The sequence below is a fragment of the Mchenga conophoros genome, linkage group LG7 (genome assembly GCF_057382185.1).
Source record: "Mchenga conophoros isolate Kocher_MC1m ecotype Shallow Benthic linkage group LG7, M_conophoros_male_GT1.1, whole genome shotgun sequence".
NCBI lineage: Eukaryota > Metazoa > Chordata > Actinopteri > Cichliformes > Cichlidae > Mchenga > Mchenga conophoros.
Genome location: NC_140532.1, coordinates 51290869 through 51435047, shown reverse-complemented (window position 1 = coordinate 51435047; position 144179 = coordinate 51290869). Strand labels below are relative to the sequence as shown.

The 144179-nt window shown below is 40.2% G+C and overlaps 4 protein-coding genes and 1 long non-coding RNA gene across 6 annotated transcripts; 4 read left to right on the top strand and 1 right to left on the bottom strand.

The window, feature by feature from the left end:
• Window positions 1-7883: 7883 nt before the first annotated feature.
• On the bottom strand, window positions 7884-8996 carry LOC146571083 (uncharacterized). Its single transcript, XR_014893224.1, has 3 exons — window positions 8427-8996; window positions 8038-8122; window positions 7884-7938 (listed from the first exon to the last, which is right to left on the bottom strand). It is a non-coding gene; the product is annotated as an uncharacterized LOC146571083 (long non-coding RNA).
• Window positions 8997-29067: 20071 nt separating this feature from the next.
• map1b (microtubule-associated protein 1B) lies at window positions 29068-49220 on the top strand. Its single transcript, XM_085280047.1, has 7 exons — window positions 29068-29501; window positions 31207-31308; window positions 39159-39241; window positions 39955-40095; window positions 40279-45421; window positions 45641-45879; window positions 46930-49220. Exons 1-7 carry the CDS (start codon window positions 29318-29320, stop codon window positions 47083-47085), a joined length of 6048 nt encoding a protein of 2015 aa, XP_085136173.1. The 5' UTR covers window positions 29068-29317; the 3' UTR covers window positions 47086-49220.
• Window positions 49221-54343: 5123 nt separating this feature from the next.
• ptcd2 (pentatricopeptide repeat domain 2) lies at window positions 54344-57100 on the top strand. Its single transcript, XM_085280045.1, has 10 exons — window positions 54344-54476; window positions 54779-54871; window positions 54956-55085; window positions 55171-55288; window positions 55392-55470; window positions 55569-55660; window positions 55758-55871; window positions 56031-56105; window positions 56180-56293; window positions 56583-57100. Exons 1-10 carry the CDS (start codon window positions 54347-54349, stop codon window positions 56802-56804), a joined length of 1167 nt encoding a protein of 388 aa, XP_085136171.1. The 5' UTR covers window positions 54344-54346; the 3' UTR covers window positions 56805-57100.
• Window positions 57101-58055: 955 nt separating this feature from the next.
• On the top strand, window positions 58056-66744 carry cacfd1 (calcium channel flower domain containing 1). Its single transcript, XM_085280046.1, has 5 exons — window positions 58056-58649; window positions 62095-62167; window positions 62721-62846; window positions 62999-63106; window positions 63504-66744. The coding sequence occupies exons 1-5, from the start codon at window positions 58541-58543 to the stop codon at window positions 63592-63594; spliced, it is 507 nt and encodes a 168-aa protein (XP_085136172.1). The 5' UTR covers window positions 58056-58540; the 3' UTR covers window positions 63595-66744.
• Window positions 66745-85104: 18360 nt separating this feature from the next.
• LOC146571079 (carboxyl-terminal PDZ ligand of neuronal nitric oxide synthase protein) lies at window positions 85105-137525 on the top strand. Of its 2 annotated transcripts, XM_085280043.1 has the most exons (11): window positions 85105-85628; window positions 87312-87383; window positions 113821-113913; window positions 114020-114078; window positions 115380-115488; window positions 116156-116297; window positions 117593-117765; window positions 121079-121240; window positions 122161-122365; window positions 123136-123466; window positions 135439-137525. In XM_085280043.1, the coding sequence occupies exons 1-11, from the start codon at window positions 85524-85526 to the stop codon at window positions 135998-136000; spliced, it is 2013 nt and encodes a 670-aa protein (XP_085136169.1). In that variant the 5' UTR covers window positions 85105-85523; the 3' UTR covers window positions 136001-137525. The 2 variants fall into 2 exon arrangements, with proteins under 2 accessions (XP_085136169.1, XP_085136170.1); XM_085280044.1 differs by lacking the exons at window positions 85105-85628; window positions 87312-87383 and adding an exon at window positions 90366-91327.
• Window positions 137526-144179: the final 6654 nt, after the last annotated feature.

The following is a 144179-nucleotide window of genomic DNA, read 5'->3' as shown; positions in this document are numbered from 1 at the left end:
CTCCGGGTCTGATAACAGGCAACCCACCCACAGTAGATGTGAACGGTGTGAGGTCTCGCAGCAAGTTATCAAATACGGTGCATTTCTCGGCTTTTAACAAAATGCTATACGTCGCCAGGTGTTTCATCAGATTCGAGGTGTTACCTCCTTTGCATAGTATCACAGTATCACCTTAAAGCATTTGTTGCAGGCTGCTGAGTTTGCATCTTTTGCTGTGAAGTACAGCCAGACTTTTGACCGCTTCGCTTTGGGCATTTTTAATCTGTAGCTCTGCTCTAAAAGAACGTACATACCTGGTCCCGCCTACTATCCTCGGAAGGTAAAATGACTGGCTAGAATCCAAAGTGTATGACATCTCAGGAAAAAAAGCACAGAAAAAAGCACTGAAATGTGCGCTGCTTTTCGGTCTGGTTACTACCGTTTATGTCAGAACCCTACCTACAAAGTACAATATTTCAATGTATTTAATGTCATCAATGAATATCCTTAGAAAGTATTATAAGGCCAGTCCAGCTATGCAGTCAGCTGGTGGGTAACAGGCATCTCCGTAAACGTTAGAGCACTATTGCAAATATGTGATGCCTTGATAAATCGGTCAGATATTTTAAGTTTACACAGCACCATTCTCGCATGAAAATATCTTAAAAGTTTATTTTGTGACCCAGAAAGAGTAATATTTCAAACTCCGCCACTCTGTGTTCCTCCGCCACTGCCTCGTTTGAGTTTTGGACGAAATGGATTCTGGGATATTGCATTTCGAGCTTATTGGAGACCAAAACAGTCAATCAGATTTTTTTGCATCCAAGTCTGTGATTGGCTGGTTTTGTGGCACAAATATAATGGTGTACAGAAAGAGTTGAACGCGCACGGGCAGAAATGTTGAGAGCGCAAGCAACACATTGCGAGCGAGCGCAAATGCAAAAACTGAGCGAGAGGGGCTGCTATTGTGTGTGTATGGATAATAGCAAACACTGAAACACATTTTTTGCATGCAGCAATGAATTTTGTTCACTCAAATGTAGTTTTTCTTCACTCAAAATAAATTTCTCCTCAAAATGCAACACTTGCACCTGCAATTTTTTTTACGTGCGTTCAAATTTTTTTTTTTATGTGCGCCCAGAATAGTGGCAAAAAATAACGCCATAAAACACAGCTTCAACCGTCTGTTTGTTGAAAAATAGTAACGTGACCGCACCGCATTTTCTTGTTAGTAACGGTGTTGTAACGTTAGAAATAGTAATTAGTTAGAGTACTTGTTACTGAAAAAAGTAGGGGCGTTAGTAACTCCGTTACTTTTTACGCTGTTATTCCCATCACGGCATTTGGTATGTAATGCTTCAAGGTCATAGGTCAAAGATCAGGGCCACACATTAGGAAACATCTTTTTGTTTCCATCTCCAAACTTTAAAGCAATATATTAGTCATTGGGAGACAAAAGTTCTTTCTTTGTTTAAGCTCTTTAAAGAACTATTCTTTCAATTTGACATTATATGACAGAACAACACAAAAAGATTAACTTACTACATTAGATTCCCATGTTAAAAATGCTGACATCAGCAAAAATGATCTATTAAAAACAGCTGATATCATCATGTTTCAATCAAAACATTATAAAACATTAAGGTTTTAGTATAGCCGTTGTCCTTTGGGGCAACAGAGTTGCATTCTGCCCCTGTTTTATGTGAGTTGGGAACCAAAAGGAAACACAGACACACAGACATTAATCTTACTCCCACTCCAGCAGATCAAGCCATTTCATTCCACTGACAAGCACTTGATCAAATCTGATTGCTGACTTTTTCTAGTGTAGTTGTTTTATAAAAGTGCTTATAGGAATATAGACAAGTATACTTTTTAAAAAATATTTGGCTTTTATAAACTACCACAGTGGATTTTAAATCAAACAATATTTAAAATTAATATAATTTTAATTACACGGAATCCTTGTTTAAAGTCTAAGACCTATGGACATCACCAAATGCTGTGTTTCCTCCTTTTCAGATGCCAAGCCTTTGCTGCAGCTAACCTTCAGTTGCTGCTTGTTTCATTCAGTTGTGTATTTAGTAACCATAAAGCATGCTCAGATGACTGACTTAGCCATTGAAGAATTTGCTGCCTTGATATACTCTGGGTTAATAACCATTTACTTTGTGACGTTCTCTCTGTTCAGTTTTACTGCATGTGGCTGAATTCTAAATCTGAACAGGCTATTCCATTTTCAGAGCATCAAAAGTAATTAGACAACTGTCTGGCTTTCATTGCTAGCTGAGACCAGCTGCCTTGTTGTTTGATGACAATTTAAGCAGATAAGAGACTCAAGGGAGTTGAATCAAAGAGCAGAAGTTGTGTGTAGCTTTACAGTGGAAGTCCAAATATGAGGTCCAAAGCATGAAGGAGATTTTCATCAATTCATTTCAGTCAATTTAGTTTTACTTGTATAACAGCAAATCACAACAGCAGTCACATATATGCAAACTGAGAGACCCTACAATAATACAGAGAAAGGCTCAAACCAAAATAAACCTGTCTCAGAGACAGAAAACTGGATTTATGTTTGATAGGGACAGGAAAGCTGAGGAAAGAGAGAAGAGAAGGCCCTGTAATGCTCTAAATTTTAGAGCATTACAGGGCCTTCTCTTCTCTCTTTCCTTTTGCCTCATATGACCCCCTGTTTTTGGCTGCACTGGCTACCAATCCGATTTAGGTTCCATTTTAGAATTCTAGTTTTAACTTTTAGACTCTAAAAGTTAAAACTAGAATTCTAAAATGGAACCTAAATCGGATTGGTAGCCAGTGCAGCCAAAAACAGGGGGTCATATGAGTCAAAAGCATGGATTATCATCTCGAGTTCACTTGTTGACACAATGGATCTAAGTTTTGAAATGTTCCTTAAATGAAAAAAGCAGGTTCTTACTATCTGATTTAAATGTCCCTCCAAAGAAAAAGCTTTATCAACAATAACACCTAGATTTCTAAGGTTCTGGTTCTGGGAGATGGATTGGTGAAGCGGCCGCAGCGATGCGGACCCTCTACCGGTCTGTTGTGGTGAAGAGAGAGCGGAGTGTAAAAGCAAAGCTCTTAATTTAGCAGTCGATCTACGTCCCTACCCTCACCTATGGTCACGAGCTGTGGGTAGTGACCGAAAGAACGAGATCGCGGATACAAACGGCAGAAATGGCCTTCCTCCGAAGGGTGGCTGGCCTCTCCCTTAGAGATAGGGTGAGAAGTTTGGCCATTCTGGAGGGGCTCAGAATAGAGCCACTGCTCCTCCACATCGAAAGGAGCCAGTTGAGGTGGTTCGGGTACCTGACAAGGATGCCTCCTGAGTGCATCCTGGGTGAGGTTTTCTGGGCATGTACCACCTGGAGGAAGCCCTGTGGCAGACCAAGGACACGCTGGACATGCTTATATCTCTCGGCTGGCCTGGGAAGTCCTTGGTGTTCAAGCTGGAGGAGGTGGCTGGGGAGAGGGAGGTCTGGGCTCCTCTGCTCAAGTTCAAGTTCAAATTTATTCGCCACATGCAGTGGCAGGTTGCCCTGCAGTGGAATGAACCCGCCCCCCGACCTTACACACACAACACAGACATCACATGCATGGGGATACAAGTCAGAGAACGGTTGCATTACAGAAAAAACACTGAAATGTACACTACAATGGGACAAGTACAAGAGGAAAAAAAGAGACCTCTACTCATGCTGGGCTACAGGAGGACAGCATGAGAACAGGAAACAAGAAAACTCCTCTGCAGAGAAAAAAACATAAATGTCCACAGTGCAACATTATAGAGCACGCGACCAGCAACAGGGTTGGGTAGGGGATAAAGAGTAATCCCAGGCAACACAGCAGCCATCCTGCCACTGCGCCGACTCTCCAGCGTGGGCCCAGACCTGCCTCGTGTTCCCAGGAGGCAACAAGCATCGAAGGCATTGGAAGGGGAGGGGGGATGTGTGAGTGCTTATCAGTGTAAGTGTATGTGTGTGTCCATAGTTCAGCTGAGACAGTGTCTTTCACCCTATCAGGCTAAGTAAACAGTCTGCTAGCCAACCCAGGTGGCCTTGCATGGGATGGGAAGAATAGTCATCACACAGTCGTTATCAGGGAGTTTTTGTTCAGCTCCAGCCTTGGGCCCGTGCAGCTGGCGCCGTGGTGTCCGCATGTTGATGTTGTTGATTTTTCTTTTATACGAGCAGCTCAGGAGAATTTCAAAGCTGTTCTTTAACACTCCGACACTGGTCTCTCAATCTCCCGTTGGAGAACCGCGAGCCTCCCCATGATGGTATCAAACTTCTGTTCCGTGGTGTTGTCATTCTTGTGATTCTGAGACCCCACAACTGCAGTGAGCCGTTCTGCGATGTGATCCAACTTTCGCTCAAGGGTCTCATTTTGAGCAGGCCTCTCTTTGATGTATCCCAATATACGCTCAATGGTGTTATTTTGAGTCTTCACGGCAGCTGTAAGCGCCTTCAAGGTGTTAACCATGCTGCGTTCGTTGTGAGAGGTCGCGCCTCGTCCCATCGCTTCAATTCCAGCGGGCAGCCTTGGGGGGGTTTGAACAGCTGGTTCCGCTCTCTTAATTCTCCGATAAGCCAGGGCCAAGCCAGCTCCGATCAGCAAGAACCCTGTTATCATGGTTCCGAATAGGTAGATATCTTCAGCGTCCTCAATCAACAGTCCCGCCAGGCACATGATCCTCCAGTTCTGCCACCCGTCCATCGTGTATCCGGCAGGTAAAGTCCCTCCAGGGCACTCGGGCTCTCCTGAACCCAGACTTCTCGTTGAGAAAAGGGTGTCAATAGCATTCAGAGACCAGTTGATCAAATCCATAATTCTCTTTTAGGTTTTAGAGAACGACAGTGAGAGATTGTTCGAGGGAAAGTAATACACACGAGACAAGACAAGGACACAAGAGGCTAAGCAGGGAAGATAAGGGGAAGGAGGAGAGGAGAAAAGTGCGACCGCCTTCGCCAAGAGCCAAGAGAGGGCTGCTGTCCCCGCGACCCGGCCCCGGATAAGCGGAAGAAAATGGATGGATGGATGGATGCTTCTGCGAGGAACCTAAATCACCCAGTCGCTGTTTAATATCAGGTATTCCACTGTCTGGTGCAATAATCAAAGTTTCTGTTTTGACTGGGTTTAGCTATAAGCAATTATTGTTCAACCATTGTTTAACCCTTTAAGACCTACCATAAAGCCAAGTTCGCCAGAGCTTATATTATATTTTTACATGCTGTGGAGCCATTTTTGGGAGCATTTCAAGTTGCTATACATCAATACAACCATTATAGCCCAGATTTTAATAATATGTATTCATTAAGTGCATAGTAATTACATAAATTGCAAAAAAGTGCAATAAACAAAAAAAAATTGAAAATCGTTTTTGCTTTTTTAACATATATTTCTACTTGGAGAAATTTAAGAGGCTTATCCCTCAAAACTGTAAATACAAAAAAGTTGCACAAAATAGTTTCCCACCACAGGAAATTTATTTTGAGTGTCTTCATAGTTTTATTTTTGAAATACACCAATTTTTATACACTGCAGGAAAAAAATAAATATTATACTGCAAATTTGCAAAAAAGCAGCATATGCATCAAAATAAACTATTTCCAGCAGTGCAATATGAGTCCTAAGCATCCCAGAAACGACACAGAAAGTCATAAAGTCAAAGATAACTTTTAAAAAGACCAGTATAGGCCCTGAGGCCCTGATGGTAAAAAAGATTACATTTCCGCGAAAATGACGTCACTTCCGGTTTCGGGCAGGTAATGGCGGAAATGCAAAAGTTCGCGCTGACGTCTATTCCAACGTAGGAAGTGTTATGAACAGCTGATCGGATCGGCAAAGCGTGTTTCTGGAATATTATGTTTTTGTTGCTGCAAGCTCTTTTTTATGCAGTTTTTGCTAAGCTTTGTGTGGAAGGAAACCGTGACCTAGGACAAGCTGATGGCATAAGATGTAAGTACAACTCCTCCGGTTTCATATGCAAAACAAATTTTTGCGCTAGCTTACGTGGTTGCAGTGCTACCGGGATTTAAAAATAGTTACGCAAAACAGAGCGTGTCCGCTCCGATCGGCTCTAAAGGGTTAATGTTGGTTAAACAGTCAATCAAAGCAGAGAGAGCTTCAGAAGGCTTAAATGAATAGTATAGCTGAATATCAAAAAGATGATAAGATACTTCAGGAAACTGCTGTATTATCTGGCTTAAAGGAAGAATGTATATTAAAAACAGAATAGGTCCCAGCACGGAGCCCTGAGGAACTCCACACAGCAACTCTGTAGATTCTGACATGATCTAGTTTGCAGACACACTAAAACTCCTTTCAGATATGTAAGATGAAAACCAGTCTAGAACAGAGCCAGACATCCCTACTAGGTCTCTGTCTGTTTACCGGGAATGCATTTTACGAAAACCAGATTGGAAACGGTCATAGATGTTGTGTTTTTCCAAGTATGCTGTAAGTTGGACAGCAACTGCCTTCTCAAAGAGTTTTAACATAAATGGGAGTTTGGAGATAGGTCTAAAATGTTAAAGTAGAGTTGGATCCAGGTTAGGTTTTTTTGAGCCCTGGTTCCACAATGGCATATTTAAAAAAGCTGGGGAACACCCCAGTCTGAAGAGAAACATTAAAAAGGTTCACAACCCAAGGACCAATGGTATCAAAAGCATTGATGAAAAGCTTAGTGGGGATAATATCTGAGGGGCTTGAAGATGGCTTCATTTTGTCCAACAGGGCTGCTATTTCATCATAAGTCACAGCTGTAAAAGTTGACCAGGAGTGCAAAGGGAGTGCCTCACTCAGAGAACAAGAAAGTTTTGGGGAGATTTTAGCATTGATTTCTTTGATCTTATCAACAAAAAATCTGAGTTTATTACTGTTTGTCTATCTAAAGGTACCACGTCTGGGGATACAATAGCACTGATTTAGTCAAAAAGAATCTTGGGATTTCTCTTGTTTTTTGATATGAGTCTAGAAAAATATTCTGATCTAACATTTTTCACCGCATCATTAAAGGAGAGCATAAGATCTCGAAGATGGAGCCTCTGTACTTCAAGTTTGGTTTTCTTCCATAGTCGTTCTGTTTTGCGGCATATTCTCCTTAAGTTTAAGATAGAGTCATTTATCCAAGGGCATGTCTTTTCTTGTAAGGCAGAGCTTGTTTTAATAGGTGCTACTTGTACGGTGTACATTTTAGGATATCGTCAGGTATCAGACAAAAAATTGTCAGGTGTCAGACAAAAAATTGTCAGGTATCAGAACACAAGGTACCAGAGAGAAAATCTTCCTGCAGGTGGCGCTGTTGTCATGTCCCACCCGAATTGATTTCCAAATACGTCATCAACGTGTGACCGTGGGAGAGCGTAAGGTCATTGACCTCACCGGAGTTTTACCGTGGTTCAGGCTCCTAACGACACAAGGTAAGTTTAACTTTTTCTCCCTTTTGTTCATATTTTTGCCACAGTTGTGTTATATTAAGTTGCAGTTATGTTGTGAAAGTTACATATCAGAGACGGAAAGCCAGTTTTGTACGAAACCAAATCAGTACTATTTTTGTCTGGCTAATTCATTCTAGCTAGCGACAGTGGTGAAACGTGATTCAAATTTAAACTGTTCAGTAATTGTTTTGTATACATTTCAGCAAATGGACAAGCTGAAAGCTTACCATTGCCCTGATTCCTTGTTCAGGAGACCACTGTTTCATCTCACTCTAAGAAACAAACAAACAGACAATTGAATGTTTTTTTTTTTAAATCACTACAGAAAATAACATTTATTGTTTCTACAATAGCTCATGACACAGACTTCAGGAAAATATATATTTTTTGCACTGATGTTTTAACGCTTACCTCCACAGCTTTGTGGATTTCAGTAAAAGGTCGTTAGGGGCATCTTCGCTTCAACCCTAGAAGTTTTAAAACTCGTCTCAGATGCCTCTCACTGTTAAAAGACAACACAGACTTACATTATATTAAATGCAAACTGCATGTTTTGTCATTTTAGAGAGTTGTCACGGAAACTGTTGAAATGCAGACTTACCTTATTTTATGCCCATATGAATTCAGTGCACAGCTGATTTCCTTTTGTTTTAAGCCTTTGTTGAACAATGTTATTATCATCATATCTTGAAAGGTTAAGTGTAACAACAACAGTCTAATTGATCACCCACCTCTTACACTGAACATAAGTAATTAACCAGTAAAGTACTAAATCTTTTTATGTGGCTATTACACTAAAAGCATCGTCTATTCAGTGCCCACAAATAAAACATGTGTAGCAAAAAATACACTTCTTTGATATGAAAGAGGTGAACAGTAGTTAATAAATAAGTGTACTTTAGTCATTTATTTTTAATGCTCTTTTTTTAATAAAAAAAATATATATATATATTTTTGGTACAGTCATGGGAACCAGCCAGAGTCGGATACTCCTTTCATCATCGTCAGATGACATATTGCAGCAAAGTCTAAAAACAACAACAGAAAAAAACATATCGGGATCAAAAAATATCCCGACAGTAGCAATATAGAAAAGAGAAATAAAGAAAAAGAGCGACAGAAAGGATGCAGGCTGCTCGTGAGCTTTCAGCTTGTCCATTTGCTGAAATGTATACAAAACAATTACTGAACAGTTTAAATTTGAATCACGTTTCACCACTGTCGCTAGCTAGAATGAATTAGCCAGACAAAAATAGTACTGATTTGGTTTCGTACAAAACTGGCTTTCCGTCTCTGATATGTAACTTTCACAACATAACTGCAACTTAATATAACACAACTGTGGCAAAAATATGAACAAAAGGGAGAAAAAGTTAAACTTACCTTGTGTCGTTAGGAGCCTGAACCACGGTAAAACTCCGGTGAGGTCAATGACCTTACGCTCTCCCACGGTCACACGTTGATGACGTATTTGGAAATCAATTCGGGTGGGACATGACAACAGCGCCACCTGCAGGAAGATTTTCTCTCTGGTACCTTGTGTTCTGATACCTGACAATTTTTTTTTGACACCTGACAATTTTTTTTCTGACACCTGACAACTTTTTGTCTGACACCTGACAATTTTTTGTCTGACACCTGACAATTTTTTTTCTGACACCTGACAATTTTTTTTCTGATACCTGACAATTTTTTTTGACAACTGACACCTGACAATTTTTTGTCTGATACCTGACGATGTCCTAAAATGTACACCGTATACTTGATCCAAAATGGATTTGCATTCTCTATTAAAGGACTGAATGAGATTATTTACATCATTTCCAGTAAAAAGTGGAGAACTGTCAAGCACAATCGAGAATCTCTCAGCAGTAGTCTGTTATTATCCGTCTATGAGTTTTTAACTTCATAGGTGTTTGTTTAGAGCTAAAATTGAATTTAAAAAGACACAATTATGATCACTCAAATGTACGTCCTAGACAAACACGTTGCCAATGTGGAGGCCCAAGGAAAAGACAAGGTCCAAGGTACGGCCTTTTAAATGGGTCGGATCAGAGACATGTTGGACAAAGTTAAAAGAATTAGATATAGATAAAAGTTCAGCTGCAGAGTTAGATGAGGCATCATCAATATGAATGTTAAAATCTCCAAGAATCAAAACTTTCTCCAGCTCCGTAAAACCCTTTAAGAACACAATAGCAGGGCCAGGAGGGCGATAGACTAAAACACAATAAAAGATGTTCATAGAGCCCACCTTAATTGTTTGCGACTCAAAAGAAGAATAGGACTGGGAGGCAGCGGATAAGAAGAGACCGCCAGGGACTGCCAATTCATTCATCCTCGGCCCAACCCAACCGGCAGACCGTTCACTGTGTCAAAATATTATGTTAATGTAAGAGCATGTAGGGGTGGACCGCCTTTTTGGTTGATCAGTTTTCTCCTGTTTTGTTAGGCAGGGAGGAAAGTGATTGTCGTTTGGTTTAGTTCTTTTGAGTAGGTAAGTTGTGTTTATTTCCTGAGATAGGTTACTTTTTGTTTGTTGTTTTGGCCTTGGGTTCACCCTGAAGTTATGGTATGCTCCCTTCCTTTGTTTAACTGCACTTATTGTAAATAAATCCCTGTCACAAAATATTAAGTGTGTGACGTGCTGCTTGGGGTTGGACGGGGATGGATCACCCTTTATGTTGTGGTCTGGCCGCGCCTAGACGGGCTGTAACACACCTTTGAGCGCAAATTCGATCACATCTTGGGGAAGTGCACTGCGATCGTGAGTTCTCAGAACCTGCTCTTTGAGCAAAAAGAATGACAACATCACGGAACGTAAGTTTGGATAACATCATAGAAAGCTCACAGCTCTCCAACGGGAGATTAAGAGACCAGTGTTGGACTGTTAGAACAGCTTTGAAATTCATATGAGTTGTTCGCACTAAAGTAAAAACCACCATCACTTCATGCGGAGACCCCTTCAGCGCCAGCTGCGGCCTCAAGGCTGGAGCTGAACAAAACACCCTGATAACGACTGTGTTTAGACTGTTCCCCCCATTCCATGCAAGGCCACCTGGGTTGGCTGGAAGACTGTTTACTTAGCCTGGCGGGGCGAAGGTCACTGTCTCAGCTGAACTCTGGACACACACACACACATACACTGATATGCACACACTGATCCCCCCTCCCTTTCCAAACGCCTTCGATGCTTGTGCCCTACCGGGGAAGATGGCAGTCGACTGGACCAGCGCAGACATGCTGCAGGACCGGAAGCACTGTCTACACCGGCTCTCTCTTACCCTTTACCCGCCCCTGTTGCTTGTCTTGTGTTTCTGTGGTGTATTGATAGTCATGTGCTTTTTGTGCTGAGGTGTTTTTTCTGTTATCAAACTGTTCTCCCACTAGGAGCTCAGTCTGAGTGGAGTTTTTTTTCTCCTCCTCTTACCTCATGTTATGTATTTTCGTTGTTTTTTTCCTATCAGCCTACCTTTCTGACATGTCTCCCCAATGTGATGTTTGTGTAAAGTTGGTCAGAAGGTTCCTTTGTAAGTGCGCATGCGCCATTAGCGTGCTGCCTGCTGTAACCCTAATTTCCTTCGGGATTAATAAAGTATTCTGATTCTGATTCTGATCTGGAAGGGTAACTGGCAGCAGAAACCGGGGACGCCTCCAGGCCAGTCGGGAAATCTCCGATCTGTAGGCTCATCTAATGTGCACCTGGAAGCCGGCCCACCAGCCTCTTTTCCTCGATTTCTTCTTGTAATTGCCTAAGGCATGTTTCGTAGGTAGCAAGAAGTAATCTGGTGGGGTAGAAGAGCACACAAATGGTGGGGGGAAATTTATCCTATAACTGTCCCAATCGTCATAAAGACGTTCCATAAACTCTTTGATGTGGAGCAAGGAAGAACGGTCATAAATCGCAGCAGCATAGCTCCATATATTAAACGTCAGGGCTGATATAATAGCATAAAATACAATACAACACAGACAGATAGAAGTCAAGCCGAGCAAAGGTGCCATCTTCCTGTCACAGTCAGCACAGTCACCTAGGCTGGCCTCTGTCAGACGTGCAGCATATGGTCACCTGCTTATTCCAGTGAGTTAAACCAGCACCCCAACAATTTGGTACATTCTTAACAAGAGGCTATACACTGGCCAGGTCAGCAACAGCCAAAGTGTCTTAAACACCACAGAAGACCTAATCACCAAATCAAGTCAAGAACAACCATTAGGGGTTAGGCATATCATTGTCAGAGTGTACTATCCATTCAAGAGATGCTTTCATGAATAGAAAATGCAAAGGGTTTAGAGCAATGTCACGTCTTAAGCAAGTGAGCAGGAATCAGAAACAGGAGTCACGTCTACAGATCCGAAAGTTTTATTCGCAGCCAAGGTTAATCACACAACTGGGAACAAGGTCAGATACCCGTGTGCTGAGCCGGGGTTTTACTAACGAGGGAGGCCAACAATCCAGCAAAGAATGACTGTCAGCCACCGCTGAAGAAGGAGATGGTGATTGATCATTAGGGCACAGGTGGGTGATGATCCACAGGTGAGCAGGGTGGGTACCCGTAACGTAAAAAATCCCTCAATATAACAAAGCACCATGAAAGTAGCCCATAAAGTAACCACAAAATTAAACCAACAACAGTTTAAAAACATTATTCAACAGCATTAACTAAGTTTACTTAATAAATACTCCATTTACAGCTTCCTCACAACACTACAGCACATCAGGCAGAGTGGGATAAGCGGAGAGTAAAAAAAAAAAGGTGTGTTTTGATGGCCTTTAGCATTTGATGACCTTCTAAAATCTCTGCAGTGTGGAAAGAAAACAACCAACAGGTCCATTAAAACGAGTGCTTTATTACAGGCAGTTGGAAAGGTTAAATGAATGGAGCGTGAGTGTGCGGTGTTAGTGCCAAAGCTTTGGATCAACATCAGTCAGTCCCCTGGTGGATAACATACAGCCAAGGAGTCAGATAAAATTTGGCTGGGCTTTCAAACTGATAAGAAGCAGAGAAAAGACCATCGGAGCACAGAACAGCACAGTATGGACACGCAGCAATTTCCTGCTGCTCCGATCAGCACAGAACGAGATGTTACAACATTAAAGAAGTGAGGCTCAGAATGCACAAAGCTGTTGAAATGAAGAACTGTACTGAGACAAGAAAAGCCTCTGAATTTCAAAGGAAGTGTAGGTTTTGTTGTGTAGGTTTTTATTCCTACATTTTGAAAAATGTCATTTATTGCTGTTCATTACGTGGCAAAGTTTATACTAAAATATTTATCAGTTCCCTCCATCTACACTTATCCATGGGAAAGTGGCTATTTTTCTGCATGTATGGGCTTCAAAGTTCTGCACATTTTCTATAATTTGATGTATTGTTACTTCAGAAAACTGTGACACTGATTGCAGTCATCGCTAAGCCGAGTTTCGGGAAGGGTGATCCCAAGTGCAATATTGTGGAGTGGGTGCCAAGTATTTCCACTAAATGGTGTTGGCGGATTTGATGTTACCCAGTGTTGCCTTAATGGGTTTTGTTGAAATGGAAACACTCAGAATTCAAAGCAAAACATACAATTGTATTTAATTGCCCAACATGGCTTAATCGGCCACAGAATTAGCTGAAAGTTAAAAGAGACACGTCACATTTTTCCTTATTTTCTGCTTACTTACGGCCTACAATGTTGAATGTTTATATTAAATGTAATGTAATAATATGTGGATGAATTTGAGAAGCTGTCATTTCCAATAGTGAACATCAGCCGTCAGTGACCTTTCCCAAAGCTTACAAATCAGAAATGCCCTAAAACCTAAAACTTTTTAAATTTACTTTAGATTATTCGAACATAATAGTGCAGTCTTGAAGTATAAACCTGAAAGCAGGCATGTTTCCTTTGGATAGACAGTGTGAACTTAGTTATATGCATCCATCCACTCCCACTTATCCTTGTCAGGGTCACGGGGGGCTGGAGTCTGTCCCAGCTGCCTTACGGCTAGAGGCAGGGTACACCGTGGACAGCTCACCAGTCTGCCACAGGGGTAACACATAGACAACCATTCATGCTCACATTCACACCTATGGGCAATTTAGAATCACCAATCACCCTAAACCCACTAAGTGCATGTCTTTGTACTGTGCAAGGAAGCTGTAGTGCTGTGGGGAGAACATGCAAACTTCACACAGAAAGAACCCGGCCTGCTGGTGGAATTCAACTCAGGACCTTCTTGCTGTGATGTAACAGTGCTAACTAGCATGCCACATTGCTACGCCAAATTATTCAATATAATTTTTTTTAAAACATTTAAAAAATATATTTTTATAAGTATATCCATTTATTTTTATTATATTTAATTATATTGCAATTATTCAATATGATTAAAAACTATATTCAGTAATAAACATCTGCTTTAGATAGTTTTTCAGCCTTTACTTCTTCTTTTGTTTCCCACTTGTTCAGTTTCCTCAGATATTTTTGGGGACACCCTGAGATATCCTGCAACTGAAAAAATATGCCTAATTTTTTAGCTGAGAGTTCTTTTGGGAATCACCTTGTTGGTGCAAAATTACTATTGTATGTTTGTCAAACATGGGGGAAAAAAATGCTATGTGTAACAAAGTGTTTAAAGATACGATTTAAAATTAGAAGTTGGCCGTTTTGTGTAGACACAATGCTGATTCATCCCATGAGTTAGGTGCCTTTTTATGCTCGAATGATTCACAGGTCAGTGTTAAGTGGCTAAACAAACAAAAAAAGAAGATTCCTCTGAAAATGACAAAGACTTGACTGAAAATGAGTGAAAAAGCATCAATGTCGAAACAAATACTTGATAGATTTCCAGGAATTATTGCTCAAGTCTGTCTCCTTGGAAGACAAATATAAAGAAACGAGGGTTGGCGTCAGACTTCGGCTTCCCGGGACAAAAGAGAGAATAAATAACAAAAGAAAATTGAACAAGCAACAAAAGGCCTGCGTGGAACCTGACCTGCAATTTGGTGCATCCAAATTCTGCAAAACACCGAAGGAATTTAAGTGATTTCTTGTAATAATCCCCAGGTGACTAATCGGTCACCCCTTACATCAGCCCGCAACCTTTCGAAGTTTTCTTCCTGTCACGCTCAGACCTCATTGGAGAAACATATATGTCTCTAAGCTTGTGGAGATTGGATTTTCCAATGCAAAGGGGAACCCATTTTTGAACTTAAAACATTATTGGATGCTTGGAACTCTGCACTTAGCCAAGTTGATCTTTAAAACCTGCTGCATACCACTAATTTTTTGAGGCATAACAAAAGGATTCAATTGTTATCCACAAAAGTCATGACAGAATCTCCAGAGATGCTTATCATGCAGTCCTAAAATCCATTTTTCTCAGCTGATGAGATGAATATGGACAAAAGCACTTAATTGTGTTTGTTTGGTGAATGTTTCTGAACATGCTTTTGCACATTTAATTGTAAAACACTGCATAATCCTTAGAGTGTTTCCTCCATTAAATCACACAAAGTCCTTATTAATAAAACATGTCTGAGTCTTCCACACACTTGTAGTTGCGGTAAGCACTTCGGCACTGTAAGCATTTAACAGGAAAAACTGGATTTCTTACAGATACCGTAAGTGTGTGGTTTGGAAATGACACACACATGCACACACACATCCCCCATGCAGGACACAGTAGTTTCCTTCTGCAGGAGTTTATGTGTTGTGACTCCACAGCTCCACTCTCTGGTTGTACTTTAATGACACAGCGCAGAACGCCACATACGTTCAGACTCGTTTTGTACTTTAGCCTCCTCTGAGTTGTCCCTGCAGGAAAAAAGCTGACACACATTTGGCTCGTGATAAAAGTCTGAAAAGACCTCACAGACTGTGCTCCAGTGCATTCTGTAACTCACGGTCACTGCCAAAACCTCCTCTTTGTTTGTTGATTTCAGGTAATGACAAGTTTACATGGTTTAAGGAGGAAGCGCGTTTCATAATGACTGAGGTTTTGCGAGGTCAACTCAGTAACGGAATGTTGACTCACAGAGATAAAGCTTCGAGATAGCAAGCTGTGCTTTCGTAAGCCACCGTGAAATGTTTTCCTGTGACAGGACAGCAGGAAGCTCTTTTACCTGTGAAGGTTTAGTCATACCGTGTTCACAGAAGTTTAATGACGGCTTGCACTTTGTGAGGTTGGAGGGGTAATAATATATCCTTAGTGTGCAGTTCATTCATGGGTCAGCTCAGGGTCCAGGTGTTTGTAGTGAGATGGTGTTTGTGTCAGCTGATGTCTTTTAGTAACTATGAAATTATGGTTAGTGGTGTCAAACAGGCTGGTCAGACAGGCTGGTTTGAGTATTTCAGGAAGCGTTGATTTTCTGGAATTTTCCCATGCAACCATCTCTGGGTTTTACAGAGATTTGTCTGAAAAAGAGAAAATATGGGGGAAAATGTTTTGTTGATGCCAGAGGTCAGAGGAGGTTGACCAGACTGCTTGAGGCTGATAGGAAAGCAACAGTAACTCAAACAACCACACGTTTCAACCAAAATATGCAGAAACATGACCAACAACCCACTCATAAATAGGCCCTCTCCCTTGGGTCTTGGCCTTGTCCAGTGATGTCTGAGGCGACTCAGAGTCCTACAACACCGGTAATAACTCCCACACGAGTATTCACTAGCTGGGCCCATGTCCTCATTTTAGGTTTGACAGCATTTTAGCAGGTAAAGGTGAATGGCTTGGACATGAGTTGAGCTGCAGTTTGGGGAAGGCCTCAAAGGGGACTGGCGGCGGCTCCCGGGCCTGGCAGATTGCCATGTACTAAATAGAAGTGAAGAGGTTAAGGAAGTGAAAAGGGGAGGGAGGTTGGGGCACGTAAACGAGAATGACGAGCTTGTATAACTGGGAGAACCTATATAGATGAGAACTGGAAGGAGCGTGTTTGGAGGCGTGATCCCACTCCTGAAATTCCGATACTTAATCTCCAAAAATAGACATTATGCTTGACCTGGGAGAGCTGCCCTCTAGGTAAAGTCGATGGCTCATATGGCTCTCCATCATATCAGTGCTGCTGACTTGGGGTATATTGGTTATTCCATATAAGTTTGGGGTTAATAATAAAAATAATTATTATTATTATCAGTATTATTATTAGTAGTAGTTTTTCCCTCCTGATTCTATTGATCCTGGACATATCTCTCTAAGTATCCTAATTTATGTGATGTCTTGCTCTATGCTGAATTTTTCAAAATAAAATTTTCAAAAGGAGGAAAACAAAAAACAACCAAGGTATGCAGAAAAAAAAATTCTCTGTCAATGCACGTCAGTTCATAAGGATTCAGCAAAACTGTGAAATTAGACAACTGGAAAAATGTTGATGGCTTGATGTGTCTCAATTTCTGCTGTGACATTCAAGTGGTAGAATTTCATGTGAAAAACACAAAAGCATGGCTCCATCCTACCTTAAATCAATGGTTCAGACTGCTGCTGCTGAAGGTGATGGTGTAATGGTGTGGGGATTGTTTTCTTAGCACAGTTTACGGGTATCAACTAAGCAAATATATACCATACATGGGTACTGTTGCTGCTGACCATATCCATCCATGTATGACCATAGTATACAGATCCCCTGATGGCTGTTTTCAGCAGGATCAAGCACCATGTGACAAAGCTTAAATCATCTAAAACTGGTTTCTTGAACATGACACTGTGTTCATGTACTTAATCTGCAACAATTGTGTGCTGCTTTCATGCATGTGTTCTGTAAACCTGTCTTTAAATGATCAGCTTTCTATAAGATAGGCTATGATTTAATTAAAAAACAATAAACAAAAAATTAGACGAGGCTACTATGACCACTGTTATGAACCAGAAATATAATGTAATTAAATAATACTCAAGTACCTAAATCTGGCTCTACCTCAACCTTTCATGACACTAATGTGCAACTTAAACATGAATTATGCTTCTATATTTTGAAAACTTGATAACTAAAAATTAAACACTAAAGTTTCTTGTCTTCTCCCACCACAAGAATGCACACAAATACCTGACGTATGATATTAATTTATTTTAATAATTTGTGTGCTAAAGAGAATATCCACTCTCCCTGAGCCTGGTTCTACCTTTTCTTCCTGTTAAAAGGGAGTTTTTCCTTCGCACTGTCCTCATAGTGGTTTGTCTGATTGGGATTGTCTCTATATTGCTGTAGGATCTTTGCTTTTGTAATATAAAGCACTTTGGGGTGACTGTTGTTTTGATTTGATGCTTTATAAATAAAACTGAACTGAATTGAATTAAGGTGACATCTATAGCCTGTGTTCCTGTAAAACAAGCACCAGTGTTGCTCAGTTACCTATTTACAGTAAAATAAGAAACTAAATATTAATGGCCATCTTTTCAAAATAGGAAAAGAAACAGGACAAAAGTTCTCCAGTGTAACAGCAACATGAACTGAATTCCCTGCTTTTGTTCAGGTGTATCGCCACAAGAGGGAGCCATCAATCAAGTTTTGACAACGTTCCTACACTTGTCTACACGATAATGAACAGCTACGATCTCCTTTCTTCCCTGACAGGAGTTCACTTTGTAAAGTGGTGAGAAGCTGTTAACCTAGCAGTGGCTGGATTTGCTGGTGGTCATAGAGCAGCGCTTCTGCCCTGTGCCCCGGATGTTAATGACCAAGTGGAAAATATTGAATTAAACTAACTTGAACGAATACAACTCAGGATCAATCTTTATATTTTTGATATAGATTAAATAAATCTGTCAGGTGTGGTGTGTGAACTTTCAGCTTCTGAAGTGGGGCATGTCTTCTAGAAAAATAGTTCATTAATCATCTCCAAAAGTTGACTCTGTTCATCTGGACATAGCGTTTTGTCACTCATCCAAGTGACTTCTTCAGTCTCAGCTGACTGCAGGTTTCCCCAATCTTATGAACAGTACATTGCATAAACTTTAGTCTCTCTGTGAATGGTACTCATGGCCATTGATCAGTGGGCTTTGATCAGTGGGTTTTGGTCAGTGGTTGTTGATCACTGGACATGGGAATTTGCATAATTAAGATTAAGGAACTGACCTCCCAGCCCATTGTTCCTTCAGTGGGCTGGTTTCAGTAATTATGCAAATGTACTGTTTATAAGATTGGGGAAACCTGCAGTCAGCTGAGACTGAAGAAGTCACTTGGATGAGTGACAAAACGCTACGTCCAGATGAACAGAATCAACTTTTGGAGATTTACTTACCTGGATGATTGAGCATGCATCAAGAAGTTCATTAATCAGCAAAGTCATGTGACTGATCCTCTGCCAAATATGAATTGCTGTACATGTGATAATAAATAGGGTAGTGGCTGATGCTGTTATAAATCTGCATCCAGGACTACAGGATGAACTCTTCTAGATGTTAAGAATAAAGTCTAAATATTAATAATTTTTCCCAGATCTAATCAACTACCATTCCCATAAGTCGTTAAAGCCTTTGAAAATAACATCATGTCATGGGAAGTGCAACGTTAGCATTGCATTCAGCTGCTTGGGTCCTCTGGGTGTCATTCAAGCAGCAGAGCTGCCTGTAAGGACTTTGGTTACTTCACACTGCATGCCACACACACATTATGAACACTGATAGAGAAACGAAAAGATCCAGTATTAAACTTGCCACATCTGCGTGTGTGCAGGAGTCTTCTTGACTCACTTGCGGGACTTGGTGGTAACTAAATGGATATTGGAAGATCAATCATAAACAGAAAAGGATGACGACAATGAGGCATGAAGAAGCTACAAAAGGCAGAGGGAGTTCAGTCCTTGCTGTTTTACCAGCAAATGGGTCGGGACACGAGTACCAGATTAAGGTTACCAGTTAAGGGAAATTTGTGTGTTATAGAGATGCAGTCCAAGGTGCATCAGTGACAACTGCTAACGGGTATGAGACCAGTGATCTATCTAGCTTAATATAATTTTTTTCAAACATTAATTTAGAGTTAAATGCATTAAATACATATTTTTTGTTCAAGTGTTGAGCACAACACATGTTGCTGCATTCAATACTGGCCTGCCACTGACATTCAATACTGTTGCTGTGTTATGTGACCGTAAGCACATGGAAAATAATGAGTATCGATGGCTATAGGATGGAATGGTGCACGATATCTGGTCTGATAAAACACTTGGTCAGCTCTATGTATGAAATAAAGGATAATTATCACTTTTAAGGTCTAATGACTAACAAAATCTGACATTTAGTTAGATTTTGTTTGGAATGCAAATAAGAAAATGTTGCAATTATCAGTACAGCAGTGTTATCCAGAGCAGACGCAACAGGGTTCGTTGGGTTCATGCAGACACACCCACACAGACACACACAAATCACAGTTGCTGGCTTGCCTTTGTGAGGCATGTCCATAAAAACAGGTCAGACTGACTATTTTATGATTGGCATTTTCTAAATTCCTGCATAGTGCTGAACATGATCGCATTTGACAATCAGGGAGATGGAAATCAGAGCTCTTGTATAGTGGATATTGCATGTATGCTTTAGAGAGTCATTGCACTCATGTAAACTTCATTGATTGAAACTCTCATTCATCACACAGCTGCCTTGTTCAATTGCATGTATACACACACGCGCGCGCACACACAAACACACACACACACACACAGAGGTCTCTGTGATACACTGGTGTTGTCAGCTCAGCAGGGTGTAGACTAGCCCAGAGAAATGCCACAGACACACCAGGCATGGCGTGAGGGACTCCTCAGTGATGGAGTGTGGTCTGTGCACCTGTTTGTTCCCGTTTACTGGAAGACCTATTTTCATTATTAATGCAGTGTGGGCATGTGCTTTTCCCCTTTATAAATATATACTAACTGCTTCCCTTAAACATAGTGGTATATAATTGAACACATACAGTAACTGAGGCTCTAGTTACTTTACAGCAAGTCCTGCATTCATTTATCAAACAAGATATAATTGATTTTTGCATGAATTTGCAATGGGATTTAACATTTGTAGTTCCAACACTTCTCCATAAACAAGCATTGCATTCTGACCTTTCTCAAGGTGAACAGTTTTGTTCTTGACAAACACACAACGCCTGCTGGCTACATCACAACAGGGGCCTTGGCAACATGACTTAGGGGGATGCACAAATGATGTGTGCCCATTTGCAACTGTTTACTATTAGAGATGGACCGATCCGATATTACGTATCGGTATCGGTCCGATACTGACCTAAATTACTGGATCGGATATCGGAGAAAATTAAAAAATGTAATCCGATCCATTAAATATCACGAAAGCACCTCACAAAACTTGCAACACGCCGTAACTCACCTCAGAACGTTAGCAGTCGGAGCAGTATGCATCATGTGATAGAGCAGCTGTGGTATGCCGGACCTGTCGGTGGTCTGGATAGCATGTGGAGCTTCGCTAGCAACCTGGCATTTCATCTCCGACAAAGTTATCCCCGAGAGAAGTAAAGCAAGTGTGTAAGTCCATCTCTGAATGTTTGTAAAGCATTCCCACGTTAAGCTTAACAAGCGACTGCCTCTCGCTCTCCGGCTGCTACTTCAATCGTGAAACTGATCAGCTGATCGGCTTTTCTGTCGCGAGTCCGTCTCTCTTGTTTGTTTTTGGCCCACTTTGCACCAGAAAGAGGAAACCAGCGGCTGAACAACAGCAGCACGTTTAAGCTTGATAAGCTGTTGTTAGAATTTATTTAATATTTCTTTCTACACCAGGATCTTTTTCTACGTAGCTGATGCTGGTAACTGTGCAGGGGCGGATCTAGCAAAGTTTAGCCAGGGGGGCCGATAGGGCATGAACAGGGAAAAGGGGACACAAAGACATACTTTTCTTTCTTATTCTCATTTAAAATGTCGAGCTTTTAATAAATAATTATCTGACACCCAAAGTTTTAATTTGATGTAAAATGAATAGAAGTCAATTACTGTATATAGTGACTATTAAGTCTAATATATACCCTAGTAAGCTATAGTACTTTTTACTTTGGGAAGGTACCATCTGTGCAGTCTGCAATTTTGTTGAAGAAAGATGTTGAATCTATTTAATATTTCTTGAAAAATAATTGATTTCTGTGCATTTTTTTTCACACTGCATCAAATTAAGGTTGATTACGTCGATTAAGCATCATGAGGTGGCGCGTGAGGGGTGGTTCCTTATTTTTTATTTATTTATTTTTGTTGTTGCTGGGAGTTGGAACCCTATTAGTTAGGTTGCTTAATATTTACGCTAAGTACTCTTTAAAATACCAGAATAGGGAGGATGGTGTAGGTTTAAGTTTATTAGATTGATCAGTATTGCTGAACTATGAAATATTTTTTTTGTACACAGGTATAACAGAATAGCTTTAGTGTAGTTGTTGTTTTAAACTTGAGTATGAACTTGCAGACTTGCAAAATGCAGCAAGATATTTTAAAAAACAGTTTTGTTGATTAAAAAACACTATATCGGATTCATATCGGTATCGGCAGATATCCAAATTTATGATATCGGTATCGGTATCGGACATAAAAAAGTGGTATCGTGCCATCTCTATTTACTATGCAAATGTTGTGCAGTGATTTCAGAGGACTTGTAAATAACTTAAACTAATAATGAGAATCAATATTAATATTAATGTTCTAATAAAACCTCCCATCCACATATGTGCCATTGTGGGCATTTGGTGCCAACTCTGCACAGGAGGAGCCAGCGAGTGCAGCCACTGAAAAGATGTTTTACCCACACACACTCTCTCTATTAATGTCTTAATTGTGGCCCCAGATGGCGGAGGACAGATGGCAGTCCCAATGCCAAGAAATCTTGAAAATGAAAAACCCTTGAAGAGATGTTATAACAATGTTTTAAAAGTATTTTATATATATATATATATATATATATATATATATATATATATATATAATTTAATTTGTTTCTTACTTAAACTAAGTCTACATATTTAACTGGAGTTAACGCAAGCGCTACAAAAATATTAATAAAGCTTCTGTTTGATTCAGGTAAAGCATAATGAAGCCGAAGTTTCCTCTTTGTTTTTTTTTAATCAAAAAGAGTGATGTAACATGAACTAGCTAAAACGACTGGATTATGGATTTTTCTGTGCAGCTCTCAATAAAAAAAAAAAAAATCCCTCCCTAAATCTCACAATGTCATCCAAATTTTAAGACACGCTGCTCAGAAGGGTTAACAGCTTTCTAAGCTAACAAAGTAGAGAACATAGTAAACACTATAATGAAAACAAAACTAAATCATAATTATAATCGTACCAGCCAGGCTGTATTGTTGTCAAACTGTAATATTGATAAATGTAACCAGACTCTATATCACTTCAGAGACCGAGAAACTGACAAAGAAGGGGTGCCAAATAAAGGACACAACAATTTTAACTGAGTAATTAATTTTTAAAATCATTAATTACATTTAGCCATATTTTCTCTCTGTTTCAAGCTTTACATTTACATTAAGGTGCCATTGCTAGAGGGAAATTCTTCTGTTTCATCACCAAATATAGGGCTATTTCAGTGTTTTAACAGTGAAGAAAGCGTTGCAAGATTTAATGGTGACTTTTTTCAGTCTATTTGCTTTGCATTTGAATATGAACAATCTGAACTTTGAATTTAATTCAGCATGAACAGATTTTGCATCCTATTCATTTCTTTATGGAACAGAGCTAGAAATATTTGCTTCTGGCACACATTTTTTCAATGTGTATTTTTAAGTTGTTGCTTGTTTAAACATATACCCAGTTTAGTCTGTAGTGTGTCTAGACTACTGCTTTTGCCATTTACTAGGACCAAAAAGAAACAGGCAAATGGCATGACCTCAGCTGATAACCTTCCATTTACTGTGTTTCATTAAGGTCAGCTAAGTCATTCAGCACATCAGAATGAAATTAATACAGTACGTCTCTATTGCTGGTAGGAGAGTGAGATATAAGAACTTTTCTGGCAGGAACCACTGGCCATATAATATAAGTATAAATGCAGCTTGATTTTCTAAAATCCATTCAGAGTAGTTCTTGTCACGGCTGGCGGAGTGAGCCGTGTGGAGTGGAGGAAAAGGAGGACCCAAAATGCAGCAAACTGATGATACGAGTAGAGATGGACCGATCCGATATTACGTATCGGTATCGGTCCGATACTGACCTAAATTACTGGATCGGATATCGGAGAAAATTAAAAAATGTAATCCGATCCATTAAATATCACGAAAGCACCTCACAAAACTTGCAACACGCCGTAACTCACCTCAGAACGTTAGCAGTCGGAGCAGTATGCATCATGTGATAGAGCAGCTGTGGTATGCCGGACCTGTCGGTGGTCTGGATAGCATGTGGAGCTTCGCTAGCAACCTGGCATTTCATCTCCGACAAAGTTATCCCCGAGAGAAGTAAAGCAAGTGTGTAAGTCCATCTCTGAATGTTTGTAAAGCATTCCCACGTTAAGCTTAACAAGCGACTGCCTCTCGCTCTCCGGCTGCTACTTCAATCATGAAACTGCTTAAATGATCAGCTGATCGGCTTTTCTGTCGCGAGTCCGTCTCTCTTGTTTGTTTTTGGCCCACTTTGCACCAGAAAGAGGAAACCAGCGGCTGAACAACAGCAGCACGTTTAAGCTTGATCAGCTGTTGTTAGAATTTATTTAATATTTCTTTCTACACCAGGATCTTTTTCTACGTAGCTGATGCTGGTAACTGTGCAGGGGCGGATCTAGCAAAGTTTAGCCAGGGGGGCCGATAGGGCATGAACAGGGAAAAGGGGACACAAAGACATACTTTTCTTTCTTATTCTCATTTAAAATGTCGAGCTTTTAATAAATAATTATCTGACACCCAAAGTTTTAATTTGATGTAAAATGAATAGAAGTCAATTACTGTATATAGTGACTATTAAGTCTAATATATACCCTAGTAAGCTATAGTACTTTTTACTTTGGGAAGGTACCATCTGTGCAGTCTGCAATTTTGTTGAAGAAAGATGTTGAATCTATTTAATATTTCTTGAAAAATAATTGATTTCTGTGCATTTTTTTTCACACTGCATCAAATTAAGGTTGATTACGTCGATTAAGCATCATGAGGTGGCGCGTGAGGGGTGGTTCCTTATTTTTTATTTATTTATTTTTGTTGTTGCTGGGAGTTGGAACCCTATTAGTTAGGTTGCTTAATATTTACGCTAAGTACTCTTTAAAATACCAGAATAGGGAGGATGGTGTAGGTTTAAGTTTATTAGATTGATCAGTATTGCTGAACTATGAAATATTTTTTTTGTACACAGGTATAACAGAATAGCTTTAGTGTAGTTGTTGTTTTAAACTTGAGTATGAACTTGCAGACTTGCAAAATGCAGCAAGATATTTTAAAAAACAGTTTTGTTGATTAAAAAACACTATATCGGATTCATATCGGTATCGGCAGATATCCAAATTTATGATATCGGTATCGGTATCGGACATAAAAAAGTGGTATCGTGCCATCTCTAGATACGAGTGAAGTTTATTTACACGGTGGCAGTGGCAAAAAACAGGCAATGAAGCATGAGTAATGACAAACCTAAACTGGGAGAAACTAAGTGACAAACCTGGGACCATACGAAAAGGGTGTGGGGCAGAGAGACGCAGAGACAGGACACCATGGAACGCGGAGGAATGCAGATTAACGCAGAGACACACGGATGAATGCAGACAAGCCGACGAGGAGCACAGGCAGACACCAACTATAAATACACACACCAGGTAATGAGGAAATGGCACACAGGAGGGGACACAGCTGGAACTAATGGGCATAACGAGACACAGACCTACAAAGTAAAACAGGAAATCTAGAACCCGAACCGGACACAAGGGGGGAGGACACAGAATAACTAGAACAGAGGGAAATAATCACAAAACACAAAACGCTGGGTCCACGACCCAGGACCATGACAGTTCTAGGCTTTCAGTGTTACCTGGATCCATAGTAAAGTGAAACTGTGCATCATCAGCATAGAAAATAGTTACTAAATATGTGGCCCAGTAATATATTTAAACTGAAAATAAAGAGGAAGAAAAATGGACTTTTGGTTGACACAAAAGCTGACAGGGTGAGATGGGAAAATGTTCATTAATAGAATTAAGGGATCAAACTGCATCAAATGCAAAGTAGAAGAAAAAATATATGAAGCACTCATAGAGCGCAAACCTCTGCCAAGACAGCTCATTCACTTGGTAGTATTTACTTTCAAGGGAAAAGTGCTGTATTTTGTATATATTCATGTTGTTTTCTGTGTTCTTTTTAAACAAATTTTAGACGAGTGTTCACCTCTTTGTTGTGATCACTATTGTGGTTGTTACTCAAAAACGAACTATTATACATATTACACAGAAGACTTTTCTTTAAAGTAATGTAGTGCGTTACTTTATTACTTGAAAGATAAGGTCATTCCTCCCTCATTACATTACTTTCATGTTACTCTATAAAATAGCTGAAACACACTGTCTCATAATTACCATTTAACAATGTAAACCTGGGGCTACAGTCCCACGGACCAACACAAATCCCTATCCAAATGAGAACACACATATGATCTTTTTCGTAGTATTTATGTACGACCAGAAAGCTGAAAGTGCAAAGCAAGAATGAAAATCAGCACAAAGAGAGTTTAAAGCGATCGCCACAGTGATTCTGCTTTAGAAACATGAAAAGGTAGAAACAGAGGCTCCAGCCTGGCTGTGCCTCAGTTTGTTACTCGTTGAAGTTCAGGGTCTGGCTGCTGGGCTGAGGTCAGCATTCTCTTAGCTTGCACTAGGTTCTTAGCTAGCTTAGCAATAGTATGCTGTCTGGCAACCTAAGCAGGTGCTCCATAAATACCTCGGAGTAAACAGAGATAATAAACTGGACTGGGTTAAAAACACAGTTTATAGGAAGGTCCAGAGTCGTCTGTATTTTCTGAGGTGACAGAGATCTTTTTACATCTATCGGACAGTGTTCAGGATTTTCTGAGTCTGTTGTGGCCAGTGGCATCCTCCATGCATCCATGCTGTTGCATGCTGGGGCAGCAGGCTGAGGGTCGCAGATGCCAACAGACTCAATAAACTGATCCACAAGGCCAGCAATGTTGTAGGGATGGAGCTGGACTCCCTCAAGGTGGTGTCAGAGAGGCGGATGTTGTCCAAGATAAGGACAATGCTGGACAACACCTCCCACCCACTCCGTGACATGCTGGCCACAGGAGCACGTTCAGTGAGACACTGAGATTACCCAAATGCACCACTGAACGACAGGCAATCTTTCCTGCCTGTGGCTCTCTTCCTGAACATCTCCTCCATCTAATGAACAGTACAGTGAAATAGTTACACCCTTTTGCACATGCTCTACAATGAAAATAACAAATTTTTACAGTTTAGAGTAAAATGTCAGTCGTACATATTTAATCTTTGCAATATTCTGGATATTTATAATTAAGCTATTTTTATATATTAGAGTAAATTAAATTTAGTAACTTTGCAATGTACTTGATTAATCCCGAAGGAAATTATGTGGTTAGAGTGGCTCCAAGACAATAAAACAGTAACAGACTGAAATCAATTAAATCATACAATAGTTCAAATTTTATTCGTGCATGTGAAGAATAACATTGTATTATTTAATTGATTTCGGTCTGTTACTGTTCTTATTGTCTTGGAGCCACTGTAACCACATAATTTCCTTCGGGATTAATAAAATATTCTGATTCTGATTAAGCAGGTGACTCATTTTGAAAAGTTACAAAATTATGTAACATCTAATAGACCAAAGTTCAAAACCAGATAAGTAACAATATGAAAGAAACATGCAATGTATAAACTTACCCCACCCTCTGTTGTCTGATAGCCACTGTAGGCATCTTTTGTTCTTTTCCAGAACACATTTCTTTGGTTTCCAAAGAAATGAATTAAACAGCTTATTTCACTTCTTTGGTTTGTTTTTTAAGTAACATCCAACAAAATGGGGCTTGGTGTTTTGTTAGACTCACGTGAGTGTTTGGGTTTTGAATCATTCACATCTTTCAGTGTTCATTTTTAAATGGCTTGTCCATACACACACACACACACACACACACACACACACACACACACACACACACACACACACACACACACACATCATACATTCCTGTCTATCAAATTGCCATTGGCTCTCTATTCATCACCATCCCCCTCAAGCCACACAAACAGATACACACTCACACACACACTCACATCCATTTCGTCCTTGTCTGTATCTGGGAGACTTCTGGGGGCACCGTGTTGTATTTTTAATGGCATCCTTCTTTCCCAGCTGTGTATGATGAATGTTTGATATGACCTCCAATGGCCTTTGGAGAATAGAATCAAACCCAACCCACCACGCCACAAAGCCTCTGAAATATTCACATCCAGGAGCTGCTGAGTGGATTCCTGCTCCTGGTAGCATTTTTAAGTCAATAAAACACCTGCAGTGGCCCCGTTAGGCTTGCCAGAGGGAAATCTAGAATGAAATTCTGGATTTGTGCGCATGTGTATATGTGTATCTGTCTGACTCGTTTTTTGGTCTACACCTCCCTTTCTGTCTCTGTCATATTTGTGCCATGTTTTTTCTAGCAATGCTCAAACGTAGTTTTAAAGTTGTTTGTGTTCACAGAGGCCAAAGTTTAGCAAGTACCGGTAGGATTATTCTCCTGGGAAAACGGAGCATCTTTTATGTTCATATCAAAAGACAGAACTGTTTATTATTCACTGCCAACTGCATTTAACATCTAGACACACCACACACACACAGACACACACAGCACACACAGCACACACACTTGCAAAGAAAATATGACAGACTGGAATCCTGTGATCTCAACTCTTCTCATTTTCTTTCTGTTTGTAGTTTTCTGACTTAACCCACCCTAATATCTGATACTGCTTTCACATGAAGACTTGAGATCTAAGATTCCAAGAATCAAAGAATTTTCCTCGAGTGACTCCCTTGAAACTTTTTAGTAGACTCTATGGGAGATCAAAGAGGGACCGTGAACAGATGCATAAAGGATATTTGTAGGATTAGAAGCCAAACACTTTTTTGGTTTGAAGTGATTTGATGTGTCTGGACATATAATACTTAGCCCTGCAACAGACTGGTGACCTGTTGGTGTGTACTACACCTCTCACCCAGTGACAGTCCCCCCAGCAATCATAAAGTGAATAAGTGGTTATCAAAATGCATGGATGGATGGATGGATAGCTACCATGGCTTCAGTCAATCTCTCAGGGGTTTTCTGCCCTGATCTTTGAGTACGGTCCTTGCAATTTGCATTCATTGTCTTTGAATATTATAGTTTTTGCATGTAAAAAAAATAAAAAAATAAAAACAATTAAATGACTAAAAAGATGAAATCTCGGTTTAAAGTAAATAAAAAGTCTGTTTAAAAACGGAATCTCAAAAAGCACGTCAGAAAGGTCTATAAAGATTTTCACTGCGCTAACAGAAGTACAACTCGTTTACTACAACCCAACATCAGAAACTGAACCCAGAGGGGTGAAACATCAGTGCTCTAAGTATTTTTTTTAATATGAGTAACAAGTAGTGAGGAGTCCAGCACCGATGAAAACAATGAAAAGCATAAAATCTCAGTGACTTCCGGATGCGTTTGATTCGTTGCGGATGACATCAGCTGTGGAGTGAGTATGCGGAAAAAAAGCTCCGGCGCCCTCGTCTCTCCCCGGTTACCGAATGTGACACTGTGTCTGCTGGTATAAAAAGCAAGGGCCACTCCTATCAAGGCTGCACTTGCATGTCTGGAGACCACTCCAAAGCTCTGCAGCGAATAAAGGGAGGCTGGGATCCGCAAACGAGAGACAGCGAGAGAGCGGGGGCGTAAAAAAGAGAAGATAGACAGCAGGAGAGGATGGCAACCCTGGTTGAATCTGCAGACATGGAGACTTTAGGCGGCCAAAGCAACACCGGGGCGTCGCTGACATCCTCGAGCCCCTCGCAGCACTTTAATGACAGCAAATTCTACCTGCTGGTTGTTATCGGAGAGATCGTAACGGAGGAGCATCTGAAGTGTGCCATTGCGGACATAGAGAAAGGTAAGATGGGGCTTTGTGAAAGGGGGTGTAGGCCAGAGAGCTCCTCTTGACGTGTTCAAAACAGCTGGAACAGAGACGGATAGACTGGAAGTTTGGCAGCATAAAGTCACATAATCTGTGCGGGGGTTTTATTCTTTTCTTTTTTTTCTTTTTTGGAGCTGTAGTTATTTGCAGCGCTTTGCTTTGTGAACGGTGGTGAGGAATTACGCGTGTCAACGAGTAATGAACACAGTCTGAGTGTTATTTGTTGGGCAGCTGTTTGAAGTAGACTGCGGTGGTGCTATCTGTCAGCCCCTCCCAGTAACATCACTGTGAGCTAGAGGAAAATAATCACTACATCTTCGCCCTCGGGTATTTTACCCACCAACAGGGGCAGTTCTGTATCATTTTTTTTCTATCACATAATATCAGTGGGTTCAGTTGTTGCCAGCCACAACACACGTGGGCCTGGTGCTGTTATGAAGCTGACGAGCAATGATTCAGCATCCAATTCGGATTGTGCGTCAGTGCAGTGAAGCGAATCGGGTTTCTGAGGGTCTCTCGCAGCACCTTGCTTTTGTGTCACAGTTCACGGCCTGAAGGAGGAAACGAGAGTTTTCTCTCGGTTTGTGTCGTGGAGTTGACAGTTTGCGTTTCGAGACTGCTACAGTACGCGCCATTGAATTACAATCAACGAATTCCCCCTTCATCCCCGTGGGAATATTTCTCCATCACTACCCTCCTGCATCCAGCTTTCTCTCTCATCCCACACACCGGCTTGTGGGCGTGGCTCGGTCCGCACTGCGGTCCCTACGGAAAGCCAGGAGGACCCATCTTCAAAGTGAAGCGGGGCGTTTTTTAGAAAGGCTACAGCTGCTGTAGAGGCCTGCCTCACTGGCCATAGTGCACTGTTTGTAGGGGGGGCAATGGCGCAGTATCTGCGTGGGCGTAAAACTAAGATGGGTTCATATTATCTTTACCCTGCACACTTCTAGATTTTCCAGGCACTATCAGAGTAAAAGCACAGAGTAGGTGTGGCTCTTTGTTAAAGGTTAAATCTGCTGATGATGTATACAGATGTACCAAACAAAAAATGAATAAATAATTTTTCTTTAATTAAAAAAAATAAGAGGTTACTTTGGAGATGAACCTGTTGGGGCCACAGTCATTTCTTTCTCTCTCTCTCTCTCTCTCTCTCTTTCTCTCTCTCTGTGTATTGTCAAATTTACACTTGACCTTGGGTGGGAAAAAAATTCAATAAATACATTTATGCTGTCCCCTTCATGCTGTCTTTAAAATAAAAATTATCTTATTTAATGGTGTTTCGATTTTTAACTTATGCTGTCATTTATTTTTTTAAGGTTTAGGCCCTGTTGCTAAAATAAGTGTTTTCAGCCCATCGTCTGCTGTTCACCTCAGAGTAACACTGATTCACTGCTGCTATCAAATAACTTCTCGGAAGCCTTCATTAGGCCTTGGCTTTGCAAAATTATAGAGAGGATGACACCGCAATGAGTCAGCACAACAGAGGTCGTCCCTGCTTCTGGCACCGTGGCCAAACAGAAATAGGGATATAGATATTTCCTATTATAGATTTCATTCCTCTTGCCAAATTAAAAGTCAATCCTTGCTCGTGCCAAGATTTTCCTGTAAATTTTAGGAAGATAATTCACAAGGGAAGGTGACTTTTCACAGTTTTGTTTGTGCTTGTGTGCTTGTTTTGTAGGGATCCGCTCGTGGGATGCCAACTTAATTGACTGCAACCTGGACCAGGAACTCAAGCTTTTTGTGTCCAGACACTCGGCTCGTTTCTCTGCAGATGTCAGAGGTAAACTGGAAATTTATGCCACAACGTTTCACACCGATTAATGTCTTGAGATTTTTCAAACAGCTTCCATTGTGTCGTAAACAGAAACCAAAGACATACACTTTTGCAGTCATGTGAGAAATAATACGCTTAATGTATTAAAAGTAAAAACAATCACTATATAAAAGACCCCCTTTTTTATTTTAATTTATTTCAATCACGATCTACCCCTGTCATAAAATATGTTGTGAAGCACAGTACTTGAGTATTTACAGTTTCATAGCTGCGTTTCTCAGCAGTGTCCACCATTACATCTAAGTCAGCTACAGGGAGTGCAGAATTATTAAGCAAGTTGTATTTTTGAGGAATAATTTTATTATTGAACAACAACCATGTTCTCAATGAACCCAAAAAACTCATTAATATCAAAGCTGAATGTTTTTGGAAGTAGTTTTTAGTTTGTTTTTAGTTTTAGCTATTTTAGGGGGATATCTGTGTGTGCAGGTGACTATTACTGTGCATAATTATTAGGCAACTTAACAAAAAACAAATATATACCCATTTCAATTATTTATTTTTACCAGTGAAACCAATATAACATCTCCACATTCACAAATATACATTTCTGACATTCAAAAACAAAACAAAAACAAATCAGCGACCAATATAGCCACCTTTCTTTGCAAGGACACTCAAAAGCCTGCCATCCATGGATTCTGTCAGTGTTTTGATCTGTTCACCATCAACATTGCGTGCAGCAGCAACCACAGCCTCCCAGACACTGTTCAGAGAGGTGTACTGTTTTCCCTCCTTGTAAATCTCACATTTGATGATGGACCACAGGTTCTCAATGGGGTTCAGATCAGGTGAACAAGGTGGCCATGTCATTAGTTTGTCTTCTTTTATACCCTTTCTTGCCAGCCACGCTGTGGAGTACTTGGACGCGTGTGATGGAGCATTGTCCTGCATGAAAATCATGTTTTTCTTGAAGGATGCAGACTTCTTCCTGTACCACTGCTTGAAGAAGGTGTCTTCCAGAAACTGGCAGTAGGACTGGGAGTTGAGCTTGACTCCATCCTCAACCCGAAAAGGCCCCACAAGCTCATCTTTGATGATACCAGCCCAAACCAGTACTCCACCTCCACCTTGCTGGCGTCTGAGTCGGACTGGAGCTCTCTGCCCTTTACCAATCCAGCCACGGGCCCATCCATCTGGCCCATCAAGACTCACTCTCATTTCATCAGTCCATAAAACCTTAGAAAAACCAGTCTTGAGATATTTCTTGGCCCAGTCTTGACGTTTCAGCTTGTGCGTCTTGTTCAGTGGTGGTCGTCTTTCAGCCTTTCTTACCTTGGCCATGTCTCTGAGTATTGCACACCTTGTGCTTTTGGGCACTCCAGTGATGTTGCAGCTCTGAAATATGGCCAAACTGGTGGCAAGTGGCATCTTGGCAGCTGCACGCTTGACTTTTCTCAGTTCATGGGCAGTTATTTTGCGCCTTGGTTTTTCCACATGCTTCTTGCGACCCTGTTGACTATTTTGAATGAAACGCTTGATTGTTCGATGATCACGCTTCAGAAGCTTTGCAATTTTGAGACTGCTGCATCCCTCTGCAAGATATCTCACTATTTTTGACTTTTCTGAGCCTGTCAAGTCCTTCTTTTGACCCATTTTGCCAAAGGAAAGGACGTTGCCTAATAATTATGCACACCTGATATAGGGTGTTGATGTCATTAGACCACACCCCTTCTCATTACAGAGATGCACATCACCTAATATGCTTAATTGGTAGTAGGCTTTCGAGCCTATACAGCTTGGAGTAAGACAACATGCATGAAGAGGATGATGTGGACAAAATACTCATTTGCCTAATAATTCTGCACTCTCTGAATAGCTTCCTTGTGGAATCCTAAACACGTAGGCTTTATTGCCTACCACAGGATACACCCTGTCAGCATTTTCTTGCAAGGCACTTTTACCTTTGTGTCATTTGCAAAGTGAAGGAGTCTGTATGAAGATGAAACACATTCAGTGTTGCAGGACATGTGGTGTATCAGTAGGCAACATGGCCTTGACAGTCCCCAGCAGTTAAAGCTTCTGCTCCACATTGAGAACGACCAGCTTCGTATGTGGTTAGATGTTTAATAGATTGATCGAGCCGATAAATGTGGCTGCAAACTAAATCAGTAGGTCGATTCTAATGCATTAATATCCCTGTATCAAATCTCAGAAATGAAATACAGTCATCTGAGAGGCAGGATTCATCCAGAATGACATTTAACAGCACTCCAGCTTCACACTCCCTTTTATCCCATCTTCCCATCCTCCACTCTTGCCCTTTCCTCCAGTGTACTGTTGCCTTGCAACTAGATGCACAGTTGATTTGGGAGTAATTAGCAATGTCGAATCCCTAGTGGCGGTGTCTGTCCATGAAAATAAAGAAGGGAGGGGAACGGGGAGGACTCAGGGAGCAAGAGGGTGAGGGGAAGGGCTTTTAAAATAAGACAATGACACAGGCGGGTGGGGTGGTGAGAGAAGAGGAAATAATGGAGTAAGAACAGGCTGAAGAGAGATTGGGGTGATAAATAAGCAAGGTCACACAGAGAGACACGCAGCAGAATGAAGAGAACACTTTGAGAGTCAATGTCTTGGCAGGCAAAAAATCAATAATGTTATTTTCTCATATTGTATTTCTTTCCTTTTGGCAACTCTTTTTTTTTTACCTCTTTAAATTTTTGATTTCAGCTTGATGTGAACTGTACAATTTGACGGGTTTGTAGGGTTTTATGTAAAATGTCATGATTCTTTTTAATTCACAGATATATATTTTAAACTTTTGAATCATAATATTGTTAATTTAAAAAAAAAGATTTAAAAATAATAATAACATCACTTCTGTCACCTGGTGCACTGTGCTTAGTACTGGTCCTTCAAGAGCAAGAGGGTTCCTGGTTCGAACCCGCTGGCTGATTGGGTTCCTTCTACTGTCTGTGAGGTTTGTGTGTTCTCCTGGAGCCTGCGTGAGTTCACTCCAGGTACTCTGGCTTCCTCTCAGAGTCCAAAGACATGCATGCTAGGTTAATCGGTGATTCTAAATTGTCCATAGGTGTCTGTCTCTGTGTTAGCCCATGCTAAGTGATCTAAGACTAGTGGTCTCTGGAGGGTGTTACCAGCAAACTCTTCTATAGGCTCCAGTCCCACCACACCCCAAATGGGAAAACCTCTTAAGAGAATGGAGGTTGGATGGATTTTGTCCTACCTTTCTCCCCTCACCCCCAACAGGAAGAAAAACCCCTGGTTTTCTTCCTGTTGTATTGTCACCAAGTGCTTGCTCATAGGGGCTCATCTGACTGGTGGGGTTTTCTCTAAAATAATTGTAGTGCTTTGTATGGCCTTGAGGCAACTGTTGTTGTGATTTGTTGCTATATAAATTAAACTGAATTGAATTGGATGGATGCGGTACCTCCCCATACTTTTTCACAGAAAGGTGTATATTATCAGGAGCAGCAGCTAGAAGCTGAATTGGCAATGGGCTGCAAAGCAGCTTGCACTTGCACACTATGGGCATGCTATGGCAGCTTAAATCCACTTCTTACATGAGATTTGTCCTTTGGACCCATAGAAGTTGAGCCATCAGTAGAGGTGGGCTGGCACTGAGATGAATTGATCTGCTCCAATTGCAGCCATGACCGTGACCTTCAGGCACCCCTGTGCCTGAATTAAAACTATGCTTGATATGACTTTATTAATTATAAATTAGGATTTAACAGGAAACAACATCGAAGCTGAGTGAAACATAAAAGGTTAAAAAAAAAAAAGTTAATCCTTGCTAACAGAAGTTGTATCAAGCATCTTGTCAGAAATGAATCAGCATTGGTTCTCGGAGGGCTGTGTAGTGAGTTGAGCTTATGAGTTGATTTTCAGTGGGACTTACCCTTAGCTGTAATAAAGAAAAATCAATGAAACATCTTTAAATGCTGCATTCTTGAGTTTTCTCTTTAGCTGGTAGGGTGGTTTCATTCATTGCTTAGAGATTATTCTTTAGAGGAAAACCAGCGGGTGAAATCCGGCTCAGGAGGGCAAATGCAATTACCTGTCTGCTTGATGAACGACGAACCGTCAATCACGTGGCGCACAGGATGCCTGGCCCTCACAGTAACAAGGAAAAGAGAGGAAGAAGAGCAGGCTAGATGGGAGACCACCTGCCTTTCCTTTATAGACATATGACACTTCTGTTTACTTATAGATTTCCCATCACTCTGCCATCAGTGCAGACAGCAGTGAAGCCTCAAAAGACATGTCTAAACCACAAATCCATGAAGAAGCCTTGCTAATGAGATTCTTGAAGACAAGACTGCAATTTATGATCGATGATATTTAAAAACTGTGTTGACTTTTATTCATTTGTCAGCGAAGAAAATATTCCTAATGGTCTGTTTTCTCTTCATTCCTGACTCCAACTGCAGATCAGCAGTTTTATTCACCTGCATCATAAAAAGTCCCACATCCCCTGATATTATAAGCACTGCAATAGAAAAAAATTGTAATAATAACTGCCTTTCATCTGTCAGCTTGTCATTCAATTGCATGGGCTAATTCCTACAGTAATGACTATGAAGATGTTAAAAGCTGAATGCTGGCAGTGAGAATCAATATGGTGCCACAGGTGATCGACTGCTTTTCAAGTTAATAGCTGGATCATTGCCATTAGCTCCATTACCAGACATGTTATATATGCTTGGTTGGAGACAAATCCAAAAGTCACAGTAAAAATTTTGCCAGTGTCTCTGCTGGACGTCACTGTTTTGGTATGAAATACACTTGCTGACACACACAATACTGGGGATCTAGAGGAGCAGATCCAGTCCTTCCTTTTGCTTTAAAGCAAGTGCTGAATTTAGTTGTTCCACTGATCTATTTTTGGTGGGGTGCCATCCTCATTGATGTTCCCATCTGGCTCGGTCAGTTGCAGAGGGGGAAAAACCAACCGGTCGTCCTCTTCCTATTCAGCCAGAAGGAGAATGTTTAGCGATGCATGTCACATTACCTCACCTCCCGCTGAGACAGAGACGCACTGGGTTTTAAGGATTTTCATATCGATCAAAGTAATTGTCAGGGTCAAACAAGCTCCTGTGTGCAATCTGTCACTTTTTGATGAGTTAAATCAGACACATGGCGGTGGTGATGGATAGTTTGTTTTTTTTCCTGTGAGGAGTGCTGTGCTATACTTTCTATTTCATCACATAAAAGGCCAGTAAGCAGGGCGTAACCCACGAAGAGGGACAAAGACAAAAGAGATGCGTCTCTTTTGCATTAGCGGTTACAGATATGGCTTTGTTTCTTAGAGGAGCACCGTTCAGACCACTCCCTCCTCAGAATGGGTTTTGGTGAAGGTTTTTCCACCCCCTGAGTAGCAGGGGTTTTATGATGGTTGTAGTAGACAGACACAAATCTTCAACATGCCGGTAAAATGCAGGTGCAAAGGAAAACTGTTTTTCACGAGGCCAATCGGTTTGACAGAAATCACCAACAGCTTGTTCGCATCTCGAAGGTGAATGTACCAACACTAGAAATAAAAGAAACAAATAAAGCTGATGCATTCATTGCCTGCTCACTGGAAAAAAATGACACACATTTAAGGTCTTCAATAGATTCTGCTGGAAAATATCCACTATGCACTCAAAAAAATGAAAGCAATGACCCTTTTGTCATTTAAGGTTCTGTCATGATGTTGAATTTACACAAAATCTCTAGATTACAATCATTCTAGAAGAATTCATTATTATTATTTTTTTCCATCCACACCCCCAAAAACAGAACTGACAAATGCCTGGGAGGGAACAAAACCTCGAACCATTATTTCAGTTTTTACTGAACCCCCGAGATTATTAGACCCCAGCAGTCATTTACTGTGTAGGAAACACAGCAGTGAATGAGAGTGTTTTCTGTAAGGCATGATAACTCTCTGGGGTGAAGCAGTAGAGTTAATGGTTGTGCATTCCTTCATGAGAATCTGCTGCTATATGAAATATGTATGGAGGAATCAGCCGAGCAGGCAGATAGCTGCTGGAGTATTGCGTCTCCAGGGACAAGCCACACTCAGTCTTCAACACGGTGCTTCTGAATTTACAGTCTGGGTCCAAGCACTTCACACAAAGCAGATTCTCATCCTTTGTCTTTCCATTATAGCAGCAACATTTTTTTGTTTGTTTGTTTTGACTGAAATAAATGAATAAAAATAAGATCTGTGTCTTGTAGTTTGGTATCAGTTGATGCTTGATGTTGGTGACAGTGAGGAGAAACAAAGGGTCTGTGGGGTTGACTGAGTGAAGCCTGACATGTAGGGATGGATAATGAAGCTAAAGATACCATGTTCATGTCTCATCCGCTGGGCCAGAGGACAGCCAAACCCCCCTCACACACACACAGTGGGGTCACAGTCATAATCAATCAACCAAAACCTAGAAGATTGATCACGGGCCTAACCTCACAACACTGTTCGTGTTCTGTCTAATCACTCCGTCTCATGAGAGAGGAAATATTACCTTTCTCAAATTGCTGCAGATTCATCTATTTTTAGTGGCCATTGTCAGAGTTCAAATCGTTACTGGGTGTTAGAGTGAGGCAGATAATAACCCAGCCATGTCGGTGCTGTCTGTCCTCTCACAGAGGCCGAGTCTGACTGGAGTTGTGTAGCACTGTAAAAGAAGTGGCTAGTCAGTAATTGTCAAATAATTGGGAATAATAATAACATGATAACATGTCCTTTAACCTTGCAGTATGTAAATATTTGTTTGTTGAATAAAGTAGCCAGTTTAAAGCATCATCTTTATATTTGGGAAAATTTGATAGACATTTTTTAAATAGATATTTGGTCAGTTATTACAGGCAGAAACTAATTGGCAGAATAATCAGTAATGTTAATAATAATTTTTATTTTGTGTCTTTAGTATATAACTGTTACAAAGAACTCAGCGTTATTATAGGAACTGGGAGTTCAAACGCACTGCAAGTCGAATAAAGCACAACGTAAATTTTAAAAAAAGCTACAAGAGCTTGCAAAACATAAATAAATAGATAAATAAAATAATAAAACACAATGTAAGTATTTGTGGGGAGACAAAAAAATGTGACGGAACAGCTGCAGAACTGACAAGCTAAAAGTAAACAGCAAACGTGTATGTACATGTGTTAAAAGAATCATGTGATTAAAACAAACAACAAATTTATGTAAATGTCTGGCCACTTAAATTTCCTGCATGAACAGTGAAGAACAAGGCAATAGAACATGTGTAACAGAAATATGTATATTTCATGAAAAATCAGTCATTGCTGTTAATATATGAATATTATTAGGAGAGTTTTATAATGATGAATTCAAAAAGATCAAAGAGAAATTATTCTTGTGTCACTTACATAAGATTGCTATAATATAATATATATAATATATATAATTTGCTATAAATTAATAAGCACAGGGGCAAAAAAACCCCTTGATTTTTAATTCAATTAAATTTTATTTTATTGGCGCTTTATATTGTACAGCAGATCATACAATAATAATAATAATTTTTACAATTATTAAATGATAAATCCAATTATTTCCTTGAATAATCAGCCAATTGGTTTGGTTGGCAAATTAGTAAATACTTTCCTTCTTTTCCTGTCTTTTATACAATAAAGTAGGATATCATCATTACTGAGAGGCTGTATCTGATACACAGTTTTCTGTTGGTCAGCTACTCTGTAGATTGATTATGCCTCTTGGTTCTATCTAATTATATTCACAGCAGGGTTACTATATAACTCATAGCATGAGACATTTAGCATGACATTTATTTTACTATATCTATTTTCTGTTTTCTTTTCAGGCCAGAGAATTCTTCACCACAAAAGCAATATTCTGGAGACCGTTGTGCTCATCAACCCTTCAGATGAAGCCGTCAGTACCGAGGTAAAACATTTTTCCTACTAGAAATTATAGCTTCTTCCCATTATTCTCCCATCAGCATTTACAAAACATTTAAATCTTAAAACAGGTAATTATACAGCCCGGTGTGTTTGCTGATGTTGACTAAGAACCAAAAAAAAAAAGGGGGGGGGGGGGGGGGTGTAATAAGAAATCTAAGAACCTGGACTGATGTGTTCTTTATTGCAGGGATAGCAAGCACAGATTTTGGATTTCGCTTAACTTCAAGGAGAATAAAAATATGAGAGGATCAGGAATTGCGCCTTCTCGTTGTTTCCTTCACTCCCTCCCTGTTTGCAGTCACACTCTGCACTTATAATATCACGAGTGGAGTGATTTGGCCAGCCGCCCAGAGAAACTGATGGTGCTGAAGTAGAAAAAAAGAACATCAGAAATAGTGAAGGACAGCGAGATAGAGTGATGACAGTACAATAGACAGTCAGAGAACAATTAAGCTTATTAGCTAATGGAAATAAGTGACTTGAAGCAGGTGGTATTTCTAGTACATTTATCATTAAGCTAAATGCGTAAGTATTGAGCTTCTTTATTTCCTTTTTAATATAATTATTTTGAGGAGAAGGACTGCAGCTGCAGTAAATAGTCACCACATAAGTACTTTTCTCCAAGTTTATATAAATTATTATCTACTGTTGAACAAATCAGTGCACAGACAACGTATATTTTTTTCTCCTTTCTAGGTGCGTTTGATGATCTCTGACACTGCCAGACACAAACTTTTGGTCTTGTCAGGACAATGCTCTGAAAACACCGGGGAGCTGATCCTTCAGTCTGGATTGTTCTCATTTTTCAGTTTCATAGACATATTCACTGACCAAGAGGTGAGCAAACATGGGGAGGGTTCTTCTTATGACACATTTACATAATGGTTATTGAAAAGTAAAAAAAAGAATGAGAAAAAATGTGTGGTGGTCCCACACCCATATACTTACAGACACATACTGAACCTGAAATCATTGTAAGTACATTACTGATTCCATTAATCATTTTTTTCTCATGGCCAGATTGGTGAATTGCTCAGCACCATTCACCCAGCAAACAAAGCCAACCTCACTCTCTCCTGCCCCGAACAAGGCGAATGGAAAAATTCCAACTTGGACAAACACAATCTGCAGGACTTCATTAACATTAAACTAAACTCCACTCTCATCCTTCCTGAAATGGAGGGCCTCTCAGAGTTCACAGAGTACTTATCTGAATCTGTAGAGATCCCAACTCCTTTTGACATGTTAGAACCACCAACCTCAGGTGGATTCCTCAAGCTCTCCAAACCATGCTGCTACATTTTCCCCGGAGGTCGCGGTGACTCCGCTCTCTTTGCTGTCAACGGCTTCAACATGCTAATCAATGGAGGTTCAGACAGAAAGTCGTGTTTTTGGAAGCTGGTGAGACATCTAGACCGGGTGGACTCCATTCTCCTGACCCACATCGGTGACGACAATCTTCCGGGCATCAATAGCATGCTGCTGAGGAAGATTGCAGAGCTCGAGGAGGAACAGTCGCAGGGTTCAACAGCAAACAGCGACTGGGTGAAGAACATGATTTCTCCAGACATTGGAATTGTGTTTGTGAATCTTCCCGAAAACCTGGACAATCCTGAACCCAATTACAGAGTGCGCAGAAATGTTGAGGAGGCAGCTTTCACTCAGCAGTTTCTTAACAAACTAAATTTACGGACTGAGCCTTTGCAAAGACCTGTAGGAAACACTATAGAACCGATCATACTTTTTCAGAAAATGGGCGTGGGCAAGCTTGAGATGTATGTGCTTAATCCATCAAAGAACAGCAAGGACATGCAGCACTTCATAAAACAGTGGACAGGAAGTGAAAAGGACACCACTTCCATCCTGCTCCCGAATGGAAAAGAATCAGAGTTCCCTCTCTCTCACATGATTTCCATTGCTTCACTCATTGTGTGGCACCCTGCAAATCCCTCAGATAAGGTTGTTCGTGTTCTCTTTCCCGGAAATGCCACCCAGCATCATATTTTTGAAGGTTTAGAAAAGCTTAAGCACCTGGACTTCTTGAAGCAGCCCGTTTATATTCAAAAAACAGTGTCTGCTAACATGCCATCAACACCGACACTGAAGCAAGCCAAGATGAAACACCGAACAGACAGCAAAGAGAGCCTCAAGTCTACCCCAAAGCCTTCACCAGTCAAAAACATCAGGAAGGATTCCACAGAGGAAACACCAGAAAAGGCAAAGGCTGATGCAGAATCAGCTCGTGAAAAAACACAAAAGATGGAGAAAAAAGAAAAAGTCCCACTGAAAAAGGGAAAGGCACCTGAGAAAGAATCAAAAGCAAAGGCAGAGCAAGCTGCCCAAAACGAAACGCCAGAAAAAAAGAAACCAAAAGCTGAAAAAGAGAAGATTGTTAAAAAGGAGGCCAAAGCGTCTGTGGAAAAGAAAAAGGAGGTTAAAAAAGAAGTAGCAAAAAAAGATGAAACCCCTAAACAAGAAAGCAAAAAAGATGAAAAAATGAAGAAAGAGGATGCAAAGAAAGGTCTAAAAAAGGATATCAGAAGAGACTCACCTATGAAAGAGAAGAAAGAAGAAAATAAAGAGCAAAAGAAAGATGCCAAAAGGCCATTAAAAGATATAAAAAAGGCATCTGCTGCAGGTGAAGAAAAGAATCTCAAACCAAAGCCTCTGAAAAAAGATGATGCTTCAAAGAAAGATTCAGGAGGTCCATCAAAGTTAAAAGACAAAGGAAAGATAAAGGTGGCAAAGAAGGAGACAAAAGAGGATGCCACCAAAGTGGAAGCTAGTGCTGCTCCAGTGACAGTGGATCCAGAAGAAGAAAGATCTCTGATGTCCTCACCAGAGGACCTCACTAAGGACTTTGAAGAGCTCAGAGCTGAAGAGTTTATGGAGGACGATGCAACAGTTGAACAAAATGTGGAAAAGGAGACTGTGATGATACACCATGAAGAAGTGATTCAAACCAAAGAGTCACCTGAGGCATTAGAGTCTGTTGATGAAGGTATAACCACAACTGAGGTGGAAGGAGAAAGTGGAGAGACTCCAGATGAACAAGTACTCAAGGGAAAAATCAATGGAAGCGTATCAGAGAAGTTTGATGATGAGGGCACTGTGATGGAGGAGACATCTGAGGGAGGGGATTATGAAGAGAAAGGAGAGACTGAAGAAATATATGAACCACAGAAAGCAGAACTGGTTAAAAATAATCTTCCTCCCAGTGTGGAAGAACACCACCAAGAGAAACATGCTGAAATGAAACAAGTTAGTGCTGAAAACAACAACGTAGAAAATGATTTCATTAGTCAAAAAGAAACAGAGAATCAAAATCTGTTTGTATCTGCTTCACCTAAAGTGTCCTCACCAGTGTCTCCAGCTGCGTCTATCCATGATGAAATGGTGCCAGTTGGCTTTGAGAGTTCAACAGCCTCCGATGAAGAGAACAGAGACGAACCTCCTGAAGATTACACTGTCACATCTGGCCACACCCAGTCCACCATTGAAATCTCTAGTGTGCCTACTCCGATGGATGAGATGATGACTCCCAGGGACATTATGAGCGATGAAGCCACCAATGACGAGAATGAGTCTCCGTCACGGGATGTTGGCAGGTTTGACACATCAGAGTGTGACAGAAAGAAGCTCTCTCAACTTCAGGATATTCCATGTTTAAATCGCTCTCAGAGTGATGCCACTGAAGGTCAGGACTACAACCATTCTGCTTCTACAATATCTCCGCCTTCATCTCTAGAAGAAGATAAATTCTCTAAGGATTTTCTCTCTGCAGGAAAAGCTAAATGCTTTGCCACGGCTCAGTATGATGCTGATTCATCTAAACTCAGTTCAGTATCCACAACAGTACCTTTTGTGCGATCTCCCTCAGTTGACAATAAGGATATTTCTGATTCACCATCAGTGTTTGCTCCTCCAATAGAATTATCCACCACACTGGCAGGATACACCAGAGCAACAGCAGATTCCTCCATTAGCCCAGATGATAAGACATTAGAAGGTGCTAATTCGCCTCAGTCATCTGGTCACACTCCCTACTATCAGTCACCCGTAGATGAAAAAGCGGGAGCTCTGGCAACTGCATCAGAAGAAAGAAAAGAACAGGGTCCAGTAATTGTGGAGGTTACAAGTGATAAAGAAGATTCCTCCAACAGAGTTACCCCAGAGCCTCATGAACAGGAACTAGAAAGTTCCTCCCCAGTAGAGAGGGTAGCATCCTCACCAAAGAGCTCGCCAACAGCTGAACCTGATTCTCCAACAAAGAAGGAAAAGTCCCCCTTTGATATAGATCCTAAGAAAACAGGAGAAAACAGTCATTCCGTCTTTTTTTCAGCACCACTGACCAAACATGAATCAGACATCAACCCTTTCACAGCGTTCAAAGAAGAGAGTAAAATGTCAATTTCAGAGGGCACTACATCAGATAAGTCTGGAACTCCTCTGGAGGAAGTAGTAGCAGAGGACACTTTCTCACATTTAGCTTCAGCATCCACAGCTTCCTTGGCCACCAGCTCCTTGCCAGAACCAACCACGGACTCTCCTTCCCTTCATGCCGAAGTGGGCTCTCCTCACTCAACTGAAGTAGACGACTCTTTGTCCGTCTCTGTGGTTCAGACCCCAACCACTTTCCATGAGGCAGAGGGATCTCCATCCAAGGATGATAGCCCAAGGCCAATGTCAATCTCCCCAGACATCTCCCCCAAAACAAAAAGCAGGACACAGATGCAGGATACAAAATCCCCAGAGCACTCTACCATGTCAATAGAGTTTGGTCAGGAATCCCCTGACCATTCCTTAGCCCTGGACTTCAGCAAGCAGTCCCCAGAGCACCCATCAGTGGGCAGCTCACGTGCTACAGAAAATGGCCCAACTGAGGTTGACTACAGTCCTTCAGATGCAACTGACATAAGAGCATCTGGAGACCCAACCTCTGCAGTGGAAAATCCATCACTTTTTGAAGAAAATGATTCAGTTTGTGCCACTTCTGCAACCCCATCAGATGCATCTCAGTCTACTCCCTCTGCAACAACCCCATGTCAAATGACAGAGATGACACGTGCTGTGGTTGAGCAAACAGAAAAGTCTCCAGTCACCCCCAAAGCAACCTCACTAATCCACTCTCCCCATTCCAGTGAGCCATCCCCTGTGCTTGGAGGTCCAGCAGGTAAAGAAAGCAGCAGCCCCATTTCACCATCTGTGGAGGATATAGCTGATAAATCTGACACATACCAAGAATATGACAGGTCACCCTCACCCCCAAAAGCTACTTCCCCATCCTCTTCTTTCACTCTTTCAAAAGAGGAGACACTTTTCCAGGCAAAGGAAACTAATCCCTTTAAATGTGATGATTATACATTTGAGAAAAAATCCCCTGTGAGCCCTAAACTTCCTTCCCCATCACATCTGCCACTCTCTTGTGATCAGTATAATTCTGCCTGTGGCTCCAAAGACCCAGACTCCACTAAGAGGAGCCCCTGTGCTCCATCTAAGACAGATGTGGACCTCTGCCTAGTTACTTCATGTGAATACCGTCACCCCAAAACAGAACTCTCCCCATCTTTCATCAACCCTAACCCTCTGGAGTATTTCATCAATGAAGAGAATGCCTTGGACGATGAGAAACCTCTGGCCAAGTCAGGAGGAGGACCTCCACCACCAGGAGGTAAGCTCTACACCAGGCAATGTGAGGAGACACCACCAACATCCATTAGTGAATCTGCTCCCTCCCAGACAGATTCAGATGTTCCACCAGGGACAGAAGAGTGCCCCTCAATTACAGCAGATGCAAACATTGACTCTGAAGATGACTCTGAGACTCTGCCTACTGACAGAACCCTCACCTACAGGCATGCTGATCCTCCTCCCGTTGCACTCAGGGACCCTGCTCCATCTTCAGGTCACCATGACGTCTGCATGGTCGATCCAGAGGCCCTCAAGGCTGAAGAAAACCTCCACAATGCTAACACAGAAGGAGGCGAAAAGCCCAACAAGAAAAAACTTTCCAAAAAATCTTCATCACCATCTAGAAAGGTTGGTCTATCAAAAGTGAAGGACTCAAAGATGGCCTCTCCAAAGAAGGGTGTAGGAGAAGGGAAAGATGCCAAAAATGCAACCAATACCTCTGCCTCCAGAGGGGTAAAAAGCACCACATCAGGTGAGTACTTATATATATATATATATATATATATATATATATATATATATATATATATATATATATATATATATATATATATATATATATATATATATATATATATATATATAGATAGTGTATCACATCAGTTTTTGACATCTATTTGCGGCACAGTATCTTTTGTTTTTAGTTATTATTTTCTAAATGTCATCTGAGGCAAATTTACATTTTTTTCAGGTACAGGAAGTGGAAAGGTATCAGGTGGGACATCTCTACCAAACTGCCCTCCGATGTACATGGATTTGGTTTACATCCCTAATCACTGCAGTGCCAAAAATGTGGATGCTGAGTTCTTTAAGCGTGTGCGGTCCTCTTACTATGTAGTAAGTGGCAATGACCAGGCAGCTCAGGAACCCAATCGGGCTGTCCTTGATGCTTTGCTTGAAGGAAAAGCCCAGTGGGGAAACAATATGCAAGTAAGTACCAAGTATTAATATAATGTAATAATGCAATACAGTGGTCCAAGAGGTCAAATGGACTGCAACTTAAGAAAACACCAGGAAAGAGAAAAATGCTGCAAAAGTGCACCGAACACAACAGATGCTGAATAAAATGCAATGGAAATGGAAAAAAAAAACACAGCAGAAGTTGAGTACTCACAAAACACAACAGAGGCGTGTCTGGGGATACGCTAATGTCACAGACTAGCACATGTGACAGAAACCAAAACATGCAAAGGACTGCACTGAGACATGCTTAACAAAAGCACAGGGTTCATCAGTGTTGCAGAAGTCAGATGTATTTTCTGTGATTCATATAATACTGTTAATACATTGTTTGCTATTAGCAAACTGTTACTGTTACCTTGTCACTTCACTTCCACAGCCGTTCCATGCACTGTCTGATATCCCAGTTGTTTCTCTAAATTCACAATAATTTTAGTCCAGGAGCAATGTTGTAACTGACCAATGACGATGTCTGAGCATTCAGTTAGCATTATCCAAGAAATTAGTTCATGTTTTTAAAAGTATCACTAGCAAAGCAGCATGAGTAACCTAAATTTGGATAACAGCAAACTTAACTTGATAATATAATTAATAAAAAAAGAAAACACTTAAAATGCTTACCATTTGTTCCAGAAGAGAGTTTTGTGTAAACAAATGCATTTTTTCCTGACATTGCAGAGCTATGACTTTGCAACAATGTGATTCATCATTTGCAGTGCAGATCCTGGACCAACATCAACACAGTGCTATCAGACACACCTCGTTGCAACACACAATATGGTTTCCCCTTCAACACTTCTGTTCTGTATCATGATTTTTAATTGTTTTCAGCTTTTGCATCATTTCTTTTCTATTTCCATTGTGTTTTGTGTGCTTTTGCAGCATTTTTCTATTTAAGGTACAGCAAAAATTAAAAAAAGCAAACAAACAAACCTCTGCTTCAACTAAAGTTAATGTTTATATATGATTATTCAAATTCAAGATGCCATTTCAGTTGAGTCTCTTTGTCGCCCATGTTAGGTTACGCTCATTCCAACCCATGACACTGATGTGATGAGAGAGTGGTACCAGGAGACTCATGACAAGCAACAGGAGTTGAACGTCATGGTACTGGCCAGCAGCAGCACTGTCGTCATGCAGGACGAATCCTTCCCAGCTTGTAAGATAGAAATGTAGGCCTGTTCCTTGAGAGATCAGGAAGGGTCCCAATTTTAAGTAAGAAAACCAATTCATGTAGCATAAAACCTAAGCAGACACCTAAACACAGAATGAAATAAATATCGGCAACAAGGACTGATTACCAAACTTTCCTCCTATGTACTAACAGTAACACAGATCAGCTCTGAAGGAGTCCATACAAAGGGTGATGTTTCATGCAGGTAGAGTACTGGGGGAGAGAAGAAACCAAATAAGCAAGCCAAGCTATGATTGTCCAGTTATGCTGACAATCTAGTGAAGTTTAAGAAAATGATGTTGTTGTTGATGTATCGAGTTTTCCTCTGCATCCCCACATCATACGTGAGAAAGCTTTCAATCAGCCTAACCACTTTCAGCAAACACGACGACTTGAAAAAGAAAATGTCTGTTATCCACACCAAAGGATAAATATAGCATGTTTTCTGTTACTGCCTTAGGGAATCAAAGTGAATGTATAAGAAGTGGCACAGATCTTGCAGATTAGACAGGTGGCTTTAAGCACCGGGAGTCAATCCTAAGAATGATGTTAAAAGGTTATAGAGTTGAACAATAGCAAATATGATTCCACTTGAATGGACACTGAACACTGATTAACATTAATCATAACGGGCAAATCTGATTGCTCCACCGTTATGAAAATGTTCTCTGCGTTTTGTTTTTTTTTGAGCTGGCTGGATTTTAATTGATTTAGCGTCTTTTTTTTGTCTGGTTTACGCCGCTGTCTGTGTATAAGTAAGTTATTACGTTTAAATTTCAGTTAACGTGCTTGATCGTCCAGGCAGCCTTTTACACTGTGCAACAGGAAGTTGCTTCATGGCGCTCTCCCCTGTCTTTGTCACATCTGCATAATCTACAAAGAGGAATGCCTTTTATTTCAGCTTGCTGATTTATTTACAGATTTTAAGTTCTTTCTAGAAAAGAATATCCAATCTTGTTTCTTATGAACGTTTTGTATGTAATCAATGCGCAATGGGGGGAGCTAGCCTTTTCCCACTGGAAAGCTGGTGAAGCAGGATATTTTCATAAACCTTAAAATGTCTTGTTTTTCTAAAGCATTGTACTATAATTATAAATAGCTTTGTGGCAGATGAAGTGTTTGGAAGACATGCATGAGTTATGATAAATTAGTATTTTTTTTTTTTTTTCTTGGGGGTTTTGCTCAAATTTGCTTTAAGACCAACAGGGCTACGTAGGCTAAATAAAGACATTTGAGGAGCATTTTAGGGTTTTCGCAAATCTTGCCATGACACATGTATTCTATGCTCCAAGGAATTGCCAGTGTCACAGTGTTGATATAAACATGATACTGAATGCAGCACATTGTAGATTTTCTAGGTGGAGGGTTCAGCATAAGGAGGCTGAAAAATTAGTCACGAATGAGAAGGGAATCAGCCTCTAGTAGAAGCTTTTTTCTCTCGTGGAGGGGCAGCACACAGAGGTGAAAGTGAGTGACTTGTGTGTTTTAGATGAAAGTATGTAAAACCAAGACTAGACACTTTAAACACAAACACGACACATAACAAACTAACAGTACAGAGACAACAGATCAACTTTGACAGGCCAGCTTCTGAAGAAACATTTACCAATTCAAACAGGCTTTTCATATTTGGGGCTATTCACTCAACCACAAACGGTACGAGATATGAGTCAAGTGATGCCAGGTGTTCATGATACCACAATAATGCAGTTTTCCTGCAGGTCAACCTGAAGCTAACACTACAACCTTACTGTCGAGCAAACAGCAACCTGCAAACTTTGAACTGACACTACTCTTTTCTCTCTCTTCTTTCTCTGCACTTTCTCTTTTTTCTCTCTCTGTCTCTTTATCTGCCTTGTCTCCTGATCTTTCTCCCAGGAGAACTTTAATAATGTTTGTCTGCAGCTGTGTGGTATAGGTGTCTTGTGATCTTTGCATCGATCGTCTCTGCCCTTTTCCCCCGGACTCATGTGTAACTTATAGGACTTAGTTTCAAGTAAAAAATACTCCTTAGTGCTTTCTGATGTTTGTGTGCAATATTTCCTCTACCCATATGGTGAATCTAATGTAAGAGGAACCACTACTAAGGAACAAACATTAAAAAAACAACCACAATAAAATCTGTTGAAAAAAATAAGACTTTTGGTATGTTTTTTTCTTTCTTACACCAGAAAAAACTCAGATCCTTTGACAACCACTCATGTTTGCACAAATTCATTAGGTAGATGAAGTCATCCAGGCGTAATGTCTGCTCTTACTAGACATTTACTACTTAATAATTGGACAGAGACATAGACTTTATTAATCCCACACTGGGGAAACTGTTGTTACATCAGCAGGAATGAGTCAGGATGAATTACAGCTGTATTAAAAAAAAGAAAAATGAATAAATATGAAAAATAGTGTACAAATATAAAAACACTGAGGCCAAGAAAATATCCCTCAAACCATTATACCATGAGCAGCCTACCACCAGTAGCCTAAGCCAGGATGGATCCATGCTTTTATTTTTTTATGCTAAATTCTGAATTTACCATTTGTCTTCTGTTGTCCACTTTTGGTGAACTGATGTGAACTGTAGCCTTAGTTTCCTGTTCTTAGCTAACAGAAGTGGCAACCGGTGCAATCTTCTGCTTCTGTAGCTCATCTGCTTGAAGTTTCAAGGTGCTGTGTGTTCAGCAGTGCTCTTCTGCATGGCATCGGTTATGTTTTTAGTTTGCTGTTGTTTTTCTACATATACATATTTTCATGCACTGAGTTGCTGCCATGTGATTGTGTATTAGATATTTGCATTAACAATCGGCTGAACAGGTGTATCTAATACAGTGTCCAGTGAGTCTATTTTACAGGGTATAGAGTGCTAGTTTCAATTTAAAGTCATATAATTACCTTGTCACCAAGGTAATTATAAGATTTCTTGAGGACCACGGACCTCTGAAAATTCCTGCCACGGTAACAAAAACTACAGTCAGCCTCATAATGTTACTAAAGTAAAAGTTTCAGAAAAAGTAGGTACATTGAGGATTTTTTTTTTTTTTTTACATTTACATTTTTTGCAAGTGAACAAAATTTACATACTAATATAATCTACTTTATACAGTGATCTCTATTTATTTTAAATTAAATGCCCAGCATGCCTTGGTTTAGCCACCCAAACTAAGAGCACCTGTATTTGCATCTGTTGGTACTATATCTATCATTAGAAATCTGTCACTGGCTACATAGAAACTCCTCTACACTATCTGTTCATTTTCAGTCATGTGGCAGGGATTGTTGGCTGTAAAGTGAAATTGTGGCCGAGTGGAAATTACTTCTTTTAGCCTCATTGCCAACAAATGTCCCTGAAAGTCAGAATTGAGGAGAGATTTATGTCCCCACAGAGATTTACAGAGTGGACTGGAAGCCTCATTTAGTTAGTCTAAGGGGATGTGATGAGGCTAAAATAGCTAAGAGTGAGAGTGCTTTAATACAATCTGTAGGGGTATTAATATAATCTTGTAAATGTGTTTTAAGCTTTGGTTTATATACTGCCAATAGATTATATACTTACATTCATATTTTCATGGTTTTTTTTGTATTACTGATTGATTTGACAACCAGATTAATCTACATAACATTTAATTATATTCAAAATGAAAATTAGGTCATTTTTGTCCAAAGCTGTTAGATGTTTGTTACCATTTAGTTAACATTATCATGCTAATGTTCCAAATAAAAATAATGAGCATTTGTGGATTAGCATTGGTATTATTCAGCTCAAAGCACAGCCATGACTAAAAGGCTTGAAGATACAAGTCATTAGCTACTTTTGATCGATCACTTTGTTGAAACAATTCATGCATAACTATTGAGAATCTGTCAAACTGTAAAAGAAATATATATTTAAAAACTAATTAACTAAGTGTGCACAGTAAAAGTTGTTGATGGATAAAAAAAAAGTATAACGTTAGTGTAAAATTGTCTGCAGTGCTTTCTAGTTGTTCTGACATTGGCATCTCATTGCCAGCGAAGCTATACAAAAACATGAATTACATATGCTTTATTGTTTGTTGGAAGATGCTTAAACAGATGCTAACAAACCAATGCCACTCCAAAGTGTGCAGCTCACAGCAGATTTAAAGATAAAAACAAAAATATATGGATAGATTGATAGCTACACAGAGAACAAGAAACGTGTCACAAGAATATGAAGAATGAAAAAGAAAAGGCAGAAAGGAGACTGATTATTTCAGACTTTCTGCAGCATGAACTAAACACAAGAGCCTTTCAGATCTGATGCTCCAGAGGTACCAGCTGAGAAAGAACAGATCACCAAGAAGGAACACAGCAGATCAAGATGATAGGAAATGTCTTCACCATTCAGAGTCATTTTGTTGTGCAGTGGGAGACCACAGCTTCACATGTTTGATGTCTCAGAGCAAGTGAACACTGAGCTTTGCAAGCCAAGCTTTCAGGGCTTTTAGCTAATATACAGCACTCTAGTAAACGGACAGCCTTTTTTCTTTTATAATGTATGCATATTTCCTTTGGCCTACTACTTATTTATAAGTTATGCAAATAAGGGAGAATCCCTACTGTTTCTTCAAACCCTAAGCACAGCCATGGGCCTTTAAGATCAGCCTGCAATCAGTGTAATCATAAGGCATTCTACAGATGAAGAAAAGCTGTGGCTTTATATGTCTAACACAACCAGCTTCTCACAGTAATCATTGCCAGCTGTTTTTCTTTTTTTTTCTGCTCCAAAACTGTCTCAGTGGGGACATTTATTAATGATGATGGGGCACCCCAGGCAATTTCCAAAACTAAAGGGAAGTGCACGCAGGGATAAATCAAAGAAGATGTAAGTGCTGTGATCTGTCAGCTGAACCTGGCCATTTGTCAAGGGAAATCGGAGTCTGAGTGCTAAAATAGAACCCCTACAAACAGTGTCGTGCTCCCTGTCGATTATTGCATCATTCCAGCAACTTTGCACAAGCTGCCATCACACTGATCACTCAGCCTGTGGTTATAGATAAGCAACACAGGTTTTAAAGTATGTGAAAACAGCCATATGCTGTTATAAAAACAGAAAGAGAGAGAGAGATGGAGAGGGAGAGAAGGAGAAACCCATAGAGACACATACACCTTGCAGGAAACCATAAATTATACAAGGCCCTGTGTCTGATTGGCTGAGCCAGCAATCTCAGCCGGATGGGCTGAGTTCATGTTGCCAAGGCAACTGTTGGGGATCCTCCCAGTCACAGCCCTATTTTCTCTGTGAAAGACTATCCATCTTAGGAGTTCATTTAAGAAAATACCTCAATTATAGGAATTACGTTTTCAAAACTTAAAACTTACACTGCTTTGCAAAACAGCTTCAGACTGAAAAATTGCTTCATCTATAGCTGCCCACTGCCTTCAGGGAGAAACCACCTAAACATGCAAACCTGTAGGAAATGAGAAAAAAAGAGAGTGAAAAACTACTGCATACTGGGTTCCATTTATGAATTGATTTACTGCTAATAAACAACATGTATATTTTTCTTTTACTGTAGTAGTCTGTCTGAATTTTAACATTTTTGACATTTTTCTTACACCCCCACCATGAGAAAGATTAAAAAAAAAGCATGCAAAGGCATGATTATATAATACTGTCTGGGTCAATGGGTACACTAACTAGCAGCAGAGTTTGGCACTTACTGCAGCCTTTTATGTTAAAGTAATGTTCCTTTAAAGTAATTAGAGGAATTCAAAAAACATAATCGCTTTTACTACACTGCTTGCGCGCAGAAGGATATTATTGCATTGGAAGTCACAAAAGCCACCCAAATTGCCTCTGTGGTTCAGTGACCTGACACAATTTATACAGCTGGAAAAAATAAAGTATACTCTCAAGGGGTTGAAGGAGAGATTCTTTGCAGTTTGGGATACATTGTTAAAACATTTAGAGAAAACTAAACCATACCCATCTGATACTCGCTTGGCAGCTACCGTATACCCTTATTGTTATGATGACGATTAATTTTGTGCAAACTATTGCCTTTTAAGTGCACATCTTTAAATATGGTGAATTTTGATGTACCTCATTTAAATTTATTTATTCATTTATTTATTTATTTATTTTTCTTTCTTTCTGGATTGGTGTCCAATATGTTCTTGGGGTGGGGTACACATATAAAAAGAAGCATTGTAACTTCGTTACATGTATATCTTTGTATTACATTCTTGACGCTCAATAAAAAATATATTTTAAAAAATTTATGAATTCATTCATAGCCCTACTTGTAACCCATATTTTCTTTTTTTTTTCTGCATGACATGAAATTGGCATACAAGTTTGGAATGGTTTTGGATTTTATAATGTAAATTATGGAACTCTTACACAAATTGTATTATCTTATCTTATCCTATCTTATCTTATCTTATTTTATTGTAAGTGCAAAATATGATTTGGCATGATATAGGTGTTTGCTCATTAGAGAACATGATGTGAGTTTTTGATTCACCTTTTAAAAATATAGACATAGAGGAGCCCAAAGCAACAAGGGGATCTGGAATGATAGCTTGAAACAGAAGAAACATTTTACAGAGGAGGTGAATTTATCTTAGCACTGTAAATGTCAAACAGGCCCAGAAATGACTTAAATATAAATAAAACATTTTTTTTGTTTGTTCAGTAACAAATATTACAGTAAACAGCAATATAGTAACAAAGACTAATACCATATGAGTGTAAACTCATAGTTGACTTTCTGAGTCCCTGCATTTTACATTATTAAACTGTGTATATTATACCTCACTGTGTGGGTACAGTACAAACACTGTAGCTGCTCCAAGCAATGACGCCAAACCAGAAATGTTCTGCAGCACAACAGCACCGCCTGCTGGTTAACAGAAAAACACATTTTCCTGTTTGCTGCCGTTTTGTTCAGTAATAAAATTTCGCGTGGCCTTTCTGGAAACCACGATTCAAATAACATAGTTAAAGCTTCGTTTTAAATGACGATCACATCATTTCTGATGTATAATAAAAAATCTGTCTCCTTCGACCTGCTTAAAGAAACTGAGCCGGGTCATTAAGCGGTGCCATTTTGGATCATACCAACTGGAAATTGCACATGACGGAATTAAAAATAATAACTAATTATATTATTCAGGTTAAATAAAATATTGACATTTTTAAGTGTTTTATTTTGATATGGCTTAATTTCCAGGGCGGAAATTATTTTTTATTTAAAACCTTGCTTTATTATTACCAATAACATCCCCTTTGATTTCATTGCCATGGTACAGCCTGTGGGAGATATGGCGCTGGGCAGACTTGGTAAATGTTGTCGGTCGTTATTATATGAGCCCTCTAAAGGAGTTTTTTACGGTGTTTTACAGCTAGGCTGGATTGAAGGCTGCATAGGAGGTAAGACAAACAAAAGTCGCCAACAAATGTTGTCACTCTTAAAAGGTAGTACGAAAACTGCCTGGGTTGCATAGCGGGGGAGCTAGCACCCTGTAAAGCAAGCACACGTGAATTAAAGCAAGGTACAGTTGTTCTCTTTGGCTATGTGAGTATTGTGCAAGCTATTCTATGCACGGCTACCTTATCACAGGGACTCGTAAGAGCTTTCTTCTCGTATAGTTATTATTATTTTTGCCCATATATGATTGCCATGTATGGGTAACTGATTATGGATTCATTCACATATTTTAACCACCCTACAGCAAAAAGGCATTTGTTGTCGGAAGATGTTATCAAGCTACAAGACTTCCAGCAAAGAAAGCTGGCAGTGGCTCACCATGTCAATGGATCGGAAGGTAAAGTAGTTATTCTTGCCACTGGCCCAGCTCTGCAAATTTATGTCATATAAAACTTACTTTTGTGTAAACCTCACACTACAGGGAATTATATTAACCTATTCAGTCAGAAGCTGCAAAGGAATGAGCTGATATTGCGGGATGATTTGAAGCTTCTCCTTCACCTGTGCCAGTCAGCAGATGACATGCAAATAGCCAGAGATGCCATCTATAGGTAAGTGCAGCATTCATACAGGGATATTTGTTAAAAAACAACCCATCCAAATCTCACTTACCCATTGCTGGCTTGCTCTCATAAGGTATCACACAGAAAACCGTAACTTGTTGTATGGAGACTTCAAATTTGGTCCTCTCTTCATGAGACTGTGCTATGAGTTGGGTCTGGAGAGCATGGCTTTTGCTACAATAACAGACAAGGTAAACTGGGTAACATCCAAACTTGAGTTAAACAACAATAACTAGACTGGGCATATACTTTAGTGTTTGACTAATAACATTTTATTTTCTGCTGTCTGAACAGATCATGAAAGGATTTTTCCACGACACCACATCCTTTAATATAGCCATAGACATGTTGTTCATGAAAGGCTCCTTTGAAAGTAAGTAACAGATTAACTCCTGTGTTTTTTGTTTGTTTGTTTTTCTCCCACAGTGATTATGATATTTATATAATAATGCAAACTTTTAACTATTGCAGATGCTTTGGAGGTTCTAAGAACCATGAAGAGCCAAGGCATACCATTCAACAAAGACACACTCACGTTAGCAGCTGGTACCTGCTATAAGCTGGTAATGTTTCAGATATTTTACTCTTTTATGTCCATTCAACATTACAACCTCATTTATTCTTATATTTGGACCGATGCCCTGTTTTTGTGTTGGTCAGAATACGGCAGAGACCTACCGGATCTGCATCGCGCTCATTGAAGAGGAACAGACCAGAGGGCAGTTCATCCCGAGGCATACTTACTGTTTCGCTGTAGCACTAGCACTTCGAAGAGTGAGTTTTACATTATGTACCTCTTTTGCATGAAGTGAGATATAGCACATATTTAGAGCATCATTTGTTCTCTTTTCTTTGTGTGTGTGTGTGTGTGTGTGTGTGTGTGTGTGTGTGTGTGTGTGTGTGTGTGTGTGTGTGTGTGTGTGTTTTTTCCAGGGTGACCTTGAAAAGGCTCAGTCATTATTTTCACAAATTATGAGCACCGACAGCAGATTATGCCAAAACTTTAAGGTAAAGGTGCAGCATGTAAAATGTAATGTGCATTACTTCTTCCTGTCATTCTGTGTAATTTGTTTGTACTTTAGGTCCTAATACTAACAATGTCTGGAGCATTGGCAGAGGCTATTTCTATCCTTTCTGCAGCCATGTTGCCAAAAAGTCCATCTTTTGTAAAAAAGCCAGAGTTTTCTCAGGAGGTGGTAAGTGAAACTACAGCTACTTAAAATTACTGCAGCTGCCAGGCGATTGGTTAGGATTACATAATTGTTGTTAGTGTAAATGCTTACAAGATGAGTGGTGCATTTAAAGTTCTACACATTTTTTGTCCTGTTTTAAACATTGGAAAATCTAGTCCAAAGGAATTTTGATGTATCCTTGTGCTGTTATTATTAATCCATGCTACTCTGAGGAAATGTTACTCAGATTGTTCTCTCAAGCTTGAGAGAACAATCATCTGCCCAAGAGTTGACTTGGTGTCATCCGTTTCAGGTGGATTTGCTACGTTTGCGGAGTCAAGGCAGGCCGCATATAATAAAAGTGGAGCAGGTAGTGACTCAGCTTGAAAGAGACGGTCAGGTGACTCAGCAGACGCTCGATGACATGCTGTGCCGCACGCCCACAGGGAAGAGGAAACCAGCGCCAATAACACTGGAGAGGAGAACTAGCCGGAGAACTCTAAAGTCTCTACAGTCCACTTTACTGTCAGAGTGAGGCTAGAGTTGTCCATTTAAACACTCTGACATTTCCCAGATTTGACTTTGATGTTATAAACGCACTCATATGATATTTAAGGGCCCTGACCAGCAGCCTATTAAAACACGCTTGTCCTCGCCAGTGCAGATACAACAGCCCATAGCATTGCACCTAAAGAAGCAAAATTGCCAAGAGGAAAGTTTATTTTTCTACTGCATCAGCATCATTGACAGAGTCTATGCCATCTTCAATAAAGAACACTTTAATATTTTATGTTAAATGTGTTTAAAATAAATTCACAGTACCTGTGCATACTCTTAGACTAATGAATTATTATGTGAAGGCACAAAGCAACACTTTTGTGAAAAGGTAGCTTGCCATCTTTAATGCTGAGTCATTTGACAGTCTTGTGTCATATGCATTAACTATCGTTAGCTACCAAGCAATCAGAAACAGGGACAGGTTTATTTGTAAGGCTCGTTTGGAGGTCATAAGTGGGTTTTCTGTTTGTTGGGGGAGAAGTGTGTTATGTGTATGAATGAGTGCTCAAAGACAGATTTATTAAAAATCTAAAGTTTTGGGGGGTGTTGCTGGAATCAAATGATTTTGCTTTCTCATACTTTCTAAAGAGGACACTGGCGATTGTAAAGAGCAAACACTGGGTATGTTGTGAGTTTTCCCTGTAGTCGACACTAGATATTTCCCACATCTTTAGTGTGGTTTAAAGGTTTAGTGTGTCTTATCTATATGAATGGGGGGGAAGTGGGCCAGATCTGTGAGTCTAAAGACATTTAATTACACATTTAAAAATCCCTGAGATATCTTATGAGAAAAAGAAATTCAATTGTAACTGTACAACTCAGTGTTTCTACATGGCCTGTACTATGAAGAATAAAAGAAATGTGTTACAGAAACATTTGTTTTTTAAAGGAAAATTCTATTTAGTAGATACTGAAAAAGAAATTGAGATTTCTGTAATTTAAACATGTAATTTAGTTGGGAGAGGTCTTAAATGGTACTAACCAGCCACAATACTGTGGCTAGTCTTGAGTGTACACTCCCAGCACCTAATGCGACAACTTAAAAATAACATTACTTTAGTAGAAAATTATTACAATGCCAACAGATGGATGTGAAATGCTAGTATTTCTACTGTAACAGCATAAATTAAGTACAAATGCCAACCAAACCCGCCCGTAGGAATTTGCCCGGATGTAAACAAACCGTGACGTACATCAGACCCTTCCCACAATGCAATGCTTACGTCTATTTAACACGTAAAGAGGCGAAAGACTGAGCTGCTAAATTAACCTGAACACACCGGTTGGACAGTTTGGAAACAGCAGAAAGAGAGCGTGTTTGTTTTTTTGTTTATGTGACTGATTTTGAAGTTATATGAGGCGGTGCGGCGACATCCTCGCCTAGCGGCCGCTGGTGGCGGTGCTTTTTAGCGTTAGCTTGCCGGTTCGCTGGGACTGTCATAAGCCGTGTGTAGAAGCTCCTCGTAACATCGGGCAGCTGACCCCAACTGGAGCAGACAAAGGAAAGAAAATAATTTATTTTTAAAAAGACGTATAAACTGAAAAAGATATAAAACTATTCGAAGGGACTGCGAGGTCGGAGTAAGATGGTTAGAAATTAGTTTGCTGGGTACTGTTACATTAATTTAGAGATTCATATTTGGGTGTTTGGTGGTCTGACATTTGTAAATACTGGCTTTGGTTAGCTTTAGCAAGCGTAGCTAGAAAAACACAATGAGCACCGAAGAGACGGCAGCGCCTACAAAATCCGCTCCGGATGATGATGGAATGACATGGTGGTACAGATGGCTCTGCAAAATAGCTGGGGTTTTGGGAGGAATATGTAAGTAGTTGTCAAAGTCTTATGTCACTCCTCGAGTAAATAACGTTATGTCCACAGAAACCCAAATCCTGCCATGACAACACGCTTAGCTTTAGTTAATACCACAGACTGTGCACTATGACCACTGCTGCTGCTGTGTGCCAGGTCACGACATTTACTTATTTTGTGTGACAGCTATGTGATTAATCTTTACGCCGTAATTGATACTGTTATGTGACCTCCTCAGTATGCAGATGAGGGGCAGCTGCAGAGTGACATGGCATTTTTTTTATAACGTAACATCTGTTTTAGATTGTGAATATGCCGCAATTTAACTGCACAGCCACTAAACAAAAGCTTTGTCACTGCTTTGTCCCCCTCGCTGCAGCAGCAGCCACTCCTGGGCACCGTCTGTTTGTTTGTTTTTTCATGCCATAGCAGCTTGTTCTGCCAAAACGAACCGCGGTGCACATACTCAGGTATTCCCCTCAGGAGTTTCATGTGAGGCTTTTTATTTATTTATTTATTTATTTATTTATAACTGCTGGCTCTGCAGTTTTTGCAGTATCCCTGATCCACCCTTCCTCTCCCTGTATCCATCTCTCCTTCACAGTGACACCAGAGTCACCGTGGCCGTATCACATTAACAGCTGCATATTCAGTGGCTTCTGTATTATTAAGGAAGCTGGATTGTCTGAAGGTGCAGTGGATGAGTTTCAGCATGAAGCTGCTCTGTGGTGTTATTTGGTTTAGTTACCACAGTGGTGAAAACTGCAAGACTTGAATACTCTCTCAACTCCACCCTAAAAATACAACTCTGTGTAGACATAGATTGGGGTTCTGCACTCAAGGGTTTTCACGATTTAGTGCAAGGTGGGTTTTTTTATTTATAACATTAACTACTGGCAAATAACCTTTTGCATTTCCTTTTTGTTGTTGTTGTTGTTGTTGTTTTGCAGATTTTGCAGAGCTGAGAGTCCTGTCCTCAATATTACTTAATACAGTATTTAGCATAAGATTTAGAAGCAGTGAGATTTTTTTCAGATATATCTTCTTTTTAAAAAAAATAGCTGTGGACTTCACATATGAAGTAGAGCAGGGCGATATGGCCAAAAATATTTATCACGATATATATTTGAAAATTTGCAATAACGATATAACCGACGATATAATTGATGCGAGACAAAATACAACTCCACAACATTACTAGCGCAAAAAGACAACCTTCCATTTATTTTCACTTAAGAAGCTGGTTTTTATGTACATTAAAGCTTTATAAAAATGTAACAGTGCAAATGCAAATTCCTTGCTGAAAGTTTAACCAAAAGGCATTTCCAGTAGAAATGGGCTGACATATCCTGAGCATAACCATGTATAATATCCACTGAAGTTAAAAAGAGGTGCTTTGCAACATTAAACTGCAGTGTGCAGTACGTATTTTTCGGACCATAAGGTGCACAGGATTATAAGGCACATTAAGCGAAACAAAGCAGTCAGATAAATCAAACTTTATTAAACTCATTCTTCTTGCTTCCTCCACTTCTGTACCATTGTTTCATTAATGTTGAATTCTCTGGCAGCTGCTCTATTCCCATGTTGTTGCAGTATATTAATGACTAACCTCGTATTGTGGATGGATTATCTCAGTTGTTCTCCTGACTGAAGTTTGGTCCGTTTACAGCATCCTGCCATGCGATTGCATTTGTCTCTAACCATGAAGAACCTTCACGTTAACTTTTATAAGTGGAAAAGTGTTAGTGTTCGTCCTCCAGCTTCACTGTTTATGTTATGCTAACATAGCTGTGTCGCTAGTGATCACGTAGCACATCATTATATACCAGCTAGCCCAACTTCAGTAACCCTACAAACGTCACTGCTGTTTAGTTTCCTGTCTTCATTTATGTTGGAAGTGATAGCAGAGCTGTACGTTTGAATTTTTTCAGAAATCTCTCAGTCAGAACATGCTATATCATGCTTAGGTAACTAGCGAAACTAGCGAGCTAACTTCCGCTAGCTTCCTGCTAACTTCTAACTCCGTTAAATGTAATAACTTTTGTTTTCATGGATGCCTGGAAGTTAAACTTTATAGTTACACCTGGTAAAGCAGCAATGCTGATCGTTTTATTAAAGATGAAAGAATTTAAGAATACGGAGTTTAGGACCCAGATTACTCCCAGATTTAAGAGCATCTTAGTCCGACAAATACGACAATAACAACGGCCGCTTGCATGTTCTGCAAAAAATGTGCTTTGTTGTGTATCTGACGGACAAACACCAAACCAGTTCCACATCACGGAAGTTGCACCATTTTTACAAACCAATTCTGGTTCATCTGTTTCACTCAACAATCGGCCATGTGCGTATGAAAACAAAGGCACTGCGCACGCGCGTTTTACTACCGGTATTACCGTGAACGGTATAATATGGCCCAGCCCTAATATGAAGTATTGTAATTTCAATGTAGTGGATATACGCACACACACAGCAGACTGAAGATATAATAAGAGCCAACCCCAAAACTTTACCTGTTCTATTCTACATGGATATCGTGTATATAGATAGCACTTCTTGTGTTTACAGTTGACTGCATTACATTAGTGTGACTCAAACTGGCAGTAATTTACACCATTAGTTCATTTTCTGTGTTAATTGCTTTATTTCACACACATCCGTGATATGTGAGATGCCAAGTTGGATACATTAGAGCCTGCCAGAAATCCTTACATGTAGGAAGTAGACATGGCTTTTTTACACAGCTTTTGAACTCACCATTTTCTACTGAGCTTTTGGTCTGTCTCATTTTCTGCTGTACACATATTTATTTTTTTACATACAATAGTGGACCTTCTGCGTCTTAGCAGTGGAAAATCTTCCTCACACTGAGTAGATGTTGTCTATCATAATCACTGTGGAGAAATGCTGCGAGTGAAAGGATTAAAAGGTTTCAAACAAATGCTAGCCAAAAAGAGGGACGCGGCCTCAGTTATGATGCAGTTATTATTAAAACACTCTGAAACAAATTCTCTTGTACATGAAAAAGGCAGCCTGCTTTGATTTTTGACCTGATTTCTCTCAAATTTATTCTGTGTAGTTAATCTTTGGGCCAGGCCTTGTTTCATAATCGCCCTTTCATCGAGATAGGCGTGCTGTATTTGACCAGTTTATTTGATTTTCGTTTATTTGTTTCAGAACAAACACAGAGCACAGTTGTAGCGCTCACGAGACCTCTTTCATTCTGTGTTTGTCGTCCTTTTGCATTCGTAAGTTTCATATTTTCCACGTCACTAAGCAGCTTACACATGACAACTTTCCCACACAACTTTCGACACTGAAGTGGCTGAACTGTATTAACAGCTTCAGCCGGATGTATGGGACGGATTATTTTCTCTATCACGCAATGATCTGCTTCTGTGGTGTCATAATAACAGCCCTTTGCTTTGTGTTTTGTCCTGTCCAAATCATGCAGCCTGTGCCATCTCAGGAGTGTGGAACTGTGTCACTGTGAACCCTCTAAACATTGCTGCTGGAGTGTGGATGGTGTAAGTCCCATTAGTGTCGCACTTTTGTAATATTCACATGCCACACAGCTAGATAGTTTAAAGGACAGTTTAGAGGTGGAAATGCAGTAAACATAATACCAAATGACCTCTTTTTAGGCAACACTGTGTGTTGGTGATGTAGCGCATTCAAGGACAATCAGAAAGTTGCCTTTTCTGGTCCAGTTTGTGTAAAGTAATGATTAAAAACACCAAATGAAGAGCCTTTCAGCGAACTATACATTGATATTGAGCAGAAGTCTCATATAGCACCTAACCACACCTACTCTAACAAAGGAGGTATGAAGAGTAAATTGGAGCATCTTGCGCCAAAGTGCCTTAACAATTCTTTATTTTAGGTAGGATTTTTAAGTTATAAGCAGGTTAAGTGGTAACTGTATCTCCAATTTGGCTAGCTGGCTCACTGTGAGAACTTTGTTGTTGTTTCCATGACAGCACAATACGTCTTTTCCAACTAGCTGCTGCTTTTAGTAAAAGGAAAGGGCAAAGAATGATTTCCTTGCCGTGCTTACGTATCCTCTCCTTCCTTCTCAAGGTTGAACGCCTTTGTGTTGTTCCTCTGTGAAGTCCCGTTTTGTTGTCAGTTCATCGAGTTTGCTAATGCGGTCGCAGCTCGTGCAGACAAACTCAAACCCTGGCAGAAGGCCTTCTTCTATTGTGGGTGAGGATGATTTATGCCACTGGAGACAGAAATGAACTATATGGGGGGAAAAATAAAAAACATTTGGAACTTGGGTTTTCTGATAGTTGTGCACATCGCATATAATCTTGGAAATGTACTTAATCAGATTCAATGACTTTGCCTGTTCTCAGGATGGCTGTGTTTCCTGTATTCTTGAGTTTCTCCTTTACAACCTTGTTTGGGAACGCCATCGCCTTTGCTACAGGAGTGCTGTACGGCCTCGCTTCTTTAGGCAAAAAGTAAGAAAGAAAATATAATGCATCTGAAATATCTACACAGTACAGACTGTGCAATAACGTGTTTTTTGATATCTCACCCACATTATATCCCATTGAAACAGGCTCTCACATTAAACATTAAACGTTTCATGATAACAAGTTATCATGTTTTTAATCTCAAGTTTAAATGCTCTAACAGTTCTAATGTGATTTATGTGGTTTCTTTTGTTGTTGTTTATTCACGTAAAGTAACTTTTCACTTTTCAAGATGAGCTGTCCATTAACCTTGCAGTTAACAGTGTCATCTATTCCTGTCATTCTTTCTTTCTTTTTTCCTCCCCACACTTCCCTGAACTTAACATTTTATTATTACCATCACTCTCCTGCACCCCTGTCTTTCCTTTCCCTCCTCTTCCAGGGGAGATGCAGTGACTTACGCCAGACTGCAGCATCAGAAACAGGGGGATGAAGAGAGGATGACAGGAACGACAAACGGGGCTCCAGAGTGAGGCCTTTTCACCAGCTGTTGTTTCTTTCCCTCCTCCTCTGTTCTACACTTGGGATTTTTCTCCTGTCCTCTATCCATCCTACCTCTTTCTCCGCACCCCTTTCTTTACTAAAATGTTACATTCTTGTTGCGCTCACCTGCAAAACAGATTCAGCCTGTTATTTGGTACTTGCCCTATAAACGGGATTCATGATTGTGACCTGATCACTTATATTTAAAACTTAGTTTTTATGTTTTGTTGTGTTTTGCTGGTTTCAGTCATACAGCCTTTATTTTTCTCTCTTTCTTTTTTTTAAACTGACGTTGTTGTCGCCCATAAAGCCTTTCAGGAAATCTGATCAGAAATTAATGTGATTGTAAATTGTACATATTTGACTTCAGGTTATTCACTTTGACTTTAAGGCTGCAGTTCAGAGTTGTGTGTCAGAGGAATTCGCCCCTTTGCATTCTTTGCGTGTGAGTGTGCCTCCCTGCTGTGGCACCGTGTCTCAATGCAATTTAACAACCGTGTGGCCAGAGTGGGTATACTTTTGTTTTGGGCACAGCGTGGTACACAGTGTCAGCAGTGCAACACATCAGCGGGTTAAAAAAAACAACAACAAAAAAGTTATTACACTTTAATAATGCACAATGTCCCGAGGTAAAGAACCGCGTGTATCAGGAGCAGGAATTGTAGCAAACAGAGCTGCCCTCGCAGAGCTGGGAGAGTGGAATTATTGCCTGGAAGAACGTGACTCTTTTCTCAGCTGTCCTCAGATCAGATTCGTCACATTTTGGGATTCTCTTCAGCCTCAGGAGGCTACGTTTGCAGCTGCGAGGCATGATGTGCATCACACATGTGTCAGATCACACTTCAGTAATACTCAGAATCAGTTGGGGAGGGAAGCCTTCTCAAGTTGCGGATGAGCCACAGCTCATCTAGAGAGACACAGGTTTATTTTCTGTATCCTCTGAAGGCTGAGACCGGATCTGCTAGAGAACTTTGAGCTATGTTTACTTGCGCGTTGCACCGGCACAAACTGGGTTTGGCGTTCAAAACAAAAAAATAACATTGTCAGCATTCACAATGACACTGCAGCGACAAGATTGCATTTAAGTGGTGCAAACTTTTGCGACTGGCCCTGTTGCGTATGTATTTCTAGAAGTTTACTTTCTCAACGCACAAAATACAAGGAGGAGAATATTTAAATCACATGATACACAGTTTACTGCTACCTGCGGCAATATTTAACGCAGAAAAAACACTAACCACACTTATAAATACTATCTGAGGATTTCACTCATGTGCGAATTTGCTTCACTTAGTAAGTCTGGACGATAAAAAGCGATTGCGGGGATAAGCGCTGTCACTCCAGAATGTATTATTGTATTTGAGAATGTTAAGGACTATCGTCTTCTGACGATAATTAACATTCCTCTTTGGTTTTACTGAGTTAACAACATATGATTTGCGTGTAATATTTTTGTATGTGGCTATGTTTTGATTTCATGACCTTTTATCAACAATCTAGAAATTTCTAGACCAGGAATGTCAAAGTCATTTTATGTCATGGGCCACATGTGACTTGTTTTTATCTTAAGTGGGCTGGACCTGAAACTCCTTGTTCTGTCAGTGTAAAGACATTTTACTACACATTTAAAAATCCCTCAGATGCAGAAAAGTGCAGATTTTTCTACATGATCAAAAAATGTTGCTGTAGTACATGAACGAAATGCATGAGCACAAATAAATGTGTAAAATTACAGAAAAAAATGTTCTGGTAACTACAAAACTGAAGGATTGTGCTGATTCTAATGTGGACTCATTGTAGAAAAAAAATTCTGCATTTAATAGTGAAAAAATGCAATCTTTTCTGTGATTTAATTGTTTATCTATTGCTTAATTACTTTAGGGTAGTATGGATGGCAATCGGGGAGGTCCTTATGTGTATAAAAAGCTCTAAAGCTCATGAAAACACAGTTAAAAGTCCAATATCAAAGCCATTCTGTGGGCCAGATTGGAGTCTTTGCCGGACTGATTCTGGCCCCCAAGCCTTATGTGTGACATCCTCAGTCTAGGCACTTAATGTCTGTCAACCAAAACCTTTTATAAATCTCTGGCCAGTGATTTCAGTAGCATAGCTTCTGAGCACACACAGGTCTAAACTGCAGCTTGACGTCATATTTGAGGGATATTTTTAACATTGGAGAATGTATCTGGTGCATCCAAAGATAGAGACCTTTTATCTTTATTTTTGTTTTGTGCTTTTTATACATTAACTTTTCAGTTGGCTTAAGTTCAGTTGAGGTATTTGTGTAGCTTTCAGTTGAATGGCAAAACCTGCTTGTGCTGCTAACGGACAAGAGACCAGTCGCCAACTTGTGGCATGTAGATTTTGTGAAACGTCATGAAACGAGGAGCAAAACTGTGCACTCATTTGGGAATCTTTGTGTAGCTGGGGTTTCTTTTCCCGCTTTAGAATCCGTTAATAAGTATCTGCTGATTTCTTTGTGTCTGACATACTGCTCTCTTATGCTCTACCAAAACCCATCCACAGTTTAATGAAGGGAAGTGTCTTGATTCAGGGAGTAATTGGTCTGTATCCCACACAGTCACCACCGCAATGGTTTCACTCAAATGAGGTATGCAGTGCTCACCAGTGTACCGTGTGTGTGGTTTGTTTTTGGGCCTTGCCATTGTTATTTTAGCAGTAATAAGGATGGAATAAGTGTTTACACATACCTCTTACAGCTGTTTCTACCTTAAGTCTTGACTGAGTGAATTATTCATACCATCACCATCAGCTCTCAGGTATCATAGTTAACAGTGCACAGCACACACAACCAGCCTGTGCGTAGGTCCTAGTCGAAGCCTGACTCTACGATTTTACTGTATCACCCGAGTCAACGTGAAAAGCATTTTGTCATGCAATTAAAACACACACAAAACAGCCTTCACACACATCCAATCCAGTGATATGCTAAAGTCTAACACTATAAAAGCGCTCCACTGCTGTTTAACACTGCTTTCTCTGTCCACGGCCATCCACAACAAAACGAATTGCTGCAGGTGTTGAGTGTATCTTGTGCTGTAAGGGATATGTGAATAATGTGTGTTGTGATGTGAATCCTGATCATGTTACAAATTAGTGAATAAACAAAATTGCTACTACTGCGTGGTGTTGGCTTCTTCTGTACCTTTTTGTATCACTCTCAGGTTTGTATTTCTTCTATCACGATGATCAGGTCAAAGTTTACATGTTTATATTAATGTCAGAGCCCATCTAACTTAGTAACTGCAGTTCTGTCCTCTGTCATTTCAAATATTTCGTGTATAAGACATAATAAAAAACTGCTTTTTACCAAATCCTCTTATTAGGTAAATACTGTACATGACATGCATTACTTATTTAGCAAAAATGACGGCCTAACATCTCCACTTTGTTCTCATCTGTCCAGAGAACTTCCAGAAATCTTGTAGTTTGTTCAAATGCAGCTTTACAAACTTACGTTGTGTTGCCATGTTCTTTTTAAGAGAAGAGGCTTTCTTCTTCTTGTTTAGTTGCTTTCTACTTCTGCTGTCAAAAGTTTTCTCATATAACATCCTAACTAAAGAGTTGGAGATGTAGCTCTTTTGCAGAGTAATGCACACTTTGACCTTGGGGTCATCCACTCGTGGGAAGATTGGCAACTGTGTTGAATGCTTTTCCACTTGAATAATCTTTCTGACTGTAGAATGACACGCTATTTCTAAGTGGCTGTATAACCACACCCAGATTGACTGGCATTGACAAGATCTTTGCTGATGTCAACAAGCTGCCAAAACTTCTGTTTTTTAATGGAGATGCACACACCTCCTGAGCTTCTCTATAAAAAGTGGGAGAAAGTATTAAGGATGTGTTTAGTATTCACATGCTGCTTCTTAGTTTTGGTTTGGTTTCTGTTTAATAAATAGTGGTGTGGTGTAATATATCATGTTTTGTCATTCATCCAATTTTAAGACCTGCTAGGGGTCCTGGTTAGATTTATCATGTTTCCTCCCCTCATCCCAAACCAGGCTGCCTCTCCCTGAACTAGGTTCTGCTTGAGGTTTCTTCCTGTTAAAAAGGAGTTTTCCTTCCCACTGTCAACAAAGTACTTGCTCATAGGGGATCATATGATTGTTGGGGTTTTCTCTGTAGAGACTTTACCTGACAATGTAAAGCGCCTTGAGGCAACTGTTGTTGTGAATTAGTGCTATATGTATAAAACTGAATTAAATTGAATTGAACTGCTGTTCTCATATGCAAAACCTTAGAACTGGAAGTGTTTATTTTAATTTATTTTGTTTTTTGCCATTAATGATTACTCTTGTTAAAAAGTTGTACACCTGGGAAAAGTAAGTATGATATGTCACAGTCACGCGTGGTTCTTTTCAGTTCTTTTTCAAATGTTATTTCCATTTACTGCAGCTAGGTAGAACCTTTTTCCTCTTTAAATTATTCAGCTGTGGTTGAATCTGGGCAGAACATCCTGCTCCTTCTGAAAGCTTCAAAAGACAAAGCATCTCTCTGTCTGAAGTGTGGAGTTAGGCAAGAAGATGAATACTGATGAAAGACTAAATTTTATAAAAAGATTTCTGTTATACGCTGGGGGTTTGGGGGTAATTTTGTTAAGTGTTAGAATGTTTTGGGGCACCTTTGATTGTGTTTTCTTAATAAAACAATTTCCCACTGACATTTTAAGATCCTTTCAGACAAATAAGCCTTACTTTGAATGATAATCTTGGAAAAAATGGCCCCTTTATGTTTTGAAAAACCAAATGAAAGCAAGTAAAATTTGTTTATTTTTCATGAAGTCCTCTCTGCCATTTTTTTTAAACTGCACAAACTCTGTTTGTGACAACTGTTTATTGAATTTCATTCAGTTTCAGTTTTATTTATACATCACCACATCACAAGATTCACCTCAAGGTGGTTGTAAGGTAATGATTCTGCAATAATACAGAGAAAACCCCAAAAACCAGACAACCCCCTTTGAGTTCCCACTTGGTGACAGTGGGAAGGAAAAACTCCCTTTTAACAGGAAGAAACCTCTGGCAGAATCAGGCTCAGGGAGCGGCGGGACAAAAGACACACTGTGTGCAGATGATTCATAGAAAGGTTTCAGTGTCACATAGATGATATTGATAGATATTACTGTTATCATTAAAAAGAGATTTCAGTGTTATCTCTTATGCTTCCGCTTTTTGTATTGTTACAAGCAAAAATATTTGGGCTTTTTAAAAAACATTTTTTATAATGCTATGTGTCATCCAACCCAATCAAACCACTGTGTTTGTAACTGTGGTTGATCTTGAGTGGTGGCCCTTTACAGTGGCAAGCTTTTGATATTTCTTATGCCCTGTCAACATGGATCAGTGTCTGCAGGTGAATGGAAATTGAAACCAGACTGTTGATCAACCACACTGAACTGAGTTAGAAGGAAATAACCTTGAGGATTTTATTAAAACATACAAGCTTAATTCTTTTCCCAGAAGAAACTAGCACTCCTATTTGATTTCATCAAGTATAGTTTCTCTTTCTTTTGCTTAGCCTACTGACTTTAATATTTCTATCACGAGCTTGCAGTAAAATCAAACTGCAATTTGTTTCCCCTTTTTTTGCTGTCATGTCGGACAAATCTAAATCACATATAATTTAAAAGCAGTGATCAAAGAAAAATTAAATGCTTCACATCTCAGTGTCACACCACAGAAATTAAGGATACTCCAGAGTTCCCTGTTTTTTTTTTACATTTTGCCATACACTATTGCTTTTTTATTAGTTTTCTTTGAATTATTTGTATCTAAAAACTCATGAAAAATAAACCCAGTCTGACTTGATTTACCAGCACTTCCCCTAAAGTATGCTGTATAATAAATTACCTATTTATTAACTACTATTTAAATTTCCTTTGTAGTGAGTCATTTCACAATACATCAGTATTACATTTTGCATTGCTTCCTGGAATGTGCAACACATAAATAATGCTATCTGTAAAACTGCTCTGAGAATTCTGAATAAAGTTCTCATGTTTGAACATGTGATTCTATTTTCTATTTTCTTCTGGCCACTGAAGAATTCATGTCTTTGCCTTGAGAAACTCTTGGGTAGTGTTTACAGCATGTTTTGACTCATTGTCCATTTGTATGATCAAGTATATCTCTGTACACATTAGAGTTCATCCTGCTACTCCCAGCAGCAGCTACATCATCAATGAAAAGCCATAACATAGCCTTCACCATGTCTAACAGACGATGTAGTATGCTTTGGATCATGAGCTCTTCTTTCCTTCTCCATATTTTTTTCTTTTCCAATCATTCTGATACAACTTCATCTTGGTTTCATCTATTCTAAATAATTTTTTCCAGAACAGTGCAGGCTGTTTTAGATGTTTTCTGGTATTATCTAGTCTGACACTCTTGGACTCAAGTGTAACTAGTGGTTTGCACCTTGTTCTATGCTTTCTGTATTTAAATTCATGATGGTGTCTTTGACAATGATACACCTACTCCCTCAAAAGTGTTTTTGATGTTGTGAAGCTGCAATCATCTACTTTAATACTTTTGTTAAATCCCTTTAATTAAAGCTGAACTTCAACCAGATCTTGACTGTTAGATGAGAAAAAACAGGCGCAAAATTTCAAAAAAGTATGGCCCTAAGCATATACATACATACAATGATGCTTCACTGCAAACCTGCTCCCATCACAAGCCTGTTTATGTCTTGTGTAATTATGTCTCCGCATGTTTTCATTATCTGAACTCTGTGATTTGTCACAGTCTGAGTCTTCTGTGTGGTTTATGTTTAATAACAGCTGTTAAAGTCAGATGACTAGACAAGGAGTTACCTGATGTGTTCTGCAGATTAGATAAGTGTGAAATAACACTAACACAGCCAGATGTAGATCAGCTGCACCGCATGTGGATAAGATCAAACAGGAATGTTTCCATTAGTCTATTACATCATTAATTGTGAGACCTTTTCATATTCACAATGACCAGATACTAAGATTACAGAAGAGCAGACAGTGGACAGAGATATTTACAAAGCAAATAAAAATGGCCTAAAGCACAGCTTGTAGCTCAGGTGGTAAACATGGATGCTCATTTAACTGCAGGTTAAATCCCAGAAATGATGTGGGCTTCATAGATAATTGGCAAACCTTCTGGAGGAAACCTGGTCTTGTTAGGAGAGACCGCATCCATCCCACTTTGGATGGAGCAGCTCTCATTTCTAGAAATATGGACAAATTTATTAAACCCCCCAAAATATGACTATCCAGAGTTGGGACCAGGAAGCAGAGTTGCAGTCTTACACGCCTCTCTGCAGCTTCTCTCCTCCTGCTACCCCCCCAAAAACCCATCTCCATAGAGACTGTGTCAGCTCCCAAACAGACAAAAAACAAACTAAAAACCAGCAACAAACAACTTAAACATAAACAATTACAAAGAAAGAACAATAAAGTATCCACATCTGAACCAAAGAGTAAAACAGTGAAATGTGGATTATTAAATATTAGGTCTCTCTCCTCCAAGTCTCTGTTAGTACATGACTTAATAATTGATCAACAAATTGATTTACTCTGCCTTACAGAAACCTGGTTGCAGCAGGATGATTATGTTAGTTTAAATGAATCAACACCCCCGAGTCATTCTAACTACCAGAAATCTCGAAGCACAGGCCAGGGGGGCGGTGTGGCAGCAATTTTTCACACCAGCCTATTAATTAATGAAAGACCAAGACAGACTTTTAATTCATTTGAAAGCCTGATGCTTAGCCTCGTCCACCCCAGCTGTAAAACTCAGAAACCAGTCTTACTTGTTATCATCTATCGTCCACCTGGGCCTTACACAGAGTTTCTGTCTGATTTCTCAGACTTTATATCTAATTTAGTTCTGAGCTCAGATAAAATAATTATTGTGGGTGATTTTAGAAACCAATTAGACTCAATTGGTTTCTCTCAAAATGTAAAAGAACCCACCCACCACTTTAATCACACTCTAGATCTTGTTTTAACATATGGCATAGAAACTGAACATTTAACAGTGTTTCCTGAAAACCCTCTCATGTCTGATCATTTCCTGATAACATTTACATTTACAATAATTGATTACACAGCGGTGGAGAGTAGACTTTATCAAAGTAGATGTCTTTCTGAAAGCGCTGTAACTAAGTTTAAGAATATAATCCACCCACTGTTATCATCTTCAATGCCCTGTACCAACATAGAGCAGAGCAGCTATCTGAACGCTACTCCAACAGAGGTCGATCATCTTGTTAATAATTTCACCTCCTCACTACGTACGACTCTGGATACTGTAGCTCCTGTGAAAACTAAGGTCTCTAATCAGAAGTATTTGACTCCGTGGTATAATTCTCAAACACGTACCCTAAAGCAGATGACTCGTAATCTGGAGAGGAAATGGCGTGTCACAAATTTAGAGGATCATCATTTAGCCTGGAGAAATAGTTTACTGCTTTATAAGAAAGCCCTCCGCAAAGCCAGAACATCTTACTATTCATCACTGATTGAAGAAAATAAGAACAACCCCAGGTTTCTCTTCAGCACTGTAGCCAGGCTGACAAAAAGTCAGAGCTCTTTTGAGCCAACCATCCCTTTAACATTAACTAGTAATGACTTCATGAACTTCTTCACAAATAAAATTTTTATCATTAGAGAAAAAATTACCAGTAATCATCCCACAGATGTAATATTATCTACAGCTACTCTTAGTACCATTGATGTTAAGTTAGACTCTTTTTCTCTAATTGATCTTTCTGAGTTAACTTCAATAATTACTTCCTCCAAACCATCAACGTGTCTTTTAGACCCCATTCCTACAAAACTGCTCAAAGAAGTCCTGCCATTAATTAATTCTTCGATCTTAAATATGATCAACCTATCTCTAATGATCGGCTATGTACCACAGGCCTTCAAGCTAGCTGCAGTTAAACCTTTACTCAAAAAGCCATCTCTAGACCCAGCAGTCTTAGCTAATTATAGGCCAATCTCCAACCTTCCTTTCATATCAAAAATCCTTGAAAGAGTAGTTGTCAAACAGCTAACAGATCATCTGCAGAGGAATGGTTTATTTGAAGAGTTTCAGTCAGGTTTCAGAGCTCATCACAGCACAGAAACAGCTTTAGTGAAGGTTACAAATGATCTTCTTATGGCCTCTGACAGTGGACTCATCTCTGTGCTTGTCCTGCTAGACCTTAGTGCAGCATTCGATACTGTCGACCATAATATCCTATTAGAGCGATTAGAACATGCTGTAGGTATTACAGGTACTGCACTGCAGTGGTTTGTATCATATCTATCTAATAGACTCCAATTTGTTCATGTAAATGGAGAGTCCTCTTCACACACTGAGGTTAATTATGGAGTTCCACAGGGTTCAGTGCTAGGACCAATTCTGTTTACATTATACATGCTTCCCTTAGGCAGCATCATTAGAAGACATAGCATACATTTTCACTGCTATGCAGATGACACCCAGCTCTATCTGTCCATGAAGCCAGATAACACACACCAATTAGTTAAACTGCAGGAATGTCTTAAAGACATAAAGACCTGGATGGCCGCTAACTTTCTGCTTCTTAATTCAGATAAAACTGAGGTTATTGTACTCGGCCCTGAAAAGCCTAGAAATATGGTATCTAACCAGATTCTTACTCTGGATGGCATTACCTTGGCCTCCAGTAACGCTGTGAGGAACCTTGGAGTCATTTTTGACCAGGACATGTCCTTCAATGCACATATTAAACAAATATGTAAGACTGCGTTCTTCCATTTGCGCAACATCTCTAAAATTAGAAATATCCTGTCTCAGAGTGACGCTGAAAAACTAGTTCATGCATTTATTACTTCCAGGCTGGACTACTGCAATTCATTATTATCAGGATGTCCAAAAAACTCACTGAAAAGCCTTCAGCTAATCCAAAATGCTGCAGCAAGAGTCCTGACAGGGACTAGAAAGAGAGAGCATATTTCTCCTGTTTTGGCTTCCCTTCATTGGCTTCCTGTTAAATCCAGAATTTAATTCAAAATCCTGCTCCTCACATACAAGGTCTTAAATAATCAGGCCCCATCTTATCTTAATGACCTTGTAGTACCATATCACCCTATTAGAGCACTTCGCTCTCGCTCTGCAGGCCTACTTGTTGTTCCTAGAGTATTTAAAAGTAGAATGGGAGGGAGAGCCTTCAGTTTTCAGGCCCCTCTTCTGTGGAACCAGCTTCCAGTTTGGATTCGGGAGACAGACACTATCTCTACTTTCAAGATTAGGCTTAAAACTTTCCTTTTTGCTAAAGTATATAGTTAGGGCTGGACCAGGTGACCCTGAATCCTCCCTTAGTTATGCTGCAATAGACATAGGCTGCCGGGGGATTCCCATGATGCATTGAGTTTTTCCTTTCCAGTCACCTTTCTCGCTCACTATGTATTAACAGACCTCTCTGCATTGAATCATATCTGTTATTAATCTCTGTCTCTCTTTCACAGCATGTCTTTTATCCTGTCTTCCTTCTCTCACCCCAACCGGTCGCAGCAGATGGCCGCCCCTCCCTGAGCCTGGTTCTGCCGGAGGTTTCTTCCTGTTAAAAGGGAGTTTTGAATGGCAGTTCACCCATGTCCCTTATGTCAGTCAGCCTATTCTCCAATCTCATCATTTAGCCTGATATATTCAAATAAGTTCAACAATATTTTTAAAAAAGAGGAAAAAGAAATAAGAGGCTTATGGGATCAATAACGTCATGGGATTTCTGCTGGATGCTTGGCAACCAATTAGCAATGATACAGACGTACACCATTTAAAGTCTACTAAAAATTTATGTGTTAATGCATTTCAGGGTCATTGGGGAGGTTGGACGAGACTGGATACACCCTGGACAGGTCACCAGTTTGCCACAGGGCTAACGCAGAGAGATAAAAAGCCATTCCCACACATCAATGGGCAATTTAGAAATAACCAATTAATCGAACCCCACTAATGGTATGTGTTTGGAAGCAAGCTGGAGTACTCAGAGACCAGACATGGGAGAAGTCTGTGAAGGTTCTCAGTCATCCAGGTCATTGTAGTCAAAGGAGCTTGCAAAGAAAAGCGTCTGGACTTCTTTAAGTTGCTTGAAGACGTTTCACCTCTCATCCGAGAAGCTTCTTCAGTTCTAAGGTCAAATGGTGGGGAGTCCCAGATTTAAAGAAGTCCAGACGCTTTTCTTTGCAAGCTCCTTTGACATGGGAGAAGCATGCAAGCACCACCAGATGGTGGATTCAAACCCAAGGACTTCTTGCTGTGAAGCAACAGTGCTAACCACCACACCACCCAGTAAATTTAGTAAACTTTTTTCTTTTAATATAATTTGGCTTTTTAATTTAATTTGGTTGATGATCCTATAATTCATGTTTTAAAATTAACTGTGTTTTAAGAATATTCATGGAATTGTATGATAAAAACTGTCCAACAATAAAATACAACAGAAAGCACAAATATTCACATAGACCATGGATCACTAAGGGTTTACAAAATGCATGTAAAAAGAAAAATACACTCTATAGGGAATTCCTAAAACAAAGAACAAAAGATGCTGAAAATAAATATAAAAAATACAAAAATAAGTTGACCAATATTATACGTGTATGTAGAAAGGAGAATTATAGTAAAATATTGAACAACAATAAACATAATATGAAGGGAATATGGGATGTTTTAAACGGTATCATTAAAAATAATTCTGGACAACAAAGTTATCCTCAATACTTTATCGACAATGGCAATATTATGGAAAACACTGCTGATAAGGTCAACAGCTTTAATCATTATTTTGTAAATATTGGACCAAAACTGGCAGAACAAATTCCTGAGTCACTGCCATCAGTAGACTGTAGTGAAAACCTGATTGATAGGAACCCTAACTCAATGTTCCTCACATCAGTGGAGGAAAAAGAAATAGTTGACATTGTACACATGTGTAAATATAAAACATCTACTGATTGTAATGATATTGACATGAAAATCATCAAGAAGGTCATTGAAGGAATTGTAGGACCTCTAACATATATTTGCAACTTATCATTTCAGACGGGAAAAGTGCCAAACAAAATGAAAATAGCTAAAGTTGTGCCGCTGTATAAAACCGGAGATAGACGCCACTTCACAAATTACAGGCCTGTTTCTTTACTACCACAATTCTCCAAAATCCTAGAAAACCTGTTTAATAAACGATTAGACAAATTCTTAGATAAATATAAATTACTCTCTGACAGTCAATATGGATTCAGATCAAAAAGATCAACATCTCTGGCATTAATCGAATCAATTAAGGAGATTACAAATGCTATAGATCAGAAACAGTATGCAGCTGGAGTATTTCTGGATCTCAAGAAAGCATTCGACACAATCAATCATGACATATTAATTAATAAACTGGAACGGTACGGGATCAGGGGGGTTGTACTGCACTGGGTGAAAAATTATTAAGTGACAGGAAACAATTTGTGAAGCTGGGTGTCCATTCCTCATCATGCTTGGACATTGCTTGTGGTGTTCCACAAGGCTCTGTACTGGGTCCAAAATTATTTATTATTTATATAAATGATATTTGTAAGGCATCTGATATATTAAAATTAGTATTATTTGCAGATGACACAAATATTTTTTGTTCCGGGGGGAATCTAAAGGAGCTGCTGGATACAATTACTTCAGAAATGTGCAAAATTAAAAAATGGTTTAACAGGAACAAACTATCGCTAAATCTAAGTAAAACTAAAATAATCTTATTTGGGAATTCCCTTAGAAATGCACAAGTGCAGATTCATTTAGGTGGTGTGGAAATTGAAAGAGTACTTGAACATAAGTTTCTTGGTGTGATTATAGATGATAAATTAAACCGGAAGTCTCATATAAATCATATACATAACAAAATTTCAAGAAGTGTTTCAATCTTGAGTAAAGTAAAACACATTCTGGACCACAAATCACTCCACATTCTCTATTGTTCCCTGATTGCACCGTATTTGAATTACTGTGCAGAGGTTTGGGGCAATACTTACAAATGTTCCCTATCATCAATCTTTCTATTACAAAAAAGGGCCATAAGGATAATCCATAAAACTGGTTACAGAGATCATACAAATCCACTATTCTTAAAATCAAAAATTCTAAAATTCACAGATCTGATTCATTTTCTCACTGCACAAATTATATATAAAGCAATAAATAACCTGCTTCCTGACAATATTCTAAAAATGTTTTCTAAAAGGGAACGGGGATACAATTTGAGGGGGGAATTAAATTTAAAACATCCTCGTATCCGTACAACATTAAAAAGTTTTTGCATCTCTGTGTGTGGAGTGAAGCTGTGGAACAGACTAAGTAAAGATATGAAGCAATATCCGAGCATGGCGCAGTTTAAAAAGCGATTTAAAGATATGGTTTTTACAGGGTACAGGGAAGAGGTAGAGATTTGATAGGGTGTTCTTGTCTAATATTTTCATGTGTGTGCGGGTGCACGGGTATGTTGGTATGGGTATATATATATTTGTAGGTTGTGTATCCTTTGAGGTGTTAATGGGGTTATTGAAAATGTGTATATGTGCGTATGTGTATATACGTATGTATGGATAGATAGAAACATATATGTATATATATATATAAAAATGAATAATAAAAAAAAATACACATGACATATAATGTAATTGCAAGGAGGTATTTATGTAGTCTATTGATTACTAGATAGTGGAAAAGGGGTGGGATTAAATACCGGTAAGCTTATGCTTCTTCCTGCTCCTTTTTGAACATGAAAGTTATTTGTAGTTGTGGTTGCTCGTTTTCCTTTTGTTTTGCTTTGTTCATTTGTCTCTTTTAATTCTATGTTGTTGTACTTTTTCAACATGTTCAAAATAAAGATTCAATCAATCAATCAATCAAAATAAAAACCCAGGCGTATGACAAGATGACTGCCAAGTGGCGAGACTTGAAGGGTTTTATCAGCTGTGGCTTCACATTTGTCACACAGACCTGAGAGAAGCAATGCTCATCTCAGCTAATGCTCAGTCAGAAAGAAAAGACGCATGTTTGACGTTATCAGTCAGAGCACACTGACCATCCAGCTCATTTTAATCTGACGTTTTGAGAATGCATCTTGTCTCACACGGACAGACTGATAGGCTGCGTAATAACCTGCAAAAGTATTAAAAAAACCACCACTCCGATAGCTGCTGCTACTGATGGAACTTTTCTGTCTAACTGGATGTCATTACCATAATAGCAAAGATACAATACTTTTAATTACACACTGTGTAGAGAGAGGAACACGATAGATAGAATGCAATAAAATGGAAGACACATGTTCACACGTGGTGAGCTGTAATGGAGAAAGGGCTAGTTTTAGTTGTGTTTAGTTTCAAGGTGTTCTGTGAATGACTGTAAATGATAACTAGGGCTACCTAAACTAACAATTCACACACCACGGTCACGCAAACACATGCGCTCAACGGCAGAACATTTACAACAGCCTCACAGCGCACACAGACTTATAGGACACACACACAAGCCACGCTTATTCATATTAGTGAATATACACACACATAGTCAGACTTATGGAGCCTCTCACCACACATTTTTTTTCTCTTTCTATTTACAAACAAGTGATGTTTCCACATTCTCTTTACCCGTCTAAAAGAAGCTCCCACCGTACATCATTAGACATACACACACAATTATGGGCACACTAAGGTTTGTCACATGGAATGTAAATGGAGCTGGCACCAGAGAAAAAAGGTTAAAGATATTTAACCAGCTTAAAAAACTACAGGCAGATGTTGTTTTATTACAAGAGACTCACAGGCCTGTCACAGGTTTAAACGAACTTAAAACACCTGAGTTTCCTAATATGTTTGCAGCCTGTTATAATTCTAGACAAAGGGGAGTAGCAATTTTAATACATAAAAACTGTAATTTTACAGTACTCGATACAGTTATAGATCCAGAGGGTAGATTCCTTATTATTAAATTATCAATATTTAACAAAAAGCTATGTAAGTATATATGGTCCAAATGTTGATGAACCCTCATTCTTCCACGGATTTTTAGTGCACTCTCTGAACACCTTGATTGCACACTTATTCTTCGAGGCGACCTCAACCTTGGACTAAATGAAGAAATTTAGTCCAAGGTTATTATAGTCTTCATATTTAGACTATAATGACACTCCCGGAACATCAGCATCTGTTCTATGGGAAGCAGGGAAAGCTGTGATGAGAGGTAAAATAATTTCTTTCTCATCACACAAAACGAAAGAAGAAAACAAAAATATTCAGGAACTAGAAAAAACCATCAAATCCTTAGAAGAAGCCTACGTGTGCGACCAAGATAAAGAAATAATGAACAAAATATGCAAAACAAAACTAGAATTAAATGAAAGTATTAATAAAAAAACACAATTCCAAAGACTTCGCTTGCAGAATTTTGAACACAGTAACAAATCAGGTCGATTTCTAGCTAACCAGTTAAAAATAAATAAAGAAAAAACAACTATATGTGCTGTTAAAGATTTATCTGAAAACACAATATATGACCCTGGAAGAATAAACAGCATTTTTAGGGATTTCTATGAAACTCTATATTCATCACAAATACACCCATTTAAAAATGAAATTGATCAGTTTCTTGACAACACAACTCTTCCAAAATTACTAGACAGTCAAGCAATGGAACTGGATTCACCACTGACGCCAAGTGAACTCCAGGAAGCCCTGATAAGCATGCCCAATAATAAGGCTCCAGGTCCAGACGGCTACCCTTCAGAATTCTACAAAGAATTCTGGACAATTCTGGCACCAGTATTCCACGGAATGTTGCAGGAAATCGAGGAAAATGGCAGACTACCACCAAATATGAATTCTGCAAACATTAGTCTCCTGCTAAAACCAGGCAAAGACCCTTTATTTCCCTCAAGCTATCGTCCAATATCCCTTATTAATGCAGACCTCAAAATAATCTGCAAAGCTCTCTCAAAAAGATTAGAGAAGATAACCCCCCTTTTAATTCATCCTGACCAAACTGGTTTCATAAAAGGTAGGCACTCATCAACAAATGCACGTAGATTACTTAATTTAATAGACTACTCATACAGTAAAAAAATTGAAACCACAATATTATCTCTAGATGCAGAAAAAGCGTTTGACAGAGTTAACTGGAAATTTTTATTTGCAACTTTACACAAATTTGGTTTTGGAAACTCTTTCATAAACCGGCTAAGAATATTATATAATTCCCCAACAGCTTGTGTCAGAACAAATGACCAGACATCCTCCAGCTTCTGTCTCCTGAGGGGCACCAGGCAGGGATGCCCACTCTCCCCCTCACTTTTTGCAATTTTTATCGAACCACTAGCAGCAGCATTTAGACAGGCTGCAACAATTAAGGGCATAAAATGTAAGAACATAGAACATAAAATCAGTCTCTATGCGGATGATGTGTTGCTTTTTCTCCAAAACTCACAAACCAACCTTTCTGAGGTAATCACTCTAATAAACTGGTTTTCAAGAGTTTCAGATTATTTCAATTAACTGGTCAAAATCTACAGTTCTTCCAATTATCTGCTCCTTCCATAATTCTTCTTCTGCCCCACTACAATCTGGAAATATTAAATATTTAGGTATTAATGTCTCTCCTAAGCTTTCAGACTTAACTAAATTAAACCACATCCCATTTCTAAAGAAAGTAGAAGGCGATCTGACTAGATGGAAATCTCTACCCATATCACTCATGGGAAGGGTCGCCACTATAAAAATGATGATCTTGCCAAAAATAAATTACTTATTTTTGATGATCCCTAACAAACCATCACAAGATTGGTTCAGATCTCTTGATTTGTATATTTCTAAATTCCTTTGGAAAGATAAACCCCCGCGTATCAGCTTAAAACCGCTACAAAGAACCAAGGATAGAGGAGGATTAGATCTGCCTAATTTTCAACAATATTTCTTAGCCAACAGGCTTCAGTACATCTCAGGATGGTTAAAACGTACCTTCTTAAATGAGCCCTGGCTAGATGTTGAACAGGCACTATGCAATAATCTAGAGATTTCTGACCTACCATTTATCAGCTCAAACATCAAAAGACATGAATGCTTTAAAAGCATCAACATCAGCTCTTCTCTGACAGCATGGTGGGAGTTTCTAAAAATAACGGAGTCTTCATTAATCCCATGCAAACGTACACCTATCTGGAACAACCCTGACATATTACAAAACAATAATATGATTAATTTTCCAGAATGGAGTTGTAAAGGAATTAAATACTTAGAACATATAGTAGAAGGAACAGACTTTATTCCATTTGACAGACTAGTTATACAATATGGGATCAACAAGAAAAGATTTTTAGAATATCAACAAATTAAATCCATAGTAAAAAAGAAATTTAATCCCAGTGAAGCCGAATTACAAACACCACCAAGTGTGGTACACTTTCTTACACTTAAATCCCCTAAATTATTGTCTAAAATATACAGAACACTTTCTAAAATAGATGAATCAATATCCATTCCTATTGCAAAGTGGGAAGCAGATTTGTCAGTTGGCTTAGACCAAAACTTCTGGTCTCAGATTTGCTTAAAAACCTTTAAATTGATTAGAAATCCCAGTCTGCAATTAATACAATACAAAATACTTCATAGAGTGCACTATACAGGTCATCGGATGTTCCAGATGGGCTTTACATCTTCCAACAACTGCTCACACTGTCAAGGCAATACACCAGACAATTACATCCACGCTCTTTGGTTCTGTCCACCAGTGCAGAAGTTTTGGCGCGAGATATGTGAAGACTTATCAAATTGTCTCAAATGTAAAATTCCAACCTCCCTTTAGTGTGCTTGTTGGGCAAATTGGATGATGTCACTACAGAAACTAATACAGTCCACATGGTTTTTACTGCCCTATGCATCACCAAGAAAACGGTCCTCATGAGCAGGAAAAATAAAAATAATCTTAATTCTAGCCAATATAGAAACCATCTAATAGATCACATTAGTCTCGAGACAGCCTCTACCACCACATTAGATCAATCCCTCTGGGCTCCTTTGATCGACTCCATCACCTAGCGGGGGTGGGGGGTCGTAGTTTGGTCCCGCCTTCGCCATTGTGGTTGATGTGGAGGTTGGGACGGCTTAGGGCGTCTGAAGAACCCCTAGGGACGTTATCCCTGGAGGGCTTAACCCAGGGGTTGTGGTCATAACTTGGTTAGTGGCTCTGGTTGCTCTTAGAGGGTGTTCTCCTTGTGGCTGCGTGCAGCAGGCCTGGGGGAGGGTCTGTGCTGGAGGACGTAGGGGGCCTCTGGATGTCTGGAGCCTGGATCTCCTCCATGCCTGCTTCATGCCCTGGGGGACGGGGCTATGGCTCTCTACATCCTCTAGCAGACCATTACATGGGGAAACCTTTTGAATACAAGCGCGCTGATCCACACAGGTGTGCACACGGGTGTTCACTGTTCATAGACATAAACTACACCTTTATTGGCTGCTATTTCCAAGCACATTGTGCGCTGTCAGTCCTGCTTGCTACACAACAACATTCAATATTTAGTATTTACTGCTGTTTACACTTAGCTACATTAACGTGATGGTGTTGTGTTTAGTATGTTGCTTTGTTTTGTTTTGTTTTTTTCTCTTCTTTTTCTCTCAACAGGTGATCCAGGAGATTTTTTTTCTCTTCTGTCTCTTTTTAAGTGCCCTTTCTCACTGTCCCTCTTCCCTTCTGTTTTTCTTTTCCTTCATCTTTCTTTCTCCCTTTCCTATCCCTCAGTCATGTCTGTCCCATCTGTAACAACTGAAAATAAAATAAATAATAACAACAAAGGTCGATCAAATGGACCAATACGGCAAGGCCATGATGATCCGTTTGGCAAAGTAAATCCATTAGGTATCCTTGTTGGTCTTCAGACAACAATTCTGACGGCTAAAGAACCAAAACACATACAGCACGGTGACTGCCAATTTAACTTATAAGAACCAGAGAAAAGTGTGAATACAATCAAAAGGATTTAGCTGCTAGCAGGTTATGCAGTTCATTGTGTCTGTATCAGGTGTGATCCAAACTCACCTTCTAAATGGCCAATAGGAATGCAGTATTTTTATCATTAATGGAAAAATTGCATTTTACTGTCTTTGATATTTCTTCAAAGTAGTTTTTTCCCCAAAAAATTTCCAGCTTAACCACAACCTCTATGGATTCTTTGCTTGGATCCCCCCCCCCCCCCCCCCCCCATCAGCACTGACCTTACATGGAGGTTTAATAGATGCTTAATGCCTGTTTGATGAATCAAGGTTAATTCTACCCATCTGTCACCAATTAATTAAAATGGCATTATGTGAGAAAAAAAGTGTTGTGTGTCACAAGACTTTCTTCTCTCACTTTTAAGCTCTTGCCCTTTAAGTGCCGATTTAGTGGGATTTAGTTGTGTCACCTGGCTTCCACTTTCTCACATTCATGCATATTCATTCATTCAGTCATTTGATTTACAAGGATTAGTCTCTATAGGTCTCTAGCTCTGCTGTCTCTGGAGAACAAGGCGACAAGTTCAAGAAAAAGAAGTTTACTTTTTCTTGAAAAACAGCTGGAAAAAAGGCAAAGTTACCTTTAAAATTCAGTAACTTATAGTAAACGGCCAGCAGAGGGCGATAGGACATAATTTCATTTGACGTCTGGAGGATTTAACTTAGTTTTTAACGCAGTAATTAATTATGTAATAGATTAGCGGCTACTACTAGTACTACAAAAGGATGGCTCTCTTTATTATTGATGCTTTAATGATACTGAACATGATGTTCCTCTTACAGACTGCTCACTGGGCTTAACGTTAATTTCTCAGGACGCTCTTATCAGCTGTCGGTAGCTGATAAGAGCACCCTGACAATTAACCCTCTATTCACTGTTTCTCACATCACGAAACCAAAAACTGATTTCCGGTATTTGTCATAAACAAAACAAAACAAAAAACGACAGAGTATATTTAAACTGGTGTAAATGACTTGATGGCTCACAATGTGTGAAACGTGTTAAATCTATTTATTAGGAATGATATGAGGCAGGGGCGATTCTAGGTTCAAACTTTTAGGGGGCCTCAGCTCCCACTCATAATGTCACGTTATTAATATTAATGTAATATGCTGTTTCCAAATGTAATCAGTCCTTTTCACATTTGCAAACCTCAATTCAATTCATTGACATTAAAAATGTTTTTTTAAAGAGTCGTCTGGCCAAGAGGGCATCAGAGTTTGCAACAAATATAACACTGCTGTTCTATAATGTGACCAAAAAGGATTGGGCTGATTATAATGTAGGTGCAATAAGCCATACATTGTGTAAAATGACATGCCACTGTGCAACCATCAAAAACTATCATGCAGGCATGCAAAGGGGGCTCACTGAGCTCGTCTTATAACAGACTCACAGAGGCTCTGGTTAGAAAACTCAAAGGGCTGATGAAAACGAAGGGCTGATGTGTGTGAATCCCAGCCATTTAATCAGCAGCATGAGCTGATCAGACCTGAAAAGTGTCTTTAATGTGGAGAAAAACAGCCCAGGGCTCATGGTCCAACAGAGCCACTGGATGATGAAATAAGAAATAAGCGGATATATGGCATGAGGGTTTTGAGTGGTCTGATGGTTTTCCAAACTGTATCAGTCATACTTTTAAGTGGGGTTTCATTCAATGCATGATATTTAACAGAACTTTTGTGCAAGTGGATCTATTCTATAGCCTACATCAAGTGTGTCAAACATAAGGCCCAGGGACCAAAATCTGCTCAGCAAAGACTGAAATCTGGCCCACTGGATGATTTTGGAAAGTGTGAAGGAGGGCACACGTTTTGGACTTTTAGGTAAGTTTTACAAGCCAAGCCATCCATACTACACCAGAGTAAATAAGCAATAAATAGACATGGGTTTTTAAAATGTTTACAATAGAAATTTCGTTTATTTTAACAAAGAGTCCACAGTAAGTTCCTTGAAATTTAGTTGCGAAGACTCGCGAAGACTGCGAAGATTTTTTTCATTTATTACATTAGCATTTCTTTATCATGTAGAAGACACCTGCTGCGAATATTATCAGTCAAATTCAATGACCGCTGAGAAGCGGGTGTAGAAGAACTGAGAAATACAGATGAAATCTCACCTTTTTCCCCCTTAAGATATCTCTGGCATTAAACGCATAATTGAACTTCTTCACACTGACAGAACGTGCAGTCTCGCTGGTTCGACCCACTTAAGATCAAAATGTAAATGTGAGTAAATGTGATCCAGATGTGATTAGCAGCTAATTACAGTTTTATTTCCACAGCAGACCCACCTTCGGTTTCCAAAGGTTTCTAAGGTTCATGTCCCCAGGGGAGGACCAACTTAGTCGTCGGCCTTCCTCCCAGCTCCTGGGTTGCGTCATGCTTGGGGACTTCACTCCAGTGAGGGACCTGCTTTGTGCTTTGTGGAGAGAGAGAGAGAGAGAGAGAGAGAGAGAGAGAGCGGCGTTCCCACCAACAGGACGGGATTCAAAAAAAGGGGGAAAAAAGCACAGCCAGCAGGCAACATCACCTGCAGAGCGAAACAGCGTTGGATTTCCCCGGTGGGAAACAGACATCCGTGTTGTTTTCCTGTATGTCAGAGGCTTACTGCGTGTAGAAGAATTCGCTCAAGTGTCTTTTCGGTGTTTTGTATCAGGAAAAAAAAGAGGCGCGCAGTTTTGTCCTTCTTGAGGACCCGGGACCTTGTTGACGCTCGGAGCGGGTACGATGGACCGCGTTTCCGCCGGGAATTCGCTCTTGGAGCCGGGCCGTGCGCACACATGGGGACTGTAGCGCTTCCAGCCCGGTTTGTTTAGCGGTTGAACCGTGTTTACTGTGCCGGGAGAGGAGGTCAGGAAAGCCGCGATGCCCACCAGGAACAGGTACAACCTGGTGGATGATGTGGCGGACTCGAGGGTGCCGCTCCACAACGAGGAAGCTTACCAGCACGGGATATATTTCCAAGCAAAGGTGAAGTCCGGAGAGAGCCCGAACCTCCTTAATATGCAGTGTTTTCAGAGTTACATGAGCCTGCTGTGTGCTGCTGGAGCGGCAGGTGCACTGGGCTGAAGTTTGAACACATGGTAGCTTTGCCTGCAGGTCCTCAACCTCACACATTTATTAGTGCACGCATACATCTAAAGTCTAAAATGTTAAAGACGGGACTCAGAGCAGATGTGGGATGACTCAATCGTCTAAAAGCCGATAAAGATAGATGATCATTTTTGATGCTTTGAGTGCATTTGGGAGCTTTTCCCAACTTGCTGAATTATTAAGGTGATCGCGAAGAAACCAGACAGTATTCAGCTTTAATGATTGCTTTTATAGTGGAGATGCAGCTCGTGATTGCTTTCATCATTGGTTGCTTTTTTTTTTTTTTTAAGATTATTTCCAATAATAGCAGTAATGGTTTGCAATAGATGCGAACAGATAATTAAAACAAAATCTGTTTTCTTAGATGTGGAAGTGATGTTAGATCCCGCTGTTTTTGTCAGATTAACAGTGCAGGACTTCAAAAGTTTCGGTTTCCGTTTATGTGAAACAGGAAAAGAAGCTGAAAATAGCAAATATCTGGCACTTTGCACAAAGTCATATTGATGGACCAATCGCTGTGTGAGTCATAGGCACATGCGTCTTTAACTGTATTCTGAGTCTGTTTGTTGTTCCGTTTGATCAGCAAACCGAAAGGGTTAAAAAAAAAGGGAGTGTTTCTGGTCCAAAGTTCATTCACATGGGTGCTTGTATCTTGTATCTCACTGGGCCTGCTCAGCAGCAGGGTGATGTCACTGTTCCTTTCTTTCGCTGAGTGTCCCATAACTCCTCAGCACAAACCTGATATTTACTGTGAATATACAACACTTTTCAGTCAGATAAAAACAGTAAAATATAAAAGATGAATCCCCCCCCCCAAACAAAAACCAAACAAACAAACAAAAAGAAAAATATGCATGATGCATTTCTAAATTCAAACACCATGAGCTGCAGAATGTACACAAGACAATGAGTTATTAAATTTAAAAAAAGGAAAATCCTATTTACCAAGTAAGCAATAAATTAAGGCCAGTGTTGCTGAAGATCTCAGACAGTTTACTGTAAAATGATAGAGACATCAAAGGCGTCATTGTCCCCAGAGCCCCTTAATTACACAGGCGCGTATTCAAATATATGCAAGCCACAAAGAGCTCATTAAAAAGGCATAGCTTTGCTTTGTTTGGGGTTTTTTTTGTCATACATTAAACACATTTTGTCTTAGAGACACCCTGTTTGACACTTTGCAAAGAAAATCTGTGATTGGCTGTGTTAGCTGATCTGGGGCGAGCAGTACCACATGTTGGAGGCTCGGTGAAGACGGCTTTTTTCTTTTATTGAAGTGAACAGTCTAAGTGATCCCTAATTTTGGTGCCGTTTGATAACACCCCCCCCCCCCCCCCCCACTTGTCTTCGGGAGGCTGTTTATCTTCCAAGGATGAAAATGGAAAAAGAAATTGCACATTTAATCTTGTGAAGGCAGAATGGCTTTGGGAGTAGAAGCACGAGGGATTGGATACACTGATCTCAGTTTGTGGCTAAGGAATATTAATTGTGCAGCTGTTTTCAATGGGACAATACCTGACGCTGATGCTTTGTGTATGTGTGTTTGCGTGTTTATTGCAGTACGTGGGTAGTCTTGACGTGCCCAGGCCCAACAGTCGGATGGAGATCGTGGCAGCCATGAGGAGAATCAGGGTAAGAGCCAAAGACAGTGTCATCCTATGTTTAAGCCTGGAAGCAAAGACACACACACACAGACTCACACACTCATCAGTGTGTGAGTCCAGCGGTGAGTGGGCCTTGATGGAGGACAGAAACTACCTTTACAATAATAGGAGAATCGCACACACAGTAGAAAAAAAAAGAGCATGCTGTTGTCAGAAGGTATTTGTTCCGAGGAGGCAGTGACGCATGTGGTGCCTGGACAGCGTGTCACGGCTTCTGACGTGGGAAAACAATGCAAGGATGAAAAAGTAAAAGGGCTGAGGTGGATTGTGTGGCTCTCTTTGCTGTGTCTCTTTGCCTCTTTGAAAAATGGGGAGGAAGCGTATACATACATGTTGTGACTGCCTTTGAACAAACTCAGCCTGTGGCTTTTGATTTTTGCATTCTGTTGAGCGGATAGTTTTTGTTTGTTTTTCCTCAAATCAGCTTTATAGTATAAGATGATGACCCCCCCCCCCCTCCTAGCTATAAAATCATATCATTGTTACTATCATCTTTGCCCCAGAAGGCCGGCGGTTTCATCAGGAAGCTAACACAAAGCGAAATCAGACAGCCAGGCTGGTCCTGTAATCTAAGTGTGACTCACTAGATGTGCTTGGTTCAAACATGACAAAGCTCTTAGCTTTAGCCGAGTGTGTGTGAGCTACTAAAAAGTCATAATGTGTATTTACCCCCCTGAAAAATGCACAAGATTTAAGGACACTCATGCAAGCATCTCTTGGGGGTTCTATGTTTTACCCTTTTCGGGTAAATTTAAAACACTGCAATAGTGTGAACTTCAAATTTGTATAAACATTTGTACAACCGCATTTGTATAAACATAATGCAACCCTACATCTGGAAAAAAGCAGGGTTGCTCTATAAACCTGTGAAAGCTGTTGGGGGGTGACGATAACACACCTCTAAATTTACCACAATTCCAGCAAACCTGTAAATCAATAAAGGTGTAGAGTAAACATGATCATAAGGGTGATACAGCACAGGCTGCAGGTACAGACAAGGAAGGAAGATGCTGCTGGTTGCTACAAGAAAAAGATCATCTTGTACATTTCAAAAATGTACAACACTTGCAACACAGTGAGATCTGTTTACTATGTATTTATGAAGCTCCCATATAAAAATACACAATTTGTCATTAGTGATTATTCATGTTCATGTCTAAGAGTGCGCTCTCATTCGGATGCATACATGTTGGGGTTGTACATATCTGTATATTCACTTCCTTTCAGAGCCAAAGAAAGCTGCTAAAGCTGCAACTATTAGTGTATTTAAAAAAAATATGACGTAATAGGAAATTATTAAAGCTCTGATTTGTGTCAAATAGTCTCCTGATGACTGTAAATATGATAGTGTGGCTGTCAAACAATTTGGTATCATTTTTATAGATTTTTTCATGTGTTCACAACTACATGCATCAACATGCATGGAAGTGTACCCAGGCACAGGGAAAGCATGTAAACTCCCCATAGAGAGTGCCCAGCTGAACATGGGACCCTCATAGTGTGAGGCAACAGTGCTCACCACGTTACCACTGTACCACCCTATTTACCTGATTATTATTCTTTTGCACTTATTTCAATTCATTGCATAGAAAAAAAAGTAATCAAAGATCAAAAATCCATTTTATAGAACAGTCCCACTTCAGCTCTTTTAGAACTTCGCTCTTCTCTGCAGATGGTTGACAGAACAACCATAGAACAAGCCGGAATCACCCACAGACCAATCGTCAAACATAGTTTTGATGCCGCCTCCATCTGACAACAAACACTCTCTGCAGGTAGACAGGCTGTCCACGAGGTTGCCTTTGCACTAGCCCCATTCAGGCGTAAAACACACTTAAGACTGATACACATATTTGTTCCAAAATATGGGCCAATATTTTTTCTTTTAGACTCGTGAAGCATAAACATTTCTCTAGAATTTGTTATGTGTAGTTATTTTTGAGGCCTTGTTAATTCAATTCAATTCAGTTTTATTTATACAGCGCCAAATCACAACAACAGTTGCCTCAACATGCTTTATATTGTAAGGTAGTAATCATACATATGGAAAAACCCAACAATCATATGACCCTCTATGAGCAAGCACCTTGGCGACAGTGGGAAGGAAAAACTCCCTTTTAACAGGAAGAAGCCTCAAGCAGAACCAGGCTCAGGGAGGGGCGGGGCCATTTGCCGCGACCCGTTGGGCTGAGAGAAGGAAACCAGGATAAAAGGTATGCTGTGGAAGAGAGCCAGAGATTAATAACAAATATGATTCAGTGCAGAAAGGTCTATTAACACACAGTGAGTGAGAAAGGTGACTGAAGAAGAAATACTTAGGACAATATAAGAATGCAGTTTAAAAATAATCTTGCTTTATTGTCACAAGACATGGATTATCTGTTTAAACTGCCCAGCTGCTATGTTGCCAGCAGTGGAGAAACTATGCAACATCACCACTTCTTAACTTTAGAAATTTGCATGCAACGGCTGTTATAGATGCCAATACTGATATATTGCCAAATAGCTAATATCGGCCAATATATCAGCCCTAAAGATATATCAGTCGGGCTCTAAGCTATTCCAGCATCCACAACAGTTGTAGAGGAACCGAGTTGTGTGACGTACACATGGTTGCCTACTCACCAGACCTTCTAGAGAAAGCTACCATTTTTAATCAAACTTGTTTCCTTTATGTAGCTTTTGTCAGAAAAAACTAAACAGCAACCTAAAAGAATAAAGTCAACACAGATGTGCCAAATACTCCTGGAGTTTATGTTTTAGGTCTGTTTTCCAAGTGAAATGTAATTAGCGTTGTATAGATGTATTTTGAGTAGCCTTCCTTATTTTCACTTCATCCTTTTTTACAAAAGCAAAGAGGCTCGTCTTTGATTTAATGCGCGACCGTTTGGCTGAGGCACTGAGCAGAGACTCCGCGGTGCGAAGCATGATTAAAGAGAGTGAGGAATAAACTGATGGCAGCGGGAGAAAGACTTGGGAGAAGGAAGTCCTGGAATCTAGCAGGGTTATGCGGTAGCTGGCAGAGCCGTAGTCGTTTCATATCCCTCGGCTAATCTCTTTGGTCTCAGTGGATGTGAGAAAGCAGGCGCAAACATGAGAAGGGAGAGAGGAAGGGCAGACAGCACAGACCATCATCTTTGTATAAACAGTGGATCTGGGTTTGACAGAACGCAGGAGTCGTGCTAGTTTTTGGGTGGTTTTTTTTTCTTGTTTTTTCACACACCTGCCATTCCCACGGAGAGAAAGTGAATAGACACAATTTTGTATCCTGTGGATCTTTTCAGAGTCGCTTTTTTTGTTAGACGTCCTCCCATTATGGCTGACTGGTCATACTGTGTTGGTTTTGTCTGAATTTGCTTCATTCAGTGTGACCAGTGACATAGAAAGTTTGCGAGTCTGTGTGTGTGTGAGGTTGAGTGCTCTATAATAGTGAGACCTCTTGTATTCTAACAACCTCCACAATCGATTAACGAGGCAGAATAACAAAGGCTGGTGTTGCTGCATCCACACGGAAAGATTTGCGGTCTTCCACGGCTCACTGCCTCAGAAAAAGGGCGTGTGTATGTAATGGAATTTCTTTGGGAGACAAACGTGTGCTATTTACAGGAGGCCACAGACTCTCTACAAAGAAAAACAAGTTTGAGGCTATTCTCTCTCATTTTCCCCTGACCCGCCTCACCCCCCTCTCCACTGCTGTTTTCTTTCCATACCCTCACTCTTCCCCTACCAAAATAGACTGCCTCGATTTAGCCCATCTCTGGCTATCTACTCAGTGCTGACAGGAATAGATTTTAGGCTGAGGGCAGGCTACGCATGCTTCTCTTTGAATTTTGATCGGCCCTAATGGGATTTTAAGCCTCCCGCACGTGTCTTTCAGGATGCATCTTCCTTTCCCAGACCGCCAACAGTCAGGTTTTTACATCCTTTCTTTCTTTCTGCATTTGTCTCTGCGTCTGTCTGGATCATCTCATGAGAAGAGCCCCTGTCTGCCATGCGAGAAGGAAGGATACTTTTTTTTTTCCACGTTCCTGCTGTTTTAGTTTGGCTTCGCTGATTCTGTTAGTCTTCTGAGAGCTTGCAGAACTGTCATGATTGTGTCAGATGCAGATATTGGGCTGTCGAGGGGGATGAACCTGTCACGGGGTACAGCAGAACTTTTTACATGAGTTAGTTTTACTTTGTTGAGTTTTGTTTATCATGCCTATTTTATAGTCAGACATAACTCCGACTGTAGGTAGAACAACTGTTTTGTTTTGGTTTTTGACATGACAGTAGCTGATTGTTGAATAAGTAAATATTGGTGTGTAGTACTGTCATTACTTCTTCCAGTTTCTCCCAGCAGCCCAGGATTTTGTCAACAATTATCAAGCTGCAACTTCAGGGTTTAACAAAAGGACACCCCAAAAACCGCAGTACCTCTAAACACCACGTGAGGCTGGTTTCAAATATGACTCAAATCCTACAGACTTCCATTCAGCTCATTTACACCTTCATAACAAAAGCATGTGCTTAACATAGATACTGCAGGTCCATGGGCACTAACTGAGATCTGTCTATGCTACACCTGCACAAGTCTGAGCCATTTAACTGGAAGTCTACAAGTTTTTTTTGTGTGTGTATTGTACCTTTTTGAAACATTTCCAAGACAATATTATAACAAGCAATATAAACTGATCTGCAGTTGAATGCACAAAAGGACGGTGGCGAAAGTTATCTAGGATGAATTAGCATTTGTTCTAGAATTTGTGATATTTTGTATGATAGCAAGAAAAAGCTAGCTAGTATTTGTCAACTATCAGCTTCGCTCAAATGATTTCTTTGGAGCCCTTTGAAGACACTGATACTTCAACACACCAGAACCAGGAGATCTGGCTATCTTTTATATACAGTCTATGTCAAAAACCATCAAGTCACCAGACAGATTGAAGGAATCTGCAGTCGAAAGCATGTGCGTTTGTTTTTAACCATCTTCTTTAATTCTTCTTGTTCATTCACTCAGTTGTCATACAACATACTGCATCACTGTGATACTGGTCAACTTATTTGGCAGTGGCACAAATCATTTAGAGAATGACTGAAATATTAGTATTCATTTCCTTCCAGTCTGTTTCCATCGTCCATTAATTCTTAAAGGTCAAATTTTGGCAACTAGCCCTAACAACTGTTTTCCCGTGCCTGAAGGCTCCTAAACATACCACTTAGTCATAGCACTTGTGAATGAGTGTGACGTTCATAAATGAGGCATTTCGCTCAAAGCCTCTTGTAGACTCAAAGTTAGATTAAAACACTTCAGATAATCACATAACATGGCCAGGTATGACTGAACTGCAGTCAGGACTCAACATGAACAGTTCCTGAGTTACAGTTTTGCAAAACAGTTACACACCCTGCATGTCCCAGAAAGCCGGGGGAGAAATGAAAGCACAGCTTAATTCCAGGCAGTTGTAGATCTACAGCAAAGTGGGGGTGGTTGGTCACCACGTGTGAATGGGGGTGATACTCTGTTTCCAGAGAGGCATGGACAATAATGAGAGGTTATTGTCTTTTTTTTACTTTGTATTCATGCTAGCTTAATGGCAGATGTACAAGAGCATAGTCGGTGACCTATATGTGTAGTGGATTAGACGTGATCTCAGCTTTGAAAGGGTGCACTCATCTTTTGTTTACCCGGGGTGAACAGTGGTACCGTCTTCTTGATTAACAGTAAAAAAGTTACAATTTGTGACCTGCTGCGTTTGAGCCTGGTAACACTAAAAAGTGGCACAGAAGAATTTTAGCTATAGAAAATCTATATTTTGTAAAGTTGATGTCGCCAAGCTTGAGTCACTGTGCAATTAGTCTAGTACCGATACCTTTGTAATGCCACAGTTCTTAGTATTACACGTGCTACTAAATATATTTTAAATCAATCAAATGAACACATTCCAACAAAATTTTTAAATATACTCAAACTGACAGGATGAATGCTATTCTTTTCTGCAGCATCTGGTTATTTTGATGTGACAAGTTGTCTTTATCCTTTGTAAAAGTTGTATTCAGTACTGCAGTTTGCAAAAACTAATAGCAGAATTTTAGGATGCTGAGAAACAAGGCAGAATGTGGAGCAGAGGAGAGAGACTAATTTGTTTCTAAATTGTCACAATCAAACCTTTTTATTCTGAAGGTTATTTGTACCTTTGATCCTCGTCATATGTAACCATCATTCAGAATGAACCAAAGCTGACCCTGATGTGAAGCATTCATCCAGATTTGCTTTGTCTCCTCACAAAATCCACCGATTGTATAATTCAGTGGAATTCGGTTGATTTTGTAGTAAAAATTCAACAGTTTGAAGTGCTCATGAGAGCAGCTTCACTGTAACGTTCACTGGAAATTAATTCACGGAAACTTTATTCCACATTCAAAATATGCAACACAAGTGAGCACTAGCTATTATGTAATATTTGATTTTGTCTGATAGTGTGGTGTATATTCCTGGTGTGTGGGGTAGATAAATATCCTAAAGGGACAGCAAGTCTTTCTTCACATGGTTGGACAGACGGCTAGTAAGTGGTCCCTGTCTCCAGTACCAGCTTCACATGCACAGACACACAAGCTTCTCCTTTCATCATCATCCCTAAGGCTATGCTTTCTTTCAGCGCCACAATTAGTCAAGTCTTATATACTCTGATGTCCCTACACTCACCCGAAGCAACGGAAAAGACATTTCTAAAACCATGAACTCAATCCTGCTGCACAGCCTGAAAGCACAGTTTTCCATAGGCATTCAATGTCCATTAGACTCTGTACCTCAGCACACAGTTCAGGTTTTATTATATTAACCAGTTAAACTCATTTGGAGTGTGTTTTTAGATATAAAATGATTTACATTACGGTGGTATGGTCTCTGAAAGTGTATAGCCAGAACCTGAGCGGTCCTGTAGCCTGCCTATTTCCACTGTTAATGCTGCCACAAAGCCTGCCGTAGCTAATCTCGAGTACAAACACAACTAAAGTCAACGAACCAGCAAGTGGATATGCTTCTGTGTATTGTTGGAACACATATGCCAGGTTCCTGCCAGAAAAGACACCAGTTCTAGGTGGATAGGACAGTACAAATGACCAAATTACCCCCCCTGCTAAAACACTCATTGTGCTGAGATAGACAGAACAGCCAGTCTGCGTATGTGCAACTCTCCAAGGAGAAACGGGGATGAACACCATCTGACAGGTACAGGTTCGTAACATTTGTCTTGTTCTTCACTGACTTTTTAAAATTGTATTTTTTTCATAATGAAAAAATGGTTACCTGCAGTAGCATGGTTCAGTGACATGTGGTGACTGCTGTTGCTGTTTAAGGTTGAGCTCAGTTTAAATGCTTTGTACAGTGCTGTGCCCCTGTGTCACACTTACATTTAGATCATCAAACGTATTTTAATATTAGATTTATTAAGGCAAAAAGGCTATTCAAACCTACCTGGCCCTGTATGATAAAGTAATTGTCCCCAAAACCTAACAACTGGTTGTCTCACCCTTGGCAGCAAGGACTGCAATCAAGTCTTTGGGATGACTGGCAATGAGTCTTTCACAACTCTGTAGAGAAAGTTTGGCCCACTCTTTTTCACAGAATTGCTTTAATTCAGCCACATTTGAGTATTTTTAAGGATGAATGGCCTGCTTAAGGTCATGCCAAAGTATCTCAATTGGATTTCCATCCCAGTCTTCACTAGGCAAACAACAGTTTTTAGCAGGAACAATATGCTAATTCAGTGCTGTAGGAATTCAATTTTATGGCGTATTTTCCAATTATGTCCACAAAAGTTTAAATAAGGCAAAACTCAACTACAGTTAAGTTGTCAAATGATTTAAAGGAGCATTGAGAGAAGCAGGATGTGCCAGTCTAACTTGTGGCATTGCCAAGAGTTTAAATATTCATGTAAATGTGTTATTTCAGTCTTATTTAACAAACTAATAAGCATCCCACAAACCTGTTTTTCATCTTCGATGTGGAGGAGAGTACAGTTAAGACTGAGAAGTGTGTAATGAATGTTTTTAAAGATGAGTCAGAAACATTGTAGAAGAAACTGTGAATGTGCTGTTTTCTATACAGGGAGTGCAGAATTATTAGGCAAGTTGTATTTTTGAGGAATAATTTTATTATTGAACAACAACCATGTTCTCAATGAACCCAAAAACTCATTAATATCAAAGCTGAATGTTTGTGGAAGTAGTTTTTAGTTTGTTTTTAGTTTTAGCTATTTTAGGGGGATATCTGTGTGTGCAGGTGACTATTACTGTGCATAATTATTAGGCAACTTAACAAAAAACAAATATATACCCATTTCAATTATTTATTTTTACCAGTGAAACCAATATAACATCTCCACATTCACAAATATTTTTTTCCCCTCCTTGTAAATCTCACATTTGATGATGGACCGCAGGTTCTCAATGGGGTTCAGATCAGGTGAACAAGGTGGCCATGTCATTAGTTTTTCTTCTTTTATACCCTTTCTTGCCAGCCACGCTGTGGAGTACTTGGACGCGTGTGATGGAGCATTGTCCTGCATGAAAATCATGTTTTTCTTGAAGGATGCAGACTTCTTCCTGTACCACTGCTTGAAAAAGGTGTCTTCCAGAAACTGGCAGTAGGACTGGGAGTTGAGCTTGACTCCATCCTCAACCCGAAAAGGCCCCACAAGCTCATCTTTGATGATACCAGCCCAAACCAGTACTCCACCTCCACCTTGCTGGCGTCTGAGTCGGACTGGAGCTCTCTGCCCTTTACCAATCCAGCCACGGGCCCATCCATCTGGCCCATCAAGACTCACTCTCATTTCATCAGTCCATAAAACCTTAGAAAAACCAGTCTTGAGATATTTCTTGGCCCAGTCTTGACGTTTCAGCTTGTGTGTCTTGTTCAGTGGTGGTCGTCTTTCAGCCTTTCTTACCTTGGCCATGTCTCTGAGTATTGCACACCTTGTGCTTTTGGGCACTCCAGTGATGTTGCAGCTCTGAAATATGGCCAAACTGGTGGCAAGTGGCATCTTGGCAGCTGCACGCTTGACTTTTCTCAGTTCATGGGCAGTTATTTTGCGCCTTGGTTTTTCCACATGCTTCTTGCGACCCTGTTGACTATTTTGAATGAAACGCTTGATTGTTCGATGATCACGCTTCAGAAGCTTTGCAATTTTGAGACTGCTGCATCCCTCTGCAAGATATCTCACTGTTTTTGACTTTTCTGAGCCTGTCAAGTCCTTCTTTTGACCCATTTTGCCAAAGGAAAGGACGTTGCCTAATAATTATGCACCTGATATAGGGTGTTGATGTCATTAGACCACACCCCTTCTCATTACAGAGATGCACATCACCTAATATGCTTAATTGGTAGTAGGCTTTCGAGCCTATATAGCTTGGAGTAAGACAACATGCATGAAGAGGATGATGTGGACAAAATACTCATTTGCCTAATAATTCTGCACTCCCTGTATTCAGATTAGCACTCTGTTTTCTATAATGTGCCGGCAGTTTTTAAAGACACACAAGGTTAAAAGTCTTTTTTTCATAATCGCAACAAAAAAGTCTATTTGACCACGTGTCCGTTTGTCATATTACTTAAAATATACGTGCCATCTTTGGAAGTTGTGCTTCTCTGCCTGGGGGCATTCTTCCTTAGCATGAGTAGGCAGATAAAACTGGGCCTATCGTACTTTAGTATCGTTTGTTGGATAATGATTGAGGAAAGTGCTGCAGGCTTTCGAGCTGGCAGGATAGGCTGCCCTACTTCTAAATGTGATTTGGAGTCGCGTGTGCGTTTGTGTGGGTGTGCGCGCCTGCACATTCATTTCACTTCTCTCATCTTCTTCCAAAGTGCTACATATAAAACCTGAAGGTCTCAATCTTCCATTCCCCCAATTCAGCTCCCCAAGACCCTGATCTTCTTTTTGTTTTACTACCGTATTACTCTCCCTCTCATCATTCCTCTCCTGTCTCAGATGTGCCGTGGTTCAAATATGCACAAAGCAGTTAAGGATTAAGCTCAGGTTGATGCAAACGTACCTCCATCAGTTAGTTACACATTACTCTTGCTCCTTTAACAGCTTCCTACTGCTTACTTGGGATGTCTTGATACCTTTAATGTAGCAAATTTATGATTTCCATATTTGGAGACACAGCTAAAGCATGGCTAATTTCCAGTTTGAATTGAACTCATCAACTCAGGTGAACCAACACTCCTCCTGACATGAATGTGGTTCAGTGTTCTCATCAGTCAGTCAAGCAATAAATTATTTCCTTCCTTCCTTATCTCATCTCACCTCATCTTAGTCACCATCTCTTTCCTTCCCAAAGCTGAGCTCTTTTAACCTTTGTCTGTGACAGTGATATTTAACTTGTATTTATATGGATTTATAGGACTTGCTTGCAATTAGGGCTGGGCCATATCATACCGTTCGATATAATGTTGGGCAATGATAAGAAAATGAAATATTGCGATAGAATATGGGTAAAATGCGCATGCGTAGTGCCTTTGTTTTCATATGCACATGGTGGAAAAAGCACGGCGGCGACGGAGAATGAGAAGGGCGAAAGCGGATCGTTGAATGAAGAGGATGAACCAGAATTGGTTTGTAAAAATGGTGCAACTTCAGTGGTGTGGAACTGGTTTGGCTTTCGTCCGTCAGATACACAACAAAGCACAATTTTTGGTAGACCATGCAAGCAGGAAATACAGCACACTTAAAATCAATCCTTTGATTTTCTGAAAAATTGACAGTGCCCCTTATAATCCGGTGTGCCTTATGTAGGAATTCTGGCTGTGCTTACTGACCTCGAATCGATTTTATGTGGTACACGACGCTCAAAAATCTGTCAAAAAATTTTTTAGTACGATACTACGAAGCCGCACCGCTTGATGGATTTTCGGAGCATTACAGTTATCGTAGTCAGGAGCCTCGCAGAGTGATACGTACTGTGCTTCAACATAATACTGCCTTATTGTGTGCGTATAACCTCTTAAGTTTTGTGGATATTATACATGGTTATGCTGAGGATATGTCGACCAATTTCCACTGGAAATGCTTTTTGGTTAAACTGTCAGCAAGGAATTTGCATTTGCACTGTTAAATTTTTAGCTTTGATGCACATAAAAAACAGCTGCTTTAAGTGAAAATACATTGATGGGTTTTTTTGCACTAATAAAGTTGTGGAGTTGTAAAGTATTTTGTCTTGCATCAGTTATATCGTCAGTGATATCGTTGTTGCAAATTTTCATATGTATATCGTGATAAATATTTTTGGCCATATTGCCCTGCCCTACTTGCAATTAATATATACCTTGTTTTAAGTTGCATGTAAACCTGTTATGCAAATCTAATTGAATTAAAAGCTGTGCATTTTCAAAAGGCAGTCCCACATTTATGTGTATTATGGACTGATACATAGAAAGCACATTCGAGTGTTTAATTGAAGTAAAAGGCACCTTGTTTTTAGCCTCATTCACCCAATCACAAAGCACTTTATTCTGTGTTTGTCTAACATTCACTCACACACTCACATGGGTGGAAACTTAGGGTTCAACATCTTTCCCAAGGATAATTCACATGTAAACATGTAGACCGGAGCTAGGGATTAAAATAGCAACCTTCCAATGACTAGATGACCCACCACGGCTGCTCCACGGTATAATGAGCTCTAGTAGATGTTTCTTCTTTGTGGACAGGCTGTGATCACCTGACCAGTGATACTGGGACTCTGAGGCTTACTGCTCTTTGTGGATATATGAGCAGATCTTACATGAGCTATCACGACTGCTTTCCAGACCCTAGCCAGTATAAAGTTAGTATAAAGGTGGAATTTGCACATTACACTACAAAGTGTTATCAGCTTAAATTGAAATCTATAAATTCTGAGCTAACCTGACACTGATGATGGACACCGCAACCAGTAGTTGTAAGATATTCCACGCCTTAAACTTAACCACCTTATTGCAAATGCACTCCTTTGTCCATTGTAGCCTTGGAATAACACACAAATATTATGTTTGTTATTATTTAAACAACAATTCATTAATATTAGATAAAACTATAAATTTCCAGTATCATGTCACTTGCTGAGCAATACTATTTACCTTTGAAAATGTAATAATCATGTGAATGTAATATTATGTGTATGGCGATATTTGTTCAGCTGTTTGAAATAACCTGCCCATTGAAAAAGTGTAACAAGCTAGGTTCTGAACGTAGCTTTATTGACATCTGGATCCACGTACTCAGGATTGATGTAAAGAGGATAAAGCATGTGAGTGTGTGCAGGCAAGACGTTGTGGTGCCACTGCTTTCTGATTTGAATGTATGCTTGGCATCAGCTGGTAGAATCAGCCTGCAGCACAAGAGAAGTTATAAAATGATGTATAAAACTGCCAATCAGATTTAATAACTTAATAACTAAAGGTGCCAGATTGACATTACTTATTGTTCCCACTCATTTGTACCTCTGACGGCACCCACAAGCCAGTGAATGCGATCAAACTAAAAGCAATCTAGCATAATTCTCCAGTTACTGTATCGCACATTGGCAGAGCCAATGATGTTCAGTGGGAGATTTTGTATTAACATAGATATCTTTGAGGCCACAACCTAACATATAATATATATGTTAAGTTGTTGCAAACATATATCAAATTGTTCAAATACTTTGTAGCACCAAACCTCTCAATCACAGCTTTTTTCATGTTCACTTCAAGTAAGACGTTTGTTTGGCATAAGGTGAGCACAACGTTCCTTTTTAACATTATTAATTATTGTTAATATCTTGCTCTCTTCGACAGTGCATCTTTTATCCTCTCTCTTTCCCCTCGCCTCCAATCGGTCGCAGCAGATGGCTGCCCCTTCCTGAGCCTCCAGCTGGTTTTGCTACAGGTTTCGTCCTGTTAAAAGGGAGTTTTTCATTCCTACTGTCACCAAGTGCTTGCTCATAGGGAGGTCATGTGATTGTTGGGGTTTCCTCTTTGTTATTGTAGGACATTTACCTTACAATAGAAAGCGGCTTGACATGACTGCTGTTGTGATTTGGCGCTATGTAAATAAAATTGAGTTCAGTTTAGTTTGTCCTTTACTCGCAAATTTGTGAACTCACCTAAATTTGATGTCTGTGGCACCAACGGATGTTTAGTAGGGAAGCTAGAGCTCTTCTTTCTTTTAAACAGAAACGTCGTTGTCACTGGATCATTGAACAGTTCACAAACTAGACAAAGCTTGATTATAAACATAATCTGCCCAGCTTTGATGCATACTCTATTACATACAGTGCTGAGAGTGTTTTAAACAATAGTCTAAGTCAGTCTACTGGATGATCTCACCATTTGTGAACTGTGAGTTTATCCAGTTTATCATGTCAACATGTATTATCCACAGTAGCTGCTAATACCACTCTGTGATTGGCCAATACAGGCTCATACTTGTCTATTAACAATATCTTTGTCTTACAAAGAACCGTGTTCCTGCAGCATAAGCAGTATAGGTTAAAATACAGATAAAATAAAAACTGTTGTATTTTTAGTGGACTGACTGAAGACAAAAACATCAAGGCTTTCATGTTTTGTGATTTCCTTTACAGATTTTATGTAACAAACTGCTGCAGTGAAAGTTGGAGAAACTGTTTGCTGCATTCATTGTTATCTTCACAAGCATCAAGCCATCAGGGCAGAAGAACTGAATGAATAATGAGGGAAGAGACAGCCCACAAGCTGTATAATGATATGCACTGGAGGCTTTAGCTTATTTTGGGAGCAGAATCTCAATTTCCTAAACTCTGAACTCTTTCATGTTTTCTTGTGCTTCCTTTGAATAATTTGATCCCAGCTGAATTTCTGTGTAATCTTTGACTGGTCTGGTTTCTCACTTTCTCTGCCTGTCTTTGGTGGCTTTTGATAAAGCCTAAGCTCCTTAGATCTTGTTCTTTTTTCATGTCTATTTGTCTCTATTTCCTGTCACCATCACCTAGATTAGGTACATCAGACAAGTGCAGGAACATGTTGTAGCTTTCCAGAATGATCCTGACTCCATTATACCAGCAAGCAATTTCATTCTGCTGACCATCTGTAAAAGAACTTTGGACACAGTCATATCAAATGTCAGTCATATCACCAACCTGTGTCTCTGTTGAAGAGCCAGCTATTTGTGAAAATCTAATGAGATGCCCACAGCAGCCATTGGGGAGCACTTGTGCCCAAACTGAAAAATCCCATGAGTAGATTGCCATGAAACTTGTCTCCAGAGAATAAATCCTTTACTTCTAGTGCCTCGTTAAGCCCAATAAACTTTATATGGAATGCGTCTGCAGTTACTGATTGTCTTTAAAAAACTAGCACAAACATGAATTCACCCAGAAGGCCATCAGTCAGTAATTTACTTCATTTAGCACCATGATCAGATACAAGTGCAATTTTTCCTTTATGGTGGTTGCTCCATCACGTCCCCCAAAGAGCCAATTAGAGCCAATCATTTTTATGCATTCATGCACAAGAACGGTAGAGGGTCTGTTCTGTTTTGGGGGATTTCACTGACAAATGTCTAGATGTGGTATTTATGAATACTTTATGAATACTTTATGAATGTTGGCTCTCTTTTCCTATTTTTTGCATAGGGGACTTGCTTCTTTAAGGAGCTAAACTAAACTAATATTGCCCCAGATTAGAGCTTGGCAATTGGATATATGAGCTATTTGCAATCAACTGAGTTCATCAGTGTAAGAGTAATGTAGTTCTTCTGAATCTGGTAATGTATGGTTAAGTAATGTAGAATGGAGCGCCAGTGTGGAAATCTCAATTCTTGTCTCTGAACAAGTTATCTCAGCGCTTATGCTAAGCAAGCTAGTTACTTGTAGCTCCTGACTGAGCCTGACTGATATATTGGCAAATATTGGTTATATGCCAATATACTGATATTCGCATATATAATGCTGATAAAAAATAAATAAAGAAGAGAAGTGAAGACGTGGGAGAAACACCCTTCAGCGATTTTATGACAGTTGCATAGTTTGTCCACCAGAGGGGGTTGGAGTCGAGCCAAGGCTGCTGCATTTAGCTTTGCAGCAAAACACCCAAGATTATTTTTTAACTGCACTGTCTAGGGCTACTCGATTATGGCAAAAATGATAATCACGATTATTTTCACTGAAATTGAGATCACGATTATTTGACGATATTTATTTAACCCTTTAAGACCTACTATAGAACCAAGTCCACCAGAGCTTATATTATTTTTTTACATGCTGTAGTGCCATTTGTGGGAGCATTTCAAGTTGCTATACATCAATACAACTGTTATAGCCCATATTTTAATAATATGTATGCATTAAGTCCATAGTAATTACATAAATTGCAAAAAAGTGCAATAAACTACAAAAAAAATTGAAAATCGCTTTTGTTTTGTTTACATATATTTCTACTTGGAGAAATTTAAGAGGTTTATCCCTCAAAACTTTAAATACAATAAAGTTGCAAAAAAATAGTTTCCCACCACAGGAAATTTATTTTGAGTGTCTTCATAGTTTTATTTTGGAGATACAGCAATTTTTATATACTGCAGGAAAAACAAAAAACAATCCTATGATGCAAATTTGCAAAGAAAACAGCATGTGCATCATTTCACTGTGGGAAGTGTTACGAACAGCTGATAGGAACGGCAAAGCGTGTTTCTGCAATATTATGTTTTTGTTCCTGCAAGCGCTTTTTATGCAATTTTTGCAAAGCTATATGTGGAACGAAACCGTGACCGAGGACAAGCTGATGGCATCAGATGTAAGTACAACTCCTCCGGTTTCATATGCAAAACAAATTATTGCGCTAGCTTACACGGTTCAGGTTCTACAGGGATTTAACAATAGTTACGCAAAACGGAGCTTACTGCTCTGACCGGCTTTAAAGGGTTAACAATGACTTTAAAAAAATAATATAAAATAGTGTGCAACACCACTGAAGTTTTTTTTTTTAAACTCTCTTTTCAACCAACGGCAGTCACTCTCCAAATAACTTCTGCTTAGCTTTCCGAGCTTCCCTCGGGTCCTCTTAATCAGCGGTCTCCAACCTTTTTTGCGCCACGGACCGGTTTATGCCCGACAATATTTTCACGGACCGGCCTTTAAGGTGTCGCGGATAAATGAGGGAGGGGCTAATAATCGGCTCAGTCATTTTTAATGATCGTTGAAAGCCCAGATCGTAATCGTGATTAAAATTCGATTAATTGAGCAGCCCTAGCACTGTCACATTATCTTAGTAATATGCAATTTTTTCAGATTTTTGTGTGTCTAAGAAGAAAAAAAACCTTTTGCTAATATATAAATACAGCTGGGCTCCAAACACCATCATACATCACAGATTGTGAGGTTTTAATGACTGCTGGCTTTTTCATGTTTAAACCCCACCGGTTAAATCCCCCAAATTGGTAATATATTCTTTTACACGACAAACAAGTGTGTATGTGTGTGAGCAGCGTGGGTCCGCTGTAGACTTTCTGGGTAATAAGTGAAAAGGACAGTACAGGAATAGTCCTGGTTATCAGACTGCACACTGCTCATCTCCACTAAGTCCTTTGATTCTGCACAAAAGGCATTCGGTGTATTTGATCTCTTTGATTGCGTCCAATCTTCTGCAGTGTATTACTACTGAAGGACCTCAAAGACTCAGGGCCGCGAAATGAAAACACCAAATAAGATACCTGATTAATTTAAAGAAATGAATGCAGGCCAGATTCAGTCTCCTCTTTCTCTGTGACGCCACTCGACCCCTGCCATTTGAGTTTGTAGTTACATTCCAGGTATTGTGGGAATCGTACAATGATTTAAACAGTTCACTTAAATATTATTACATACAGTGTTAACCCTGTCTTGTGGAAGGATGCAGTCAGGTTGGAATGAAATTTGCAGACAGCACTAAGCTGACTGTCATCAATCAATGCCATGTGGTGGCACACTTTGCACTGCCTTCTGTTGTCAGACATGTTGTTGCTGGTGTAGTGGGCTGCATGAGAAGCTGTCTCAGTCATAGATTTAAGCTACTCACGTCTGAGCTTCATGAAAGCTCTCGAACTCTCTTAAAGCCTCCTCAAGGGGACTTTTTGGGGGATGTTTGCATGTAAGGCACAGATGGTGGGCAACCCTGATTCACAGCCCATGTTTGCCTCCCTAAAACAGGGTTAGCATGTGATTAAGCACTGACCTCAAACCTTGCATTGTTCGAGTAAATGGTTCATCACATAGTGTTTCCCCAACACCCAAGATGATTTGTTTTTAGCCCAACAAAGAGACAGCACACAGAGAACAACTACTGAAATGATTAGTATCCATTCATCCATCCATTCTCTTCTATCCAATTAAGGTTCACAGGGGGTCTGGAGTCTATCCCAGCTGCCATAGGGCGAGAGGTGGGGTCCACCCTGAACAGGTCGCCAGTCTGTTGAAGGGTTTGAAATGAAATGCTTAACAGATTAACAAAAAACTGTTTTACCAGCTATTTTGACAATCAGTTATCAGTTATTCTTAAGATGCTTTATATTGTGAGGTACAGACAATAACAGAGAACACGCCATATGAGCAAGCACTTTCAACTGTGGGAAGGAAAAACTCCCTTTTAACAGGAAGAAGGACTCAGGGACGGGCAGCCAGCAGCCATGAAGGGTTGAGGGGAGACAGGAAAAACTACACACAGTGGAAGAGAGCCAGAGACTAAAAATGACTAATTATTAAATACAAAGTAGTGTGTAAACACACAGATTTCTAGAAGGGGAAATCAGAGCCTTATTCAAAAAAATCTAAAAATATCAAAACATTTTTTCTTCTGGGTCTCAGCTTATTTATTTATTTTTTTCAAAGCAGATGTCAGATATTACATACACAAGTGTTTATTAGTCAGCCTATAGTACCGTACAAGCTCTGTTACAGTATGGATGTAGATCGCTGATGGTTGCCCCCCTGCACTGGGTGCTAAGGGGATTTTATGGCTTGTGATCTGACAGCGTTCATCCCAGTAATCCTATTACTCTGACTGCTGCTTTGCCAGACTACTGCTTTGGACAGAGTCACACTCAGCATCCCTGTATCAGCCAGATGCCTTCGTTTACCCCCTTTCTGTATGATGCCCTGTTGCCCCAGTGGCTCCACCTGCCATTTCAGACACACAGTTTGGTTTCAGTTTTCATTGGTGCTTTTTTAAACAGAAACACTCCGGCCTAGATGGCGTCTTTATTGTAATATAAACCCCTGGCTAAATCGATCCTGAGTGGTATCCAGACAGCCGTGCGCTTTATAAATGACACAGAGGGCTATTATTTGCATCACTGTTGTCAACCATACCGAGCAGGTAAAATTATCCAACAGATTCAGCTGTTCAGATTCATCATCAGGGCCAGATTTCCTTTCCTTGAGAACTGTGTTTAACTATAAAGAATGAATAATTTTTACCCACACTCTTTGGAATAAGTCTGATTATGACCTTCAAAACACCAACAAGTGTTCATAGTATCACATTTAATGTAGATTATTTCCATAATTTTAACAAAACTGCACAAGTTTCAGACACTGTCACTGTCTCTTAACCTCCTAGGACCTGCGTCCACATATGTGGACATCACATTTTGGGTTATTTAGACCAAAATACTCAATTTTGCTCTACAAGGGCCTGATATCCACTTACGAGGACATTATGCTGCTACTGTTCTATCAAAATTTTAAACGAATATCCTCATATGTGGCTCTTATTTTTCTTAAAAACAAAAATAAGGTAAAAAAAAATAATCTGGTAATTCTTTGGTTTTACATTCATCGGGCTCCAATATGCACAAATATCAAAGAGAAATTAAAAATGCATGCTGTGGAAGAGTTCGGGTCCTAGGAGGTTAATGCAGCACTGGGTACTGAGATGCGTGTTGGTACAGTTCGCCCTCGCTTCCATTTTTTCAGATGTCAAGACATGCCTGATTAATTCCTCTGTTTTACACAACGTGTTAAAGCGCACCTGAAACACAAAGAAGTGTGTAACTCACTCTTTTAAGATAAGGGTTTTTCTAAGTTGTGAAATAACATGAATAACAGCCTCAGCTCCTCGTTCACCTTCAGCCTGTTTCTCATTGAGTGCAAGTGCTTGGCATGCTCAGGTTGTTCCTTTGTATTTCCTCCCTTCCCATGTGACTAACCCCGAGTAGCTGCCGTCAGCGCCCTGGGACTGGCTGTCCTTTCACCGTGCCTGTCAGTGACTCACTCAAGCGTGCGCCCATTCTCACTCCAAGGGCGCCAGCGCTCGAGGAGTGCCTGCCTTGGCCCGCACTGGGGCTTAGCTGCTTCTTCTGACAAGTCTGCCTCAAGTGTAGTTGAATCCTCTCCAAAGGTACTCACATCTCACGTCACGCTCGCTGCTTACCATCCGCGGAAGGTTTTCGTCTTGACCTTGCCGCTTTCGTTTCAAACGTAACGACACGATGGCGATCAATCCATGCGCTCCGTTGTATTCGCTTCCCAGACTTTCATTCTTTTCCTCTCCCCCCTGCACAGATGCACGAGCATGAGCTGTGATGGTCAATTCTGTCTGTCAGTCACTGTAAACAGACTTGCGGTGTAAGTAATGAAAGCCATTTATCTAGAAAAGTAACAGCTGGAGGTCCCAGATGGACCTGGTGGAGAGTCGGGACCAGCTGGTGAAGCCTGTATTCCTGGTAGAAGATTGTCACTAAAGTCCCAAAATAAACATGCTGAGGTCAGGTTAAAGAAGAGTAAATGACGGTGAAGCAGCGTAAACAAAGCCCTTCGATCAACACTGTGCCATGTTCTACTGAAGAAAAAAAGCTGCAGTTATTTAACAGCCTCCCGTCTTGCGCGTAAGCCCGCTGTCATGGAGGAGCCCCTATTTAGCAGGCCGTTAAGTATTCTGTTTTCTGCTAACACCCGCTCTCTCTTGAGAAAAGACTGCTGCTGCTCACTGGGGGCTGCAAACAGGAGTAATATCATTACACAGTAGAGAGCAGTCAGCACACGCGTTATTTCTCTTCATTTTGTCCCCTCAAACACACATATATATCTATATATAGAGAGAGAGATATGTAACGTCGCCGGGGTAAAGAAAAATAAAACTCCCCTCCATTTCTGATCTAGGCCAAGGTCGTTTTCCGGGGTAATTGCACCGACACACACATTCCTGCTGACTAACGATGAGACGTGCCAGGAGGTCTGGGCATCTCTGCTATCGTGAGAGTCACTCTGTCCTCCCTGTCTGGCCTCAGGAGTGACCGGCAGCAGCAATTTAAGCTCCACTTTCTATTCAACTCATGCAGCAAAGTACATTTTCTTCATTTTTAATTGAATTTCGTTTTTTTTCCCCCAGTAATTTGATTTCCCACCCCTCTTCCAAAAAAATCTTTATTTTCATGTTAAATGTTCAGCTGTTGGAGTAGCTAGTCTGTCTTCCTGCCTCAGTTCTGCTCCCAACAGTCATCTCATTGTACCCTGAATCCAGGAAAAAAAGCAGTGAAATTCCTTGGAACTCCCCAAATCTGGGGAATTATAATGAAGCCGTTGCTAGGTTGCGATCTATAGGGCCTATTGTGGATTCCTGTATGGATTCAATGGTACAACGGGGAGCATGAGTGACCCACAATGCACCTCGCATTCCACTGCTTTTCAGGATTGCTGAAAGCGGGGAAGGGTTGTGAGTGGGAGTCGGGGGTGCGCCCTTCTCATTCCATGATTTTTATTTGCCCAACCTAAAACCCTCCTCATTTATTCATTCTTAAAATGTCCATTAACATCAAGCAGGAGGGGGAAAAATGTCCTTTTCCAACCTCTCATTTTAATTTTCTCAGAAGCCAGAATTTGAAACATGAATCGAGTAATGTTAACTGTAGGACTCGGTGGCCTTTCATTTAGAGGTTGCTGGCAGGTACCATTTGGGACCCGGAGGTTTATTTACAGTATCTGCAGTGTAATTACTTCCACATAATGACTGGGAGCTCTGTTCTTTGCTCTGCAGCCTCTCAAGAAAAAAGGGATATCAGTCACATCTTTGTCTCTTTTTCGTCTTTATATATGTACAGTAAGAATACTAAGAATAGAAAGATTACTGATCACATTCAGGGTGAAAATGGGCGTTACTTGTATACAAACACTATCTGAATTCTCCCATGATCACCATACAGGGTTAATTTAGGTAGCAGGGTCTATAGTATTATAATGTTTCTGATATCTGTATTTAAGGTAATCTAATGGTTTAATGGAGATTTTTAGCATGTAGCATGGTAACATTTGCTCATTAACACTGAACTAAAGGTGCACCTGACTGTCCAGGCCAGTCAAAGTCCTGGCTAGTCAAAGTCTAGCAGACATTTCAGTGATAAAATGTAGCATCACAGTGACGCTCGAGGGAAAATTAGGAAAGGTAACAGGATTTGTCTTTTGGACATGAATGTCAAAGCTGCTGTAATCCATCCACTAGCTACTGAGATATTTCAGTCTGGGACAAAGTCGTGTACTAACATTGCAGGCCTTAAAACCACATGAATAGATAGTCTTACATATTAAAGCTATTTTCCAAAATTTTAGTATCATTCTGAGGGCATTGCAGTTTGTCAGATAAACAATCTCAAGTATCTGATCTGGCTGCGGCTCTCATTGCCTTGAAGCTATTAAATATTTAATTACTCACAAATTGAAAATGCTCTGTAACCTTTTTTTGTCTTGCCTTCTTATACTTTCCTAATAAAAAGTGATTGATCTCTCTCCTTTGGTTTAATCTTCCTCTGTGTTTCTCTGTTGTAAAATAGCTAGCTCAAAACAAAATATAACAGTGATCTGAAATGTTCTACTGAGAGTGAGTTTTCCCTTCCTCGTTTTGTGCACATAGCAACTTCCATCACTATTCTTTCTGACACTTTCATAATAGATTGCAGAGAGGAAACGCTGACTGGAATTTGTTACGCTGTCTGGGAAGACTGATGAGTCTGAAGGCTTAAATGCTCACATCCAGGCTGAGAACGGTCTGAAGTAAATGCTCTCAGTATGTTCGCCTTGAGCTTTTACATTGCTGTAGTACTGCAACACTCACTGTCAGCATTGCAACTAAAGTTTTATGGTTAAAACCTAAGTCTTTGAAGGGAGATTTTTAGCTCATGTGCCTTTGCATGTCTGTTCAGTCTTCATTAGTCATGCACCTTTCATTACATTTCAGATCTTATTCCTCTCACGTGAGCCTGTAAATCTGGTTACCTAAATTTCTCTAACCTAATTCAGAAAGTTTCAGCATCCGTAGCAGCGCGCTAAAGTGAACTAAGCTCTTCTCTGGAATATCCTGAGGGTTTTCAGAGCTGACATATGCAACGGCTTAGTGCATCTTGTGTCATGAGCTTTTAATTGTTTGTTCTGATGTCAATACCGGGAAAACCATAACAATGCAAGTGCATTAAAAGCCTTAATATTTCAAAACACTTTGCACTTAAGCAAAGAAAATATAAAAATTTCATACTTTGGATGAAGTTGCAAAATCCCACTTTGCTTCACCATAATTCTGGCATAAACTGTGAATTATAAATGAGCTGTGTGAGTGTTCTCACATCCTTGTGCAAGTACAGTATAAAGGTAGTTTCGTGTCTCCTGTTTTGGTGTTTATTAGACCTCACAGTGTAGATCAATGTATGGAGGATATTTTTGTTCTATTTTGTATTCCTCTGTCTTACATTAGATTGGTGTTGCAGATTTTTGTTAGGCTTTGGAACTGTTAGTTAGTGTTAGTACTTAGGTAATTCAATTTTCAGTTCAATTCAATTTTATTTATATAGTATTTATATAGGCTGCTATCATGACCGGTTGGGGGTGAAGGGAGGAAGGCAGGACAAAAAATACTTGGAAGAGTGTCAGAGATTAATATTAACTAATAGCTCGCAAGCTAAAGTATTTTAGTCATTGTCATAGCAGTTGTGTTGTTTAGGTTTTAATTTCTGGTTTATGACCAGACACTAGCCTCATGATGCTAAAGTATGACTCTGATGCTAGTTTGCTGCATGTTAGTATTTAGCTCAGAGCACCTCTATGACTGTGACAGTCCTCTTTTTTTAGCTCTCGGTTTTTTTTATTCCTCAGTCTTACATTAGAAATCTGTTGCAGATAATCCGTTTGGTCTTGGAGCCCCAAAAATCTTTCAGAAGTTAATTCTGTTACTTTCAGGACTTACGTTTAGCTTGTAAGCTAAATTGCTTTAATCATTGTCATAGTAGTTGTATAGTGTAGTCTGTACTATCTTGCTGATAGTGATTTTTTACACAGCGTGGCTCTCAAAAAATAAAGAAATGATTTAAATTCTGGTTTATGACCAAACACTAGCCTTGTGATGCCAAAATATGACAGTAAACACCAAGAATGCATGCTAGTTTTTTTTTCTCATGTGGTGAATTTGCCCTGTAGAGTCTATTATTTCTTGCATGCTCCATTTGCCTGTCACTTTGTTGCTGGAACGTGAAAGTGAATTTCCCCAATGAGGGACAATAAAGAATATTTCTATTCTATTCTAGTATTTAGCTGAAAGCACTGCTATGGCTGTGACGGTACTCTTTTTTTGAATCCTGACTAGAATTTCTTTCTGTTTCTGCAGTGCATTTCTCTGTCCTCTTCCACTTTAAAGACCTGTTCTCTGTTTAATCAGCTCTCTCAGGACTCCTTTCTGTATAATTAGAGACTGAAACTTTAATCACCATGGATCCAGGGCTGAGAGAGCAGGGCAAATAGACACAAGGAGAAAATCATCACAAAACACGGAAACGGGTGACAAAAATGACTTCATCGAGTCACAACAGTTATTTACTCTGTCTTTGGAGACATTCAGAGTGTGAATATATATAAGGTTAAAATACAACACAGATGTGACTCAGAATCATATCTGTTAGGTCTTGAATTCATGAGGCTCAGCTAATTGCTATTTACTACCATTGTGTAGCTGAATTAAAAGGTCACAATTTCCGGGGGGTCCTTACGTAACAACGGTTGTCTCTTAACCTCCTTTCCGGTTGTCTCTTTGTATCTGTTCGCCTCTCCTCCTATGTTCTCTCTTCCATTTTATAGGCTTCTTACCCTTCTTTGTCTCTATACTTTTATTCACATTTATTTTGCATGCCAACATCTTATATTCTCTTCTCTTCCATTCTTTTTACTCATTCAACGAACTGAAGTATAATCACATTTGCAATATAATATAGAAAATTTACTTTTGTCAGACAAGTTTTTTGCTGAGATTTAGAAGAAAATATATGAATCTGACTGCATTTGGATACATGAGTGTACTTTGGTTTTGGTACAACTAGATAAGCAACTTCAATGATGCTGAAGGCTTTTTTTATATTAAGATGGAGGAAGGGGAGCTGTGGAAGTTGTTTAAGTTGAGCTGAGTTGAGTTTTCTAAGCTAATCACAATCATGTTCAACTCCAATCAACTCCAGGCCTTGAGGGTTCCTGCAGGTTTTAGATGTGTCCTTGAACCAACACAGCTGATTTAAATGGCTAAATTAGCTCCTCAACATGTCCTGAAGTTCTCCAGAGGCCTGGTAATGAACTAATCATGTGATTCAGGTGTGTTGACCCAAGGTGAGATCTAAAACCTGCAGGACACCGGCCCTCGAGGCCTGGAATTGCCCACCCCTGTTCTAGATAGTAAGGTCTCAACATTTCCCCTCTGCAGCTGAATTTCATCTCATATTGCAGGCATATGTTACCAAATATAGTCCACAAAATATAGGCATTTTGGGACATGAAAGATGGATGTTTCCTGCGGCCTCACTGTAAGCCATTATAGCTGGTAGCTCACAAGAGTTGCTTCTTATTTATAACTGATCTGAGTCGACAGGCCAGACTTGCTAACTTCCTCGGCAGAGTGCCTGGCCAGCTGATGAGGTGGAAATGTGTTAGTCACTCTGTGCAGACACAGCTGTTGTGTACTTCTCAGCTAACAGAATGGAGACAAACCCATACCCAAGGCCTTGTACTTAAACGTTGTTTAATTTAGTAGGATATTTTGTGTTCCAAGAAGAGATGTGGTTCAGCTCTGCAAGGCCACAGTCTTTATAACACGATACTCGATGTACTCGACTTGCATTGCAGCTGAGGGGCTGTTTTGTCTGTCTCTGAGAGCTTTGGCAAAGTGTTTTTTTTCTTGGCTGCAAATGTTTATCGGACTTGATCAGAATTCTTATTGCAAACTGCCAAGCCATTAAAAATGCTGATAAATTAAAGTGCACTGCTGTTTTTGTTTTAATGCTGATAGATTGTTCTCTTAATGCTGCCACCCTGCCAAAGCAAGACATCTCTCACTGCAGTGAAGAACTGGAGTTGTTGGTATATGTGTGCGATGCGACTGTATAACAAGTATGAAACACAATGTCAGAGTGAATTTTAAGTGAAATACAACAACCAAAATCCCTCTAATCACGTTCAGTGTTGGGTTTGAGCACGTGATTGACTGATTCGGTAGATGCATTAATGAGCAGCTGAACAGGTGTATGTAAAAAGTGACTGGTGAATGTAGTTTCTAAGCATTTTTCCAAAGGTATCTGATTTCATCCTGCATGTGTCTTCAGATAATCATCTGCAAGCAAACAGATGGAATTAGGAAATTGCTATAAAAGACTTATTTTCTATGATCATTCACTATTGTGCAGTCTAATTCTTTTTTTTTTTTTTTTTTTTTTTTTTGCCTGTCCCGTTTGGCTCTTTTGCCATCAGAATTGTTGTCTAAAGGCAAAGAAAGATGCCCAACGGATTTACTTTACCAAATTAACCATCCCAGCCTTGCCGTAATGGTCCATTTGATTCACCTTTTATTGTTTATTTTATTTTCACTTACTGAATACGGGACAGACTTGACTGGGGGAAAGAAGGGGAGAAAGAAAGAGGGAAAGAGAAACAGCTGAGAAGAGGGACGGGGGAGAAGGGCAAAAGACAAAAACCAACAGAATGAGCAGCAGCAGGGAGGCCCCACACTCCAGACCGCAGTCGGACGGCCAACTCCTCCTCCTAGCCCCCCCGCTCCAGCAGGTCGCAGAGAACGGGGGTGAGAGAAGACTCCAAACCTCCCTCCACCCGCTCATTGTAGTGTTGATGCATGTGTGTTCTAAGGTGCATTTAAAACCCAGGAGGGCATGGAGCTACCTGCCAGAGAGCAGCAGGTAAGCGCATAGTCCCTCCTGCTGGCCCTCAATGTCTACGTGTATTTAACCTTGAGAGGTGGGCAACGACGCCAGGGGTGGGGTGTACACCCTGATGGTACTTTTGGTGCAGTCTAATTCTTACTTAGTTAAAGCTCCACTACTGCAGCAGTCACATTTCTATCCTGCAGAAAAGATAAGATGCTCTTTATGTATGCATGATTAATATTCCGATCTACTTTTTTTCATTTACTTTCCCAGTACGAATTCAAGGCCAAGAACATCAAGAAGAAAAAGGTCAGCATCGTGGTGTCTGTGGACGGGGTCAAGGTGATGCTAAGGAAGAAACAGAAGGCAAGCTACCAGAATCCAAAATGACCGTTTTCTCCTGGATTCAGAAATGAAGCACCACCACGAGAATATTAGAACTGAGATATAAGCTCTTTCTTTTCATTCACAGAGAAAGGAATGGACATGGGATGAGAGCAAAATGCTGATCATGCACGATCCAATATACAGGTCAGTGCACCCCTCGAAACAAGTTCATATCTTCATATATAAACAAGCAATAACATCTCATCTTCCCTTTTTCGGTTATAGACTCAGAGGATAAAGCTGCCTGATATTCAGCACAGTCTGTTCTTTGCTCTCTGCATCTTGATGTATGCTTTACCCAAAGTAATTGCTTTGAGTAGACTACAGGTTATACAGTGTACCCCTCTAAGTGGATATTTTGTCCTTTACTGCGGGCCCAGTGGCCTACATTCATAATACATAGGGGACAGCTTATGCATGCACTGTAGTTAGTGAAGCATGTTTCTGTCATTGTTTAATTTTTTTTTAGTCAAACAGTCACCAGTTGACAAGGTGAAGATGTCACCTGCTCCCAAGCGATTTAACTGTAACATGTCAAAATTGTACTGCATATCAGATGCTAGTAGGAGCAAGGTTTGTGTGCAGTCAGAGATTTGAGTGCAAGTTCATGTAAATTATGGATAAATCTGTGGGAGGATCTCATTTGGCAGAACCACACCTCACCAAGGGTCTTAGTGATGTTCAATGTAATTATCCTTTCTGTGTGTGTAAGTGTGCTTTTTGAGCAGTAGGTCGCTATAATTTGTTTGCCTGCTTCCCAGTGGAGACATTTGACAGTAGAGGAGCTAGAAACAGATGAAACATTGACCTGTGCCAGTTTACTGCACTGGCAGTAGTGTAGTATCAACCACGACATAATGTCTGTACAGTATAAGCCACAGTAGTGTAGTACAGTAGCAGGTGTCTTTGAAAAAGCACTTTGAGCACAGTATTGCTCTTTTACTTGATTCTGAAGAAGGTGAATTATTTGTGCTTGATTAATGGCTCCACACCCTCATGATATAGGATTTTAAGACCGATAACAAAGCCAAGGTTCTGCGATCACGTTAAAGCCACTAATATTTTTTTCTTTTAGAAAAAAAAAGTCCCTTTCAGTTGTTATGTGTAGTTATTTATTAATTAATTTATTAACTTATTTATGCTCTGCCTGGCTCTGCTGATTGTTTGTGACACTCCAAACACACGTTGCCAGTGGGGAAGTTGCAAAGTGCCCTCCGGTGGACAAACTATGCAACATCAACATAGACAAAGTAGTTGAACGGTGTTTCTCCTGTTTTTTTCAGCCATAATAAACGCCAATACTGAATTATTTGCAGATAAGCAAAAGGCAAATATCCTGGCGCTGCTAAATCAGTGGGGCTCCACTCATTTATTTGCTATTAGATACAAATGCCTAATATTAAAAGGCAAGAGAGTTTTTTTTAAATCAGCTGTTGTGTTTTCAGGATTTTCTACGTATCACATGACTCCCAGGACTTAAAGATCTTCAGCTACATTGCAAGAGATGGCTCCAGTAATTCCTTCAGATGCAACGTCTTCAAGTCAAAGAAGAAGGTACAGTTTGACTGGCTCACACGTCTTCTAACCAGACTCATGAAAAGCTTATTATGGGTCCCCGCTATGTCCACTATGATAGTTACAGCCATTTGAAGTTAGGGCCAGCAGAGCTTGGTTACAGGGGCATAGCCGCCTTTAGAGGCAGAAGAAAGAAAACACTGTGCAGAAGACATCAGGTCTGGTAGTTTAGTATTCTGTGATTTTCACTTTGCTGTTTCATTCAAGAATATTTCATTCTGATGATATCAGCTCTGTTATTCGATATTTGGTTTTAAATTTGATTTAAGATTCAATTTGTAGTGGCTTATTTAATATTCGGTGGCTTACCAGATCCACAGCATGCTGTGAATACAGAACAGATGCACTCAAGGACAAAGATTACAGCTGCATATTTGAGACAAGGATTTCTTTACTTTTCCCCATTTTAGGTTCTTTTTATATGTCCGCAGTTTTTTTGCAAGTTACTGCTGCTCTGGTTTTTACATCAGTCATGAAAATTGTGCCACAAAGGGGATTTTGTTTTTGTCCAATTCATAAAATGTCAAAATTACTAATAGTTCATATTTAAAACTTGTATTAGGCTGATCAGTGTAACTGACTTATTATGCTGTACTTCTGCTATAAGCATTGATTTCTATCACAATGTTCCTCTTTTCTGTGGCAGACACAGGCCATGCGTATGGTGCGAACAGTAGGTCAGGCGTTTGAGGTGTGCCACAAGCTCAGCCTGCAGCACGCCGAGCAGGACGCTGACGGGCAGGCTGACGGAGAAAGTGACAAGTCAACAGAGGAGCCCAGCAGCCACGGTGAGGACAACATGATGAGATTTACTAATTTTTCTGTCAGTTCTAATTCAGCTTACTATCTACACGTTTATTTATTTATTATAATAAATATGACATTAAAATGGAGCAGCACTGTTACCTCACAGCAAGATGTTCCTGGGCTCAAATGGCCATGGACACTCCGTGTTTGGGTTATCTCAGAGCACTCCGGCTTCCTCCCAAGACATGCAGTTAGTGAAGTTAGGTTAACTGATGATTCTAAATTGCCCATAGGGCTACAGGTGAGTACTAATAGTTGTCTCTCTCTGTGTTAGCCCTGCACCAGATTGGCGACCTGTCCAGGGTGTACCCCGCGCTTGCCCTATTGCACCTGATCTAAATGCTATAATATACAGTTGGTGCAAAATTTCCATAAAAACATCAAGAGAAAACTGAAAATATTATTACGGTTTTACTTAAGCTTACACTTGATTGAGATGGAGATGTTGATATATACATAAAAGTAGAGGAAGGTCGGGAAAGTCATCAGTTTGGCAAGTTTCTGGTCATAAACCAAAGCTGGGTGACATGAAAAATCAGGAGATTGCCAGCATAATCAGTATTAGTGCTTAGGATTTTCTGGAAACATGACTGTTTGTGTATATTGTGGACTACAGTGTATGTTTTTAAGGACTTTAAAGAACATAGATTTTTTTTTAAAGGCAAGCTTAAAAATAAGAAAAGAAACCATTCCACGTTAAATTTGGTGAACACTGGAAAAGTGAGTATTTATGAGCGACATTGGTCACTTAGGTTTGACTTTGCCTTTCTTCAGTCTGATTACATGCTTTTTCATGGCATAAATTGAACTGTCAAATCTCTCCATCCGATTCATTTAGAACGGTGATTGAATGGTAACAGGCACATGACTGGTTACACCGGGATGTAAATGAATCTAAGGAACAACTTTAAGATAATATGTAATGTTTGAGTGTTTTCCAAGGCCTCGTGCTGAGTACAGTTTGTGTAGGTAGGATGGGGGAAGCAGTGGGAAAGATTCCCATGCTTACAGCTTTCAGGTTACTGGAGAAAAAAAAACTGGGTGATTGCCAGTGTTGCATGTAATGAGGGTAATTTTCAAAGTGACTGAAATGTTATCTGACATAAGAGAGCTATTCATGATGTGTGTGCTTGAAATAGCATTATTATAGAGTTATATAAATTTGGGCCGTGTTTGTTTGATAGGCGCTTGTTCAGTAAATGACTCTTTAAGTTGGACATGTGAGAGAACATCTAGCATGTACCAGATGTGGACATTTTTGTGTATTCCTCTACAGGTCGCACACTGACGGGGGCAGAGCGAGGGGAAGATGAGCAGGACAGCAAACATGAGGGACGGCGAGGAGGAGAAGATCCTGCAGCTGGCAGCTCTCTGTGTGAGAAGGCAGTGAGCGAAATTCTCCAGAGCTTGGCTGAACTCAACGTCGTCAAGCCTGGACAGACCATCATGGTAAGATACTGTAAGACAAAGCTGGAACAGGTTTGACATATCAGGTACATGAACATACAGAAACATGTTGTTTTATTATTCATGAAGCTCAGGATATTTCACCTAATACACAGGTTTTTATTTTATGATATATTTCCCTTTCTGAAAAGCCATCAGTCTTACTCTGTATTGCACACAGAAGTTATGGTAACATTTTGTATGTCAGCATCTTATTTATTTTTCAAACTCACACGATTACATTTGGACAACACGTTAGAGCTGGAAGGGTTTATTTCCCATTTCCAGCATTAAGAGAATGAAATAAATTCCAGCCGAACAGCCTCGTTCACATACAGTCTACTGCAATAAGTGGACGCATACATTCATTTGATTACTGTAGAGAGGCAGTTTTTGTTGTTTTATTGGAGGTAAGGTAAGATGAGCATGGGAGCCAGTCGATGGTATCGGTTCCTTCATCCTCCAGAAACGTGCATATTTTTGCCACATGAAGCCCAGCATTGTCAGGTGGAGCCCAGAACTCATTGCACCAACACAGGGTCTCATGATGGATCCAAGGATTTTATCCCAATACCTAATGACAGTCAGGGTGCCGTTACTTAGTTTGTAGCAGTGTATGCATCCCTCCATGGATATGCCTCCTCAGAGCATCACTGACGCACCACCAAACCAGTCAGACAGATAACATAACGTTCTCCATGGCTTATCCAGACCCTTTCATGTTTGTCACATGTACTCTGGGTGAACCTGCTGCCATCTATGAAAAGCACAGGGCACTAGTTTTAGCTCCACTTCTGATATTTCATGACAACTGCCAGTCGGGCTCCATGGTGTCAGGCAGTGAACACAGGGCCCACTAGAGGATGACAGGCCCTTAGGTCACCCTCGTGAATACTACTTCTGATTGTTTGGTCAGAGACGTTCATGCTGGTTGTCATTTTGTAGCTCTGGCAGTTCTCATCCTTTTACTCCTTACACAAAGGAGCAGATACCTGTCCTGCTGATGGGTTAAGGACCTTCTACAGCGCTGTCCAGCTCTACTACAGCAATTGTCTGTCTCCAGGAATCTCCTCCATGCTATTGAGACCGTGCTGGGGGACAGCAAACCTTTTGGCAATGGCACGTGTTGATGTTGAATCCTGGAGGAGTTAGACTCATGCTACCATTTCAATGGCCTCCACCTACAAAACAGTCAATAATATAAAGCGCCTTGAGGCGACTGCTGTTGTGATTTGGCGCTATATAAATAAAATTGAATTGAATTGAATTGAATACAAAACCATTTCTGTTTTGTGTCCCATTGTTCCCCCTCTGTCGATAATTTCATTAACACCAAAGCAGCTGAAACTGATCAACACCCCCCTAACTCACCTGATCCATATCCCACAAATTAACCGACTTGATGCTGTACTCTGATTAAAAATTCCCCTTTCAATTTAATGCAACAATGAGAAACAAGCTAAAAAAAAAACTGCCTTAATTGGCATCATTCATAAGCACAATCTCAGTTATAACAAAAAGTCTGTTTGTTTTGAAAAATCACACAAAGACCCGTATAAAACAATGCCCGTGTTTTATACGGGAGTATATATTTCCACCACATTTTCCATGTGGAAGCTCCTGTTTTATTTCTGACACTGGCTGTAGGGGTGAGGCAGGAGCTTTCACACTGTAATGATGACTTTCATTTTTGCATCAAACGGCTTCTACCTTTGTAGCTGCAGGGCATCAACTCTGATTCATTGCTTTGGCTCTAGTGGTGTTTTGATACTATAATCTAGGCATATCACTGCCAAATGGCTCATTGAACTAAGTAAGTACAGTATAGTGCTTTCTCATCTACTGCAGTACCTGACCACATCACTGACTGCAGATCTTCATGACTAATAAAAGATGCTATTTGGCAGCCTATTGTAGACATAAAATAACCTGATAACTCTTGCATGAGGTGGGAAATAATAGATTTTGGTTAGATTGTGTTTAACATGTGGCAGAGCTTGAATCCCTGTGAAATTAAAAGCTGACAATGATCTTTCTTTATGGTTTTGAGAGCAATAGGAGGAAAAGATGCAAAGGCTTTGGTGTGTTCTGATGTCTTGCTTTTGGATTTGTCACCAGGACCAAGTGTGGCAAGCACAGTTGTTATCATGCTACTAAAAGAGGGAGAGTGCAATAGGAGCAAGGAACCTGAATATTTTTGCTGGCTGGGTACGGGCGACACTTAATCCCAAAAACCCAGCGTGTTCCCTTTGATTTTCTGAGAAACGCCACCGTAATCCCATTGAGGGGTTCACCAACATCTGCACCATGAAGATAAGCAAGGAGGGAATAAGAGAGAGTGAGCAGCTAGTAAAAAAATAGATGAGGGAAGGAATAATGAGAGATATTGGATATCAGGAAAGACGTAAAGTAAAGCTGACAAAGGGACTGGCTGTATTTGAATGCCAGGATGATAACACTCACCACAAGGGTGGGAAAGAAATGAACAGAAATGCCCCTGACACCATCTGAAGTGTTAAATCAGCTTGCTGTTTTGAGTGTATTTTTTGTTAGACAACTACTAACACTGATTTTCATCAGTTTGAAGCTTTTTCATAACTTTTTTTAAGCTAATAATGTACATTTAAAATGTTATACATTACAGTGTTCTGCCTGCCCTCTAGTGGTGAGATGTGGCATTTTCTTTTCTTTTCATTTCATTTTAGTAATAATAAGTGGTGTAATTATACACATATAAATCTTGTGTTTTATATGTTTTACATGTATGTTCTGTCATGAAACCATCACCACACATACAGACACACACACAACCTCCATTTCTTGATGACTGCAAATACCCCAGATGCAGAAACCCACAACCTATCTGCCTTTCTTACTGTGCAAGGCAGGAGGGGAAGTGAAAAGCTACTTAAGGAATGCCCTATATCTCCAGGAAATTTTTATGCTACCAGAGATCATCTGGAAAATCGTTAAAAATGTGTTACAGGACAGATGGAGGCAGGATGGAAGGAAACGAGAAAATCATATGGTAATGAGCATATAGCTTATAGAAGTGGCATTACAGCAGGGGCCCCTCGGGAGCTCAGTGGATGACTATCTTGATCTTGGGGACAGAACAGGAAAGTCTATATCCCGCTAGTATGGTAATTGCATTAATCTGTCCAAGGTCTATAAATAGGTCATGTTATGCAGCTAGGACATGCAGCTAGCAGCTCCGTGGGTTCTGAAGGCTCGAACCTCATACCTTCGTCCCAAGCCAGCCTGTTTTCATCAATAAGTGTGTTTTTTTCTCTCCGTGTTGTTTGTCTGGGGTTAGGACTTCGATCGAAGGTCCCTCTTCACTGTGACATCCCAAGGCATTACTCCCAGCAGCCCTTGCTCTCCTTCTATTACTCCGCTGGCATCACAGCACTACCTGCAGCTTCTTCAGCAGCAGCTGCAGCAGCAGCAGCAGCACACACATGTGGCTGTTGCTCAGGTAAGAATCACATACACACAGTCTTACAGGGTGTACAGCATTAGACACACACAAAAATCCCAAAGTACAGAATACTTTTTAATCCTCTGCTGTACATGTAATAAAAATACAGATTCAGAGCTTTATGATGAGATTCACTGTAACTGGACTTAGCTGCACGTCAGATATTAAGTGGTAAATGTCTCTATTCACACTTCATAAATAACTAACATTTAAAAAATATTCTTTTATGTTTTTTATTATCGTCTTCTACCAGCAGGATTTCAGATTATTAGAGGCACTTTGAAGATGGCATTTCATTACTCAGAATTAAAATAAATGATTTTTGCTATTGCCAGTAACTTTTTAGGTTGATCCTGGCTCATGCTGTGAATTTGCCTAATGGCAAAAATGACTAAACTTCCTTTGGCCTATTTAGAAACGTACATGGATAATGCACAAAAATAAGGTAGACTTTTCTCTGCTTCACCCCAGAGCACATTCCGAATTTGCATAATGAGAAAACAGCAACAAACAGTTTATTACCTGCTTCTCTGTGTTTCTCATATTAATGTTGTCCCACTAGAGGGCAGAACTGACACAGTAATGGAAGGACAGTTATTGCAGCTTAATATCTCACTGCCTGGGCTGAAACATAGACACACAAATGATGATAACAAAACATTTGAATGCAGTAAGTCTTCTGCACCAACCACTTAGTCAGTCTTAGACCCAAACAGCCAGAATGTCAGCACTTCCCATTGCAGTCTAGTTATTATAAATATAGAAAGTAACGTAAATCTAAATTTGTCTCCGCAAAATTCTGGAGCTTATGCCGGGTGCGATGTATAAGAACACTGTTTATGTTTCCATTTTGCACGCTCAGGTCAGAAATGTTCCCACTCAAACAAAACACACCTCGGCCTTTGTTCTCTCTCCAGGTACAGCTGCTGAAAGATCAGATGGCAGCAGAGACCGCCGCTCGTATCGAGGCTCAGGCCCGCGTCCACCAGCTGCTGCTGCAGAACAGGGATTTGCTGCAACACCTGACCCTGCTCGTGCAGCAGCTGAAAGAGCTGGAGGCCCGCGCCCTGAAAGCAACACACCCAGGGCAGCCGCAACAGGAGCTGCAAGCTAATGGACACGGTAGGCGACTGGAGGGGTGACTGCTGAGAACAGCATGTTGCCTTTTGAGTAATTTGTTGTCAGGTCAGGTTGTCTATGTGCTGCGGTCTTGATTGCTCACTCCTTTTTTTTTTTTGGCCTGTGGATGAAAGTCACGACACAAGCCACGCTCACTCACCGATTTCCCGCGCCTGCCAGCATTGTCATCTGTGCTTGTGGTGATGGAAGATGAAATTTCAGCATAAACTGTCGAGCAATTCAGCCTGGAGAAATTTAACCAAACTGAAAAGGAGTGTGTGGCTGCCAGCCCGACAGATGACATTTTACGTTGAAAGGACTACTGCGCTTTTATACAGGCTTGAAAATTAAAATCGAGAACCATGCATCAACCCCATACTGTGTTATCCCCCCCCCCACGCATTCCCGTGTAACGCACAGTGGCATAAATCATACTGTGCGCAGTGGATTAAAAACACTTCCCCTCAGCAATATCTTACTTCTCAGTGAGAAGGTGATGATAACAGCCTTTATTCTTTGTTCTTTTTCAGCTAAAAGAATGAAACTAACTAGAGGCAGAGCTGTCAGTCTCTACATTAGTTGTGTTGGCTTAGAGAAAATCTTGCTGACCTCAGGTGCGGCTGGCCTGAGATCAGTGCACAACCAGATCTTTTTCTATAATGAAAGTTAGAAATCTTAACAAACTATTCTAAAAAGTCTGCATGCTGGTTACAGGTGACTCGTGTCATTAAACCTCTTGTTGATTTGTCTCCCATTTTTTCTGTTTTTCTCAGATGGCCAGCAGTCATCAGGTGGCTTAGTTTCAGCATCAGCAAAGTCCCTGTCCTTAAATCTGAAGAATCACTACAGTCAGACCCTGGACCACCTCATCACCTCCACGCCCTCACGGCTGTTCGAAACCTCGCCCCTGTCGCCCACCCAGGTGGGCTGTGCTGAGTCCTACCTCAATCTGCTTAACATGGAGAGCGGCGTCAAACCACCAGCCTCAGCCAACAATGACCTGGACCCCTTCATCAGAGCAAATGGCGCTGTGGAAGACAAGGAGATGTCCGGCAATGAGATTGTCCCGTTCACATCCCGAAACTCTGCCAGCATGGATGAAAAGTAAGACTGCTGTCTTCATGTTTATTGTAAAGAAAAAGACAATACTGGGTGGCTGGAGTGAAGCAATTACATATACATACATACAGAAATTTCTGTTTTGCTGTAACGCTATTACAAACAACAAATTGGCTTATCCCAGCATTGGGAAATTGTTCATATCACTTCCTCAAATACACAAGAGTGAGAATTCTTTTATACAAGAATTCAGAGAGTGGAGGACATCACATGCAGTTGCCTGAGGGGGGAATTTGGTATATGAAAATTCCTTGGCTATCTAGCCTAGGCAAAGCCCTGCCACTAACAGTTCAGAGTCTGTGCCTTCACAGCAGTGTGATCAACATAGCACTGTTTGTTGGTAATAGCAGCAGCGATGTATCCACCAGATAGTGGTGGGGCGTGGAGATTTTGCTCATCCATCTCCCATGTCCATGATGACAGAAGAGAAATACGGCTTGTATAGTCAATCAGTCGTTTTACATATCAGGAGATAAGAACAAAAATTATGTGGCTTTTAAAATAAAGTAAAATTCAGATGAACAACTACAGATGCCATATTGCACTGTGTAGTTATTTAATTAGTAAAAGTTCAAATGCACATGCTGTGCATAAAAATTTATCTACACCTTCATTGCTTCTAAAGGAGTTAAGAGGGTAATTAGCAGCCGGGTGCTGCTAATCAAATGCATTTGATTTATTCATCATCAGCAAGTGTGAGCACCTCTCTAAAAGGAAACGTTTTGGCAGTTTTGCTGGTCTCGAGCATGCAAGTGTGTGTGTTAACGAAATGGCGAGGAGGAAGGGCATTAGCTCTGATCTCAAAGAGGCAATTGTTGCTGTCATCAATCTGGGAAGGGTTATAAAGCCATTTCCACACAAGTTGTCCATCATCCTACAGTGAGAACGATTATTTAAGAGTGGAAAATATTCCACACACTTGCCAGCCTTCCCAGGAGCAAATTCACCCCAAGGTCAGACTGTGCAATTCTCAGAGAAACTACAAAAAAACCCAAGAGCTACATCTCAGACTCTACAGGCCTCAGTTGGCATGTTAAATGTTAAAGTTCATGATTGTACGATTAGAAAAACGCTGGAAAAGTATGACTTGTTTGGAAGGGTTGGTAAGAGAAAGCCTCTTCTCTCTAAAAAGAATGCGTAAGCATGGCTTAAGTTTGCAAAGTTGCACCTAAACAAATCTTGAGAATTCTGCAAAAATCTCCTTTGGACAGGTGGAGGGGTGTTTGGTTTAATGCACAGTGGCACATTTGGTAAAAAACAAACCAAATTGGAACTCATTCCAACTGTCAAGCACGGTGGAAGAGTGGTGAGGATTTAGGCTTAGTGTGCAGCCACAGGACCTAGTCACCTTGCAGTCAGCATTAACTCTGTATACTAGTATTCTAGAGTTAAATGTGAATGATGTGGAGTATTATAAAAAACTGAAAAGTAATAACAAGCAGAACTTTGTTTCAAAGAAGTTGATTGGATTGGTAACCTTTAACGACGCTAGCAGGCGGGTTTTGCTAACTTTGGACTGAACAGCATTAGCTGTTTCTCCTGTTAAGTTAAACTAAGGAGTATAGATTGACATTTAGCACACATATCCTCGTCCAACTTGCTGAACATTTCCCCCGAACGTTAAGCTCCTTTAATGGCCATGCATGCTGCTTATGTCAGTTTGTGTTTGGGGTAACCAGGCTACGCAGCGACATACACATCCGCTAGCTTTCAGTGTTATTAGCGGGGAACAGCTCGACTCAGCAGAAAACGCCTCCAGCTAATCAAAGTGTGACTGCAGTCAGGGGATTACAGAACACGGGGGAGAGAAGGTTTCGGGTTAGACAAACAAAGAGGGGATTGGAGTTGCTCATGAGAGGGAATGAGATTTAAGAGAAACACACGAAACTCCATCAGCTCTAAACTCTGGCCTCGTGTTTCTGTTTCATGAAACAAACTCATGTTGAGAAGCCATTAAACCACACATCGAGAGAATAAGGACAGTAAATGTGATCGTTTTCTTGCAATAATTCATTATTAATGTGTTTTGCTTTTCAGGCTTACTCGAGGCTCCATTTCTCGCTTGCACATTTTATCTTGTGAATTGCTTTTACTACCTTACCTTTGACTCAGCATCTAAATTGTCTGGCATGCCGCCCAGTGATACCTGTGCACGCACACACACACACACACACACATGCCTTGCAAACATATATAGAACTACTGTGTATAATCACTTTTTAATTAGGTTTAAATGCTCTTAAAACCCCTCCTGCTCTAAACTTTTACTACAAAAGATCCAGGAGAGTTCTCAGTCAGGATAAACTCTTTTAGTAATTTCCTTTTTATCCAGTTTCCTTTTCCTTTCATTCACACACTTAAATTGGCTCTACAGAGCATCTTTAAGATGATTTCAAAACAGTGAAGGAGGAAAATGGGAAGTTGACCTGGCAGATTGCTTGTGCTTATCCAGACTCATAGCCTGTGGTTTCGTCCCAGCCAGTCCCCACTCACATCCATTCACAACCTGAAACTCTACCCTGCTACTATCTTTTTTTTTTTTGCATAAGCAAAAGAAAAAACAAAGGTTAACCTCAGACGTCTTCCAAAGAGAAGCGTCCTGTTACTGTACATTTCCATCTGAATATTGAATTCTTCTGGGAGTGTGCGGCTCGCATGCAAGGCCCTCTCGCTCCCGCTGTTTCACTGCCCCACCACATTTTCTATTTTAAAAGATGAAGTAGCTCAGGAACTTACCACCAAAGTGACTTTTCTCTGGCTGCCACCCTCCTCCTCCTCCTCCTCCTCCTGTATTGGCTTGTGTTAGCGTCCTCTCCTGAGTGACATCATCTTTATGTAAAAAGCAATCTTGAAATTTGATGCCCGGCTCTTACACAAACGACATACAAAAGGGATGAAAGTCAGGGTTACTGCTGAGCAGAAGAAATACACAACAAACAGTTTTGACCTTTTTTGCTGTTTAGATTAGGTGATGTGATGAAGCTTATGTAGCCCAGCCAGATCTTGTAAATTTGCTACAGCATAGGAAAAATAGAGGGGAGGTGGGGGCGGCAGTGGAAAAATGGAAACTTCATCTCCTTTGTGTTATTGTGCCCCCCCACCCCACCCGTTTGCCAAACTCCTTTGCATTACCTTTGACGCAGTGAGACGCCTCCTGTGTCTGCCCTCCCCCACCCGCTGCATAGCAAATTTTATTGCTTCCATTTGCTTTTGTTTTCTGGATTTCCCCAGCGGATCAATGTTTACAGCCTGAGTGGCCCAATTTTATGTTCTGCGAATGACTAGACAGGTCCTCCAGTGCCATCTTCTCCCTCCCATCTCTTCTTTACCCCCCTCCCCGCCCTCCCTTGCTCCCATATCTAGCACTGGTCAAGCAGAGTGACAGAATCTATTGGCACTGTTAATGCAAAATCACCACGCATTATCCTACAAATTCATATGTGTGTTCTTCAGCTCGCCAGCTGTCCCCGGTGCTTTATGTTGCCGCTTATAGCGTTCGGTGTATAGCCAGCCGTGTAGTGAGTCAACCTTTACACAACACGAGTGGGATCAAAACAGGATGTTATAGTAGGCTTAAAATACACTTTGTTGCCACAACTTTGAGCTGAGTAAGAGGATGACTAAAGTGAGCGGAGACTCCTGAGTGCACGGACGTTTGTACAAAATGTTGAGTCAATCCATACGTTAGTGAGATATCTCTACCTGGACCAAAGTGGTAGACAGACCAAAGATTGACATCCCTTGAGCCACAATGCTGCTAAAAGCTGCAGCCTGCCCACACAGAGCTCAGACAGAAACATATAGTAGCCAGCTTATATTCACAAGTGAGTCATACTTTCCCGTGGCATACACTGCACTGTATACACTGCATTCTCTTCCACTCTCTCCGACAGGACTGCATGTTGCATAATCACATTTCCTGACCTATCTCATGATATTCCTTTCTCCTCCATCTTTTCTTCATTTTGCTGCTTCATCACATCATGGTCTCTGTTTCCGAGCTGCACTATCAGACCTCGCCGGCTGATAATTTGATTGCACAAATGTGATGGGAGCGTACTGGATAATGGTTTTAGGCATTTGGGCAGAACCCATACTGTCCGCTGAATTTGCATGCTGTTTTTCACAAACAGTTACTGTAATGTTTTTTGACAGTTTTTCAGCAAGATTCATTCGTGCCTTCGGACTCAGATTGGGCTGAATGTGATGTCTGCAAAGCTGGAAAGTTTGTAAGAATGAGCTTTGACAGGCACTCAAATTGGCAGGTTTCTGCTTTTCAGAAAAATTAGTGGAATTTTGAAGTTTTGCAGACTTTCACGTTCGTCCATCTACAAACTTAAACGTCCCACACGGACATCTAACCAACACCCTCGACTGGGGTTAAGTGTTAGTTTCTGTAGAAAAACAAGATGCTTTTACAAAGGCCCAGCGTCCCCTTTGAGTTTACACGTCCTACTTCTTTTCTTCTTTCTCTTCGTGATTGACTGCTTTGTTCCTTTTTATTTAATGGTTAAAAAATTAGTCATGTGTACTTAGGTTGTAAATAAATGTTTTAAAAAGCCTTTGCTCCTCTCTCCGCTCTGTTCGTTTATTTTCATGTGAGATTTATTAGTTCAAGAACAGACAGTGAAAAGGCTGTCACATATCTTTGGTAGTAAAATAATTCAGGGAAAAGGCACTGGTACTCCATCTACTAACCATTTCTTAAGTAATAGACTTGTCTGTGGAAAGTTTTTTATTAAGAAGATATTTTGTTTTTGTGATATTTTTGAGTTATGGAAGGAAAATTAATCACTACTTTGCAGATTTATCATGTGCCACCAAGTAGCAATGCACCAATCCAATCTAATGGAGTCCAGTCGTGAGCTCAGTTCAGTCCTGACTCGAAAAACTGGATTGGATTGGATGTCAGAGCTGGCACATTTCAGTTCAAACCATGCATCATTAGCTGCTAGCAGGATCGCTAACGTAGCATGTAGAAAGCTAGCAGCAAAGCGACAGCAGCTTGGAGATATTTTACTGTAGCTACACCAGCAGCTTTTGTTTTCTCTGCAAGTTTTTAATTTAACCACAAATTATTTTCAAGCGAGGTAATTATTGACATTATTTATGCATGCCTAAAGTAGTTGACTTGCATTGCTGTTCTAAGGCAATTGACAGGCCTCAAGGTTTTGTGTTCTGTCCAGTTTTTACAGATTACAATACATGAAAAAAATGCAGTAACTTATAGTGCCAGAATAACCAGCACAGTGAATGACAGTAATCCTTTCAGTTTTAAGTAAATTCCAAATTCCAAAAATGTTAGAATTGCTGTGAAAATGTAAATAAACGAACAAAATTCTGTAAAATGGTATTAGCGCTTTTTGAATTTGACAAAAGCCAAAAAGGCTAGAAAAGTAAGTAGCACTACAAAGAAACAGCTGTTGGGGGGAATAACTAGGTTAACAGGTCAGTAACATGGTTTTTACAGGCAGTGGTTTCACTGGTCTGCAAAAACCTGGTGCTACAAATTGTGGAAAAGTTCAGAATAATGTAAAATTGTGAAGAATTTGAGAAAAGCATCATCAGTAGTACATAGCATTGTCAAAACACTAAGAAAATCTGGAGAAATCTCTGTGCGTAAGAAAGAAGGATAAAAATCAATACTAGATTTCCATATCTTCTGGCCTTCAGGAAGCAAGGCATTAAAAACAGGCGTGATTCTGTCTGTAAAGTCACTGCGTGGGCTCAAGAACACTTCCAAAAGTATTTGTCTGTAAACACAGTTCATTTTGCCATCCACAAATAGAGGTTAAAGCTCTAACATTCAACAAAGTGCCCATATGTGAACACTGCTCAGAAATTCTGCTGTCTTCTCTGAACCAACGCTCATTTCAAATAGACTAAATTAAACTGTAAAATTGTTCTGCGGTTGGATAAACTGAAATTATTTTTGGAAAACGTGGACACTGCATTCTCTGGAGTAAAGAATAGAAATTGCATCTCTGATTGTATTGGGGGTGCATTATTGTCTGCATAATTTGCAGTTTGCACATCTCAAAAGCATCATGAGTGCTGAAAGGTGCAAACAGGTTTTGCAAGGAAGGCATTTCATATTTTAGATAGACAATCCTAAACCGCTTACTGCAGCTATTAAACAGCACAGCTTTTTAGTTGAAAAGTCCAGGTGCTGCCCTGCCTGCTGTCCAGACTTTTTACTAATTTAAAACATTTGGTCCATTATGAAATAAAAATGATGACAAAGAAGACCCAGGACTGTTAAGCAGTTAGATTCATATATCACAAATAAAATGGGACAACATCCCTCTCCCAAAAGTCCAGCACCTGGTCTTTTCAGTTCCCAGATGTTTATCGAGTATTGTTAAATCATGGTGAACATGGCCCCTTCCCTACTTCACAGCTTTTTTTAAAAGATGTGTTGCTACTATCAACGTCAGAATGACCCTATTTTTTGTTTAAATTGGTACATTTTCTCATTTTAAACATTGGTTATGTTTTCCACATTATATTGCAAGTAAAATATGGGTTTGTGAGATTTGCAGAGCTTTGCTTTGTGTATTTATTTACATTTTACACAGCACTCCAGGTTTTTTGGAATTGAGGTCATGCAGTACTTTGCAATGCTACCTTTGGATTTCAGGTCAGCTAAAGGTGACTTTTGTAAAATGCATATTTTCCACAAAGCATTTTGAATGCGCTATCTCTCTGATTTTCACCTCTTGCTGGCATTTGCAGCTGTATTCAGCGCCACGCACCAAGTCAGACTGATGGAAAAACCTTTGGTCTAGTCAGGGAAGTGCATGTTTCCACCTTATGTAACACCGAAGTTATTATTGACTTCTTGAAGCTGAGTTTAGAATGGGGGAAAATACTTCCACACCCAGCTGCTCGACCGAATATCTCCATTCCTGTCTGCTACTGTGTGGTATTAGATATTACCACGGAGGGTACCAATGATGGAAATGTTCAAATCCAAAACCTTTTAGCTGTTATTCCTTCCACATGCATAGCTCCCCGACTCTCTGTCGTCTAATTGTGGCCTCTCTTTGGTACAGGTGTGAGGACCCGCTCCTGCTCATCCTCTTCTTCCTCTAACCATCCCTCATTTCCTAACGAGATATCATCAGCCACTGCCTTAAACCCCCCCAGCTCATGCCTTTCATCGCCCTGTCCCCATCCCCATCCCTCTCATCGTTTACCGCACCAACCTGCTTCTCCCTGGGAGCCCGGGGAGCTCTCTGCCACTGCCTAAGCCCCCTTCCTCTCTTCCTCTTCCTCCTCTTCTCTGCCCCTTCTCCTCCCTCTATGTGAGTATTACTCATGGTAACCAGCATGTGGAGCATGTGTCTGTGCATGCAGTGGATGAACAGTGTGGGTGTTCGCTGGCTCGTGCGTAGGTCTCGCCAGTGATTTCTCTGCTAATGACTGCGTAACCTCTATTTACATTCAAATGTGCTTCTGCAAATTTAGAAGCCGCATTAGCATTGAGGTAATCAATGAGTCACAAATGTTTTATGCACAGCACTTTTGTCTCTGTTTTCCACCTTTTGTTGGATTGTTTTGTCTCTCCCGGTTTTGCCAGAAGAGAGGAAACGTTCTTGTCAAGACGTGGTATTATTTTATCTGTGGAGGTTTGGCCTGAGCTGTAAAACTGTCAGAGCAGGGCTGGAGGAGCGGCACATCTTTATGTACCTGTCTTAGACTCGATCTGTTAGAGTCGGCTCTGTGAGATATTTTAGAGTGTGAGTGTGTGTTTTTGTCACATGCATGTTTTGATTTACCGAGAGAATCTGAGAAGACCATCCACCGCCATAAAGCACCAGAGGTCTCACGTACTGTTCTGCTGCATGTGTGACAAGCAGCTATTAAAGAAACCATCAGAAATCTTGTAATTAATCAAGTTCAGTCAGGACCACTACAGTCAAAACAGAACTGTATTTACATCAGAGTTAATTTATATTAATCCGCATTTATGAAACGTGGAAAGGCCAACCGGGAGCATTCCTCCCATAGCAGCAGCAAGACCTGCAGCACAGATCCGAGTGGCAGTCACTGACCAATATGACAATTAAGTCACACACAGCACTAAGGGAGGAGCTGGGGTGGAATCCAAAGCAGCTGGCAGGTGCACAACAACTAAACTAGTTTTAATATCACACCCTATATGAGATTCCAGTTGGATGCGTAGAAGATTGCTGAGGAGTCATTTGCTGCTGGTTAGCTTGGGATCAGCCGGGAATTGTGACTGCGCTTGTCTTTGTGCCCTGCCTCAATTTAGAAGTAGTGGAAGTAGTAGTTTTCCAGCTGCATTGTGAAAAAAAGATAAATCCACAGTGAAATCAACTGAATCTAATTGCTGATCAAATGATACACCAGAAGTAAGCACTCATGTTCTCTTTTGAACTGTGTTTGTACTGTCATTGCAGGTACTCTCATAATAATCACTTGACTTTATAGGATAATGAGCACTGGACGACTTGATCACTGTGGGCTACTGTGGGCCATTTCACAGTCAAAAGTCTGACCCCAGTCCTTAGCTCATCTTGTATTCTGTACACCTAACGGGACTAACTGAGCATTGGATTTTTAAAGTTCAGTGACCTATTTTCAGTATTTTCTTGCTAAAGTATCTACTGTTTAATCACTAACACTCTGTAGCTCTACATAATATAGAATGAAAGCTGTTATGTTACATAATAATAAAATTTAAATTAGCTCTTCAGACTCAAGATGTGAAGGATAATACATGTTTTATCCAGCAACAACAGCTGGTTATAAGCTAACGTCATGCCAGCTAATGTTAGGCTCATGTATGTTACAAATCACGCTTTCACTCTGATAAACAACTTGATTACATTCTCATAATGTATGAGAGCTTATTTGCTAAATGTCAAAGTTTCGCTCACAGCAGAAAGGGTTAGCAGACTGACACTCAATACAAATAAACGGTGGCCACCATAGCTAGGATTGTGCTCTTGAATTGGGAAGGGTAAAGAAATCTACTGACGTCTAGTGGTGAGATTTTACACACTGTAACTTTAAAATACAGACATGGTGTTGGCAGAGTATTTATTTAAAATGTTAATATTAGAAGTTGTAATGTTATATACATTAACATTAGTTTAAGCATTTATTGAAGCAATAATTTACTTTAATTTAGCCAATCAGCTAGGGCTGCCACGATTAGTCGACTAGTCACGATTACGTCGACTATCAAAATCGTCGACGACTGATTTAATAGTCGACGCGTCATTTGAAGCTTTGTAAGATCCCAAAAGCAGGAATAAGTAGCAGGATTTAAGAGTGTAATAACGGACTGAAACAGAAGATGGCAGCACTGCATGTACAAGGATGCCAGCTGCCGTTAAACCCCGAAGAAGAAGAAACTGTGTCCCAGAATTCATAGCGCGGCCCAGCGCAGTTGTCAACAATGGCGGCAGCTAGTTAGTTTTAATATTACTCTTATTATTCTTTCTGGGTCACAAAATAAACGTTTAACATATTTTCAGGCGAGAATGTAGCTGTGTAAACCTCAAATATCTGCTCAGTTTATCAAGACACCACATATTTTCAAAAGCGCGCCGACGTTTTCGGAGGCGTCTGTTACCCACTAGCTCGATAGCTAGCCGGGGGCCATGAGAGCACCGGACTCCCGGCAGATCGTTTTCAAACCCACCGCCCTACTCAGGTTAAACATATACAAGTCACTTAGATAACTTAAAAATGTTATTGTTTGGCTTTTTTCAGTATTTTATTTGTTCCTGAATAAATCGGCTGAGTTTATTAAACTCCACCGAAACAATCTGCACATTTAATTAGAATTCAATTAACTATCATCTTGTCTTTATTTTTAGTTAGCACAGACCTTAAACACTTAAAGCTGTAAGCTAATGATAGTTATATAAGAGCAGATGCTGCTGGTGCAATAAGCTGTACTTTTACGTTCAATGGATGATGATCTGATTAGTCGACTAATCGCAAAAATAATCGGTGACTAGTCGACTATCAAAATAATCGTTTGTGGCAGCCCTACAATCAGCACTATAGCTGACTTACCTTTGGATGCTGTTGAATGTCAGTTGTTTTAAGTGGTTCGCTAAAGTATTGGAACTATTTCCTCGTCCCTTGCAATGACATGACAGCATTTTTACATTTTGCCTTTGGCGAATTGGTTGACGAATTCGTTGGTCATCTACCTCGAATACTAAGTACTTCCATACCAGCCTTCTTATTAATGAGCGTGGCAAAGCAATTACAGCAGCTGTACTAGTCACAATCTTCCAAGTGTAGTTTATCCTGTGCTTGTGTGTGTTCCTGTTTTATTTCTTTAGCAAGTGAGGATAAACTAAAACACTTCCTGGCATATTTCATCTCGTTCAGTTCCAGAAGATTCACAGCTTCAGTACAAAGGCCTGCTAGAGTACTTAAGGCAAAAACACAAAAGTACTGTCACATTTTCAGAATTTTGGTATTGAAAGATATCAGCAGTATCTGTTCTGTTGACAACCCCAATCCCAGTTGTATGTCCTGGTCTTCCAGAGTAGTGCTAAATCAAAATAGTGACAGAAAGTAGAGGAAAAGAAAATAGCCTGATGCTCAATCCAGCTGGAATCCAAGCCACAACTTGGCAGCACTTTAAAAATAACACCATTTAAACCTGCTGCAGAGTCAAACCGTTAAATGAGCAGATTGTGCGTGAACAGTGAACCTACCAGCCCAAAAAGAAGCTAAATATGAGTAAGAATCAAGTGGATTCATTTGCCTTTAGGGCTCACTATGTGTGCTACTTTGAGTATAAACATGAATGTCTCCACCAAAAATTTCTTAACATCGTTTCATGGAAAACCACAAATGTTAACCTGCTAACCTCATTAAAACTCAGCCTGTGGCCACCGTTGATGCAGGTGCCACATTTTGTGTCAGTCAATAAAAACAGTTTCCAATACATTTAACTGAAAATAAAAAAGTTACCACATGCTGTCCTTTGAGGAAAAGTCGAGGGATCCTAAAGCAGTCGGCTCCATTCTCAGGGAACCACAACCTTTGAATGCCGGCCCTTTCATTGCTACATTTTTCTTCATCTGCATTGCAATCCCCACAGCTACACTGGCTTACTAATGATACCCCCCTGTGCCTTTGGAGTCAGTGGAGTTCAGGTTGACTTTTACCTTCCTGTGCTACGTTGTGCTGCTCCATTTGTTAGTGTAGGAAATGGCGGATAATTATCTCAGGAGATGTTTTCCCCATCATTACTGTAGCTGTCATCATCATCCTCGTGTGGAGACGGCAAATACATCATTAGGTCACATAAGTTCATTACTCAGCCCAGGATTCACCCACGGACCAGATTTCTCGGGGGAACGAAGTTAGCAGCCACAGTTATAATGTAAATGGGAGGAGTCGGGGAGGAAGTGAGGCTTGTTATCGGATGTTTGTCAGGAATCATTTTCCAAGAGAATGCCTATAATTGAGTGTGGTTGTGAGCACTGGTGCTTGTCATGATGTTATGGTGGTAAAATCAGAGTGAGCAATGTAGCTATTTCTGGTTGGGGGAAAGCCTGCAGCTTTTTCCTTGCTTCTTTACGCTTCCCCTCCCGCAGTCTTTGGCTCTTTTTCTTCGCCCGTCCCTCCGTTTCCCCCGCAGAGAAGCTGTGGGACGTAGATAAGTTCCTAGACAGCTGGAACAACAGGGAGCCAGAGACAGAGTCACTGTGTCGTGTAGTAGCAGCTTACACCACAGTGCACTCAGGTTAATGGAGTATAATGTGACTGATGGAGCAAAACTGGCTCAAGGTGCATTCTTCTACTAATAATGTAGAAAATTATGCTGAATATAAATAAGCAAAAAAAAACCCAAAAAAAACCAAACAGAAAATGTGCTCATGAATCTACTGTTTCTCAACATGTTAGCCGGTTGAAGGCTTCACTAACCGGTGCCTCTGTTTTCTCACCGACAGGTGCAGGCAGATAATCCCCAAACTCGACCCTCCTCCACCTTCCGTAAACCGCAAGAGAGCTAGCAGGACATTGTCTCCAGGGTCAGAGGTCGCAGCTGCGCCTACGCCCGCAGAGGTCACCTCTAACGACGCAGCCCCCAGCCGCAGCAGCAGTGTCTCGTTCCCTGACATCACCCCCAACTCGCTGTCATCCGGTGACTTCCACTCCCTGAGCAACGGCGAGAGCAGCTCCTGCTCCACCAGCGAGGACTCGGGCGTGCGCTCCGAAACCAAGTCCCTGCTGTCGCCCCTGCGTGACGACGACGACCTGTTCGGGGACCGTGGGACATTTTTAACAGCCTCCAGTGGCTGTAACAGTCCCGTGGAGGAGAGGGGGGAAACCGTTCTCTCAGCCGCTGAGTCGTATCCCACTGAAGCCCCCACCCTCACTTCACAGTCGGACACTTGTGGCCACCCGCTGCCCTTCTCCCCGATGAATGATACCTGCCTTCACATCAGCTTTTCTGAGGATGAGCTGCTGGAGAGCAGCCAGGAGGACCCTAACATCCCTCAGCGGAGCTAGGAGCTATTGATCTCCTGGAAAACTTCCATCATCTTCTGCAATCAGCTTTTAATCTAATATTTACTATCAGACCCTCCTATGTTTGCACTGGGCTCTATTTCAGGGCCTTTAATCGTTCCACCCACTTGTGACACAGTACAGGCACACAGTAGCTGATACCAGTTCCTGGAAAGTACTCTATTGTACAGTTGATTAGCCTGTGGACAGATTTAGTATTTTTGTAATAAAATAATGAGCTAATTTACTTTTTAGTGACTAGAATGTTTAGCAGAATACATGTAGCACCTCTTGCACCGTTAAAGTCAATTTAGCGTAGAATTCAAAGCCAACGAGGGAACACGTTTTATTTTTGCTAGTAGTCGACGTTAAAAGATTATTTTGTATGATGGTTCACTGTGGTACAAACTAAAGATACACGATGACCATGCAAGTGCTTGTGATTTTGATGTTGGGAGAAGCCTCGATTTCTGCAGGAGCACCCGACGGGTAATGGTGGGCGGAAAGAAAAGAACAAGAAAGTCAGTAAAAATGGAAAATGATGTGTTGCGGTCTGCGCACAGCTGTGTAGCGCTGTGCATTATGTTTTTGTACTCTCAGAGGTTAGTGGGTTTTAGAATGGTTTTTTTCTTACTTGCATTTCGTGGGCCTTAAAGCACTGCTGGGAAAATGAGTGGAATGTCTGCAGGTATTCCGTGTATTCAATTGATTTGTTTTGGATGCAATCCTTTAAAACCAAAGGGGATTTTTGAATTAAAAGCATTTTCTTTTTGAGAAACTCGACATGAAGCTAATGACCGTGAAAGTAATGGATTGCGCCCGTCTGAGTGGGGAGTCTGTTACAAGATACTGAATGGGAAGATAATTGGGGAATCAGAGAGGACCTTGGAGAAAGACAGCTTGGCAGATGGATTTTCTCTTCTTTGCTTCTATCTTTGTCAAATCTTGAATACCCAACAAATCTGCTTTCGTTTTCAGGGTGAATTAACCTAAACGGTGGGAACATTGTTGGCATTCAATCGAGAGAAAAGGACCTCGAGTAGTTTAAAGTGAATCAAACTTCACTCTCATCCCAACAGTTTAGTTATAAAAGAAATAATTGTATGAAGTTGAAATGAAAATGCCAAAATGTTCCACCATAGATCAAACCAGATTGAAAAATTCAATAAACTGAGTTACTTTAAATGTCTGACATTTTATAAATGAAATCATAAAATGTTGAAGAAAATGCTAGAGATAATAATCGGAACGACGGACGATGAAAAGCAGTAGCTGTTTAACTTCACGTTTATAAGGTTTCTGTTGCCTTGTTAATGGTGTTGAATAAAGTGCCACCTTCTGCGAGTAGAAGTGAATATAAATGGAGATGAGGGGTAAAGCACACAAGGTCACAGGGGGGGAGTGTAAAGTTGCAGGTGTACAGGCAAAACACAGAAATCAGGCTTTTCCCAACATTACACGTGGCAGGGAGCTTAACAGCAATAACATGTGGATGAAAAAATAATAAAGAGAAACAGCTGAAGAAAAATTTGTTTCTGGTTATTTGTGGATCACTTGAAATGAACTAAAGTCTTAGACCCTTACTTCCTGTTACCTTCTGCACACAGGACACCTAGGGAGAAGAGTGCTATGGAAGGAGGGGGTTCAAAGAAAACCTGTGCTTACTGTACTGCTTACATTTCCTGTCGTTGCACATATTTTAATCTGCTGCCGATCTTTGTTCACACGCCTTTTCATTCAGTGTAATTTCCTGTAACCGCTGTACAGTCAACATCATTTGAACCACAGCCAGAGCTGAAGCTACATTGAGAAGATTACACTGCAAATAGTAACGCAGCGGTGTAAGATATCAGCGCACAGGTGCGGCTCTGAGGAACTACTGTAGCAGCTCACGGCTGGTTTCGTCTCCTCGCTTTGAATGGAAAGCAGAACAGACAGATCGTCCGCTCTTCTGGCCTGTTTGGCTATGCATTCATTATATCTCATTACAGTCCCATTTGACATTAGGAATTCATGCCTCTCAAATTCTTTACCACACACTTAACATTTTCAAGGCTTGACGACACTTCCTGTCCCTTCCTCCAAGGCGTTGTGCTCCCAAGGTGTCCTTTTGAAGGTGAGCTTTTTCTTCTCTCTAGTCCACGAGTCTGCAAACTTCGCTTCTACAGTGTGCCCTGTCACTTCAGGGTGCAAACATCTGACTGACAGGCTTATTAGCCTTCAGGGCCTCAGTGTAATGCAGCTGTAGCAAAGAAGGCAATGCTGTTATTTCCCTGCGCACCTCTCTAATCTAAGGACTGCAAACACCACCTCTGCTACAGTCTGGAGATAAGAAATTAGCTGTGTAGTGTCCCTGCGTGCCTTCATTCTCACCTTCAACATGGAATTCCCCTGCTGGATAATCAATAATGCAGGATGCTTGTGCAGCTTGTCCCTCCTCTCTCTCCTATTTCTCTCCAGAGAGGTGGTTTCCATCCTGTTCAGTAAGCCCATTCAATACAAGACTGCATCTGATCTGCGATCAATCTAACGTAGCCCATAGAAGCTGGAAGGCAGCCTCACGCCAAAGCCCCAGCTCCTCGGCTTTACATAGCCGTTTAAAGTAGATGTCCCTCGTCCTTTATATGCCCATTAATGCTGCTGAAAAGTCATTAGTCTGTGTACGGACAGGAGCGAGCCGGTCAGTGATAAAAGCTGTGTGTGTGTGTGTGTGTGTGTGTGTGTGAGAGATGCTGGTGATCACAGGCACAGGGACCGACTCATTATGCAAAGCCTGCTGCTTTTAACAGCTGCCAGTAGAAACCAAGATAAAGAAACAAATCAGATCTTGTTACCTTTTTTTTAAAGAAATCATCCGAGAATGAGGAAGCCCAACAGTTTAAGATAAGATAAGATAAGATAAGATAAGATAAGATAACCTTTATTAGTCCCACACGTGGGAAATTTGTTTTGTCACAGCAGGAAGTGGACAGTGCAAAAGTTATGAGGCAAAAATTAGAATACAATAAGAATAAATACAGTACACAACTGTACAGAATAGAATAAAATAATATACTATATACAGTAGAATAAAATAAAATAAATATACAATAAGATAAAAATAGAATACAAATACAAATACTATATACAACTGAGTAAAAATACAACGATGACAGAAAGGATTATTGCACTTAGTATTATTGCATATGTATGGATGTGTGTGCTTGATCAGTTAAAGTCTTTATTATGGAGTCTGACAGCAGTGGGGAGGAAAGACCTGCGAAATCTCTCCGTCCCACACCGTGGGTGCCGCAGTCTCCCACTGAAGGAGCTGCTCAGTGCTGTCACAGTTTAATTCTGACATCAACACAACAGGGTTGTGAAGATAGCAATTCAGCGCATTTTAATTAATCTAATGTTTAAATGTTCAGCTGCATTTAGTATTTACAGGGCAGAAGGCTCAGAAAAGTAAACAGAGAAGATAGAGGGTGTGATAGTGTCATCTCTCTTTAAATGCAAATTTGTAATATCAAAGTCCTTGCTGGATACCATCAGTTTTTCTCGGGTCATAATTATGTAGCAAACACATTAGCAAGAAGTTCAAAGCAGAGGGCAGGATACAAGTTTTCAGGGTAAAACTCTTTTCCTTTTAAATGTTTCAGTGACTCCATTTTTATATACACAGGATGTGAAAAGTGTCTTGCTTCCTCTTTGTTATTGTTATTAATATGTATAGTGAAATCACTAAGCTGGTGCACAAAGAAGGCTGCAGCCACGTGACTTTTCACCTTTCAGACAAAGTGAGGGAAAAAATGTCTGTATTTTAATTGCTTTTTTTTATCTGTTACAAATTTAATTTGGTGTGGTATGAATGACCACAGGAGAGTTCTCTATCAATAGGAAAAGCTGTAAAATATCAACACATTCTCACTCCCTAAGCTTAATATTTTACGCCAGGTGACAAATCGTCAACATTTTATGCTTTTGGGTACCCAACGCGTTCCTAAATGACGACATCGGAAAAAGGAGAACATATAAGAACCGTTTGGACTCAATCTACACATGTTCGTTCATTTTCTTGAAATCGCTTTGGAAAACACTACTTTACGCCATTTAACTGCTGGTTAAGGTTCAGAATAAGGTTATGGTTACGGTTAGGGATAAGGTTAGGTTTAGGGCTGGAACACATGGCTGGAACATCTATTACCGTCATTCCACTGGAATTCAGCCATAACCCGGTGGCTGAAAATATATGGAAATACAGTTAAAAGTCCAAATGCTATGCCCTCCTTTACATTTTCCAAAGTTGTCCAGTGGGCCAGGTTGGAGTATTTGCTAGACTGATTCTGGCCCCCTGGGCCTTATTTTTGACACCAATGGTTTAGATATTGCTCTGTAGTTATTCCTCATAAAAAGCTGAAGTTTAACATACTGATTCAACAAAAAATATTTTTAAAGCATAAACACTAGCTGTGTATTAAATTGCAGAGAAGAGTTGTATGGGAAAGACTTTGGTTGGCTTCACCATCTATACCACAAAGCACATCTAAAAGAAAGTAACTTGATTGATTTCGACACTGGTTGGAGTGTAGCTGTGGCAGGGTAGCGTTTTTAGGTAAACATACTATGGCAATGCAAACCAAACCAGTGTAATATGTACACATCCCTGCGTTTTATCACGTCCTGGTAACATTTGTGATGATTACTTCCAAGGTCGGCTGCAGATGACTTTTGCTCTTATATTTTTGAAGAGATGCTTTCAGGCAGAAGTGATTGTCTCTCCCTTTTAATGTAGCACCGCTCCAGTTTTCTTGGGTCCTTGGATGGGTCCTTCTTTTAGCTTCTTTAGTGAAATACTTTGTGAAATCTACCCTTGTCTTGTTTTTGATGAATGAGTCAAGTTTGAGGTGCCCGTCATTACCAAGTGCAACCGAATCAGGTATCAGACTATGTTCTGTAAACTTTTTTTGATTGTCCAGTTATACTGTTGTTCTATAGTGTCAAATATTTTAAGTGAAACAGGAAATAGGGGCATGGTGTGCTGCTTGTCTTCCACTGCCCTTGTGATCTCTTTTACAGCATTTTTGAAAACACCTGATGCAAATTCTCAGTCCTGCATACAAGTTTATGATTGGTTTTCTGGAGGCTGTTTATATCACAACTTCAGTTCAGTTCAGTTTTATACATAGAGTGCCACTTCACAGAAACATGCTTTCTATTGTATGGTAAGGACACTACAATATTCAAGAGAAATTCAATTGAAATCCACTGTGAACAAGCACTTGGTGGTGCTGGCAGTGGCAGTGGGAAGAAAAAACTCCCTTTTAACAGGAAGAAAGCTTTGGCAGAACCAGACTCAGGGAGGGGAAGCCATCTGTCACTGGTTGCGGGTGGCCTGCTTGCCTGCAGTTTAAATTGCACCAAATCATAGCAGTCCTCTGAAGGCTCTTTATATTGTAAGGTAATGACCCTACAATAATACAGAGAAAACCCCAACAATCAGACAACCTCCCACTGTCCCGTTTGGTGACAGTGGGAAGGAAAACCTCCTTTTTAACAGGAAGAAAACTCAGCTAGAACCAGGATTAGGGAGCAGCAGCCATCTGCTTGGTTTGTTGGTTGGTTGGTTGTGAGGGGAGGAAGATAAGACGAAAGAAGAACAGCAGGAAATGGGCCCCCTAGAAAGTTTTGAGAAGCAGTTAGGAAAGCAGATAACATTGTACCCAAACCTTTATTTTTTTATTATAGTAACTAGCATGTAAGTCTTGGGTTGTGGCAGGGATAATAACAACAGTCTAGGCTGACCTGGAGAAATACTGGGAAAAATGTTAACAGCTAAGAGACAGAAAGGCCAGCAGCTGCCAAAGTAGTGACCCTGGCTCCAGGATGGTTCCGGCTCATGTGATCCAGCCCTAACTTTGACCTTTATCAAAGGTCAAAGTTTCAAGCCTAATCTTAAAAGTAATATGTATGCATTGTATAAGGCAGGGGTGGGGGAACTCCAGGCCTCAAGGGCCTTTGTAACTAAGGGCTGGCTAAATTACCTCCTCAACATATCTTGACATTCTCCAGAGGCCTGGTAATGAACTAATCATTTGATTCAGGTGTGTTGACTCAGGGTGATATCTAAAACCTGGCCCTTGAGGCCTGGAATTCCCCACCCCTGGTATAAGGGTTATATTTTTTAGTAATATATAGGTTACACCAGGACTCCATATCTCTTGCCTGTTGTCCAATAAAATTGTTTGTTTAGAACTAATGTATATTAACTATAAGCTAAAACAGAAATGGTTAAAAAGTAAAAGCCTAAAAAAAACTGCTTTTTTACCCTGGCACTACATACTAGGTCTGATATATTTCTAAGTCAAATTTGCTTTTGTAGAACCGATCACAGCAAGCAAACAACAGGATGCAGTGAGAGAGCACTGACGCTGAATTTCAAAGAGGATTTGACTTTTGACTGTCCCACAGCATGTGAATAAAGTACCCAGCTGCCCTCAGCCAATGCAGCAGAGATCAGGAGAGGCAAATATGGTGACTCCAAAGTTCCCCCTATACGCTGGAGAGCTGAGGTCACAGTGAGGGAGAGGCTGAGTGCTGAATTTCTTGGCTTTTCCCTAAATAGATATGTAACTGTAATGGATTTAATGATCACGAATAAGTTAAAATATCATGAAATTCAATCCAGACAAGCACAAGAATCATATCTGTGGTCTTGTTTATATCAACATATGTGCTTTCACATAAAGCCCAAACCAGACACATTGGAGCACTCCTCTCTGGTCCTTTGTAGCCAGAGTCTTCTTTCACTATGTCATGGCTTTATTAGGAAGACAGACATTTCAGATATGTAAACAGGCAGACAGATGGAGCTGGGAACAAGAGAAAAAGTGATGGGACTGTGGAGACACACAACAGCTCACTGGAACACAAGTGTCATGAAGCTGTTGGACTGTCCACCTTTTGAAATGTGCGTGTAGATGGTCTTGCATCTTAATGCTGGTAAAACCCTGTTATCTTTTTTTGGGGTTATTTTTACAATGAGAGAGCCATATGCGGGAGTTTAGAAAATGCAGATTTTATTCATTTATTTTTTTGTCTCTTGGTTGTCTGGAGGTGTGTAGCACAGCTTACATTTTCTGTTTGTCATTTCTTTTTATCAGCTTTGAGCACATGAATGTTAAGCGGGCAAAAACTGCTGCTGTGTGCTGCTTGAAGAGCCTGTGCAGAATATCAGAGCGAAAGCTTTAGGTGAGCTTTTTGTACAGCTAGACCCTGGAGCCGATAAAATACTCACTAGTTTCAAACCATTTCCTTTAACAGATGTTTTTTCTCCCTCTCTCTTTTTTGGTAATGAGGTCAAGCAGAGGAGTAGTAATACCTATCACATTTGCAGTGTGCTCAGAAAAGATCAGCTATGGTCTGAAAGCCAAGCAGCCCTTGTTATTTGCACTCCTGCAAGCTGATAAAGCCAGGCCCTTTTGCAAAGTTAAATATAAGTTACAATGACCACTACTTGGAAGTGATGTTTGATTTTAAGTTAACAAAGGTTGTCCAAACAAAGGAAGCTAGATGATGAGTGTTCTGCAGAAGCTGTTGCTTGGTTAATCATGAAAACTGCACCTGTAACATGGCAGCAATCCAGTCCACTCAGTTAATCTCACTGTTGGAGAGAGGTTAAATTACTCATACTGTCTCTCTTACTGGAAAATAATACTGTGTTATGTTTTTACAATAAATATCAAGCGGTCAGTTAGTTTTGCTATAGCAGGTACTGGAAACACATCCTGGGCCACCTTAAATTTTCAGATCATCAAACACATTTGAATATTAGATAGAGGTAACTCGAGTAAATACAAAATGCAGTTTTTAAATAGTCACTTATTGTCCAGCAGGTAACAAAAGAACCTAAATAATGCCAGGCCCCACTTGTCTCAGTTAAGGTCAGACTTGGTTATTTAGCAATAAGAAAAAGACTGAACAAAAATGGTGTCTATGGGAGAGTCCTAAGGAGAAAACCACAGCTGACCAAAACAAAACGTTCTTCTAACACTTGTCAAAAAAAACACACTTTGATGACTCCCAAGACTTTTGACTCTTCTGCGGACGAGACAACAGTTCTACTCTTTGGTTTGAGTCCATTTACATCTGGGGAAACTAACACACCATTAACACAGCATTTCATAAAAAGAGTTTATTTGTG

Coding starts and splice junctions, on each gene's coding strand:
- ptcd2 (XM_085280045.1), top strand. CDS start 54,347: ATGGTACAGCCTGTGGGAGATATGGCGCTGGGCAGACTTGGTAAATGT. Junction 55,872..56,030: donor TAGCACTAGCACTTCGAAGA/GTGAGTTTTACA, acceptor TGTTTTTTCCAG/GGTGACCTTGAAAAGGCTCA. Junction 56,106..56,179: donor GATTATGCCAAAACTTTAAG/GTAAAGGTGCAG, acceptor TTTGTACTTTAG/GTCCTAATACTAACAATGTC.
- LOC146571079 (XM_085280043.1), top strand. CDS start 85,524: ATGCCCACCAGGAACAGGTACAACCTGGTGGATGATGTGGCGGACTCG. Junction 87,384..113,820: donor CAGCCATGAGGAGAATCAGG/GTAAGAGCCAAA, acceptor TTACTTTCCCAG/TACGAATTCAAGGCCAAGAA. Junction 115,489..116,155: donor TCTTCAAGTCAAAGAAGAAG/GTACAGTTTGAC, acceptor TTTCTGTGGCAG/ACACAGGCCATGCGTATGGT.
- map1b (XM_085280047.1), top strand. CDS start 29,318: ATGGCAACCCTGGTTGAATCTGCAGACATGGAGACTTTAGGCGGCCAA. Junction 29,502..31,206: donor CATTGCGGACATAGAGAAAG/GTAAGATGGGGC, acceptor CTTGTTTTGTAG/GGATCCGCTCGTGGGATGCC. Junction 39,242..39,954: donor ATGAAGCCGTCAGTACCGAG/GTAAAACATTTT, acceptor TCTCCTTTCTAG/GTGCGTTTGATGATCTCTGA.
- cacfd1 (XM_085280046.1), top strand. CDS start 58,541: ATGAGCACCGAAGAGACGGCAGCGCCTACAAAATCCGCTCCGGATGAT. Junction 58,650..62,094: donor TGGGGTTTTGGGAGGAATAT/GTAAGTAGTTGT, acceptor CAAATCATGCAG/CCTGTGCCATCTCAGGAGTG. Junction 62,168..62,720: donor GCTGCTGGAGTGTGGATGGT/GTAAGTCCCATT, acceptor TTCCTTCTCAAG/GTTGAACGCCTTTGTGTTGT.